The sequence below is a fragment of the Erithacus rubecula genome (assembly GCF_903797595.1).
Source record: "Erithacus rubecula genome assembly, chromosome: Z".
Lineage (NCBI taxonomy): Eukaryota > Metazoa > Chordata > Aves > Passeriformes > Muscicapidae > Erithacus > Erithacus rubecula.
In genome coordinates this window covers 6,494,846-6,639,024 of record NC_136661.1, presented here as the reverse complement: position 1 = coordinate 6,639,024, position 144,179 = coordinate 6,494,846, and the positions used below count along the sequence as shown (strand labels likewise).

At 39.9% G+C, this 144,179-nt stretch overlaps 3 protein-coding genes and 1 long non-coding RNA gene across 4 annotated transcripts in view; 3 read left to right on the top strand and 1 right to left on the bottom strand.

Moving 5' to 3' along the window:
- Positions 1 to 36,952, bottom strand: part of GLIS3 (GLIS family zinc finger 3) — a 150,254-nt gene extending 113,302 nt beyond the window's left edge. The window contains exons 1-2 of the mRNA XM_079330024.1: positions 36,828 to 36,952; positions 1,867 to 2,074 (exon numbers count right to left, since the gene is read on the bottom strand). Coding sequence (XP_079186150.1) covers positions 1,867 to 1,997 — 131 coding nt within the window. The 5' untranslated portion in view covers positions 1,998 to 2,074; positions 36,828 to 36,952. The remainder of the gene's footprint in view (positions 1 to 1,866; positions 2,075 to 36,827) is intronic.
- Positions 36,953 to 83,331: 46,379 nt separating this feature from the next.
- Positions 83,332 to 132,919, top strand: SLC1A1 (solute carrier family 1 member 1). The gene is given in 14 exon segments (XM_079330039.1): positions 83,332 to 83,548; positions 96,721 to 96,861; positions 112,409 to 112,501; positions 114,150 to 114,264; positions 116,031 to 116,073; positions 117,789 to 117,893; positions 119,194 to 119,221; positions 119,224 to 119,289; positions 119,292 to 119,376; positions 121,361 to 121,468; positions 126,167 to 126,289; positions 126,810 to 127,004; positions 127,505 to 127,639; positions 130,780 to 132,919. Coding segments are annotated over 14 exon segments (1,575 nt in total). The 5' UTR covers positions 83,332 to 83,457; the 3' UTR covers positions 131,027 to 132,919.
- A 2,994-nt stretch (positions 132,920 to 135,913) lies between these two features.
- LOC306814186 (uncharacterized protein) lies at positions 135,914 to 142,189 on the top strand. Its single transcript, XM_079330034.1, has 14 exons — positions 135,914 to 136,817; positions 137,118 to 137,210; positions 137,419 to 137,523; positions 137,916 to 138,143; positions 138,264 to 138,355; positions 138,517 to 138,625; positions 138,787 to 138,969; positions 139,227 to 139,349; positions 139,552 to 139,614; positions 139,955 to 140,119; positions 140,279 to 140,397; positions 141,036 to 141,101; positions 141,395 to 141,496; positions 141,942 to 142,189. The coding sequence occupies exons 1-14, from the start codon at positions 136,509 to 136,511 to the stop codon at positions 142,093 to 142,095; spliced, it is 1,911 nt and encodes a 636-aa protein (XP_079186160.1). The 5' UTR covers positions 135,914 to 136,508; the 3' UTR covers positions 142,096 to 142,189.
- Positions 142,190 to 142,220: 31 nt separating this feature from the next.
- LOC306814209 lies at positions 142,221 to 142,837 on the top strand. Its single transcript, XR_013777112.1, has 2 exons — positions 142,221 to 142,296; positions 142,621 to 142,837. It is a non-coding gene; the product is annotated as an uncharacterized lncRNA (long non-coding RNA).
- The last annotated feature ends 1,342 nt before the right edge of the window (positions 142,838 to 144,179 follow it).

The window sequence follows — 144,179 nt, the reverse complement described above, 5'->3', positions numbered from 1 at the left end:
AGGGTGGGGGTGTTGTGCCAGCTTTTCTTTAAATTTTTATTTTCTCTTTTATTAATAAAGAAAAAGAAATTGTGCATCAATGAAAAGTCTATTTTTGTACTGATAAGAATTTTAATCAGAGGCATAGTACGACCAGTGTCATACAAAAAGCTACTAATGCCTAACACAAAAGGGCATATCCACCAGTGAATCTGAAGGAAAACTGTTTTTTTAAAAGTCTCATAACAAGACAAAAGTAAAAAGCTGGCCGGAATTTCAAGTATACAATAAGTAAGAGCCAGTTACTCTGAAAAAGCTGCAGCCCTTCAGCATCTAAATTCCAAAATAATAAAAATTCCAGCTCCCAAAAAAATGAAGATGTATTTAAAATTCAGCCTACAGTATGACTAGTAGTTTTCTAATAGGGGGAAAATATGAAAATGAGAGACCAGATCTACCAATGTGCCAGGTTCTCAGATGGTATTAATTGGTGCATCTGCTTAATGTAAACTAAACCAGCTTGAGTTCGGACCAGACCTTACATTAACATTTACAAGAGTTTATTTCATATTACATTGTATTCTCCCTTCGTGTACAGAGGCCACAATGTCAGAGAATAATCCAGAATCTTAAATATAAACATGGAACAGTGAAAACTGTGTTCTTGTATTTACTAGTCAAGAAGTCTTTGCTCTTTCCTAGGTCTTTTTCTGACCTGTGTCAAAGTCAATGGCAATATTACATCTGGTTTCATGCAACACAACTGAACACTCCAAAAAAGTTTTGCAGGAACTCAAAAAAGATGGGGAAGGTTTTATCCCACATGGTCTATATACCAGAATCTGATGCTACCTGAAAGGTCAACATAGGAAGCAAAATTAATTTTGTACATTTTCCCAGGGGAGTCAGTCTTCACAAATAAAGTGACAGAAATGTAAAAAATTATCTTGCAAATAAAGCATGGTTTCATTACATTTGCACAGTACCAATTTTAATTATTTCAGGAATGTCCCTCAGCTTGTAATAAAGCAACATAGTAAATGTAAACTGTTTTGAGAGCGAAAATTCTTGTGCTCTTTTGTAAATAAGAAACTACATTTCAACTCAGTAGGCAATGGGGAATGCAGATTCCAAAATAATACACTAGAATATTTTCTCACTGTATGTTTAACATCCAGGGATGTACCTCATGTACTTATAGGGAGGTTCTCAAATATCTGTCTTCCTCTAATTCATGTTTGTTCACAAAAATCAAAGTCATAATCTCAAAACTTATTTAAGCATTTAAAATTAATCAGTAAATATTTATCTGTGGAGTAATGATATAAAAAGGCAACATTTACAGGAAATGATCTTAGTTTTCTTTACCTACTCAACAGAACTAGGAAAACTAACAAGTTTTCAAGGACAATTGATCTGATTAATTATGTAAACAAACCATTTGAAAGCAAAAAAATCTGATAAGGAGAGAGGAACATGTGCAGAGCATTTATGGATTTTTTTGTCTGTCCTTGGTGTTGTTTGAAAGGCACAAACATGCCACACTTAGTACTGTTGTAGATGTATCATGTGGACTATTTCTGCTTTCATCCTCCATAACACTTCGTATACCTAGTACAAAAATCTAGATTGTGACTACAGAACAGCCTTTATCTAATAAAAAAATCCTATCATCGACAGATTTTGTGTGGCAAAATTTCACCCAGTATTTGAATGAAGTATGATTATAACAGTACTATCTGAATTAAATTGCATGGAATGCAATTTCCCGTGGCGTAACAGAGAATGATTTTCTGATTTTAATAATCAGAAATATCTCATTTTAATTACAGAAGAATTAAAACCCCCTCCTCTTAAAGTACTGAATATGGAAAGGCAGTTGAGGACCTTGTATCTGATGGAGAAGCACTCAGGCTGGAAGCATCCATAGACCTTTGTGAGCTAGGGCTGGTCTGGCTGCATGCTGTTGAGAGCTGATTCTCTGAAGGAGAAGGAGGTCCCAGCTGCTGAACTGTCATGGGACTGCTGGTGACTACTGCATGGCTGCTCCTGCTTTTTCCAATGGACTTGCACTTGTGTCCATAACCAAGACCTCCTAAAATAAACAAAGCAGGTTAGTATTTATCTCTGATGAACCCATGATGAGGCACAGAACTTACATCACTGTGCAAACCCCCGAAAGTAACGGGAATCATCAGATGTGGATAAAACAGGGGACCAACACAAGAATTTTGCAAACTTCTCAAAACATAAACAGCAATATTTTACAGGGGAATTGATAGATTATGCATGTGTAAAACATGTGATAAACTAAAGACCAGGCATGATGGAAATACATCAGAGAAAGCACCAGGTGAAAGAGCCCTGAGCTGAGGGACAGCTCTCTATGAAGGCAGGAAGAGAGAACCCAAGTGCTGCCAGAACAGCACCATGCCCCCAGTCCTACCAAACCCTGCAGCTGCAATCCATTGCAAGCCCTTCCATCATTCCTACCACTGCCCATGCAAAAAGCAAGGAGACCACTGATATGCACACGGACTGTGTGCTGGCTGCATAGTTTCAATAGCAGGGGAGAGTCACAGCTAGAACCCATTATTCCTGAGATTGATCAGCCTAGGTAGAGGAATCTGAACTGAATCAAACTGACAAGTCTTCTGGACTTTCTTTAAAGGCCACAGTCTGCTCTTAATCACTGCTGCCATGACTCAAACTAATGCCTACTCAAACAGAAGCACAAAAGGTAGCTGGCCACCGGCACACACCTTCAAAATGCCCAGTGTACTTTGTGTTGTGTTTTAGATCATAGACGGTGGTTTACAAGTTTGCCTCCATTAAAATACACTGCAATTAGAAAGTTAAAATGCAGGTCATAATATGGAAGTTGTTGGACTAGCAAATTCTCATCACAGTTCAAAATTAATAATTAGACAATTCACATTTCTAGCTGCTTCCCTATGTAAGGAATACTCCACAAAGTAGGATAGCAAAATCAGGACAAAAAGTGAAAAGTATTTCAATGTAAACCATTTTCCTAAATTAAATCTACTTTTTATATGGGCATACAACTCATACAAGTTTTTCTCCAGATGGCTTGTGGACTGCAGAGAGAAGTACATTAAGGCATTTATGGCTCTCTCAGTCAAAGTCCAAATCTTTCAATCCCCTCCAGATTAAATAGTTCCAAGGACAAACAGGTAAAGAAAATTCCTAATGCTGCACTCAACTCCACTCTTGACAACAAAGCATTTAAGCTCTTCTAGGATTACTGTCTGTTCCTACTACAGATGCTCAATTAAAGCAAAAGAAAAAGAGAAGGTATTTTAATTTCTTTCCTGTGAAGCAGGTAAGTACATATTTTGAACTCACTAAAGCTGAATCAATGTGCTACTCAGCATTTGATTTTATAATGTTACAGAGAATTAAATTGTAACAAGTAGCAAATGTAAGTTGCCTCTGATAATAAAATGAATATCACTCCTCTAAGCAAAAACCTAGGTGGGGCAAAATAAAAACTATTCACACTATAAAAAATAAATAATACAACATCATATGCCTATATGTGTGCATGTATCATAAATGTTCAGTTAGTATTTTTTGGAAAAGTGCCTTTAGCAGAAAGAACCAAAGGCATTCTTCACCAAATGCATAAAGGAGAAGTGTAGTATTACCCAGCTGGGTTTGACACTGAAATATAGTTGTAATGCTTGGAGAGCATATACTGATGCTTTCCTGGGTGATGCCATTAAAACTCTTCACTTAAAGGCCTCTTTAAACAAATTTCAGTAGTAACAATAATATTTGCTTTATCATATCAGAGAATCAAGGACTGTGCATTTGTCAGATTTCCATTAGGGAAAAATCATTTGACATCTCAAATAACAATCTGCAACAATACAGTGAAATTGCTAGTTATTCATGAATAATCTGAGTTGCTTGAAACTTACATGTTGGAAAAAAACAAATCCCAGCAGAAAAAACAGCAAAGAGAGTAATGCCAAACCAGTGCTGTTAAAAACAGAAAGTTGCATACCTATTGCAATCCTGGTTTCCCTTTTAATTACAGGGTCTGGTATTATTATCTGTGTATAAACAGATAAATACCTCAGGGATGCCAACAGCAGGTAAGACAATTTGCTGTGCTATGGTAAGGATGATGACCAAAAATGGCCTGGTTGCTAGCCATTGAAAGGGAAACATGAGAAATTATGTCATTTGGAGGGACTGTATTACTGGAATGATAAACAAAAGTTATCCAAGAATCTAGTTCTTATGAACATTTGTCTGGACTTTTCTCTGATGTAGAAACAGATCCAAAATGTTTTGTTATTTTTATCATTGACAAACATCTGCTGTTAGAAGGAAAAATAACAATTCTTCCACTGGAAAGAAGGCAGGGGAGTTTATAATGGAATAATAAATCATCAGCTCCCTCCACTGAAGGAGACTGAAAGAGCAAAGTAAAAGGCTGCTGCTGTGAAAAGCATCAGCTGCTTCATATAGGCATAAATGTATCAAAAGACAATCATTAATACCTTGTCTGTGCCCTGCAGGTCACGGAACAGCATCAATCTGATCTGAACCAGGCAGCAGCATACAATCCCATCTATGCTGAACTAAGTCTGAACACAAGATGGGAAGCTGACTTCAAGCCCATTACCAAAGTACAGACCATATTTGAACTAGCATAAAGTTATACAGAGGCAACATGGACATTTGGCCTGTCATAAGCCTACTGCTAAAAAGGAAAGCTGTCAGAATGTGTGTTCAAAAGCTCTGGATAAATGTCAGCTGTCAGAATGATTATATCCAGCATCAGCATTTGGCATCACACAGCCAGAGTGCCAGAGGAGCCCTCAGTCCTGTATCATTGCCCCAAAGCTTGAAAATTTCAGAATGGTGAAAGGACAACCAGAAACTCCTCAAAGCCTTGAATCTACATCAGCTGAGATAAACAGGAAACTCTCAGGAGGACACCAGGGTTTAAATGACACTGTAGATTCTATGAACAAATATGTAAGCTAATACTTTAAATCAGCAAAAGAAGTAGGTTCTTTTTTTTTATACTGGATACAGATCAGGACACAATCCAACAAAGCCAACAACTAAGGATGTAGAATCAGTCCTGCAGTAGCACACTGTAAGAGTTACAGCTCTTACAGTTACAGACCAGAGCAGGCACTTCATTCCACATAAACACAATAACACATAAATCAAAGCTGCTCCTTATCAACAAATAACAGTAATAGTTAACAAGTAGAAACAGTAAAAATTTTTATGGAAATATTTTAATCCATTCACTTCCTCATTCACTAGGCTGCCTATTTTCTCTGTTTATTCTCTATATTTGGTTAATAGCTAAGCTTCACTCAACCTTGAAATGCAAAATTATTTCACTGCAATCTTCTGAAGAGCATTCAAAGAATGCAGAAAAATACAACTACTCTAGACACACGAAATTTCAGATGAGATTTTCTTAATTTATGTAATTCTCTTACTTTTTGGTGGAAGAATCCAACATGAAATCAGTTTAATCTAAAAACCATTTTCTTTTATCAGATATTAACTGAAAATCAACCTATTTCCTTGTCTACTTCTCTATGTTAAAAGCAGTAATTTTTTAAATTCTGTCAAGTATCACAGGATGAAAAATAAAACTGCTTCACCAAATCTTTGAAATTGTAAATTATGCTCTCCATATATAAATCATGGTTGACAAAAACATATAAAAACATAACCAGTTTTAATTGTTAGACTATATACATACCAAATACATAACATCAAATCAAATTCAAACATCTCTGTTTAAAAAATTCTATTGTTACTAATCACTACGAAACAAACTACCAACGTGAACTGAAAACCTGCTCCTTGTAACTGTTAGAGCAACAGCTAGAAATAAAGAATTGCTATAAGAGAGCAAGAGTTAATTTCCCTAGAGGATTTTCTGTGTCCCCATACACAGAAAATGTATACATTTAAGAGCTTTGGAAGAGGTTGGCTTTAATGTTTCCCTTGTATTGGGCTATCACTCTTGTTTGTGTGGACTCTCTGCTCATCAAAATAATGAGAAAAGGGCATAGGCAAAAGCCTGTTGTAAGACAATAAATACAGAAGAGGACCAAAGGAACAAGGCAGATGGTGTGCATGTATTCTTCATATAGACTAAACTCACCAAGGCTGTTTGAAAACACATTTGGCCTTTTTTCACAACACATTTAATCTTCTGGATGTTGCAGTCCCCAGCTACCACAAACATCTTTACTGTCTGTCACCATCTCTGCAGGGTTATTGACACCCTATTTGGAGGGGGGCAGGGGCCTCACAGTAGCTGGTAACTCAAAAAACTCTAATGTTTGCACAGAAGACTTGCTTCCCAATGGTAGTATCTCAGTCCCTCTTACCTTGAGCCTGCCAAAGTTTTCAGACTTCCCCTGCAGCAATTTTAGTTATATTAATGACTGCTAGAGAGCTAGCACTTGTCCCTTTGTCCTTAAACTAAACAGCCACTTTCTATTGTTTCTACAGCCACCTCAGAGACACTATTGCACAACTATGTAGCCAGAGATACTAGCTGCAGAGCAGCAAACCCTCTGAAACCCCCCTCTGAACCCTCTTTAAGTGTGTTAAACCAGAGCTTCAAAGGGCAACAATTTTTTTTTTTTAGAAGACAGGATATGGGTAATACTGTTATTTGCTTCTATGACCATATGATCAAATAAAATCTTTGCTGATTTGGAAATGTGGGCTTCTTCAATATAGCATCCTGAGTCTAATCTTTTTGGAAGATCATGAAGCTTCTAGGTAAGATGGACAAAAATTCAATCACAAGTACATTAGGTATGAGGTTTTTTTATGGCATGCAAGCTAGAGTTTTTCAGAGTACAAGTAAATTATTAAACTATGACTCAAAAAGTTGCTGAATTATCATTTGTGTTGCAAGACTTACAAAATAGTTTCTCAACTACAATACATCACACAGACACTACATGCTAGTGAAACAGAGATTCGTAGCATTTATTGTTTTTAAAAACAAAACAAAACAAATCAAGGATTTGTAGTTAGAGAGAAAATCCTGAAATTAAGATTCTAAAAGCTCACTGTTTTAACATCACAGTTATGATCATAGCTTATGGTTTTCTTAACACAATCAACAATGACTTTTTAGTAACAAATTTTCTCCAAATCCTCTGTCAGTGTTCACTCTGAACATTGAGTTAGACACACCATTAATCTGACTAGTATTGGATGTGTACCCATGTTCTTAACTGCTTACAGAGACCTAATATTTATAATCAATAAAAATAATCTCAAGAAAATACACTAAACAGAATTTTATGATGGCATGGTATTAAGAGAAAGTACTGTGTATGCACTTTAAAGATTCTTCATGCTTTGAATCTCGTAAAGGCAGCTTTTTTATTACCAGAGTGCACTCAATAAATCAACTTGCACAAATTTCAAATGCTATTTGCAATCTTTGTATGAAGTAAACAAGCATGTACTTTCAGCAACCCCACTGTGAGACAAAAGACACTGACAAAGCACAATAAAAAACAATGTCTCCCTTCAACTGGAACCAAGGTAAAAAATTATCCAGAACCGACCAGTGAAAACAATACCTCACAGGTGATTAACTTAGCTGGTTTAGAGCAGAAGCAATGAGATCACCTACTTCTATGGAACATTTTAACCACTAAATTTAAACAAATGAAAACAGTGGTCTTGTAATGGCTAAACTAAGAATATATTATGAAACAGTCAGGTTCAGGAAACTTCCAGGAAAGAACAAACACAGTAAAACAAAGACTTTCAATTAGGTCTACATACATCTCTAATATCACATACCAATTTTGAATCTGTTTTATCTACATCAGGAAGACCTATCACTTATTAAAAAGTTATTTTGAATGCTACTTTGTTTTTTTATTTTGCATAAAATGTAAGACGTTATCAGTTAACTAGTGCACACACGAGTTAATATTTAACTGAACTAAAATATAAATGTTTTAGCTGCAATGGGTAACTCCCTACTTATCAGTAACATTAGATGACTTCTGCTTTTGTCCTAATTAGGATAATATGGTATTTGCTTTTCTATTGCAGAAGACTCATAGCTTTACACCTATGGTTTGTGCTACAAGTTTTCCATAGTATTAGTTTCTGTTTATAGTTTCTATTTACCAAACTTACCCTGTTTAGTTTGTACTTCTGAAATATTAGCACATTGTACAACCATGATAATCAAATAACTGGTAGAGATCAAGAGAAACTCCACTAGAAGTTATAGATATATGTAATATATAGATATAGTCATAGATATATATGAATCGAATTGTGAATAACTTCACGTGAAAAAACACAAGTTTCATGCTTTAAGTTTCAGTATTGGTTATCTTCTTAGAATATTACTACAATACAAAGACAAAAGTACTATTATAATCAAAATGGAAATTTACAGGTTTTGAAAGAACAGAAGATAATTGTATTTGAATTAGAGATAATAAGAGACAATACCTTCCAGCTGCAGTCCCACTGGAGAATTAATGCCTGAATCTGACTTAAATAAACAGAGCATATATCAGTATGTGTGTGAGAGCACAGACTACTATTTCACTTACATGTGGCATTATTTGGGAAGCAGATAAAAAAATTATATTTTTAAAACTTCCACATATATTATGAATTATTGGATTCAAATGAAAAATCAATAGGGAAACACTTTGCCCAGTGTTTAAATGTGTTGCAGTCATCTGCAAAATAAGTGCATTCATTACAGCAATTTTTTTTGAATACTCCTTTTTTGATATTATCTGATTACAAGCCAGCCACCTACGGAGGGGCAATAAGGAAACATTCTAGAAAATACAATTCTCTGTACTATGTAGCATTTCATCTGCTGCAACAGCTTCTAGCACTGTTTAACCTTCACTGCACATTTGTGCTTTTATTCATGTTAGAAACACATTCTTAGAATATTTTCCATTAATTACTGATTTTCTTTTCCCTCCATTTTAGTTAAAACATGCTCAGGTAATTTCTTTTATCTGAATGTTCTTGGTGTTTTTGAAAATATCACATAGGAGTTTTGCTATCTGTAATTCTGGGCACATGCAGATCCATTGCTCGAATGATCATTCCAGGTATCAAAGCAAATCAGCACAGCACTGTACCCGCTGTTCAGACAGAAATTCATGATTTCTAGCTGTGTTCACTGGACTGCTGCCTATCTTCCTTGTGGCACCCCTTACATGTGCTTCTCCTGTCAGCCTGCCTGCACAGGCAGTGATGGCAAGAAGGAGACCACTTCCTTCCTCCAGGCCCCAGGAAAAGGGAAGACCTTCTGCCTCCCTCACTCACTCAGAAAAGGGGATGCAGCAGAGCACCACGAGTAAGGGGACAGATTCTCAGCAGATGAAGGCTGCCTTAAAACTCCAGTACTCTATGAAGACACCCTCCAAGCAAAACCTGCCTTCTGTGCAGGAGTCCGGGGCAGAGGAGAGAAGAGCAAGAAGATTGCCTTCTACCTGCAGCATGGGCCATGGTCTTTGCCTGTATTTGCTTTATTTGGCACATCATACATCAGTGCCAGACTGTGCTGCACGTCACGATCCAGTAATAGCATGAGTTCAGCAAAAAAAGCACGCAATGAAAGTGTTGTTTAATGTTACACTCTTATCCCACGCGAGGCTCCCTTTCCAAATCTTTACAGATAATCCAAGGTATTTGACTGCTCTTTCTCAAAGAAGCATCTTTCCTCTTCTAACAGATCAAAATGTCCAAGAAAAAGAAAAAGAAAAAAAAGCAGATAAATGCCAACCTGTTTAATAGTGATACCCATTTAAAACAGGGGATAAATGTTAACATGGAAAGAACTTCAGAAACTGCAGGAAGCAGGAATTAAGCAACTTGCAGTCACATTCAGTACGTTTTTGTTTCCCAGTTAAAGTCAATTGTTCAAGGACACAACTGTTTCTCAAACAGTATTGTCCCTGAGATTCTGAGCAGTACATTTTTTTTATTTTCTCCCACAACAAAAAACAAGATACTGTTTAAGGCTGCTTCTCCTAAAATGTAAAATGTTATCCTAGTTGTTAGTTTAACCAGGCAGAAATAACAAGCATACAGCCCATATAACATACATATTCTAAGAGGCTTTATACTCAGCTAATTAGTTTAACTGTTGCTTTCATGGTTCATTTAAGTCTTTCATGCTTCATTAAATATCAATATATTTTATCACCTCAGAAAAACTTCTCAGTAAAAACACAATTGTTTTAAGTGATAATCTTGTTAACTAATATATATATTTTACAAGCATGTCTATCAGACACTAGCAAAGTCTGAATTGCTACAGTAGCCGTATCTGAAACCATTATGGAAATATCTTTCCACCCGTGATGGAAACAAAAGTACTTTTGTTGAAACAAAAGTATTTCATCAAGAAAATTATTTTGACACACATTATTTTCGTTATTTAAAAAGCTCTCACACTCATCTTTTGCTGTTCCACCTTCACAGCAATCAGCTCAAACATACCCTGGATTCAGTAACTGTAACTATCTTGCCAAAAGTCCTCAATTCATAAAGTCAGAAGATCATGTCCTTAAGGAAGCATAAAGACTAATGAAACTAGTAAGTATGTAGAAGCCAAAAGCCATGTGCAACTCATAAAACAAATTCTGGAGGTTAAGAGAACAAACATCTGTCCTACCTAAGAAAGGTTCACTTACTTATGCATAGTATGAATTTTCTCAATTCAGGATATAGGAATATGTCAGAGCTATTTGGAAGAACATTTTCTAGACCATGAAATTATTCCTTATAAGTCCACCTGAAAGATTACCACAAATTCTTTGAAAATTTCTACTAGTATCTTCACATGCAATCCCATTCTGCGAAATATGTGGCCAGTAAGGTACATTGTAATAATAGAATTACAGAGGTTCTTATTATTCAAGCTGACTTTTAGAGGAGGCCACTATTAGCATCATCACAGTCCAAACAAAACCCTCTACTTGTCTTGCCACCTTAGCTCTTCATGTCAATGAGAGGCAAACCCTGGGAAAATAATACAAACAGACAGAAGTATTTAAAATTTGTACTGACACTACATGCTTCCACTCCTCTCAAAGCCTTAGACAGTTTTCTTTCAATTTCATTCTTCATTCCTTATTCTTTTCATCTGCCTAAGCCATACTAATTAATCAGGGTTTCCCAGATCTTTTGTTGTTGTGAACAAAAAGACCAAAATGAAAGCTTGTTTCATCTTTTTTAAGTGAGTCCATCTACCTTCCACAAAGCCAAGTTAATAAGAGGCAGGATTAAGGCCAATTGAACGACTTAGGCCCCTAAATACCAGTTCTGCTCATGCCCTTAGCTGTCATCCTTGCCAAAATTGATTTACAAAGAATGACGTCTTAACCACAGCTATTACTTTGTGAAGAGGAGGCTGCCGTGTTGGCAGGGTTTGGCAGCCAAAGTTGGCTCTTGACTAAGGTCTGAGGTAAAGACACAGGAAACCACAGTGGTATCCCAATGCAACAGTGTCTGCAAGGCCATCTGAAAGGTGGAAAGAAGTGCTCACAGACAAAGGCATAAAAAAGGCAGGTGTTTGCGTGCTCTGCTGAGCTGAGCACCTTCCTTAAGGGGTGGAAACCCACACAAGTGTCCTGATGAACACAGAAATTGTTTTAAGTAGCTGGTCAACCCAACTGTGTATCTCTCCTCCATACCTCTAAAAAAATCAAGTGGTACCCATCTTCACATTAGTTTGAGAGAGAGAATGTGCTAAATAGGTAGCAATAAAATATTCAAAATGGATCATGTGGTTTTTGAGGACATCATCCTAGTGAACATCAGTGACCATAAATTCACAAATACATTAGTAATTTTTTTACAAATGGAACCTGGCCTTACGAGCTGCATAGGTAATTTTTCAAACTTCTGCTATATACAAGCATTCATGTATTCTTAATACAATTTACTGTGTGTTCTTTTAGTATACCAGTGTCATTTTCATTATATGCAGGGATTTGATTCCCCGCAACTCACAGACTGCAATTCCCTGAAGTCAATGTGAACGGAATGCTGAAATTCACAATCTATTGTACAGTTCATGGAATTCTATGTTGAAAAACATGTTTACTTTTGAAGTACTTACAATGCATAATGCATGCCAAAAATGCAAAGCAAAGTCCATTCCACTTCCAAAAGACTACAGAAGATCAAATCAGAAATCCACTTCTCTCTAAAACAGAGAAGACTTAAAGTCCTTATAAGTGAAGAAAAGGCAATAACCAAAACAAATTGTTATAGTACTTTAACCTTTATATGATTAGCTTCTCTTCCTCAAGCAACATTCAAGAATCAGGTCTGCAGGGCAGGCTGAGAGAAGAAAGAGTATGTATTTGCAGTCTGGTTTTGCAAGAGTTTTCAGTGAGTGCCCAGATGTTGGCAGTCGCTGGCTGACAGATGCCCACCCAGCTGGTCTTTCCCTCTGCACCCACAACAGCACAGATGGCACAGGAGAAAAAAAGATGGAAAAGGCTCCTGGGTCAATATAAGGATAGTCAAAGGCAAAAACTTCATGCTGAGGCAAAGCAAAATATGAAATGTATTCACTACTTCCCATCAGCAAGCAGGTGTCCAGCCACTTCCTCAGTCTGTGTAGAAGTTGCTTGGTAAGATAAATGCCATCACCACAAATGCCCTTACATCCTCCTCCTTTCTCTCAGCTTTCATGACTGAGCACATCATACAGCATGGAACATCCCTTTGGTCAGCCAGGGTCAGGTGTCTTGGCTGTGCTCCCTCCCAGCCTCCGGCACACCCCCTTCCTAGAGGCCTTTTTTTGGTAGGATGATGGAGAGAAAACCTTGACACTGTGCAAGCACTGCTTACCAAGAACCAAAACACCCGTGTGTTATCACTCGTTTGTTATTGAGACTGGTCAAAAATGCAAACTCCAGCACCATATGGGCTGCTAAAAAGAAAGTTAACTGCATCCAGACAGACACAGTATACTTCCTGTAGAAAACTCAAAATAAATGTTAGGAGACACCTCTGGAAAAATAAAATACATGTGGAACCAGTTCAGTGGGATAAGGAGGAGAAACACTTCCCAGGGAATGTCCAGACTTCAGGCATCACTGCAGAATTCAAATTGTGTTGCATTTCTGCTCATGGAACAAGATTTTCGAAAGAAAAAACTATTCTTAAATTGACAATTCAAACAGATATCTGTGAAGTCTGAAGTTTTCATGATTACATTTTGATGTCCCACATGCTTTCTACTCTTCTAATCCTCTCTCTTATGAAGAAAGACTGCAGGAGCTGTGTCTGTTTACTCTGGAGAAGAGAGAACAGAGGAGTTCTCATCAATACACATAAATACCTCAAAGGCAGGTGCCATGAGGAGGGTGCCAGACTCTTTTCAGTGGTGGACATGCCAGTACGAGGAGCAGTGGCCATAAATTAAAACACAAGTTCCACCTTAACGTGAGCACTGGAACAGGCTGCCCAGGGACGCTGTGCAGTTTCCACTTCTGGAGATATTCAAAGCTCAGCTGGATATGCTTCTGTGAGATTTGCTCTGGGTGACCCTGCCCTGGCACAAGAGTTGGACTAAATGATTTCCCAAGAACCCTTCCAAGCTTGAAAATTCTGTGATTCGGTATTCTTCATGGTATTAGTTTGAAAAGGTACAATACAGTTGGCCAAAAGGATAAACAACCCAACAACCTCACCAGGTGGAGTAATGTAAATACTTGGGAATAGGCAATCTCACATCAGTAAAGGTGTGTAAGTTCTTAATTTATAGCACTGGATCACATCTATGATCAGAATAAACTGATACATTTCAATTAAATAATATAAATCTCAATACTCACACTCAAGTTTTCTATTTTAAAGAAATAAAAAAAAGTCACTTTACTTTTGTTAGGACCAAAGCTTAGCCTCTGGTTTCCAGTTTACAAGTCTTAAAAAATCATTTCTTTCTCAATGAATTTTTTGAAAGAAAAAAGTCTTAGTCAAGTTATAACATGCCAGGTAGTCATGAAGAAAAATGAGATTACTATCATTATGTTCAATGTTCAAACCCCTTGCAAAAGATTCCAATATCTAATTTAAGAGACTCATTTTAGAGATCTGTGGGTGAAGAACTATTCAAATAATTCAGTTTGACCATTAATGAACTTATAGGTTAGTATACAGTGAAGGAATTCACAGAAGCAATCATGTGGAAAGAAACTGCTCATGACTATTTGTTCTTGTTTTCCAGCACTTTTTTTTTTAGTCCAATCAATGTGGGTTCTTTCTTTCTGGTTTAATATACTACAAAGCTTTTTAGGTCTCCTCAGAGACTGAGGAATTCACAACCTTTCTTGAACCAGAATCCCTAAAACTGCATAGAAAATAAATGCAAAATAAAGATCACAAAATAAAATCATGGTTATTGTGTATACAGAATCGATGTCCTAATGTTTGCTATAATGACTGCACAAAAGCAGGCTAATTGCTGGAGCTCTTGAAGAGCATTTTTACTACTCAGGAATAGGAATATACATTTCTTGTATTCTTGAATATTCCCAATTCTACTTATAAATAAACACCTATAAAAGATAAATTTATTTTTATAAAAATCAACTCAGAGGAAAGGAAGTTAAAGATCACACTAAACATATTCTTCTCCACATCAAAACCTCCAGTTGCAAACATATCTTTTGCTAAAAATGCTTAGTTTTACATGTTTTTTGTTCCCCTTGAAGTTTTTGCTGAGTTACTTATTACACATAAAATGAGTGATAGAAGGCATTGCATGCCTCAAATGGTGTTAGTGACTTGACATTCAACAACATTTTTTAACCACAAAGCCGTCTGTAAATGTACTCATGTGCATTTTCTCTTCACAGCCAAGCCAAGGGGGACTGGCAAGAGTGCTGAAAGGACCCTGCTTGTTCTCCACCTTCAACACCAAGGGCACTGAGCTCATGTTTATCAGCTGACGATACGAGAATACCAAGATCCGGGTGTTTCAGCTACCCTCTGCAGTGCAGGAATCCAACTAGATATTACCATGATGTCTGCAACAGCAGGGAACTTCCTCAGTCCAGCTCCCAACCTGCAGCTCCTCGTTACACCTGCATCCAATCCCCACCTCTGCAAAGGTAAAGTGAGATTTTTAAAACGTGCCAGCAAACCTTCTAATTCACCTACACCACATTAAGACTTCAGGATCAGGCAAAGTGCAACCACTTCTGAAAGCTTAAAATAAGCAACACCAGACTAACACAGCTATTCTCTGCTCAGGGCACTCCAAGGCTGACCCTAAAGTGCTGGTCTAGAAAAAGCAGACAATAGTAAATTAAGAGTAAAGAAAAGAAAGTAAATCAGAACTGCAACTGCAAGTGAAACCTGTGAACTCTGATGCACAATACTTCCCAGATCTTTCCTTCAGGAAGAACAGCTTTGCAAAACTTCTCAAGTAACCTGAATGTCATTTCCACAGATTTGGTCCTTGGTGTTCCACTTGGCTTGTAGCAGGGCAATTAGCAGTACAGTCCCTTTGTCCAGCTGACAGAATTTTACTACGGTTAAGTAAACATGGGGCATGTACACTTTGTTCTCCCTCTTCCTCCCACAGGTATCCCTTCACACACTTCCAGCTCTGACACACAATTTCAATTAGTATCAGTTTTACCAAAAGTCAAAGGCAAAATGAAATCTGCATCAACAAAACACACTACCTTCTTGTGCAAGAAGACTTCAGTCATTCGCATGTCAGACCTTGCACACTGCAGCTTTACCTGCTCTGTATGTATGCTTTTCTGTATCTGTATATAAACTATGTCTTTTTAACACTAGAACACAGTTGTTTATCACGAGTGCTGTCACAGCTCTTCATCACTCTATAAAGAAGTTGGAGACTGAGAGTGGATTTGAATACTGCTTTAAAAAGCCTAAAAACAGAAGGTAGCAATGATAAGGAAATAACTAGAGCACAACCAGGAGGTGGAAGACAAACTAGAAACAAAACCACAGACAGCTGAAAAGCAAAAGTCACACTTTTTAAGGCTCTCACTTTATTTGAGTTCACTACCTTTGTTAAAGGACTGCTTGCCCAAAGGTGCTTCTGACACGCACTACCAGTCTGGGGAAATGAGAAGCACTAACTGGAGTCTTCACAGAGTTATCATGATTGTCACAAGCACTAATTTAGAATTAGTCACCATTGCCAGGAATTCACCTTCCACATTCAATTACAGGCTTAAAGCAAAGGATCAAGCTGCAAAATTTTCAGTTGGACTCAGCAGCATGTTGAAAATGTTTATCAAGATTCACAGATACGGTCCATTTCAGATGAAAAGACACATACAGAAGGCAAGTGGCAGATATGGGAGAGGTATGACCACAAGCACTATGCAGATATTGAAACACTTCTTTAATTTGCAGTTCTGCATGTTTTTGTTGTAACAGTCACAGATTTTGACAGAGTATTAGCAGCAACTAAGAGCACCCTGAGCAGGAATTGCTAGTGAGAAGGCAGCAGAACTGAAGTTAAGGGAAAGAAACAGTAGTTTTTCACAAAAGGTAATAGACATGATTACAATGCAGGTTTTTCCTTTCATGTGCAGTAGGCTGGGGTTTTTTTTTAATATAGGGAGGAAAATACAGCATCATGTCCTAATGCAATATAAATAAGGCAGCTGATGAGGCTTTTTGCTTCGGTGGTGAGAGTATTACCACACACAGAGCAGTAATCAGCGGCCACTATTTTTCTGGTTTCAAGTTAGACAGCTACACTATCCGAGTCATTTGCACATAGGAATAAAGGACATTTGCATTTCGTATTCTGAATTTGTGCTGCACAAATAATGGCATATAAAATAAGGATATGTGCATATAATACTATGTAAAGAGATACTAAGCAGAAATAACGTAAATAATTGGAATACCCACCCGGAAAATGGATGAGAAGAGACTAAGAAGAAAACCCTAAACTGAATACTGCATTAGCATCAGCAACTGACTAATTTGAAAGAAGTCATCTGAACTTCAGACTGTACCTTTCACAACCAAGTATGAATGACTGAAAATACTGACACTCAGTGTTTTCTTTCAATAATTTAAACCACTTTTTAAAATGTTTGCAGTCATTAATTAAATGCTTTGTTGCTACTTTAATGCCTTGTTTTTCCTTTTCTAGAGCAACTCAAGGCTTTTTGGGAACTTTATAGAAGACAGCTAGACCAAAAAAGTCCTATGTACCCTTTTTGCTTATCTTTCAAAGATACCATTAATCTGTAAGTGATTTGTCTGTCTTTGGCAGTTTTTAATCCAAACTCAACTGGCTTCCTTTTAACATTATTTTACTATATTAATTTCAACAAAATCGGTTCTATGTAATATGGAATTCCATATTACAGGATTTAATTTAAATTAAATAAATCAGTTTACACATTCAGAATCTGATACAAACTTTTCTTCTATACATTCAACACTTCCATGGAAACAACCAGTATCAGCATAGTTTTCTATTAGATTCTATGGAACTCCAGCATTTTCTAACAAAACTTCTATCACTCCTCCACAAATGATAAAAACCAACAGCTCCAGCAACTTTTCATTCAAAGTTTCAAGGTCACCTTGACAAGGAGAAGTTGTTACAATCTGAAAGAAACTGTTTTTCCAGCCACACAGACCTACCACCTCTCTCAACGGAAAAGGTTAATTTAAAAAAATCTTTAGATTAAAAAAGAAACTAATGATAGGGACAGGGAATATCCACCCAGTAATATCTGACAATTAAAATGCAAAAATTCCTGTTTCATGGCCAACAAAGGACGCAGCTGTGTAGGAAAACCTCCCAGATCATATTTTCAGAACTCTCTCAGAGAGCACTGGAGCTTATTTTCCTACTCTCCAGACCAAACAGATAACCATATTTTCTCCTCATTTCAGTCCTCTCCTTAGGTACCACAGTCATCGAAGCTGCAACATTGACAGAACATCAGTCTTCTACAGATCCTTTTCCTTTTACTAGATGGAAGATTTGTACACTGTGGCTTAGGTTGAAGGCTTCAACCATTTGGCTTTCAAAGTAAATACTAAAAAAATACATTTTCTCTTTTAAGAATGATAGTGCACAATGATAAGAAAATCCACAAGTCTAAGCAAATATTTTGAATATTAAGACCAAAGTTATTGTGTTGGGTTGATGTGGCCAGAAATGTGTATTTTATCACCATCTGTTAAAACCGGTGGGGCAGTGATTCCTTATCTCTGTGGCATGTACTGTCTACTAATGGGCCATCTTTAAGACAAGATGGGGCAATCACCTTTATCTTCTCCACAGTCCATCCTCCCTCCAGAAACATATCATCTGCTGATGGCCCACTAAGTCCCACTGTATGACTGATAAAATTACATCATCCCATTGGGAGATGCTCCAGCCAGGGGGAGGAACTGAGCCTTTCCTACCTAGATAAAAATGGAGCTGTGGGACAGCAGGTTACCCTTCTTTCCTCTGGATTCCAGAAAAGAAGCTGGATCTGTCTACATCATTCCTTTACTTTTGGAGGAAGGCTGCACCTTCTACAGGACCATTGCTTCAGCTGAACCACATCTGCCACTGCAGGGGGACTGTAGCCACCATTTAATGGGACTGCTACCAACACCCTGACTGACAGGGTATCAGGTTGTATTCTGACTCTGTCAGAGTTGGGATTGTTTTTTTGTAATACTGTATTTCTATTTGAAGTTTCCCAGTAAAGAACTGTTATTTCTAATTCCCATACCTTTGCCTGAGAGCCCCTTAATTTCAAATTTATAATAATTTGGAGGAAGGGGGTTTACATTCTCCATTCTCAAAGAGAAGCTTCTGCCTTTACTGGCAAATAACTGTCTTTCAAACCAGGACAGCTATAAAAACATATTTACAAACCCCACACAAGAACTGAAGCCAATCACAAGCTAAGCTTGATTCAAGAGTAGTGCAAAATTTAAAATCAGGATCTATTTAGACTGGTTTTTCATATTAGACTCTCCACTGGACTTGGAGAGTTTGGTGCACTGTATTTGTATCTTGTACAAGCTAGTTTTCCTTTCCATCACTGCTGTTGACACACCTGGAAGAAGCTGAGCTGCAGGAAGTCAAGAGGAGTGCCAAGAAGATACAAATGAGAAGGGGAAAACACAGTTACATGAGTACAGGATGAAGCTCCAAGGCACTCACTGAACAAGCATGCTGGTTTCTAGAAATGCTGGTTGAAAGAGCAGTCGTAGAGGGAAGGAAGACAGAATTGCCATGCTGGGGTGCCCAGGACTTGCCCACATTCCAGCAGGTAGGGAGCAGTGGCCTTTGGAATCACCACGGAGAAGGCTCTGTGGAAAAGGCACGGGTGAATAGTTTTCCAGCAGCTAACAGGACATGTGGTCTGACTCATTTGTTTCTCAAATATTTCCTCAGGCAGACTCAAAGCTGCTATACATTTCAAATACCCAGTAAGTTTAACATCATAGTGAGATATCAACCTACCTAATTTCTGCACAGGAGTGTCATGAGGCCAGTTAAAGTTATAAAGCATTCAGCAGTTTCCACATTCAGCAAGTAAGTGATTTTACTTTTGTGATAAAGGAATTCAAAGCAGGCATAGGAAAAAAAAATTAAATTAATGGGTTTGGTCTCATACAAGTTTCTAAGCAGAGGTAGTAAATTGACAATTATACAAAGCCATTTTATGAAACAAATGCTTTCAAACCCTATTCTAGTTAAGACTAACAGGCTGACCAAAAACTGACAGTTTTACTGGGATTTGAATAGTGTCCAGTGTTTGTGATTATAAATGAAAGAATGAATGTGAAAACATAAATCATCATGAAATAATTTGCTCATTTCTTTTCTCTCTCCATTAATTTTTTAATCCATTCAGTGAACCAAAAATACATTTCATATAGCTTCTCTACTCCTTCTTCCATCTTGATAGCAAAAAAAGTGCAGTTAAATAACAATTCACTGCAACCAACCAAGATGTCAGAAACAATATTCCCATCACATGAATCCAATAATTTCAAAGACAAATACGGCATAAATTTCCCTGCTCTTCTATGAACACACATGATGCATCAAAAATAAATGGCTTTCTACACAGAACTAAGATGTGTAACCATATTTCACACCAAAGAAGCAAAGTAGTTGAGAAAGTACATGCAAGACTGGAAAGATACAGACACAATAAGAAGTCAATATAGAAAATCACTTCTGGTGGTGCAGTAAATCTAGCAAGAGTCCCAGTATAGTTTAAGCAGGTGAAACACACCAGCCTTGCACTTATCTGGAGAAAGAAAAGTCAGGGAGCTGCATTAGCAATCCCACTGCTCACGGGTTGGCCAGGGAAGGTACACCATGGCAAACCCATCTTCCATCAGGCCATCTTGAGGTCCCAAGATGAACAGCATTTCTCTTATATTACTGAAAGATTTTTAAGTGTTTCCTCCAACTTGAAATTCAACTAATTTTATAGCTACTTGTTATGCAAATAATTATTGAAGCAGTCTTCTCTTAGTGCTAAAAGCGTCAAAACATTCACAAGAAACAGTGAATTGTGTTAGAAGATATATTTCACTAATTAATTGACATCAATGCTGGGTCAGTAGTTTTTTTACAAATAACATTTATTTGTGAATTCTGATTGACAGGCCAATTACAGTCTGGTTAGCTGAAACTTGACAGCCAACTGCAGATTTATTAACAAACGTTCAAACACTAGTATACAAGAAATGCAAGTTCAATCTAGGTCAAATATGCTACAACTGAACTCTGAAATAAGCCATTAAAAATGTCTCAGGAGGACAGAACTAGCATGTTAAATTGTATATTATACAATTAAGAACTGTATTTAGCTGCCAAAGTGGTATGTCAGCAATGATGATGACTGCCTGTCACATTATACTGGTATTTGAATAAAGCATGAATTATACATTTTTTCTGGGTTTTCTCAAGTGCCATTTCAGTAAGAGTACTTATTTTCTTTTTAACTTTCTAAGTAAAAATTACTTAACGGCATATAGAGATTTCTTTTCCTTCTCTAAGCATGTACTTATAGTATTTCCAAAAGGTTCACAGTAAAACTCTTGGTAATCCCAAGGCATTTACACTGGCCAAATCTAATACAACTCACAGAAACAGACAGAATCAGACAAACTGTATTGCTTAACTTACAGTAAAAGTAATTTTTCTTGTGAAAAAGGCAGAATATAACACTAGTTGAAAGTACTCAAATAACATTTATTAGAAGAGACATTCAAGTGAATTAAAGAGAAACATTTGTCAATAAAACCCCATGATTTGAGAATACTGAAAAGCAGACAAAGAACTTTTTCATTTCTGTATTTCCATCTTCAGTCCAGTCAGTACCACCTTAACAGAAAAACCTGTACAATTTCCTATGCTAATACAAAATCATCACTCTTGGTGTTCATAACCAAGAAAATCTGAATAAATTATAATGTTAATAAAACATAAATCAGCCTAAAAATTCCCTTTCTGAAGGGAAATTCAAAACCTTTTTGAAACCTTCTTTTGGAAATGACATGATAGCATTTTTTCTTTCTTGAAGGAAGAAACATTCCCAACATGCTTTCAAGGTCTTGTACTTAACATCTGCTGAAAATGCAAAAAAGCTGGGACAGCTTGACCCGAGCAATATGTTCCTGGTTACATGAGCTCCTTTTTGAAGGGACAGCACCAAGGCCATCCCTGGAAAAGAGAGAAGCTGCTGAGCAGCTTTTGGCAACTGCTGGGCTAGTGGAGGGAGAGAGGGCTGGAGAGACTACAGGGTACAACACAGGGCCAGGATGGAGCAGAAGCATGGCTCTGGGTGGACAGAAAGTGACATCTCAGGGCAAAGAGGCACAGAGACTTTGCAAAAGGGCTGGGAAGGACTGTACCTCACTGCACTCAAACACCTGCACTGGTTTCCACTAAGGACTCTACATATAGACCATAGGGCATTTATGAATAAATAGTTTGATTTCTCACTGCTTTTACCCTTCTCTTTTTTTATCTTAGCTCTAGCTAACATCTAGCTCTAGTTTCTTCTGTAGTTATGTTAGCTACCCTCTTTTCTATAACAGCTTAATTTAGAAAAATTATATAGGGCATATCTGTTTTATAAAGGCCAACAAGCATTCCCCATCAGCACTAACAACTGTTACCTCCACTAGCAACTGGAGAACTGGATCAGACATTGCATGGTGATTACATTTCCAAAACCTTCTTATTACTATTTAGTAGAGCCAAACCAGCTAGGGACCACAGACAAAGAAAGGAAATCTGCCAAATTTAATGATTTACGTTTTCAGTATTATCTTCAATCAATAGGAAAAGGAGAGAACATTTTGGGGCAAATGTGACTTTGAAGCTTGCCATTTCCAGTTGGCATTTGCCGTATTCAATTTGCCAGCTTCAAATACTTGTCAGTGGTTTTTCAACCACGTTGCAAATTTTAATCTAGTGGTGCTTTTTAATCTACTAGTTTTAATCGATTGATACATATTTTAGCAAATAATTCTTCAAATCTCAATTCTGTAAAGGACTTTCATTAAATACAAGGTAGGAATCACCCAAAAAAATATTTATAAAAGCAGGAAAAAAAGGATTCTCCAGTAAGTGATAGCAGTTCCTGCAGGGAAACTGCAGGGAAAGAGCATTATCCCACTGGTCTGCTGGAGACCCAAATATGGCTTCTTTAGTAGGAGAGAGATTTTAATCTGATGGAGTTTATTTCCATGCAGATGAGATACAGACCAGATAGCAGTGGCCAAGCACATTTTTCTCTATTATTTTCTTTTTGTTTGTTTGATCTTAGGGAAAAAATGAGTGGACACTAGAAGAAGTAAAAATGGAAAAGTATGTGATTACCATGTATACCATCCACTCACAATTGTTTAAATGTATTTTCTTCTTCCTATTCATCTCAATTAATTTACTAACTTTTAAGGCTTAATTTCATTAAAAAATCAACAGTACCAAGGTAGAGTTAGACAAAGCAACCTTTTCCGAACACAAAGGAATGCCTTCTGAAAGAAAATAGCATTTTACCCTACCAAGCTATCCTCAAAGCCACAGGAAGCTCTGTAGAACAATTCTGACAATGTGGATAAGTTACATCAATTTGCAAAGAGAGCCCAAATATTAATTTCTGGGTACACCATTAATTTCAACAGAAAATTGGTTGGAGTAAGACCCATTATCATGTCAGGAGACTGAATTCATTAGGCTTTTGGGCACATTTGCAAGGGTAAAGTGGAGAGGGAAAAGGCAGAACTCCCTCACAACTGCACACAGCTATCACGGGTCATCCAGCAACTTCTCACTGGCTGAAGTGCAGCCATGCCAAGCACCAACACAAAATTCATGCCCTGGAGATGCTCCTTGAACAGAATGGGCCTGCCACGTGAATGCTTGCAGGGAAACCTGTCAGGTCAAAATTCTCTACAGAGATTTTGCAAGGGAAATGCTAAGCAGCAACTGCTTTGTTGTAATAATTAAAGCTGGGAAAGGCACGTCTCTTCTACTGACCTGTCAGCTTGGTACTGTCCTCAGCCAAAAATGTCAGACATAGTGTTAACAAAAAACCTGAGGAGGTGGTGGTCTCTGCTCATTAAAGCATAATAATCCACTATAGACAGGCTCTCCTCTCACAGTCTGAAACCTCTAACAAAGTGTCATGGTATAACTCCAGCCAGCAACTAAACCCCCACACAGCCACCACACCAATAATGTGTCAAATGGTTAGACTACACAGAGATAGACTCCTCTAAAAAGCCCAGGAAAAACCACTTAAACCATTGATTTTATTAACCATATAGTACCTGTAGAACTGACCACATGAAACCTCAATGAAATGAGATTTTTATCTCAAGTTCCATTTCATGTATTTAGAGCTGCAATTGGAGAACACCGCCTGAACATGTAGTTTGTTTGCATGGGTTTGTTGTTTCCTTTTTTTTCCAGAAGAGCCTATGTATTCAGCTGTATCCTGTGTCACAAAACTGAGGCAAAGGGCTCACAGAGGAAAAAACTCATTCCCTACTCCTGCCCCAGGCCCTCCTACATTTCATGTGAAATGTGTACTTTATCATCGCCTTTGGGGGAAACTTCTGGTCCCCCACATTCTGGGGAAACTATTAAGCTGATTTCCAGATTCTGAAAAAATTCAACAGTTGATCAGCTTCAGCAGCACGTGTAGCCCTATGACACCTAAACCATTCTAAACCTCTCTAGAACCAATGTCTGTGAAACAACAGAAGGCCATGCTTATCACAAGCAAAATTTTACAAACATCAGTACAAAATGACAGTATTTGACTTACCCCCACCAATATGACAGTTAAATGCATACCTTCATCTCTGTGTTCCATGCCTAGTGCCCCTTCTACTCCACTCAATGCATATTGAGCTGATATCTCATGTCTGCTGGAAAAATGCTGTACACCCAGTGAAAGACATGCTCCACTAGTTGAATAAAAGGTAGTATGCCTGCAAACATCTCAGTGGTCTGAGATGAAATTTAGCCTGAAAGGTATAAGAGGAACAGAAACATAAACAAAGGGACACGTGCAAGCTGTTTAGGTCAGGTACGTGTTAAGCAGTTTATTGTCCAAGCAAAGCCAAAGTTCAAACATGGAAGCATGGTTCTTTAAAAAAGTCCAACTTCCTTGAACTCTGAGAGAGAATTAATTACAAAATTTAGCTTTGTAAAAGCTAGGCAGAAATAAAATAGAAAAGAAAAAAAACTCATAGGTGCAGACATTTTCTGATTTCTTCAGACCGTTCCCACTTTTATTCATGGATGAATTGTAGAATCATAAAATCACAACATGTTTCAAACTGGAATGGACCTATATGAATTATTAACTTCAACTCCCTGCTCCTTGCAGGAGCGTTCCGTGCATTTATAGTTGTGCAAGGACCCTGAAAGTAAACAAAAGATTGCTTTATATTTTAGGTACAGAATAGATATCAGAAGAGCAGCTCATTGTCTTCTATGGGTGAGTGGTAGGAGAGAGCAGCTAAACCAAAGGAAACAGTGGGTTTGCTTCCTGTTTAGCAGTCTGCAGCAGCAGGGACCAAATAAAGAAATACATTACCATGGTGAAGATTATGTTACAGTACTGCTAGGAAAGGCAGTATAGTTCTAGAAGAATACAATAGAAATATGCCAAAACACCAAATCCAACTGCAAAATTTAGTATTTTCACACTTCTATGCTGAAGTGTGCACAGGACAGCTTCTTGGTAGCCTGCTCCTCTATGAAAAGGCATAGACAACCTTTCCCTCTCTATAGATGCATACACACGTCTAAAATCAATTTTGTGTTTGACAATAAATTGCACTTTATAGGGAGATCTCAAATCATTTTATGAATGCAAAAATAACTTTTCATAAATTTGCCAACAAAAAGAATGGAGGCACAGGAAATTTATGTGACTTACCCATATTCACACCAAAACAGTCAAATCTGAATTAACGCAGAGGAGCAGGTGGCCTCAGCAGAGTTTTCAAGAATTTTCAGGTACAAAACTTCCACAACTTACATACTTCAACTGGATTTTTATCACTGATTTCTACTATAAAAGGTGGCTGAAATGTACATCTCTCTGTATGAAAACAGATTTTGTTAGTGCCATCTCCTGGTGATAAAACAAAACTGAAAAATCATTAACTAGAGCTGAAGAGTCCCAGTGAAAAGTGAAAATATAATAGTTTGATCTAGTTTGGTTTTCTTGTTTCTAATGGTTTGACCTGGGGCATCTAATTTTCCTCTCTGTAAACTTGGAGGATACAGAACTCATTAGCCAGTTTTAGGATGGCATAAATAAGCATCAGTGACAATGAAGGAAAACCATGAGCTGTCATCACAGTGAAAACAGGAGTCATAAAGCTCTTGATAAATACACCCCATACCCTTTGTTGGGTTTGCCCAGTCAGAAAGACTACCATTTGGTCTAGGTAAATCAAAGAAATGTGCACCTTACACCTTACACCTTTAAGTACCTTAAACCAACACCTTTGCTATACTGCATTTTGGATGGCTGCCATTAATTTTAAATCTCACTGTCCAAGTTCACAAAGTAGAGGGTAAAGGGTATAAGATGCAGTGTGATAGAAGTTAAAATACACTCAACACAGAATGGGTAACTGTTGGCAATATGCCTAATACTCTTGAGTGGTTTTACAGTTCTTGTGCAAAGTAGCTCCTTTTTGGCATTAAGCCTAAGACTCTTCAGGGCATTTTTCTAAGTTGCCTGGAGCCTTTATAACACATAGTCCAATATGCATTTTGGCATCACCAGCTTTTCAAATTTTCTTCAACATTTTGTTCTTAAATATTATTCTGAACGTTTAAGATGAAGATTTTTAAAGTACAGAATCAATGCAAATCATTCCCTACCACCCATCATTTTTGTTTAAGAGCTGCCTCAAAATCATTTGTGTTCAGAAGCTGAAACATGCCTGAAATATGAAAGATGGGGGAGAAAAGAAATAAGCCTGAAATAAGCATTCCAAAGGAGTGGTTTGCAACAGGAATCTACGTACTAGTTTTTACATAGAAGTTAAGTAAACTTCTTGCACATTCTAGGAGAGGCATACCAACAGCAAAACCTGCTCAAGCCCAGCCAGGACTGCTGGGCATCCACTAATTGTAAAACTAATTGCAGATTTAAACTAAGGAATTTCGTTCACAGCTGTATCCATTCTGGAAAGTCCTAGACAAGAAAAAAGAATCCACCAAGACCCATCCTTATTGTCTTCAGAATGGATTTCCCCAAACAACTGCCAGAGCTGCAATGCCAATGCATTCCTTGCATTGATGGATTATGTTATTTTTTCAAGCATATTGAGGCCACCAAAAGATATGCAAAGCGGAAAAAATGTGTCACGCCAGATTAAACTAAGACCATTATTGCTTACTTTCTTATACTTAAATATCATCAATAACCAGGCTTTAAAACTGCCTGGTTATTGATTACAGAAAACAACTGAATAAGAAAGTGAGTCTTGAGTAAAGCTTTCTGCATAAGCAACTGCACAGAATACTGATGAATGTCTTTTTTCAGACTGCGCCAACTGACACATAAAAAACAAAAGTACTAGAGAGCAAAATAAGTATGTTAAAGAGATTTCAAGTGTGGCTCAATCTGCTTACTGATTAACACTTCAGTATATAACACTCCTCACAGACCTGTGTGGTTATTGTTCAAAAGTGAAACAAGGCTCTTTTGGCAACTGGAGACAAATTATCCTCGCTGACCAAGTTCACAGTTCTCACACAGCTTACTAGCACTGGAGCTGTTTCTTTTTCCAGTCTCTGGAGGAAAAATCAAATCAAACCAATTCAAATACCAAAATGTCATGTCTGTCACCTACTTCCAGGATAAGAAAGAGCTCTAATGATCTCTAACAAAAAACAACTCATCTTACACATGAACAAATGAGCTAATTGACTCATTTTACCATTAAAAAAAAATTACAGATACATTTGCAAGACAGCAGAAAGTAAAATACAGAATTGTCTTTATGTCAAGAAATAAACAATGCTACAGAAACCTCAGAAATGGAAGATGACAGGTGTCTTTTCAATACCTGGAAAAGGACAACAAAGGGGGTCCATGATTATCTGCACAAGTTTCAGTATTTCTTATTGAAGTGCTCCATCTGGGGGGGCAGATAAGCTCCATTTCAAGTACATTTATGTCAAGCCTTCACAACTATAATACAGCCTTCATCACACACCCACATGCTGACTGCTGGTTTTAGTAGAGCAGTCAAGGCAGAGGAAAAGGCCAGACAGGTTTCAAGGCTTGAATTCCCCCCATATGTAGTGTCACCTTTTGCCAGGGAGAGCAGGGGACACAAGGAGATGGCTGAGGCACTCACCACTGTGAGCCAGTCATTACAGAAAACCCTGCCAGACACACCAGCTCAAACCACAACCACAGGAAAGCCAAAAACCAGGCTGACAGGCTGCCTTCTCCCCTTACCCTGTCCACGCTGGACTTCTCCATCATCTTGTGAGGACAGTGGCTGGAGGTGCTGCAGCTAACAGCATGCCAGCATGGCATTTTGGTCACAGTAAAAATTCTTCATCAACCACATCCAGGCTGCTTTAAGACTACAATATGTTGTATTACTACACCTAAACTTTGAATGAATTGTCATAGCATGTTAAGTATGACCTCTGTGATTCAGGTTAAGGATCCAACTTCCCCAGCAGGGAAGTGTTCACCAATAGTGCTGAGGGAAAAACAGAAATTGAGCTCCCTAATTATTCCCACAGCTACCTCCTGCAACTACTTACACCAGCAGGGATAGATTTATCTTTAATACTTCTCAATGAACTTCAAAACTATCTTTTCAATAACTGAATATGAGAAACAAGTAGAAGTGTTGAACATACTGGTGCTTTCAGAAAGTATGTGTTGCTTCCAGAAAGATCTGGTATTTTTATTGCAATGTGAGACATGAAAGATATGCCTGAACATGGTCTAGCTCACACTCACAAGTCCATTGACTGCACATAGGAATGAACAAGACAAACAATAAGGATACGTACCAGACTTCCTAGAAAATAATATTACTATTCAGATGCACATAAAGTGTAGATACTAAATCCTCAAATGTGTAACTTTTGAACATCACTACACTAGATGACAGTTCTAATTTGACCTGTTTGAAATGAACACACCTTAGAATACATTACTTTCTTAGAAGAACATTCAGTAAAAAGCTTTCTTTTTTAAATTGTATTATTTTTCAAGACAAAGCTTCTGCCAAAAGAGCTGTATTGATAAGAGATGCTGAAGACCAGTGCTGGTATCTGAAGTCCACAGTATTTTACCATGTCCACAGAGTTTATACACCATCTTCCCTAATGCCAGCCCTTCGGTTGGATTTTCTACTTTCTATCCTACCAAAAAAATGGACTATATTTTTATGTGTGCAAGATAATTGGACCAAGAAGGAAAGGCAGAATTTGCAGCATCTAGGAACAGAGCATCAGGCACAGCAGATAAAAATCCCAGTTCAAAATCCACAAACCAGGGACACTGAACTGGCTGATGTCCCCCCCACCTTCCTATGCTGCTCTGCAACACATACTGTAGGTAGATTAGCTATTACGTAGGGCTACTTTAAAGATCCCAGTGCTGATTCTCAGTCTTGAGATATATAATTTTGAAGGCAGCAAGAATCAGGCTCTGCTTGCAGTGAAAGAGAGATAGAAAAGTTCCTTCAAGTTCATGTGGAGAGTCCACCTGTTTTCTCTCTGTGTGCTGTGGATTACACCCACCCCCTCCACCACTTTGAGCACCAGACCAGTGATCTCAGAGGTCACACAATGAATATGTATATGTATTACCACTGCTCTGACTCAGCAGAGCCCTCCACATGCAGTTAACTTTCAACTAGCTCTGGAATGATACTGCTTCAACTTGCAGAAGAGGGATAGACTTGCTAAGTTTTCAAAGGGAAGTAGTGAAGAAAAACAGAAAATTGACAGAAGCAACACACTTGGAACAAAATGGGAAATCTCTCCTTTTCTCCCCTTTCACTTGGATATCAACCCAAGCCTTTTTTTTATTTATTTAATTTATTCAATTTTGAGCCATTTAATTCTTCTCCATACATTTAATTCTCATGTATACGTGCATTAAATTTTGAAAATATGATAAAAACTCCTCATCATGTCCAGGAGCCAAGAAGTATTGCAAACTTAAATGTCCCGTTTTGACTTCTAAGACTCAAGAGCAGGTGGTCAAGTACTTTTTCATCTGATGCACAAGCACTTACTCACAGAGAACCAGACTCCATATTTTGTGAGAGTTATGCATCATTAATTTCTACAGCATAAAGAGTGGTTTTCAGAAGCGGTTTCAATTACAAATCTATGGTCAAGAGAAAGCACTCTACAGCATGTCCAGCCTAGACACCTTAAAAAAGCATGACTATTGCTGCTTTCATCAGTAAGGAGCTGTTAGTCATCAGTGGAAAGGTGTGTTCATGCACCCAAGGAGTATTCCTGATAGCACTGACAAAATTCATAACATAAAAATACTCTCTGGATTTGTTGAGTCAAAAGGTTAGGTTATTCTGTTTTTATAAAGAATCTTAGGACAACTCAGTGATTCCAAGCAACTGCTGTGTAATGCAAAGTCCCTGAGCATAATCAAATTAGGAGTTTCTTTCATGGAAAACATCAAGACATCTTGTCTTCCTTTGCAGGAAAAGAGTGGTAAAGAAGTGACTGACTTCTGCCTACTTAAACCAATACCATCTGGATATGTGCTATTGGAAAAAAATTGCTATTACTGATGGCAGTAGAAAAATGAGTATTATCTTCACCTCTGCATGACAAGAAAGTATTTGAAAATTCTTGTTGTTTTTGCCTTAAAAACTGTGGGACTGGCAGTTCTGGGGGCTGTGGGACTTTTAAAAAAGGGTTCTCATTTGTGGCCACACATTTCTTGGAATTTAGGGCAAGGGAGTAAATAGGACTGTCAATGGCGTTGCTCTGAGGAATTATCCCTCTTTGAAGTGCAGGCTGGCAGAAAGTTTCCAGTAGTTGAGATTGGGGTGCTGCTATCTGAAGATGGGCAAGGTGTTCCTGCATGAATTCTGATAGATGAGATCTACTGTCCACAGATGATCCTAGGTACATGAGGAATACCTGCTGTCCAATGGCTCATACTGTATGACCTCCCATTCCTCTTTAAGAAGTTAATGTAATCAAAGTGTGTTTTTACAGACCCATAGCTATGACTGATATCAATCCAAAGTCAGTGAAAAATCTACTGTGTATTACACTTGTTTAAAAAAATACCTAAATTAAAATAAATTATACTGTAGTAAGCAACAGATGAAAGAAGACTGCACATGACTGTTAATTTTGTGACCTTACTAGTTACAAGAAAGAAAGTACAAGCTCAATATGGTCTCCCAGGAAGAAAGAATAAAGCCAAGCAGTGACTTAAGCTCTAACACAAAGAAAGGAAAAAATAGTTTTCTCCATTCTTCAAAAAACTTAAGTTTGCAATAAGGTCAGCTGCCTTCCCATTAACTAAATCAGTCATGACATCAAGTGAATGCTGACCAAGTACAATCAAGCAGCTAGGATTGAAAGGACCCTCTTACAGGTAACTGTCATTATGATGAACTCAGCTATTGCACTTTTTTTCTGCCATTTCCTTAGTCTATGCTGAATAGCATATGCTTTGTAGGGAAGCACTATATAGATACTGACGAAACAGGAGAAATAGCAGCTTACATTCTAGAGGATATGCATAAGACAACATGAAGAGAAAGCAGCAAAACCACATAAAAGACTCCGTGGTACCTCAAACTCTGTGGCACTTCACAACATAGAAGCACTGGAGGAAAGCACAGCACAGAAGCATACATAAACACAACTGCAATCACTTCAAAACTGGATGCTGATTATAAGACTATAGATATGCCATAACTGAAATGTAATCACATAGTAGCAAATCTTCATGGATACCTTTCCAATTACACCAATAATTTTTGAACTCTGACTTTTCCTCACTTATGTTTTCCTATTATTTAAATCTTACAGACTGGCAAGGGTTTGAGTGATCATCTCAGCCACAGCCTATCCCAAGGCAGAATCAACTAGATCTAAATATTTCCTGACATAAAAAGGATTTTTAGGCAAAAGCTGCACTTGTCAGTGTAAACAGTGTCACTGGGCTAAGACATCATACAGATGGGGTATAACTTCAGCAGAACAGCTCAGGCCAAATTTCTACCACTAGGTTCATCTGTTTAGCATTAAACACATGTTTAAGTAGTTTGGTCAATCAGACTCAGTGCCTAATTTACTTGTTCAGACAAACAAATTAAGTTGACAGAAACAAAACTGAAGTATGGCTTCAATCATGGCTTTAATTCACATATACATTAAGGTTTAAATTAAGTGTTATGGCCTTATTGCAACAAAACACTGAACTGGAACTTTATCTTCAGCACAAAATTTTCAACACTGAGGCTAATAAGATTCCAACCAGTATATTCATGACTGAATTTAATGTAAAACCTTCATATTTAAGCCTTTGCTTACTCTGATTCTGCAGTCTCCATTTTCTCCATCAGTGAACAGTCAAAAAACACAAAGCGTCCTGTTTATTTCACAAAACTGCATTCACAGCACACTTCTGGACTAAAAGTCATCTAAATGTCTACAGAGACATCTATGCATAGTTATTCACACACACTTTCCAGGTGAAACTCACTGAAAATGAAAGGCCTAAGCATGTTATCTTCAAAGGAAAGAGCAAAATTTCTGACTAGGAGAGATACGCCTTAACTACACTTTAATGGTCATGAAAGTCTTATTCTACATACTATTTTTTATTGTGATATTTTTGTGTTGTGGGAATAAAATTGTAAAGTACAAAAATAAAAACAGTATTATTTATGTTCATGTCTGGGTGAAGCATAAATCACTCTCTCCAATTCAGCCAAGGACAGGGAGAGCTGAATGTTCTTAAATTCTCAGAGTGTGTTTTAAAAGCAGAAAGTCCCTTGCCTTAACACAGGTGAGTAAGTCTTTAGAAAAGGACATAAAAAAAAAAGAGAAAAAAAAGGCTATGTTTTGCTGGCATGGGTTAAGGGTTTATATCATGTCACTATAAATTAGCTACAAACAAAAATCATTCTTTCTTCCCTGTAGTTCTTGTCTGCAATTTCAACTACATTCAAAAAGTACAAACATAATAAAGAAAAGACTTCAACATGATGAATGCATTACCTTTACTCAACAAAAGTACATTTAGTTTAATCAACAGAATTTTTCTATGCAGGTTGCACAGATCTACAAGGCCTATAAGACTGAGGTCAATATACAACTTGTGTTGTTACAATGCTGATGTCCCTTGCTATTCTTGTCCAGCAATATTATATCTTACAAGGAATGACAGTGTTGTATACTATTGTCTTTTCTCATTAGCTACTGTATTGGTTTTTACACTTGAAGAAAGGCCTCTGAACTCATAATTTCTTTTCTCAGGCTAACAAACCAAACTGTATGAGAGAAGAAACATGTTAAGTCGTTCTGCATTTTCTCCCTCTAGTCCCCTTCTGATCTATCATGAAAATGTGTAACATTACATTGACATGCAAATGAATATATTCTTTCTTTAAAATACTAAAGCACCTTGGAGAGCGCAAGTCTTTCCATTTTAAAAAATACTATTTTGTGGTATTTCAGTATCAATTTCCATCAGGAAATCAAGACCGTCTCATATTAGAGGCCAGACTGAATCAGACCAAAGCATTGGATTATGTAGAGGTGCATTAAATCATATATAACTAATTAAATGTCAACTGGACACGAATTATTTTCTAAGCATCTAAATAATTTTTGTACTAGATCCATAAACAGCTACCCATAATAGTAAAACCCCATCTACTTCTAATCAAAAGGATCTTGGAAATTTTGAGACTACAGCAAATACAATGGCTTATTTAGAAATAAGCTTTGCAATCCTGAATAGGGTTGAAACTTTATATACCAAATTAAAACACACAAAAATCCCCCTAACAAGCGAACAAAAAAACTCCAGAAATAATAATAACCTGAAATTTAATGGCTGTACTGACAAACTCTTTTGTTCTATCAAAAGAACAGAAGCATTTTTCATCTTTTAATGCAATATTTCTGTCCATCAGTAAGATACTGTAGTACCTTTTTGGTGCCTCCGCAAATGTCAAAAAACCACTTATGTCCATTGCTTTTAAAGTCTTCTTTTTCCTAAGATGACATTACTAAAAGTTCTATGAATCTGCATCAATAACAATATGACAACATAAGTGCTCAAAATCCATAGAAATTGTTCATGAATTCACTTTCATCAAAATAAAATTAAATTCAAGCTGAACTGAAGCCTTGGAAAATCCGATCACTAATCCTTCAAAAAGTGAAACAAAAGAATAATTCACAAATCTCTGTCTGTAGTACATATAGCACATATGCTACCTTTACAGTGCAGTTTTGAGAGTTTTAATCAGAGCTGGCTTACTGCTTCACCTACAGAAAGAAGAGTGAAATTGTTTCAATTTCATCAAAAGCTAAATTACTCCACGCAGAGATCAGTTCAAGGACTAGTAAATCCAACTCAGGAGACACTTTCATGAAAGTAATTATCAGACACTGGCATTTTGCACATTGCGTAGCAAGCACTATCCCAAAGGAGAAGACTGAAAGATAAGGTACTGAACCTCCTATTTTTCCTTTCTATTTTTCCACTGGACATATCTCACCTCTACAACAGCTACCAGATGCTACAGAAAGCAAACATGAACCATAACCCCTTTCTTTAGGGCTGAGAGTTCCAAGATTGTGAGTGCCTGCCTTCATCCCAAACATGAATATGGACAGCCACACCACTCAGCATGTTCCCCTCCACAATTTCCTTGGCACAATTCCAGGAAAAAAATTTACTTCCTCCCAGGGTTGAGCAACCACATGGCTACCCAAAGGGTCTACCTAACCTTTGTGCTCTATTCTCCCCTATCAGTCCCTCCATCTTTGCAATGCCGTGGTTTTTGGAGTATCATCTCTAAGTGGCATCACAGCAGAATACTCAGAAGTATCGATGTCACACCCCTGATGAACCAGTCTGGGTGGACAGCACTGTGATGGAGAGGGGGAAGGAACAGGCACCAAAACCTGCAGGGATGCTTCACATCAGCCTCACTGACTCCTGAGGTTTTTGTGCCCCACAGCTGCTTGTGAGAAAGACACTCCTTAATATAGGGGTATTTTCTAAATAGAGCACACATGCATAGGAAGTGTTACAGTTTTTGTACAGTTATCTGTCTCTAGTTCGAGACCAGAGCATGATAATAAATTCTCCTTGAAAAGGAAAACCACATGGAGATTTAACTAGACAAGAAATAATAATTTATTTCAGAATTACGCTTGGAACAATAGGTACATTAAGAATCCCAACTGCAATAAAGAAATACAATATGCTTTCAAAAGTGAGGATAAAAAATAAGCTTTTCTCTCAATTTATATAGAATATCTTCCCCACCCTCCATGTCCGCCAGCATCTCAGAACTCACACACTACTGAGAATAATAAATACATCATATTAGCATCCACTGTTTTGGTCATTTGTATCTATTTCTTGACAGTTGTATTCTTGAATACCACAGGGGGCTTCATTCCAAACTGCAGTAGTCTGAAAGTATCACATTTTTTAAGGCCCAGGTCATCAGCCAAGGACAACTAGGAAAGATCACACAATCTGAAAGCTTTTAGTTCTTGAGCATCATCAGAATGCCCTGTTGATACATCATGAATAAGCAAGGCAATGACAGCTAAAGATCTTCCATAGCTCTCTAGGCAACCAGCCCCCAAACATGATTGAGTTTCTCAGAGCTAGTATAATGAAATCTACTAATTACTTATTACTTGCATCACTATAATTCCTAGGAAGATTAGTCACAGAAAGGAATGCCTTTGTGCAAGGGACTGTACAAACACAGAGCAGAGCAGAGTCATTGATACTGCTGCAACTGCCACCAAAAGGGCAGCCATTATCAGTGGACAGGATGATGTATATCCTAGTGTAGTTACCATTTTTGCCAGCCTTCCCAAGAAACCTTCTCAAGTTTATGCTAATTAAGATCTTCTAAGCTTCTTCTTTACTAGCACCTTAAACAGCAGAGCTGTGCTACTGCAAGTGGTTGCTCCAAAAGAACAGCATAAGCTTTCCAGGAGCAAAGTTATTCTCAGCAAAGCTAGCTACAATCTTCAGATAAGATGCTTGAAAAACCCAACACAAATCAAGCAGCGCTGAGTATCTGATGCTGGGCAGGCTTTCTGACACGCCATCAATAGCCACAGCATCCTCACCAAGCAGACAAAGGTTCCTGCAAGCTCTAATTCGTGCACCTTTTATTCTCAATGCTGCCTTGTCCACTTTGTCTAAAATGGCTTTGGACTCCCCTGGAGTGCAGGCACACGCTGCGGTGTCAGCAATGGTGAGATCTTCAGTCCACGCAGGACACTGGAAGCCACAGGCACTGTCCCCGTGTGAGCCGGCAGTGCGGAGGCAGAGGCATGGGGCCACGGACACCTGCCCTGCCTCGGTGTCCCCGAGGGTCCACCACTCGTGGGGCAGGGCAGGAGGCCACCAGACGCCACCCGGGTGGTGGCCCGGGGGACAACTACCGCCACCCTTATCCCAGCCACGGCTCACCCCACACATCCCGCAGCCAACGCGAGAGCAGCTTCAACCGGGGCCAGAAGCAAAAGGGGAGAAGGGCACAGCTAAAAGCCATGAATTTCGAGTATTTTAAGTTTAAGAGGCTGGAGTTGCTAGCAACACACAGGCCGGCAGATGGACAGAGCTGTCACCTCACCAAGCACGACACTCTGGTCTCCTGCGCGCGGGGACAGCCCTCGGATGAGAGGAAGCCGCGGGCGGGATCCCGCCCGGCTCCAGAGCCACGAGCCGCGGCGCGGCAGCCCCGCGGGATGCACATCACTGCGGCCGGCACCCCCCGCTCGGCTTCCCGCCCGCGCCGCTCCCAGCCTCCCTCCGCGCTACCTATCCCGGTTATTCACCAGTGCGATGACAAATCTGGGCGTGCGTCTGTCCCCTCCTTTCAGACAGCGCTGTGTCCCCATCTCGGCGGCGGACCGGCCGGCGAGGTGAGTAACCGCGAACTGACGGCACCACAAGCGCGTTTGTTTTGCTTTCCCTTCCCCTCCGCCCTCCCCGCGCTGACACGGAGGCCGTGAGCCGCCGACTCACCCTCTCCCCGCCGGTGCCGGCGGCGCGGGGCTGGGAGCAGCTCAGGGGAGCGGGGCAGCGGAGGGGCCGTGCCGTGCCGTGCCGTGCCGCGCCGCACGCCCCCGGGCGCGGGCAGGCTCGGCGGGGCGCGGTGCCGCCGCGAGGCTCGGGGCACTCACCCACCTCCCGCCCGCCCCGCCGAGCGCGCCCGCCCGTGCCCCGCCGTCATGTGCCGGCCGGCCGCCGTTAACCCTTCCCGCGGCCCGGGCCGGCCGCGCCTGCTCCGCCGGGCGGGGGCAGCGCCGTCCCGCCGGCAGCGGCCCCGCCGCGCCCCCCGCCCTGAGGGGACGCGTGGGACGCGGCTGTGTAGGGGCGGGGGGAGCCGGGCGGCTCGCAGGTGCAGGAGAGGGGCTTGATGGGGTGGCCCTGCAGGGGCTGGAAGATGCCGGAGGCAAAGCTGAGGGGGTAGGGGGCTGCATAGGCGCTGGAGGGGATGGGGGAATGGGGGGGTGCCCCGGAGGTGTTGGCAGTAGGGGAGGCGGGGGTATTTTGGGACCGGGGCGAGCTGCGGGCTGCACCGGTTCTGAAGGAGGAGCGCTCAGAAGCTCTAGGGGCTGCAGGCTCCGTGGAGGATACGCGCCATGAGCTTTACGGGGAATGCGTGCGGGATTGCACGGAGGCTGCGAGCGCCTGGGTGGGACGTGTGTGAGGTGTACGAGAAAACCTAACGTGGGGCAGGGGAGCAGGTAAACCGGGGCAGGGGAACAAGACCTCGGTAGGGGGAAGGAGGATGAAGGGGCTTAATGTCTGGTGGCACTTTTCCACCAGCATTGAAAGCTGTGATGAGCACATGCAAGAGCCTTTCTCAATTAGAAGGAAATCCGACTTAGAAATACCACAGCACTAGCAGTGTGGTAAGTATCCACTCAGAGCAAAAGGGGCTGATGATCAGCTCCTGCAGGAACAGTTGCAGCCAAGAGGTAAATGCCACGAAGACTACCCATTGCTCTCAAAAAAACTCCTACACATGCAAGATATGCCCCAGCAACTAAAACATGTTGTTTTTTTCAGTTTGGGTCAGTCTTATTTCCCTCTGGTATAACTGGGGAATTGAGAATATAAATGAGCTGAAGCTAGAGGTGAATGAAGCAGCTGAAAAGCCAGGCTCAGGGAACAGCAAATTGCCCTATCACTCTGCCAGCACGACTTGCAGACCCATGGCAGGGCGCCCTGTCAGCCCGGGAGTCTCCCAGCCAAGCCCACTAGCATGGGTGGGCCATTGAAGAGTGCAGCAGGTGTGGGCCTTTCGTGCCAAACATGGCCAGTCCTGTGTTTAAAACAATTTTTAATCCCAATTCTCCAAGAATGAGAATGGCCCTGTGGCAGTCCGGATTGCTTCTTCCAAGGAGAAGGGTAGTCTTGTATACCTTCAAGCCTGTATCCCTGCAAGAGCTGTTAGGAGGAGAGTTGAGGGAGGAGGATGTGTTTTAGTGTGTTCACATCACTGGGCACCTCAAGGTCAGCCTTGATCCTTAGCTGAATAAACTCTTCCAAGATAAGGGTCCTTTGTCATTCATTCATATTGCATCCAATTAATGTGACTGTGAAGTTCATAAGAAGTCAGTATTGTGTTCTTTACATACCCAGAAAACCTAGCAGAGATATTGAGGCTTCATTCTGTCTTTAAAAGTTTCATTGCTTTCCAGTTTTTTGGCATTTTTTTCTAAGTGCATGGACACTTAGAGATTGAGACACTTGATAAATAAATCTACTATTCATAGCACATTTAAAGCAAACATTATTTTTTTTAAGCTGTGTCTCACTTTTAAAACCATATTAAAACAACTGACAACTGAAGGGGTCTTTTCCTCATGAAAGCACAGAATTTACTTGTGAGCAGCTCAGTAAGTGTTTTGTTTACTGTCTCTTTACTGGTCCTATATGTCAGAATTTTATATGCAATTATCATTTAATTGGAAGTCATCACTAAAAAGTTCAAAGATTATCCCCTAACTGAAATGAAAGCCATGGTAATGATAGGGGAACACACACTAAAAATGAGTAATACAGCCAACAAAAAAAACAACTTTGACAACTGTCCAAGTGCTCATTTTAATTGAAATCTATCAAATAGGTGAGTTTGCTTTAAATAAACCCTGACAATTATCAGAAACTAAATCTAACCACCATTTAAAAAAAATCTATTTGCTTTATCAAGTTATTTCTATGTATGGGATGTAAAATTTCTCCATTTTTTTAATGAAAAAAGGTGATTGATCCTATCAATGTACCACCCTGAGAAACACATGGTCTAAAACACAAAATAAAGGCAGCCTTTACATACAGGATAAGAGTTTTTGTTGTCGTGGATGAAGCCTGCTAAGAAGCCCTGAGTATGAAGTAAGAAGGACAGTCAAAACCTCGTATTAACAAAGTTAACATTAGAAACTGCTACTCGTATCTAAAGATAATTCTTAATTTTAAATGTGCTGAAATAACAGCAAATTTTATGTAAAATAGGCCAGGTAAGACTAATAAGTGCATTAAAACTAAGTGCATCCAAAATTTTCTCAGAGGGTAACACTACTGCATGTCCATGCCTGTCATGCACCATTGCATATTCATATCTATCAATATGAATCCATAATCATTCCTGACGTAAAATACACATCCCAATTATGCAAAGGCTGTCTTAGTCCTTCAGAAAAACTACTACTATTTTATTTTCTATATCCACATTTCACAAGTATTACTTATGTAGTGGGTTTTACAGGAGATAAAGCAATTTATTTCTCTTCCACACTGCAAGAAACCAACACTTATTAAGAACATTTTGCTAACATTGTCAGAGTTCCTAATAGCATCCAGAGACCCTTAAAACAAATCAGTTCCTTTCCTTGCACCTCCAGCAATTTACTCTGCACTGTGAATTGATTTATAAAAGCTCTTCCATCCCCACTCTTAAATGTAAACTGTTAGTTGGATAGCAAACTGTCTGTGGAATAAATATGAAAAAAATACATGCATTCTACTAATCTCCTCAAAGAAATTGAGTGCGATTCCCCAACATTCTTATACAGACAAAGCTGGCATTGGTAAACAGGATTCATTTAATTAAATTGTAATCTATTTTTATTGGTACAAAAACACATGCAGAACCTTTGCAGGAGAATGCAGTTACTATCTATAACAGTATTTGATGATACCATGTACCTTTAGGGTCAGAAAATAAAATTATTAGATGAAAATTAATTGCAAGAGAGTTCTGCATTGCACCTGAAGATGCTGGAACTGAGACTGATGAGTAGAATTAGTTTTCCAATTCTCCTGAAAAATTAATCAGCAGAAAGACATCAGTAGTGGTGTTTAGCTATTAATACTTAACTGACACTTTTTCTAGGTATTTCACACTCTGGGGTTCAGGGCACAAAGTGGGAATATCATGTACATCAACAAATAGGTGAAGGGAACAGAGGCACTGCATTTGCTTGGTAATCTGTTTTTATGCCTGAGTCGAGTTTGAAGTTGAATTGAGTTTGATGTGGACCAAGATATAGTAAACTAAACATGTCTAATTTCCATTGAGAAGGTGTAAGGGATTTCAGGCTAGCATGATATACTTTCCCTAATATTTACTGATGAATAACACGGCCAGAAATAGCATTATAGGTAGGATGCTAACTGAAGGCAAAGTAAGGAAAAAATAAGGAAATTTCCCACAGTCCACTTAGAAACCTTAGAAGAAAATGCTGTGATAAAGTGGAACTACTGTTTGTCCTACAGTAAGATCTTCTGATATTAATAATGATTTCTTTTGTAGGCCCCAGTAATTTTAGATTGAACAGCAGATAAGTACAATGTTGAAACTCACTTTTCTTGTTTGGGAGAGTAAGTATTTTAATAATCACTGCAGTGGTATGCACATACCACTTCAATTTTTCTCCTACTCTTGTTTCTGAGTTACTGACGTGTGTGTTAGCTTTCTTCATTATAGTACCTTTGGACTTCTACTAAAGAGACCAATTTAGTTTAGAAAATACTGGCAGAAAGCACACTAAAATGTAGGTCCTTGATCAATCAGATTTGAACAACTCAGCCCAACCATGGCTATCTCCAGCAGTCAGTGTGCCTCTTCCCAAACAACACATAGTGTTGCCACAGGAAGCCCATTACCTGTAACAGGGCAACAGGTGTCTCCATGAAGCCCAAGTAAAAGGTATCTTGACTTTGTACTCTCTACCATGTCCTTAAGAAAATCACCCACACTCCTTTCTTTTCATTGGTTCAGTATATTTTCATTATGAGAAGATGTACAATTTAGAAACAACGTGAATAATTTGATGTTACTTCTTTTTATTGTTCAATTTTACATGGAATTCACTGTAATGGAAATCTAACATTTTCCTAGGACAATATATTTCACTGTTAGAATGTGTTTCTTGTGTTTTCTGCTTCTGTAACATTGGACTTGCTGCCTAAAATAGTATTGCTCTACTTGGAGTTAGAAAGGACTCCTATAGCTTCTAGTGAAATTAAATCAAAGTGCAGATATATGGCTGGTCACACAGTATTCTCAAAAATTTGTGTTTAGACAGATGTAAGAAATAAGAAAGTTGTCTATATGCTAGCCAAGTGTAAAATACTGACTTATCTGATCTTGTTCTTGCAACAGTACTCACTCATATTCCCAGCCTTCTTCATATAACTATATCAACATATCTTCACATTTAATTTGCTCTGTAAGAATTACAGGGGTATAGTGGATTGGAAACTCATCTCCTGAGTCTTGCCTTGAATCTCAGTAAAGCAGTTCTAACAACTTCTCTCTTTTCATCCATTTGTAAAATAGATATGAAAATAGCCATGATGATCTATATAATATTACCATTTTCACTTAATTCCATTTGTTATTCTAAGCTGTAAGAGTCTATATTGCACAAAAAATGCCTTATAAATGTTGCCAATTATACTATTATGCTTCTTTGCTCTAGTTTAAAGAACCCAAAACAGAAAAGAATAACACCAAGTCACACATTCCATTCTTTCTGGAAATATGATGTGTCTCAGAAATTACCAAAAATCCACAAGTGCATCTACATTTTTTAATAAGCTGCATTTTTACTTATTATTTCATATATGACACAAAATTTTACTCTATGGTATACCTATGCAATTCACTAAATTCTGGGAGCCTGATAATACATTTCCATAAGCCTAAGTGATTTAGGTATATTTCTATCTTATTTCCTTCACATTGCTAAAAACATATTCTGATCCTTCCAAAATGTTACTTTTTTATTTTTTTAATTTATTCTGTAAGGAGTTCTCAGTTCGAAGCAATTTACTAATTTTCTGTGCCCTGTAACTGAAGGGGTTTTCCATCACACAAAAATCCCTGGCATTCATGGATTTGAATGGAGTTGACTTGAACAAATCCCACTGTCAGTAAAATTCTAAAATATAAGGATTAGACAAAAAAATCCAATGAGCTTTAGCTGTAGAAGAAAAATTTTCCAAGCTTTCCAGTGAAGTGCTGTGACACTTAATGAGATCTCCTTCCTTTCCTTTTCTAACTTCCTGATGACACCCATAATGAAGACAGAGTCCTGGCTTTCAGAAACTTCTAAGTTATTTCTTGTGCAGTTGAATTCAGACTGTTTGTTGTTGCTGGGTTAGATTCAAAGTGTCATATGTGCTAATATGGTTCTTTATTTTTCTGACAGCTCTGATGACATAAAATGTTGCATAGCATGGGGATACATGAATTGTGGAAAAACTTGACCACAGTGAAACAGGAAAATTTAATATAAACAATCTTTATCAAAAATTTTGTCACTGTTTTCTTTCTTGTTGAATTTTCACAGCACCTGCCTGTTACTATTACAGGGAAACCTTTTAAATGCTTGAATTGATTTGATTCAAATAGAAAAATATGAAAATACTTAAAATTAAACAAGTTTTAAATGTTCGGCTGGACTGCAGACATGGCTTTCCATATTTTGCAAGGTAGGAATACTAGGAAAGAAGGAAAATATGAAAAGAAATGCTGTCTGGCTAGAAAGCATGGGTAAACAGAAGGGCATTCCTCAAACTAATGATTTTTCAGAGCATATACCTTTGTGTACAGGCACAAACGAAAACCTAATCTCTAAAGTAGATGCTAATTAACTTTCACTGCTGTACCATTAATATGTTCCCAGGTGCTTCTCAGCTTTGATGTTATAGTGTCTGGGAGAGGGGAAACTGCTGACTGCCTCTTCAGTCAGCTTCTCTTTTGAGTGCCTCATTCCATGAAAGATATTTACCCAACCAGGATTGTCCTACAGGCCCTGATGTATTGTGAGAGAGACACTAAGAAATGGGCACCCGAACATGAGAATGAGGCACTGAGTCTTATTTATTGAGAGCTTGGCATCATATTTTTCTGCTCAGATCTTGCAGGAGCTCCTCAAAACCTGTACTTTGAAAGACCACAAGCACTTCAGGTCTTATTAGAACAGAATTTTACTCTCCATTCTGATCTGGATGATGTTTTTGGATGTTGTCTAACTATTAACATTCCATGGTTAGTCTTTTTTATATTTCAGGCTAAGCTAGCAAATTACAAATATAAATAGCAGGGCAAAAACCACAGGCACCTCAGTCTTTAATTGCCTGTTATGATCACAAGTCCTATGATCATTTCTGTTATCTGGCATAATAAGATCATTAGGTGATTTTTTAGGTTCTTATGATTATTCTGCTCAAGACAGAGCAGCTATTGTAACATAGTTTTACTCCCAGAATAATCTGTTTCTTACTATACTCCTTGACTGTTTTGGCAACAAAGGATGGTGATAGCTCAAGTTGCAATCATAAAGTCAGTGGATATATTCAAGCATGGCTGGGTCCCGAGTCATCTTTTGTTTTTATAAAGTGTCTATACTCAACATCCTTTTTCAATATTCTGCATTTCACTGTGCATAGAGAATTTTTTACATACTCTAATGTAAATTTTAAAAGCCTCTACAAAATATAGAGTCATGCCACAGTTATGGTTAGAAGGGACCTTTAAAAGATCATGATAACCCATGGCAGGGACATCCTTCACTAGATCAGAGTGTGAAACCTGGCCTTGGGAACTTCAGTGATGGCACATCCACAGCTTATTAAAGCAGCCTGTTCCAGTATCTCAATACCCTATTGTAAAAGATTTCATCCTTATATCCAAGCAAATCTACCCTTTTCCAATTTAAAATCATTGCCTCCTCTCCTCATCAGGGGCAAATTGACTGAAATAAGGTCTCTCCTCAGTCTCCTCTAGGCTAAAAAGAATAAATGACCTCAGCTGCTCTTTGTATGGCTTCTCTTCTAGGCTCTTCACCATCCTCATGGCCCTCCTTTGAACACTCCCCAATAGTTTTATATCTCTTACCCTGTTGCACCCAGAGCTGCTCCCAGCACTGGAGGTGAGGCTGCCCCAGTGCAGAGCAGAGCAGGACAATCCCCTCCCTTGCCTGGCTGGTGATGCTGAGCCTGATGTCCCCAGGACACAGGTGGCCCTCCTGGCTGCCAGGGCACTGCTGACCCATGTTCAACTTTCCACAGACCAGGAAGCCCAGGCCCCTTTCTGTGGCACTGCTTGCCAACATCTCATTTGTCTGTACATCCACAGTTGCCCCATCCCAGGTGCAGAAAGCTCTAATGCCATGGGAAAACTCAGGACACAGTGATTCCAAACACTGGCTGCAGAACCCCACCACAGCCAAAGCTGGAACTTCTATAAGTTCAGTAATCAAGGTCCAAATCAAACTCTTTGAGGTCCTAATCCAGCTGTCAGCCTGCATGTTCTCCTCGAGTATAGACTTTAAAAATAGTAATGTAGGATGTAGAGAGAAGCATGATCTGAGCTTTTTTCCTGATGCTTATTTTAGTGGTTTGGAAACCATGTTCCTAAAACAGTGTCAGGGGAAAAGAACATCTATGTCTTCTTTCACCACTTGCACTTCAACACTGCATATAAACACTTGAACAGTAATCCAAAAAAATAAACTTGTAATTTAATGTAATCATATTACTGTTAAATAAGAGTTAACATCTGAGAAAACTTTTCCCTAAATGCAATCTGAGGTTCAATCCAAGTGTTGAAACTGGTTTTTCAAAGGTATTATTAGGTTTTTTTCTAATTTGCAAACTCTTTTTCACCACTTTTCAACACTAACAAACAATTAAAAGGTTCCACCAAAAATCATAGACACAATGTCACAGATATCCATGAAATTGCAAATCTGCTCAAGGTAGGAGAAAATCAGAAGTTCAAGAACAATGTTTTATTCTAATTTAGAGCTGAGTGTTTATCATTAAAAAACACGGTGAGCTAGTCCTAATTTTTTCTATTTCCTGATTCAGAGAAGTCAAAACACAATGCTTACTAATGTCTTGCTCTCAAAGTTACATTGAATTTGTCTGAAAGGATATATAACATTTTTATTGGTCACTGTGCAAACATGTGAGATGTAAATAAATACTGGTAATAGACAAAGACACTCCAGACTGCATTTAGTGTGATGGTATGGCAAACCAGCATTGCAGTTTTCTCAGAAGTGGGTTTGCAGTGACCTCTGTAGGACGGACCTGAGATAGAGTCTTTCCATCCTCCAGACTCACTTTTTGGCAAGCCATAATAATACTGGACACTTCTCCAGCTTCAACATAATCCCAGTGCAGATTTTCTGCCTACTCCTACTAAGATAAGAAACTAGACATTCAGTTCCTGATACCCTGAATGCCTGACAGTTCTGCTGTGCCAATGTTTTAGTGACCTCCTCGCTGGTGCCTTTAGCCTTTGACATCTTTGTACCATTTGTGAATATGATTTATTTCTGAAAAGTAATCACTGTGAATCATGTGTTTTGCTAGATTTCGAATTCTACATTACACAGAGATCCCCTGGCAACAGGTGCTGGCTCACCTATTGCATGGAGATACAGCCCCAACTACAGAATGTTCAACTCAGTGTGACTGTCGGGATTATTTCTTGAGTGACTGTGCTGAAAGACAGGTACAGTTGGTGCGGCATTTTGATTTCTGGCCTCTTACACATTTTTAGGAGAGAAATATTGTCCACCTGGTCTGACAGGAAAAAAAACAATGGGGAAAAAGCAGAAGTTGAAAACATGGAGTTACAGCTTCACATACTTCTTATCCCAGACCAAGTTTTGGAATCAAAGAGACAAAATTTATTCCAATGTGTGTTGTTAAACAAAATTTCTTTGAGTAGCTTGAGATTCATACTCTTCACTCATCTGAGAAAACTACAGTAAATTATTACTTTTTGTGACTACCCTCTACAGGCTTAGGACTAACCAATGTCCAGGAAATCCAGAAGATCAGGGCCAGCCAGCAGCAGTATCATTAAATGTACATCTTGTTTGACCAACCTGATCCCTTCTATGACCAGGTGAAACCTTAGAGGATGAGGAAAAGGCTATGGATATTTCTCCTTGAATTTTAGTAAAGCATTTGTCACTGTTTCCCACAACATTCTGCTGGAGAAAATCCCTGCTCTTGGCTCAGACAGGCACACTGCTCACAGGGTAAAAGACCGTCTGTATGGTGGTGCATGGAGTTACATCCAGCTGGTGGCCAGGGACCAGTGGTGCTCCCCAGGGCTCAGTACTGGGGCCAGTTCTGTTTAATATCTTCATCAATGACCTGGATGGGGCATTGAGTGCAGCCTCAGTCAGTTTGCAGATGACTCCAGGCTGGGTGGGAGTGTTGCTGTGCTGGAGGGCAGGAAGGCTCTGCAGAGGGATCTGGGCAGGCTGGATCATGGCCCAGGGCCAGTGGTTTGAGGCTCAACAAGGCCAGTGCTGGGTCCTGCCCTTGGGTCACAACAACCCCAGGCAGTGCCACAGGCTGGGGCAGAGTGGCTGCAAAGCTGCCACAGGAAAAGGACCTGGGGGTGCTGCTGAGAGCAGCTGAACATGAGCCAGCAGTGCCCAGGTGGCCAAGAAGGCCAATGGCATCCTGGCCTGTTCCTGCAATAGTGTGGGCAGCAGGAGCAGGGTAGGGATTGCCCCCTTGTATTTGTAACTGGTGAGGCCACATCTCAAATCTGTGTTCGGTTTTGGGTCCCTCACTCCAAGGACATTGAGATGCTGGAGCATGGGCAGAGGAGGTAAATGGAGCAGTGAAGGTTCCAGACCAAGACTTATGAGGAACAGCTAAGGGAGAGGGGATTGTTTAGGCTGGAGAAAAAAGGCTCAGGGGAAACCTGCTTTGAATAACTACCTGAAAGGTTGTGCTGAAATGGTGAGGCCACTTGGCTAGCCAGGCAAGATCTGCCCTTAGTGAAGCTCTGCTGGCTGTCTTGAACCACCTCCACATGCCATAGCACCTCTAGGTGGATCTGTCCCATGCTCTTCTTGGGCACAGAGCAGAGGACTTCTCAGGGTTCTCATTTCTATAATTTTAAAAGATGAATAAAATGTTTCCTTTTCCACTAACCTGGGACTTAACCTGATTGCTATCACTTTTCAAATATTACAGAGAATGGCCTGGCAACTCCAATTCCCTGTATCAGCCAATTCCCTCAGGATGCTGTAATGTATCTCATCAGGTCCTGTAGACTTATGTCTGTTCAGATTTCTCAAGTATTCTTGAACCTGATCTTCTCTTACAGTGGAAGGACTTTGCTCTCCATCCACTCCAGAGTTGTGGGAAGAGATTACCAGTGAAGACTGAGGGGAAAAAGCTGTTGAGTACCTGAGCCTTCTCCTCATCTGTTGCTACCAGTTTGCCAGGTCTGATCATCAGGAAGTTACACTTTCTCTTACCTTCGACTTCCTTGTGGGAGGATATAGGGAAAGAGGAGACAAATTCTCTTCAGAAGTTCATATTCATAGATGAAAAGCAAGAGACACAAGCCAGAGCATGAAAAGCTCAGACTAGAGGAATTAAAATGTTATTTGCCATGAGTGTGGTTAAACACTCTGGACCAGGGAGGTTTTAGAATCTGTTCAAGGCTGTGATTAACTTGCTGCTTTTGACCATGATGATGGACAGTGTGATCTCCAGAGGTGCTGTTGGGGTCAGCCACTTGTGATTCTTTCAATTGCCTCCTACACAAGATCACTCCAAGAAAGTGAAAATTTGCTTCTGTTTAACTCAAACTAACAAAAATCTGTAACTATTTATCTGCTAAGTCTGGACTCTCAGAACAAAAACATTCCACTGGCAAATACCATGTGCCTCATGATTTTAAATTGCAGAAGTTTCAGAGACCAGTACAAATTCTCACCGGTAGAGGACTAAGAGAAAAATGTTTTATACTTTTATACCAACTGAAATTACCATGAACAGCACTCAATTTCCATGAAGATACCATCAAGGTACGATGAACTGAGAAACTGGTAATGAACTGAGACATCTGTATCAAGCCCGTCTTTACTTCAAACAATATTTATCTTGAAAATAAGTCATGTCAGGGCTGAAAAGAACACATTTCATAGGTGTATTTAAGTGGTTTTATGTGGAGATCTCATCAAATAATGGCAATGCAGGTGATGAATGGATGTTCTCAATTTACAGATGAAGAACCTGATTGGGCCTGGATGTATTTACAACCTCTCTCAGCTACCCTAAAGTTAATAATGCAGTCTTTGCCTTGGTGCTAGCAATGCGTAGCACTTCAGCAGTCACCTGGAAGATCAGTGGGAACAGAAAAAGCTATTTTCTTGCAATTGTCTCACAAGTTCACATCATCATGCCTCACAAAATATATTGCTCTTTCCATGGAATATTCAGTCACCCTCTTGCCAAATCATGAACAGGTGCAGAAATAGGGAATGTACTGGAAAGAAGCGCTTCCTACACACAGAAAAGGAGTGCCTGAATCTTGTTAGAGCAGGCCATGTATCTGTTTTTCACTCAAACCCTGTCTCAATGCCTCCACAATCAGCAGCACAGTACATCCAACAATCTGGATTTCGCAGCTGATGGTGTTTTTCTTTGTGCCCAGCATCCCAGTTAGGCATTACTGATACGACTCAAAGACTTATATCATCCATACAGCTCCAACCTCCCAACCAGTCATCAAAGCAGCAGCCCACAATGTCATTCACTGAACACAGTCTGTTTGCATGGCTTGTGCTGCATGAACATAGTTGCTTCATGCCATTTTGTTACGCTCCAGCTCCCATATAGGACAAGAGAGGTCCAGATCCCAGCTGAAGCACATTCCTGTCTTCGTTTCCATTGGAAGCAGAAGGTGCTGCACCCAACTGCACCACTGCTGAACAGGCAATAAAATCTTCACACAACAGTGACTCACCTCCATGGAGACCTCTAAGACAGCTGAATAATAAGGCTTTATGTCTAAATAAAACACATACCCATGCCTTCACACTTTCTCACAAGCTAGTCAGCACTTCACAGCTGACCAGTGAAGTAGGGTGTGTCAGGTTGTGTAAGAAAAAGTGGCTAAGGAACAGCCAAGCTCTGGAGAGCAAGGATGCCACAAGAGTGAGATAGAGGTAGAAAAATATGCCATGACATACAACATGCCCTGTATGGCACATAATATGCTCTGTATGGCATGACTAGATCAGCACAAAAGACTTTAGGGTTTTCAAATGTGAGCAGAATTTTAGCATGAAGTGTTCTCACTGGGCTGGAAGTATGTTTGGGGAAAAATGTGTGCAGAGAGAAATTCTTATTTGTCCAAGACTATAACTACAGCATCTGTAAACTTCATTAATGTAATAATGCAAGAATTTAGAAATCCAGTCATTTCCACAAATATTCCTTTAGTTTGTTTCACCACTGGTTTTTACAAGTCATTCCTCTCAGAGCTGCCCCTTTTACTTTTTTGAAAGCAAAATGTGCTCCTATCAATGAAGTTACATAACAGATCAGGAGTTTCTTGAGAAAATAATTTGGATGTCTGAGCATAATGTTTCCCATTAGTGCAACAATTGATCCACTAATATATTATCCTGCCAGAGCTGATACACAAAAAATATGAAGGCACTAAATTTTCTTCCTTTGGCATTCAAACAGCCTGCAGGCAGGTGTGCTTCACAGAGAGCTTAGAGTGATCATGGTATCTGAGACTGGGCAGTAATTTACTTACAGTTCCCTGTGTGGAATAACCATTCATCTAATCCTGCAGCAGCTTTTCACATTTCTTCACATCCTGCTTCCAGAGTGATTGCTTACCTGGAGAAAACCCAAAGCCCTAGTCGGCAAGTATCTGAAGCCTGTTTCCCTAGCCATGCCCTGATCATATTTATATTGTATATCTGTAGTTGTTTTAAAACACTTGTTTCAAAAAATGTTTTCAAACACAGAAAGTGTTTCTCTGCTGCTTCAAGCTACCTGTGAAACTACAGTAAAACCTTCTCTAAATGCTGAGAATTTTTCTTGAGCATCACTGTTCCCAGGGACAGACTTAGACTTAATGGTCATTTTCACAGCAGATGTGTGTGAAAATCTTTGTAACTTGTAGAACATTTAATATAAAAACTTCTGTAACTTGCATTAGATTGTTTTGTTATAGAGGTTTTTCTGCTTGTTTGTTAGTTTTAATTGTGTATGTAAGCCAGGCACTGACCTAATGGCTGTAAGACTAGACTGTGTTTGTGTAAAGGGGTTAGAGGTGATGATAGGTTACCTTTACACAGAAAGTGAGCTACACCTTAGATGTGGTGTGAAGGAGGATCCCAGTAGGACAAATAGTGATAACAAGCAGTGGCAGAAGTTGGAGATATCTAATTTGGGAACGATACTTCTGGCAAGTGAAGCAGTTCTTTGACAGCAGTAGGATTTTCAGCCTGAAAAGACATTTGTACATCAGCAGCTGCTTTGACATTTAGCATGCTTTCATTAAAAATCTGTTGTTTCATTTTAATTTGTTGTAGGAGCTGTAATGTCTTGGAGGATCCTTGCTGCCAAGATGAGGAGTTACCAGAGTTAGTGATCAGGCTGCATAGTATAAGGAAAGAGGAAAGAGAGATAGGACATTCTCTGAGACTCAGCAGCTTGAAAAGCCACCAACCCCACATGAAGCTGAGAAGTTGACAATTTTCACCCCTAATATAAAGGTAAGTGCAACCTCTGGAGTATGGAAGAGATGGAGGCAGGTGACTTATGGCACAATGAGGAAGGTTCTTTTCTCACCTAAAGGCTTGCAGCTACACAAGAGGTTCACTATCCTCAAAGCTGAGTAGGAGTTTCATGCAACTTCAAGCAATTTGTCTGGTCCACCTGACCCAAAAACATGCAATCCCATCAGGAGAAAGTAGTGATTAATTGCAGTGGGTGACTCCTTGCTGCAAGGGACAGAAGAAGCCATATGTTGACCTGACATACCAGCTGGAGAGATTTGCTGCCTGCCAGGGTGCTCTGTCCAGGATAATGTGTAGGGACTGCAGAAGCTTGTCTGACTCTCTGACTAATACCTCTGTTGATCTTCCATGGGAAAGAAAATTATATTGCTAGGGAAAACTTGGCTCTTGGGCCCAGCTGGTGTTCTCAGTCCTGCTAGTGAAAGAAAAAAACCTTCATGTACATACGGAAGACTAAGGGACCAGATGAGGGGCATCCCAGAGTCCTGAGGGTTGGCTGATGCCAAGCCACTCTCCACGATGCTTGAAAAGTGATGGCAATCAAGTGAAGTCACTGGTGATTGCAAAAGGAAAACATTGTACTCATCTTTTAAAAGAGTCTAGAGGAGGTCTTCGGGAGCTGCCAGGCTGTCAGCCTTCCCTCCCTGCCTGGGAAGACCACTGAAACAGATCTTCCCAGAAGCTGTGCTAAGGCACAGGCAAGACAGGAAGGTGATTTGGGGCAGCCAGCACAGCTGCACCAAGGACAGGTCCTTGATCAGCCCAGTGGTGTTCTATGATGGGGTGACTGCATCATCAGTGGACAGGGGAAGGATGACAGATGTCATTGATCTGGACTTCTGTAAGGCCTTTGACACAGGCCCCCACAACATCTTTCCCCCTTAAAATGAAGAGAGAGGGACTTCATGGGTGGACTGTTAAATGGATGATAAATTAGTGGGGTAGTGGTGTCCAGATGGTAGCAGTCAATGGCTCAGGGTCCCGATGGACATCAGGAACAAGTGGTGTCTCTCAGCAGTCTGTATTGGGACTAGTATTATTTAATATTTTCATTCATGACATAGGCAAAGGGATTGAGTACAAATTTTCAGATGATGCCAAGCTGAGTGATACCCTTGACACACCTGAATGATGGGATGCCATCCAGAGGGACCTGAGGAAGCTCAGGAAAGGGATCCATGGGAATCTCATGAGGTTTAACAAGAGCAAGTGCAACTCTGGTATCAACAAAGGATGAACAGATCAGAGCAGCCCTGTCCAGAAGGGGCTGCTGGTGGGTGAGAGGCTGAACATGCCCCAGCCATGGCATTGCCAGCCCAGAGAGCCAAACGTGTGCTGGGTGCATCCAGAGCAGAGTGGGCAGCAGGGCCAGGGGGATTCTGCCCCTCTGCTCTGCTGAGACCCCACCTGCAGTGCTGCACCAGCTCTGGGGTCCCAGCACAGGAAGGACATGGACTTGTTGGAGTGAGGCCAGAAGAGGGGCACCCAGAATATGGGAGGGATTGGAGCACCTCTCCTATGAGGAAAGGCTGAGAGAATTGGATTTGTTCAGCCTGGAGAAAAGAAGGCTTTGGAGTGACCTAATTACAGCCTTCCAATACCTGAAGGGACCCTAAAAGAAACCTGGAGAAAGAGTTTTTACAGTGGCATGTAGTGACAGGCAAGGGGTGTTGGGGATGAGGGTGGTCCACAACAATACTTTTCAGGGTTCCTCTGATATTAGGGCTATTGTGACAAAATGAAAGAAGAGCGCTGCGACAACCACAACATGTAACATAAAATACTTTAATAATACTGAAAACAAGTGTGGGACAAGGCCCAAAAACCCAAACACACTGAACGGTCTTATTAGGAGTCGGTGGTCAAAGACAAAGATGGAGGGAAGTCCAGGGTACAAATGTGGGGCAGGAAAAGGGCGGAGTCAATGTGTATAGGGGAAAGTGGTGTGGGGTAAGGGAAGGTAGAGTCCAATGGGGTAGGCTGGGTGGGACACTGCATCAAACTAGGGCCAATGGGGATACAAGGAAGGGAGAACATTCTAGGGACTGGGAGTGGTGATGATGACTGGAAAATGAGGGTTGGGAATATTTATGGGTCATTAACGTGGGCAATCCCATAACTCCTTGGTGCAACTTCTTCTGGGATTGCCACAGATGCCTGCCAAGACCTAGGGTTGGAGTACAGGTCTTTTTCAGTAATGGTTGCCTGACCTGGAATACAGGTCAGGATGACTCCTACAAAGGGGGAATGGCTTCAAACTGAAATAGAGTAGATTTGGATTAGATATCAGGAAATATTCTTACTGTGGAGGTTATAAGACACTAGAATAGGTTGCCCAGACAAGTTATGGATGTTCTAGAAGTGTTCAAGGCCAGACTGGATGGGGATCTTAGCAAGCTGATCTAGTGGAAGGTGTCCCTGCCCACAGCAGGGAGCATTTGAACTCAATACTCTTTAAGGCCCCTTCCTACTGGAATCATTCTATGTTCCATGATTCTATGACATGGAAAGCACCATGGTACATAATGCCTTCTTTGCCTCAGTCTTTGCTAGCAGTCCCAGCTTTCAGAAAACCCAGAGACACATGAAAAATGTGGAGAAAGGAAAATGCATAGGGAATTCTTCCTTGGTGGAAGAGGATCAGGTCAGGAAACACTTAGGCAATTTGAACATACCAGAGCCCTGTTGGGATGCACCCATGAGACCTGAGTTCCTGTACCTCTCAGTGACTCGCACCACTGTGAGGCAATTCTCAATAATCTTCAGTAGATGTTGAAGAGACTGGAGAGTGTCTCCTGTGAGAAAAAGCTGAGTTCAGTTTTTTCAGCCCAGAAAAGAGAACTCATAGATACCTAAAAATACTCAAAGAGAGAGTGCAACAAAGGGACCATACTCTCCTCAGTGGTGTTCAGTGACAGGACCAGAGACAATGGGCATAGACTGAAACACAGGAGGTACTTTCTAAACAACAGGAAACTTTATTTTCCGTGAGGATGACTGGACAGTGGTACAAGTTGCCTGGAGAGTTTATTGAGTCTGCCCCACTGGAAATGTGCAAACGCCATCTGACACAGTCAAGGGCAACCAGCTCCAAGTGGCTCTGCTGCAGGAGGGGTTAGACTGCAGGACCCCCAGAGGTGCCTTCCAAACTCAGACATTCTGTAATTCTGTGTTTCCTATAACCTATCATTTGTATATCACACTAAAATAAATGACAAATAACCTCCAATTCCTTTTCAGATTTAGACCTTACATGGTGATAAGTTACCTAATGCTACTGCTGAAAATGTCACTAAAGAGATGAAATACTAACAGTAACCCAGATAAAGCTTTTTAGCCAATTTAAAGTGTAACATTGGATAGCAGAATTAAACACAATATGTAGAGGGACATGGAAAATTACATCATAAAACCCACAACCATATTTCCTGCAAGGGTAGGTAAAACTATTTGTGTCACTATGAGTATGTTAGGCAGCCATAAAATTATTTCATTTGACAGTTTGGGCTAGTACTTGCCACATTGTGACACTTTCTTTCTTGTTAGTGACCAGGAAAATTTTGATTTAAAAGGGCAAATAAAACTATTGCATTTTTACAGGATTTGTAAGTTGTTTTCTTTGTACTGTACTAATACTGGTAGTTCTTATTTAATAGTGGATTTTCACTGTAGCTTTGGGAATGACAAAATATCCATGTCATTTGCCACTGTAGTCAGAACATATACAAGAGGGGAGGCTTCGGACTGTGACATTTGCAGACCCCAGTCCAGAGTTACATACACACTTCCCCATCTGTCCCACAGTTTTATTAACTATCCCTTTTCAGCAAAAGTTCAGTCTTTTCCAGAAGGAGTCATTAACTTTTATTTTCTGGTGTAAACTAATTGCAGTTATAACTGGTTTGCTTTTGTTTTCTCCTTTCTGTGGCTGGAGTGAGATTTCTTTTGACACTTAACTTAGGCTAGTTTTATTTTATTAAAATATGTAGTATCTCCTCAGCATGAAGCCATACATTTCAGTTTTATCAATTGCAGGACTCCATCACTCAGCAGTAAGTAAATCTGCAGAGTAAGGATGACAAAAGCAGCAGGTGCTATTTACCATGACTAAAGTTACCACAAGATGTCATTAGTGTCAAATGCAAGAAAGTACAAAAAATATTTCACAAGCTTTTTCAGGAAGTGTTTGAAAAGCTGATTTACAAAATACATATCCTGTAAAAATCACCAGTGTTGAAAAATTTGTCCAGTTCAAGTGAGAATTTTTATAATACGTACTAGTAACTGGTGTTACACCAATCTTTTGGTTTGGTTTAAACAAGGATTTAGTTTGTGATTATTGCTTGCATCTAAACCAGTTTCTTGGGTTTGATTTTAAACTTCTAGCACTTACGAAAATATGGATTCAAAATCAAATATTGAAATATTGAGATAGATGTTCTCTGAGTAACCAAAAATTTTCCTGAACTTTGAGTGTTGTGTTCTTTTTCAGTTAACTCATTTCTTTAACATTGGCTATGTTCAGGATTCTAAGTTAGGAGGATTTTGAAAGTAATTTCATAGTTGGAAAGACTCTCTCTTTTCTTGTAGTTTTCTTCAGAGTGTTATAGTTATTTGGTTTGGGTTTTTTTTTTTTAGATGATGTGTGCTATGTTTGAAGACACTGCTTGACATCTTGCCTTTCAAATAATTTGCATCAGCAAAGTTTAATACTTTATCCCTCTAATCTTCTATTGTTTTGTATCTACACTGTGTTTGTAAAAAGAAGAAGACATAATGAAGATGTAAGGTTGTGATAACTCCAGATGTTAGCTCAAAATTGTGCCCATTTGTTTCATCTACAGGGCTATCAGTTAAGAAGTGTCATCACCATTTTAGTGATGTCAATTTAGTGGCAGATATCTCCATTTATCATTGTTCACATACAAAAATAGAGAAAGCAGGTAACTTGATCCCAGATAGGTAAGAAACTGGACCCTGTCCAGAGCACTGATTCATCAATGGATTTTAAGGGAAGGCGTTCCTATTCTACCAGTGTCTTCAGTAGCCAAAACAAACAAAGTTGCCAGGAATGCAAATATTGCTGTTCTAAATTGACTCCCAACTCCTTTTCTTTCATACTTTATCATAAGCAGTCACATTTATCTCAATAAACCTCAGTCTTTTCAAAGTTGTCTCTCTGGAGGGTTTTGATTCTGATTGTTCTTATTCAAAAGCATGTTAGAAAGCAACTTCTGATGGACCTGTGCACTTCTTTCCATGGAAACAGTTCTCAGGAGACACTTGGACACTGCAGCTCAAACACAGCTTCAGCCACACACATTTCTGACACCAAGAGAGGATGTCCCTGCTCTGCCATTTGTATGACATGATTTTAAAATAAGTTGTCATATGACTGTGATGATCCTCAAACATAATGGTTAAGCCTTGATGTAGTTGCCCCTATTTTATGGCTATGTGAACTGATCCCCTAAGATTTTAGCTTTCATATTTTTCATATATTTTAATTATGCAATTCTTTAGTGTAACTCTCAATTCCATATGGAGACTTAGCTACTGCTTTCCCATTTTGGTCAGACAAAACTATTCCTCTCTAACCCTGCGGATGAATGACACCTTACTGTCTCAGGCCCTGCAAACAAAGGTGAGTTGAGGGGGGAGCAAACTTGGGGAAAGTTCCTTCATTATCTGATGCTGTAATTGGAAAATTAACCCACAATATGCAAATGGAACAAACTTTAAAAAATACAAAAACCCATGACTCGTCATCTATTTTTTGTGTGTAGCCCCTGAAGGGGGGAAGGGGAAGGGGGAGGTGGCCTTCATCTGCCCAAAATGCACCTGAAGGCTCTTCAATAAATATAACTTGTTATTCCATTAGTTTTCTCTGGCCTCTGTTTTGGATGGTCCTGTAAAGCATCAGAACCACATAGAGAAGATGATCAAAGGCCAAAAGCTAGAGAAGCTTCACTGAAACAGGAATAAGAAAAATAGAATCTGAGAAAAATAGGAGCCTACAGAAGCAGCAATATTAATATCTGTCTGAAGATCCCACAGTATATGACTGGCAAGAAAAAGTAATACAGACTATGGATTATGGATGTGTGGGATGTGAGCTTCAGCAAGAAGGAGAGGCACTGGAGCCATGGGGCTTTTGTGTCTCGCACTGCTGGGGCTCAGGGAGCACCTAAGGAGCTCACTACACATCCCAGAGCTGACACACTGTGGTGCAGAGAAAGCTTGGGCACTTCTGCTCTCCTTCCACCTTGCTTGAGCCCAGTTTCTCATCACAAAGCTATTCCACCAGTCAGGTGGGAAAGGTTGGTGGGCTACTGCCCTATGAATGCACTGTCCTCTACTGGCAAAGAAGTGGGACCACGTTGGAGCATCATTTCCTGTGTTAGTCTCTGTCAGAAATGCTTGGAAGAATGCATCTGCTGACTGGGCTGCCAGAGGATGGCTGTAAGCTATCAGCATCCTCACAGTTCAAAAGTGTTTCCTCATGTCCAGAGGAAACGTCCTGTGTTTCAATACATGCAAGAAGCACAAACACAGAGGCAGACTAGTGGTGCCAATTGTTTTTTGTAGCAGTACCAAAAGACACCCTGTTGCTGTGTCTCCTTCCTTTGTTTTCTGGAGAAAATATGTGTGACAGAGGGAGGAACAAAGTACCCACAGCTGTCCCAGCAGCTGTAAAACCAGGAAGCAGCCCCAGACATTGGACTGCCTGTCTGTTGCAGGCTTCAGAGACAAAATGGGAACAGTCATGACAGCAGGCCCACCATAAAGCACAAATGCAGTGAGTGAAAAGTGTGATATATTTTTTTCCTTCAACTTCTATTTCAACATCATGGCAGCACAAATATAAAGGCTCTTTCCACTCCCCCTGTCCCAGTCAATTTCCCAAGTTGGGAGAAATCAGGGAGTTTGAATCTGGGTGTCTTCTAAGTCAGCTGCAGCAGTTATCTCCATTTCGTATCAAAATCCAATTCTGCTTCTAAGATGTGCTCTATAATAAATACTTAGCCAGGGAGAACAAATTATCTAATTCAGAGTACAGTTTCTTTCAAAGCTGCCTCTGTCGAAATCCTTGAAAAGAGCCACAGTGTTTCTTCATCAATCCTGTGCTAAGGAGTTAAGACACTTCTCTAATCACACTGCTTGTGGATGTCTGGCAACAGCATTTTAAAACTGCTCTTTTGCACATCTGTCCCTATCCCTGGCTAAACCAGATCCTATCACACCCAGGGACTTGGAGCAAACTGCAAAGATTCAGTCTAGGGTATTTCCTGTATTTCCAAACAGATTTCTTAGCAATAAATAATGTGGGGGAAAATGTGAAACAAAAGGGCCGAAAATCCCTTTTATATATTTATATTACAAGCGTTGTTTGTTTCAGGTGCAGCTGTTGTGATCTAATTTCAGAGTATGTCAAGTTATTAAGTACAGGAGAAACAGGAAGAAAGACATAGAATCAAAAACAAAAATGAACCAAGTCCCCCGACTTTCCCTGTTCATCAATGCAGTACTGTGTACACCTGTCTGAGCAGAAATGTAGGGTGGACTACACAGTCCCTTCTGGGAAAATTACCTGAGACCACTGGCCTGGTGGTCCAAGTACCAAGACTGGATCAATCTTTTCATGTGCTTATTCTGGGTTGAGTGTACTAGCAAGCACTTGGAAAATACCTCATTTTTCCCTGCAGCAAATGCCTCATTTTTCTCAGTCCATGACAGTTCTTCATAACGAGGCTCTTTATAGTTTCCGTCTTTAGCTGTGTATTGTGGCAGTAAACTGTTGCTCTACCTTCTGGGCAGCACCCAGCTAGCCAGTCCACTTTATGATAAACCTGCTGCTGTCTGTGGAGAGCTTAAAATACTAATTCCTGTATGAAGATTGTTGTTCACTTCTTTTTACTGTGTGCACCGTGGAAGGTGTTCATGCTCCTAAAGGTCACCATGGACTTCATTGCAGTAAGTAAGAAGGGCTGTGTAGCCTTCAGAGGAATCACAACATGGGTTTGGTACAGGTTGTAGCTTTGCAGCTTTGTAACAAACTCTGGGATTAGGAAAGTGGCCTTGCAGGACAAAATGGTAAGAGTGAGCTCAAGGCAAAGTGGAGATAATTTCCACAGAATCTGAGGGCCCCTAAGTGATAGCAGTATGTGTCAGTGTCTTATACCAAACTGTTCTTTCTCCATTTCATCAGCTAGGCAGGAAATGCAGAGAAGTTTGCTGCTGGGAGACAATAAGCTCTAAAATGCAGGCAAACCAGAAACAGGCATTTCACACACCCCCTATTGTTAGCAAGGGAATTCTCTAGGTCATATCTGACCTTTCATCTCACTACTTCAATTTCAAACATTACACCCCCTTTATTTCAGGTAGAATAAAGACTCTGTAAAAGACCCTGAAGAAATGAAACGCAGATAGTTTACTGTCATTGAGGCCATACACCATTAATGACAGCCTTTTATTATAATAATTTAGAAATGTACATCAAGCTTTTATGAACATCTACTTAAAAGACCGGTTGTACAACAAACCTTTTCAAAAATCAATTGTCTAAAGAAGAGCTGGCTTCTTTTTTTTTTTTTTTTTTTTGTCTCCCAGCCTTAAGGCACTGTTTTTTAATGATGTGACATTACACATAGACCTACAAAAAACAAAGTATGTCAGGTCATAGAGTCAAGACTTCAAAAGCTAAAATCAGGCTGGTGTCATTGCCAGCTGTTTCTGGAAAACAGTGATGAAAAGTTTGAGACCAGGTTTGTTGATGTCAGGCTGCCTGAACGCAGCCTCCCACAGTGATGAGTAACTGCATTGAGCCAGACAGACTCATAACCCACTCTAAACTCCTTCCTATCATACACTGCTCACATACAGAGCTGAATCTCAATATTTCATAATTCATGAGAAAATATGGCAGTACCATAATTTGGAAAATTATATTTTGCAACTTGAAGTATGAATATTATGAATAAAAAGTTCTGGGTTAGAAAATAAATGACTAAGGATTTTGCTATTGCTCTGCTTTTGTGCTAAACCGCAAAAGGAGAAAGAATTTAGTAAACTCTCATGTTCCAGACAGTTTTGTACTACAATCAGTGATAAGCATATCTTCAAAGATATTGACATGAATATTTGAAAGCAGTGTTAATGACACACTGCAGTGTGTTGCTCTTCTATTTTCTCACTAGAGACAGGTCCCACATTTTTTGGGGTTTTGTAGTAATGTGCAGGACCAGTTCAGCAACACAATGCTGTAATATAGAAAGGCAACAGAACCCTCCATCAAAAGGAGGGCTGACAGTAAATCTTAGGCAATCCAAAGTCAGAAAATACCCTGAACATAGTTATCTGTGTGTCCTGCTCCACCTTGCTGTGGATGTCCATACCAACAAAAAGCACCCCATCCACACTGTAACTGAAGGCACAAAATTACCTAGGCTTTTTTTCCCTGGCTGCAGCCTCCTTTGAAATCCCATGCACTCCTCCAAGAATGTGGGTGTGGAAGTGTCCCAGTTTGTCAAATATGCTGTATATTTTTCTGTGCATCATGTACAATGATCCAAAATGAGCCACTTCAACAAATAAATGACCCTCGAGAGTGTTGTCTTTAATCTTATTTTTCTGTTATAGATATTTGCATTTGTAGATATCCTGAGAGTTGTCACCACAGTGTAGTAACAGTTACTCACTGTTGGTATATGCCATCATCTCTGTGGCTCCCCATAAAGATTAATTTTAGTTTTAGCTAAACTTTGTGAATTATTAACTGCATTTTTCACACTGAACAGCACATAAAACATCCTAGAACTAAACTGTTGCTAAGTCTATGATCTATGCATAGCTTTAGTACCAAGGTTTGAAAGAATAATCAGTGCCCCATGTGTTTTCTGTTCTCAGAATTGACAGTCACGCCTGGGAAAGCCCTTCAGACCTATTTTGCAATTATGTCTCCTCCCATTTTTGTATTTGTTTTGGAAACCAGTGCAGAAGAGGCAGATTAGCCAAAACTAACACTATATTGCAAATGCCAGTTTCATACAAACTCTCTTCATCTGCAGCTAGGTCAAGAGAACTGTAACATGATCTAATTTGCCCTTTGCACTGCCAAACTATAATGGAAGGCTACTTTCCAATGAATTGTCACAACAGAAAGTATATACAAAATCGGAGGGTTTTTTTAAAGTGATAATGCTTCATTGTAGTCTGCTGCAGAAGAAACAAGGAAGAACTAGGCAGGATTCCTCACATGCTTCTTGTCTACATAACTGGGAGAGGCAAATATATCCAGGCATTTCAGACAGGTTCTTCACAAGTTTTTTGCTAGTTTGGTTTTAAAAACTGTGTTTTTTCTCTCTACAGTCCCACTTCATTAGAGGTGATGGGCCAGAGGACACTTTATGTCTGTCTGTAGGGCTGTACAATTTTTCTGCACTGATTACCCAGTAAAATGGGTCCCCTTGTTGTTATCTAGAAGTAGGGGAATGCTAAACACAGGGATGAGTTCTCTCCCCAGTTCAGTTTTCCAACAGTTTTTTTCAGGACAGACTTCTATCTTGGGAACATATCCCAAATGACATGGACATGCTCAGAATCTCAGCATCTAGGCTTCTGGATACAACAAATCTGCAAATTTATAAATGCTCCACACATTCCAGATGTGCAGCTATACTTGTCTGCTGCTTCTCTGTCTGCTGCTTCCCTTCTTTTCTCATTTTGTTGAAGAGTTTTCCTTGCTTTGTTCGGAGCCTTAAGAATTTGAAGGGCACTGTGCTAGCAGACTGAGAAGTCTTAACTTCTGAAACTTCAGCATGCTTTTGTGCCAACAGGTCCTTCAGAGAAGATGATGCAATCTGTTTCCCGACAACTCTTCCTTGAGGAATTCCCCATCAAGACTGTCAGATGTGTATCAACAGGACATCCTGGTAGAGAAGAAGGGATGGATACATTAAACCAAAGGATCTTTGCCAGACCTGTATTGTGAAAGCAAACTCTCACATGTTAAGTTGGGAGCTCTGTTCTTTCCACAAAGGCACGCATAACTTCCTCCACTCTTGGTGCAAATCAAACACCTAAGAGCCTGTTTGATTATGGGGCTGAGCATAAAATTATTTGACAAATTATGTCAGTGCAAACTAGTTACAAATTATATTAGTGCAAACCAGTTACTGTGACAGCAGGCACCTATTAAAAAGCATAACTACTCTAATCAATGAATATTTTTTTCTGTTCCTACACTAAATCTTCAGAAAAATCTAATCATTGCATTTAAAATTGTGGTGTGCGATTCTCTCACATCTAAACATTGCTCTATTATGAATTGTCTTTTATGAAAAAAATACTAATTCATCATGCACAGTCAGTGTTCACATGCTCTTAATAACCTGGCTTTAATTCACAGGATGTATGTAGTCACTGCTAGATAAAAGAAAAAAATAAGAAAATAAGTCAAGTAACATTTAGACTACTGATAACAAATCTGAAATCCAGTATTTACTCAATTTACTGGATTTCAAATCTAGAAAATGGCTGGTGACTTGATTTTCATTACCTGATATTACTTTCTTTCTGTTGTATTCTCACAGTATTTCACATCATTTGTTTCGTTCCCATATAGTCTTATCACCTTTCATTATTACTAGATCATCCACCACCCTATAGATCAGCACCTACTCAGTGCAAACTTTCACTTCACAGCAAACCATTCCTCTGCTGTCATTGCATTCACAAGTTGATGTCATTGCATTCAGAAGTTATATGGTCATGATCTCTCCAAAAAAAATCAGGTTTTCTTCCCTTCTCAATTATTCTGATCAAGAATTATACTCTGCACGTTAGCCCCAGTTTTTTAATCTGCACTCTAAGAAAATCCCCAGGTAAACAGCTTTCCATGAAACTCCAGTATTTTCTCCTGCCTCTCTGCCCTGCATTTCACCTTTTTGCAGAAGGGTGGGGTGTAGCCAAATTCCGGAAATGGGACTGTGAAGGTAAGTGACCAGCCTGCTTTGGCAAGTCTGCCTGGGCAAGCAGAACAAAAGACAAAAAGACTGGTTGTGGTCCTCAGCTACGGGTGAGAACATGATATAATCTGCACTCAGAGAAATTACACCAGAAGACTCACTCCCAAGGTGTAGCTTCATTTCACAGCACAAATTCAGTCACCAATTTTGTTGTACTACTCTATAGTAGAAACTGTTTGTTATCTGTCTTTTATAGCAGTGGAAGCTATGTGAGCAAGTGATGGGTGGTAGCATGCCCTCTGACCAGCAGACAGTCCTTCCAATCACAGAGAATAAACTTTTAGGAAAAGAAATATTGGTTAGGGCATTTGATTAACAACACCATTAAAAAGCCAGTGACATTCCCCCTCATGCACACACAACAGGAAAAATACTGTCCATTAAATAATTAGAAAGAGATTTCTAATTGACCTTACTTGCAGGTGCATTTCTTTCCATGTCAGCAATATGGTTTAGAAATGTTGATTATTTAATCTTATTTAAATTAGAATAAAATGAATTATAGTGAACAGTCTGTACACGAAAGAAAAATTTTGAGACAAAATTGTTTTGCAAGGTAGGACAGAGTCAACATATGATAAAGCAAAACTGCAACTATTACTTTTGCAAACTACCTCAAGAATTCTATTTACTTCACTGAAAAAATTTAAAGATGTAAATTTCTACAAATTGAGATTCTACATGTTTATACTAAAGAAATATTTTTGAATGTCTAAGTGATCATTTCAGCAAAAATAATTGTTACATATTAAAAAAGAGGGAAAGCCACGAGGATTATCTGAGATCACTTGTTCTGTTCAGTCTGGAGGAGACTGAGGAAACACCTCATTGCAGTCCTCCCCTGTTAGGAGGAGTGGCAGGTACTGATCTCTTCTCTGTGGTGACAGGGACAGAGCCCAAAGAAATACCCTGAATTTGTGTCAGGGGAGGTTTAGGTCAGATATCAGGAAAAGATTCTTCACCCAGAGGATGGTTGGACACTAGACCACAGTCTCCAGGGAAGTGGTCACAGCACCAAGTCTGACAGAGTTCAAGAAGTTTGAACAATGCTTTTGGGCACATGGTATGATTCTTGGGGTGGTCTGTGCAGAGACAGCAGTTGGACTCGGTGATCCTTGTGGATCTCTTGCAGCTCAGGACATTCTATGGTTCTGTGGGGAAAAAAAATAATCTCAAATTCAAGGAAAATGCTTAAAGTGCTTAGAGAAAAAAGAATGAACCCAATTCTAGGATCATATTAATTACCCCCTCCAAAGGTAAACCACTGCGGGGATGTCACATATCAAGAAGTCTCCTCTTCATAGTACACATCCAAGAAGAGGGTTCAATGAGCACATTCAAAACCAAATATTCAATTATTTCAATAACTAATGAAGTCCCTTTCTTATTGGTATGTGTTGTACATTATTTATTCAGCATGGTTTTTATGATTTCTGTCTCATGTGACTCATAGAAATTTTGTATCTTGAGACTGTCTTTGCATATAATTAAGGATTCTCGAGGTACAAATGTCATTCCAAGAAAAGAGGGAAGCAAACACATGCACAGACACACACAAACAGATTCACAGGCAAGAATGCAGTATCAGATATGCCTCCTCCTCTAGGAAACTAGAGTAACCAAAAATGTTACTGATGATAAACTCCACAGGAGCTCTTTTAAATAAATTAGACACATGAACTTTTATAAAGTGATTTGATCAGAAACTAGTCCACTTGCCATCTGATAACTGTTTAGCCTCCAGCTCCATTCCTAATGGATGATGACCGATACTAGGTGTCCTATAAACAATGATGTCACAAAAACCAGAAAATCAATGCTGTGAAAACTCAGCTCCCCTTTGCCCCAACACATCAGGCAGCACAGGATTGCTTACACTGGTTGATGTATGCTTTTTTTGTTGTAGGTGCAGGGCTTCAGTTTCCACATCCATCTGCCTGGTATCTTTCATGAGAACTGATGCAGAATAAAAAAATTTGAGAGAATGAACTGCTCAGCATCAAAATGGTATCTGATCAGAAGGAGATAGAAAGAATGAACAGCAGCATACAAGGAGCAAAGGGAGAAAAGATGTTCCTGCTTCCATGATTCCCTTCTTCCATCCTTTGCATTAGTACTGCCTAGTATGCCAGAAAAAAGCTTTGTCCTTGCACTGCTCTGGTACTCATAGAAAGTCCCTGTTACCACAAACATTACATATCTATGCTTTTAAAGCTTCACTTTAACAATGAGCTCTGCTAGATAAAACATTATTTTCTTATTTACACTGCCTCAATATCTTTCCTTCCACTTGTCTTCTCACATTGTTGTCAAGACCAACAGATCATCACTGGCACATGTGCAGTTAACTTATTTTCAAAGACCAACATACATCATAGCAAAATTCCCCTAGTTTCAGGTTTTTCTACTGAGAGCTAAAAACAAGATAATAGAAAAAAGAGACTGGAAGGTAATGTGACTGCATGCTTAAGAGCAGGAGAGAGTTCACAGGAATGGGAGGCAAATTCATTTCCATGATGATTCTGGTACTGACTATTACTAGAAAGAGGATATGAGCCTAAACAGACCTCAGATGTGACCCAGAATGGTAATAACTGTTTTTTAACACAACCACTGACAGATGGATGTAGGCAAGGATTTATTTCTACCTAAGGAATAAAAGGACATACAGAAAGACTAATCACTAAACCATGACCAGGGAGCTGATCACTGTTACAGTGAATTTAGGATAACAAGAAGGAAAACATCATCAGACCTAATGAATATGGATGGTAGCCACACCAACTGGGAACAGAAAATTTATTTTCCCACATATGAGATCCCTTACAAAATCTCAATGAGATAGCAGCTGCTGAGTAGGGAGGAAACCAACTTGTGTAAGCATCAAGTTTTTGTACAGGGTAAGAGATAAAAATAATCTGTACCTTTTGAGACAAAAGAGCCATAGCAGATCAGTACATTCAATGTTCAGCAGGGAACAGGATCATTATTATACATATTAGATACGTGCTCTTGCTTCAAGGCAATCAAGAGGTGAAAATTTTAAATGTTCCTTGTTTGAAAGCTGGAGGAAAATTTTTATTTAATTTACTCATTCTCCATGTGAAAAAAAATCAGAAGCTTAGCAACCCAGATTTTCAGCTTCATCAGAAAAAAAGAAAACACCACTGTAGGTCCTAGAAGTACAAATAATTTCTGTGTTGAGAGTAGATGACTCTGAACCAAGCAGAAGTGCATACAAATTTGGACAGAGATATGAGGCATAACGTTGTAGCAGAAAGCAGTAACTGGTCCTCCCATGCCCTCCAAAACAGAGCAAGGAGATTGGCATATGATCTGCTAAATCCCTCTCATGACAGATTATCTGTGTATAGTATTAGGTCCTCCCTTGGTAGAGCTCAAGATCAGAATGTGCATTGAAGGCAAGATAATTGGCCACAATAGATTTCTCTTTTGGTGGTGTTATAACTTTCAATAAATAAATTATAACCATGGTGTTTACACATAACAGTGCACTTGGCATTGCTGGAGATTTTTTACCAACAGATTTGACAGATATGCCTATAGCAAAGACAACAGTAACTAGAAAAGGGAAATCTCTTAAATTTCTCACAGTCTCTTCTATTCCTGTTTTATCTTGTTCTGTGAACTTCTTGAAACCATTTAACTCTGTGGTTGTTACACTATTGTTGTAGGTGCATTTTTCATGCTCTACTGCTCTGGCAATAACAAATACATTCTAATATTAACTAAATTAGACAAATTAGTTCCAAGTTGTCTTCTGTTTTCACTGGAGTAAATTAAGAAAATTCTAGGCTTTGAGAGTGCAGGGAATTTGGAATGTGCCCCATAAACAACTTGACCAATCCAGTTTACTGCATCAGTATTTACTATTATTCAGTGAGCATGAGCCAGAATTTATAGCTCACAATCCTCAGGACAACTGGATTGTAGTGAAGAGCAGAATTTGACTGCAGGGAAATATACTTTTGAACTTTTACTGTGTTTCTGTATGCAGTAAAAGGGATGATGCTGTAAAACAAACCTCTGCTCTGAACATTATGAAGATCATTATAAATGAGATTATGTCAGGAATTGAAATGAAAATTTGAAGTAGCTAGTTCTTTGGATAGTGAAATGCTAAAAGTGTGATTCAGAAATTACAGTTAACTCATGTTCTTCAGTAGATTTATAGAGACATGTACTTGGGATCAGCCCTGCATCCCAGACACTTATGGTTCTCCAGGCTGTCTCCATAGAGAGCCATGTCTGCTTCGACTCAGTCGGGTTCTGTCCTGCAGGGCACAGCTGCCACTGAGCCAGGGAGGCATTGCTTCAGCCTGGGAACAAGCAGCAGACCAAGCAGGGCATGCAGACCAAGCAGGGCATGCGGGTCCTCCAGAGATGGCCTCGGCACATACAGGTGATGATCAGTGTCAGGACGCTGCACTCTGATTCCCTTCAGACAATGTACCAAAATACTGACATTCAGGCTAATGTCATACTGACTTCTGCACTGAGGAATTTTATTGTTAGCTAGAACTTTTTATTATTATTTTGATCTGGAGTTTAAATTTTCTCAAATAATTTACATTTAACAGGAGATGTAAATAATTGCAACTTAGTTTCTTCCCACATAGATAACCAATTCAACAAAATTAATTAGGAATTAAAGAGTTCTTGCTGGTTCTGTATTCACCATGATGGAATTTTATTTAAATATCAAAATAATCTGCACAGGATTTCTGAACTGGTTTTCCTGGAACATCATTGAAAAATACCTGATACACGGTACATTAAAGAAGCAGTAAAGATGAAGATAATTATATCTGTGGGAAAAAGGAGGAATTGGTGGAAAACTCCAAAACTTGTGGTTTCCATACTGGAAATACTGTCTCTCAGTTTATGCATTCAATTTCTTCCTGGAACACTTGGCCCAGCAACAGGCAAGAGAATATGTTTGTCACTCCTCAGCTGAGCACAGCTACCCCTTGTTTCTTTTTTTGTTCTCCTGAAGCAGAGGGACACTTAAAATGCAGAGAATCATCCAGTAGTCCTCATTCATCTGATGTGGTTACAGAAAGCCCAAGATGTAGTACAGAAAGTGGCAGGCAAAGAATATGTACTCTTGTCTGGTATTCCACAGCAAAAGTAAGATGACTTGGCTGTGCAATATTTGCCCTTAATGCTGTTTTCTCTTCAACATCTTGTTGAAGACATCACATTTGCAAGAAAATATTGAAACCCTTTCCAACTCCAAAGTTATCTTTCTTAGGTTAAGGGGGTCAGAAAATCCAACTAGGGAACTTCCCTCAACACTTAAATTACAAACTTCAGACAAAGCAGTACGTCTTAAAGTGATGTTTTTCTAAATGTTGCAGTACAGAATAGGCCTGCCCAGCACTCTGAGACATTACACGTGTCAGATAACAGCCAAACATCCATGAGACAGAGCTAACATTTTTTTTCTACAGTAAAAGAGCCGCAGTTCTGCCTTGACTTCATGGAATCCGCTCAGGCAGCTGAGGCATGCAGAGAGGAAACTGTACACTGTTTCCACAGTTTCTATTGTTTCCACACAACACACCTACCTGTGGCTTAGAAACAAAGAGATTGAAGTTTCCTGTGTACTAACCTTTTCTTCTGCTTTCCAGTCCATGAAATTTTGATGTGTCAATAAATATAAGAAAGATGTATCTCAAAGAAATGCCTCTATAGTTGCAAAAGCAATAATAATTTATGTCAGCCTGAGCCAAAATCAGCTGTGCACACCACCCTCTGGTACAGAGTTTTCTTACAAGATTAAGAGTACTGGGCATGCAGAACTGAGCAGAGACCACTGCAGTGCCAGGGAAAAGATGAATCCTCTAACCTTCAGAAAATACCTTAGTAAAGTCCACTATATCTGGCTTTGAGCTTTTTTAAGCAAACTTGTCCCCATACTATTTTCTGTCAAATCATCAGCTACTCTACATGGCTCTCCTCAGCTACTCCTTGTACTCAGAGCATGTTACAGCTAAACTAATGAGCTCATTCTTGCTACAAGCTTGTTCCTAAATCTATATTTTTAAATGCTGTGAAGATATTAAGATAAATAACAGTGGCTAAAACTATATTCTGAATGCTTATACACTTGCTAAATTATCATGTCTTTTTACATTTTGATGGCCTGTCAAGCTTCTCTGGTTTTACTTAATCATCAAAGCTGAAACTGTATATACCAGCTGCCTATCAATGACTGATAATTTCTCTTAATTTTATTGACAAAATTTTATTGGAAATGTTCCACTGTTTATAAGAACAGGCCTAGAGAATACATTCCTTTACTGATGTTAAAAATCTGAGCAATGCATCTATGAGAAATTTTGGAATCCTCCTTAAACTGGGTAGAAAATTAACACGTGGGTCTAGAGGCATCAGAAGAGAGGACAGATCACAAAAGCAAAAAGTCTGTTTCCCAGTTGGGGTGACACACAGTGGTGATGCAAGAGTTTCTCACATCCTCACATCTACTGCTGAAGAGCTTAACCAAGCTGTAGGCTAGTGCATCAGTAGGAAAAGTAACCTTCCCTGCTCCAGTCTGTCTTAATAGGTTCCATAATATGTCAAAGATGGCCAACAAAAGAATAGGAAATAAAAACATCCAATAAATTAAAGCCTTTATTAACACACATCAGTGCTTTCATGATATCTTCCTGATTTTTATGAATCATAACTGCAAATTCAGAAAAAGCAAAAGGAGGCTGTTGGTTTGAAAGAGGCCAGTGCATATCTGAATGTTAAGCTAGAAGTGCAAATTGCATCACATAATTCCCTGTGCCTCTTTGGATTTGCTTTTTTCTGTGAAGTCAGTGCTCCATTACTGTGCAAAAAAAATACCATGTGTCATTGTAATTAAAAGGTTCTTGCCAATATATGTGTGGAAAAGCAAGGAATCAAAGTCGAGTGGAAACTAATCCTAAAAGCTACTGGCCTTTTAAATTTGATCAAACCACTCTAATAAAACTTGTTTCAGGTTACATGACATAACTATAATTGACAATTTTGGAAGTACACTATTTACTATCATTTGAAGATACAGATATGTAAACTAAGATACATAAACTTAACTGAATCTGTAGAAACTGTGAGTTTCCTTATTAGCAATAAGAGCACAAATGTCTTTCATTATTCCACTCACACACATAACTAACAAAAAAAAAAAGAGCCTTTATCCTAGATCCACCCTTCCATACACTTTGAAACACAGCGATCTTTCAATTGTTGCTGCCTTATGTACTCAGAGCCTGAATTCATCCCTGGAGAGGCCTGCTGCATTACATCTTGTTTGTGAAATATTCACTCCACGATACTAGCACTTTAATAGCGTCCTGCAAGAGAATTTGGATCCATGGATTTCTGTCTGCATCCCAATTACTTGTTAAACACTGCTTACAAATAAAACATTGTTTCCATAGCACACGAATTCCTTACTAGATCAGAGCATTCGGGGAAAAAAAAAAAAAAAAAAAGGTTCATTGTAATTTACTCACAGTTATACAGTTACACTTTGCTGTCACTCTTCACTGAGTCAAAAACTATCTGGATTGCCAGATCCAGAGAATGGTGGTGAATGAAGTGAAATCCTGTTGATGCTTGATGGGATTCTCCAGGGCTCAGTACTGGAGCCAGTTCTGCTTAGTTCCATTGTTGAAAACCTGGACAAGGAGATCAAGTGCTCAGGAAATTTGTAGGCAAGTTGGGACAGAGTACTGATTTCCTGGAGGGCAGGAAGGCTCTGCAGAGGGATCTGGGCAGGCTGGATCATGGCCCAGGGCCAGTGGTGTGAGGCTCAACAAGGCCAGTGCTGGGTCCTGCCCTTGGGTCACAACAACCCCAGGCAGTGCCACAGGCTGGGGCAGAGTGGCTGCAAAGCTGCCACAGGAAAAGGACCTGGGGGTGCTGCTGAGAGCAGCTGAACATGAGCCAGCAGTGCCCAGGTGGCCAAGAAGGCCAATGGCATCCTGGCCTGTTCCAGCAATAGTGTGGGCAGTAGGAGCAGGACAGGGATTGTCCCCCTTGTATTTGCTATTTCTGAAATCTGGGAACATTCCCATACATGGAAAATACGGAAGAATGTTTCTTACAGACAGTATATAGATTGTGCAACGAGTTCATTTGAAATACATACAGATTACAAACACAGAAATTACTTCACACTTAATGTCAGCCTGATTGCTGAGGTCTTGTAAGAAGGTTGACAGTTCATATATCTGACAAGAGTAAGACAACTGACTCAGTAGTTACAGTATAATTTCCTCTCACTTGTCCTCCTTTTTCAAGTCTGGAGTGTGCACAAAAAACATCAGATGTTGTAACTGAAGCCACAGATAATTCATGGTCAGGTTCTCTCTCTTTCCAAAACAACATGGATCAAAAATGAATAAAAAAGGGCAAGAAAGCACATTCTGTGAAAATATAAATTCCTCCAATAATTCAGTTTCTCTGCAATGTTCCTACCTTGCCAAGTGTAAGGTACCAAATATTTTAGACACAGCTTATAATATAGATGAATATTCGATATCTTTCTCATGTCTCCCTGAAGAAACAATTTTACACTGTCATTGAAAGCTTTCTAGACCTTTGAAAAGTAAAGTGTCTCACTCAGACAAAAAGGAGAGCAGAATAATAGTAATAGTAGAGCATAATCCAGCTGGCTGAAGTCAGAGACTTCAAAGGGTCCTTGACATAATCAAGAGTATGACTACCTTATCTCTAAGACATCTGGATGAAAATATCTCCTTTTAAAGATGAATGCCTCAGCAATTATTTCTTAGAACAGCATTAGTACTACAATTGCTTGTGCAAGCTCTGTTCCAGTGAAGCGAGGTGAAACGGTTGCTTGATGATGAAAGGGCACTTCCACTGGGCACAAAGAGAGAGTATGACAGACAAATTCATCATGTTTAGCTTGCAGATCCAAGTGCACAAACCAAAGCCGGCTGGAAAGCATCTATACACTAAAATAAAAGCAAAGATGGATAGGCATGGGTGGATGAAATTATAAAAGTACAGCATTAAAGGTGTTCCTCACTGCTTTCAGAAATGGATCAAGACACAAAAATCAGTTACTATCAAACATTTCCAAAGTGTGATGTGGAGCATCTATATAGAGATACTGAAGCTGAGTTTTCAAAGTGCTGAAGATGAGCAAGTCAAAGGCAAACATAGCATGACAAAAACCAAATCTGCTTACTGCTGAGAGCAATTTTAAACTATTTCCAGTTGGGTGCCTATTTTCCAACTACTTACAATTCCAAGAAACTGAATTATTAGAGTCCCATTCAGGAATAAGGAGCCTGTTATATGATATGGAGTAATGTAAGCAATCAGAAGAAGTCATCTTATTTTAACATGACAGCTCCTAAAAGAACATGATACAAATCTCATGCTTGCACAATAACATTGAAATAATTTTACTAGTTATTGTAATTATTTTATATTCAGCAAAATAAATTATACAAGCAAAGTGATTTTAGAGAAATAACAAGAAATAAATTAGCATAGAAAAACTTAACTATTTAAGGACTACTCTTGCTGTTATTATAGTGATTTTTTGTCCAGACTTAAATTTGAACCAAAAGAGTGGCTTAATATACATGCATATAATTCCGTTAATTATATTCATATATCATATCATGTCATATTATATTATACTTTGTAGGATTCAGAAAAACTTCAAACAACAGACATTCAACATCAAACTCACAGCCAAAATGACATATAATGGAAATCAGAAAAACACTTCAAACTGTGAACCACATTGCCATAAAATGGCTTCTACAGGGTAAGTTATGTGTTGCTTTGGTTGGTTGGTTTTTTTTTCAAAATCCACATTCTCTTTCACCTCAAAGCAATAAATTTTTAGATAGTTATTTTAATCATACAGATTCTACAAAAACAAAAAACCCCCAAAACTTACATTATTCACTGGCTTGAGATGGTTCACAGTAAAGTTAACTACTGTTGACTTTTACATTCATAAAATTTGAGACTAGGAAAACCAGTGCTATAACAGACTCTATTCCTGCCATTAAATTTTCATTTTCAATGTAGAATGTACTTTAATTTTCTAGAAAGCATGTAGTCACAATGAGAAAGTAACAAAATTTAAATGTAATCAGGATTTCTTTAGACTACAGGTGACACAAATAGAATATCCCACAGACACATTAGATGAAAATACCTCACTCTCAGTTGACATTGTGAAGATTATATAACATGATTTCTGTGATGTCACTCCTGCTTTGACAAAGAACATGTTTGACTCTTTCCTGGTGGAAAAGAGAATCATCAGATTCATATCTTTGTATGTCGTCCAGATAGAGAGAACCTGAGACATCTCTGGAAATTCTAAAGTGAACCTATAACTGAATCTACTAACTTGAAATATTCTGCTGCATGTCTGGACCCAAGTCCTCTCTGTTTTTTCAGCAGGTGAACAGAGGACACAAGTAAGGGGATGAGCATACACACATGCACTGATCTATCTGAATTTATGTACAGATTGTTTCTTGAACATTTTCTGCTGTTGCCATGGGAAAGACCAGCTTTCTGCAGAATTCTGACCAGCAGTGTAGGGTCATTTTCATGCAGTCCTTTTCCTAGCACAGGACAAAATAACCTGCTCACTTGTCAAAACGCTTTTATATTTCACCAGCAAAAACTCTACCATGCCAATTTGCTGTACTGCAGTTATGTCCTCATGCTTGGAGGAACTTCATGTCCTTTTGGGTCACAAAGAGTTTCCACTGCTATTTCTCATAAGATTTTGCCTCTCCAAAGGCTATTTTCAGAAAGATTTATTTGTTCTCGCAGGATATTTCTAACAGATAATGAAGTTATGCTTAAACTGCCCTGGAGAAACTTAATTATAAAACTTGCTAGAAGCATAGGTTGAAGTCCTGCCTTCCACTGGTGACCACAAGTTTCTGTTAGGTGGAAAAGCCAGCTGCTTCAAGCCCAGCAGCCTTTCCATTACAACATTGTGTTAAAAAACCCTCATTTTAAAACCTAAAAAGAGCTGGAGCTGCTGGCTGCCACTCTGCTGGAGAGAGAGCTCCTGCACTCACGCCTTGCTGCTGCTGGGGCTGTGGAGAGAGAGGGAGAACCTGCACCGGGACTGCGACCACTTCCAGAGTGAGCATCCCTACATCATGGCTCCTTATTTGGAAAAATTCGTTTTCCAAGTTTTGGGTTGTCTCTGTTCTCCACTGTTTCTGGGCTGGGGAGGAGGAGGTTGAGGCTCAGGAGCCTCCCTAAGCATGCTGCCAATGTTTTGCTGGTGCCATGTGGTGATGGTCTCTGTTTCGCCTGTGTTTAAAGATTGAGCTGATTGCTGCCCAGGAGGATATTCCGTGGTGAATACTCTTTTGTGGGTAAAACTCTCTCCTTCTCTCTCTCCCTCTTGTACACTCTTTGTTATCAATATTTTTGTGATTATTGTGATGTTTTCAGTAAGCTGTGATTCCAATTTATAATCTCTCCTAGTTTCCTCCATTATCAGAAGGGGCCGGGGAAAGGGGGACAGTTGCAGTGGGTTTAATTTTTCACCTGAATTTTAAACCAGCACAAACTGAAGCACTGAAAGACATAAATAGGATAAATTAGTCAAAAGGTAGAAGACACTAAGAATGACAGTAAGTGCTGTATCTCCTTAGAACTACAATCAACAGCATCTCCCAATGTTATATTGAAATAATGACCATATAACTGCACAAACTGCTTGCATAATTTGCACTAAAATATTGTCTCTTGTATACTAACAGCTGTGTATGAGATTTACTTACCACACTGACTGAGCATTCACGCGGCTCCTCTGCACTACACTGCTTTCATTTCCCCTCCTTGCTCCTAGCAGACTTTTTCTGCAGTTAATGCACTGAGACAGACACTTGGCTGCCTAAGACCTTCCTACAGCCATGAAAATTTAGCCTATGACTTCCAGTGCAGCTTGAACCAAAGCTCAAAGGCCAAGATTCAAGTCTCAAAATAATATTGCCTCCAAATCGTGGGCATTTTTCTAACAATCTAACCTAACAATTTTGGCATACATTTCATTGCAATTCAGGGAGGGCTATGATTTGTCAGCCAGCACTTCATCTATATTTGTGGAGACATGGTGACCCATGGTGTACACCCTGTTCTCCCTGGGTTAATGCACCCTTTAATAGCTTTCCTTCCCCAGCTCTTGAAGAAATTCTCTCTCTCTCAGCATGGAGAAAGGATACACAGAAAGAAAGCTCCAAGGGTCAAGTGTATTTTGAGATAAACTTGACGAGATACAGATGCAGATCCTGAGGAAAGTGATGGAGAAAATGGCTAAGCTATCTATCATATTTGAGAAGTTGTGGCAATCCACTGGCTGGTAAAGCAGAAATATAATCCCCATTTTTAAAAGGGGAAATAAGGAAGACCCAGGAAAATACAGGCCCATCAGTCTCATCTCAGTGCCTGGCAAGGTCAGGTAGCATGTCCTTCTGGAGTGGAGGTACAGGGAGGTGATTGGTGACAGCCAGCATGGCTTCACTAAGGGCAAATTTTGCCTGACAAATTTGGAGGCTTTCTATGACAGGATTGTAGCATTGGTGATTAAGGGAGGAACAACTGACATAATTTACCTGGACTTGTCAATACATTTGACACTGTCCCACATGACATCTTTATCTCTAAACTTGAGAGACACAAATTTGGTGGATGGAACACTATGTGGATAAGGAATTGGCTAGGTGGTAGCACTCAGAATGTTGTGGGAACAGCTTGATGTCCAAGTGGAAACCAGTGATGTGTTGCGTTCCTCAGGGGACCAGTGCTATACAGTATCCATGCCAGTGACAGGATAGTGGAAGCACCCTCAGCAAGTCTGCTGACAACACCAGTCTGTGGGTGGCCAATGCACCCACAATGCAGGGATGCCATCCAGAGGGACCTGGACAGGCTGGAGAGGTGGGCTTGTGCAAAACTCTGGAAGTTCAACGAGATCAGATACAAGGGCTTACCTCTGTGTTGGGTCGTCTCAAACATGGATGCAGGCTGAGTAACAAATGGATGGAGAGCTGTCCTGAGGACAAGACCTGTTGATTGATAGGAAGCTTGACGTGACCTAGCAAAGTGAGCTTGCAGCCCAGAAAGCCAACCATGTCCCAGGCTGCATCACAAGAAGTGTGGCCAGCAGGTTGAGAGGGGTAATTCTGTCCCCCTATTCCACTCTTGTGAGAACCAGCCTACAGTACTGGATGCAGCTCTGGAATCCCCAGCATTAGAAGGACATGGACCTGTTGGAGTGTGTGGGGACCAGAGAGCTGGACCACCACTTTTATGAAGACAGTTTGAGTTTTCCAGCCTGGAAAAGGCTCAAGGAAGACCTTCTAGCAGCCTTACAGCACCTAAAAGGTTTACAAGTTTTACAAGGGCATGTGGTGAAAGGACAAGAGTAAATGGTTGAGGAGACTAGATTTAGAATCATAGAATGGTTTTGCTTGGCAGGGAGCTTAAAGATCATCTAATTCTGATTCCCTGCCATGGACAGGGAAACCTTCCAGTGGACCAGGCCACTCAGAACTCCATCCAGCCTGGTCGTGAACACCTCAAGGAATGGGGCATCAACCGTTTCTCTAGACAACCTGCCACCCTCGCAGTAAAGAATCCTAATGTCTAATATTAACCCACTCTTTTGAAGTTTGAAGCCATTCCCCCTTGCCCTGTCACTGCATGCTCTTGTAAAATGTGTGTCTCCATCTTCCTGTAGGCTCCCTTCAAGTACTGGAAATAAGGCTAAGGATCAGATATAATGAGAGTTTAAAATATTTTAAAAAATAGTTCTTTCCTCAAACCATTTATAGTGCACTACCATTTTATTTTTCCACATTTTTTTTCACATTCTTGTGGAGTAGAATCCTAGTTCACAACTGAATGTTTTTATTTTAACATGTGCAGGCAACAAAAAAGCTGAGGCTTAGACACAGACCAGGCTAAAGCTCCGAATCTTGTGATAAAATTCCTCAGAACAAATTTGGAATACAATGATTTTTTAGTTCTGCCTAGAAAGGATGCCAAGGACATTGAGCATTTTAGAGATCTTGAAATGTCCCTGAAGGTCAGATCATATGCCTATAATTCATTTTTGGATTGCATAGCCAATAATTCTGAATGCCTTTTCCAACTTCACTCTTCAGATCTTTGGCTAGCTAAGTTAACATATTACCTCAAACTTGCTGAACATCTTTTAAATTAGTGTTCACCCACTCATCCATTTAAATGTGCTACCAATAGATTTGAGTTCCAAAATAATTTTGTCATTTACTATTATTATCTTCTATCAAGAAAACGTTCTGCTTCATTACGTCTTCATCAAAATAAATCTCCAAATGGAGTGTGGGTGAAGAGTGCCCTTCAATTTCATTTATGCCATTTGTGAATACTGGTAAAGAGCAACTGTCTGCTAGAATCAATAATTTTATAATTATATACGTATTAGTGTGGCTACTTGTATGATATATCACATAATGAGGCATCCTGCAGAGTTGCTGGAGAAGCAGTTGAATATTATCCTATAATTTTTGCTTTTTTCAGCATCACCTTGTATTAATACATAACCACTTTGTGTAGTATGGAAGTTAAACAGTACTACTCCAATATGTCAAGACAATATCATCATCTTCATTTGGGGAACGAATATTATTATGCTAATAAAATTGTATTTGTTCAACATAGTTTTACCTCTTAATTTTTCAATATTATAAGACATGATTGCTGCTACAGTAAGGATCCAACCTTTTCACATAGTCCTAGAGGTCAGATGCTGGTGCTGCTGTGAAGTAACTCTAGTTCTGAGGTGCAATTGTCTTGTAGATATTGGCGTGCCAAAGAGCAATATTAAATACTTTCCTTCCTGTGCAACACCCAATATCAAGTCACGTCCGAAAACAAGGGTACCTGATCCATAGTTCAAAAATCTCAGAAATGTATATCAGATCTAGTTCAAATTCCTTTGGGTCATTTGCCTTAAGCAGTGCTCATTTCTGAGTCAGCAGGTGGGAAGATATTACAGAAATCAGAAGTAAAAAGGTAAAAGCCTCCACTCCAGACAGTAGATGTATTTATCTTCCCTACAAAGATCTAGAAGTTGGTTACTGAATACAATTTTGCCCATGAAAGCATCATCTTTCAACAGAAACCTCACCCCTGCCATGCTGATATTCTCTGACAGACATTTTTAAATGCTTTTCAGAAACTCAGACATTTTTTGTCTCCATGCAAATTTAATTCATTTTTATTACTACCAGAACTCCTTCACACACGAGGCCAAAGAAGAGTCCTGTGAGAAATACGTATTCTTCATACTTATCCGTGTTGTTCATACTTAACCATTTTGTGTAATTAGGAAGAAAAACTGTTTGCAGTCATGTTGGTCTAGCTTTTTTTTCATCGACTCCAAAGTGGCTGAATCTTTAAGAAAATGAAGAAACATTTTAAATATCATTACCACCTGGTATCATTATGCACCTGGATTGCACAGCTGATAATTCATGATCACAGATATGCCATCATACTTTTCTAGGCAAATGAAAAATTTTAGACTTTATATCTGCTTGTGGTGATTTTCAGAGCTTGGCTTTCCTGCAGCCTTCAGTGAATAATACATAACTACCAGTTAAGTCTTGATCTGTGAAACACACTTGATGCCACCTTCCCACTCTGCTTGCCTACTTTGTTACAACATAAAATGTCTGCAGCCAGGAAAATATACAAGCATAGTATGAAATATTTGCACTACTTGAAACAAGAAAAAATAATCAAACAATTTCTCACTGATAGAAATTTCTCCAACTAAGACATGGACATGACATCTTCCAAATTTCACCAAAATAAGTGACAATATACACAGTATCTTTACTGGGGCCAGGAACACAATTTAGGAAAAAAACCAGATGTGATTTACAAAGTAGGGTTTCTCATCCAAGGTTTTAGACGCATAACAGGTAAACCAAGGAATTCTAATATGTTTTCATCTTTATTTTTTAATGCTAGTTTGACACAGATGAGTTTTGATACCAGCAGTGAAACATGGCTGATGAAATAATATTTAATTGAGATGGAACAAAATTGGACTTTGGTAGGAAAAAGAGATTGAGTATTAGAGGGCTATAAGCTAGCAAATAAAAATCCCATCTGCAGCTCTTGTCTTTTTCCCAGCTGTGGTCCCATTACTCCAACAAAGATAAAAATTCCATTGATCTGGCACAGGATTTCATTTAATTTAGAAAAAACAAAACATAACAAGACTAAACCCCAATACCCACTGACACCCTCCTAAACCAATATCCTAACAAACAAAACCGCCACTATGTCCTCTCTTTGTTAATTTTAGACCAAATCCAGACCTTTTTATTTTCTATTCATGTATTTTAACCCATAATTCAACAATTCTAAAAAAGCTCAGTTGAAGAAAACATAGAGAATGACTAATTTGATAAGGTTTAGGATGTCTTAGGGTGAGTAGAAAAACCTGTGAAAATAGACAATTAAGCACATACTGGTAATATTGTGGTTGTTCTAGTTAGTCAAGATGGATCTCTCTGTGCATTCAGAATCAACAACTGAAATAGAAATACATATGAATTTAAAATTATAAGAGAGGGTTGGATTAATTAAATATACCAATAAAGTTCTGGTAGTTTGATTAAGCAGCAGCTCTGAAAGAAAAGGTATTACTGCTATTAAACCAGTATCATATGGACCCGGACATAAAATCAGCACCCCATCAGCTCTGCACTTGAGGACAACCAGTGCATCTGTCAAGTAAAGCTCAGTGGGATTTTTTTTTTCTTGCCATATATTTTTTCTCATCACATATGCTATATGATATAGCATGTATAGAAGTTAAACCTTGAGGACTGATATCATGAAGCACATGCTCCAGGCTATAAGGAAAAACTCTGCTCTTTTGGATGCTGGTAACACTAAAGTATTTACAGATTTAAGACACAACTTTGTGCATTTTCTTCCACATGCTATTCCACTTCACTGAAAATAGAAATGATACAATTTTTATTGGATTATTTTCTCATTAAGACAATAGATATTAGACAGGAACTTATTAGTTTGTGTTTTGTGTTTGCGTTGTATGTATTCATGGCTTTATGCTATTAAAAAACTATTGCAAAGTTCCTATCTGGTGGACTGGCCTCAAATTTAAAAAAAATTTAAAACTCTCAATTATCCTTCCTGTATTTTATGTAGATTATTAGCACACATTTTTTGAAATATTTTAAAAATACTGTTGTTTTATCAAAGCATTTTGAAAAATACAATACTCAAAATTTCATTAATTCCCTGTTGATGTGGTTTATTTTCTATGCACACCACAAACTATGAGGAAAAGACATTTCATTAGTTTTCTATGGAATAAATCAACTGTCACCAAAACTTACACAAATGATATTAAAAAGCTAACCTACGCAGAAAAAGTTGAAGGGCTAAATAAGTAAAACTGAAGTGATTTTTTCTATCTTAACTAGAATCACCGAAGATTCTTTTTTAAGATGGAATAAAGGGCAAGCTTCCACTTGCTACACTCTGCACTGCAGTATACTGCACATGCCATAGCAGGACTGCTCTGCATCTCCCAGCACTGAAATATTCATATGCCCTAAAATGTTGAAAATATCCCTAGCCTGGTCTTAAATAATTAACTGAAATGTAGTTAATACAGTTCTACAGATTGGGAGTTATTGTTGAGACAGAGCTGTTTGTCTAAGTATCAGGTTACCATGTGGTAATAACTTGTCAATGGAATGGCTATTTATGTACGCTTTTAATTCTACAACAAAGTAATCTGAATGATTTTAGCCTTCAGGAAATAAAAGAAAAATCAAACATGGTCAATGTAAGTCATTGTTTCCCAGTACAGTGTTCATATTTTCAAGACTGATTCCTCTGTATGTTTCATTAACATTAAAAAAAAAAAAATTAACACAAAAAATTAAAGAATTTTTTAATGCATACAATCTTAACCATTATCTACTCTGACAACTTTGTAACAGTGATCAATATAGTTACAGAATATATTCTTATCATCTTTACAGATAAAGTGTGTTGACATCTTCTCAAAAATGCATTCTATCAATTTCATAACGATTCTAGGATGTCTCCAAATCAGACAAAGACAAAAATGCTTTAAATAGAATTTAGATTTGTGTTTGCTGGGTAGCTGCACTCACTAGGTATACAAGCAGTTAGTCTTACGAAGTATTATGCCTTTAACTCTTTTTTTACAGATGAATTAATTTTTGGAATAATTTCAACATTTCAAGAGTTATCCATGGGCTTGGGCCACATTTCTTTCCCATTTTATTAGGATACTTTTTTGGTGATGTTGGGTTTTTCAATTTACAGCTCTCTTCATAGAAACTGCCAGCTTGACTCAGCATCCAGGATCAAAGCCAATGTCCGTCATTCTATAATAGGAAAAAGAAATTTAAAACAGCTTGCTCATCAGAATGTTTAATACGTCCCATTTCACCAGCCTAAATATTTTTAGGGACAAAACACTGGCAGAAAAGAATAGAACATTGTACTGTAACAGGAAACAAAAGGTATATAGAGGTCTTCAATACTATTCCATATATATCATCTTGCTGTTGCAGAACACAAAAATAAGATCTGTCTCTAGCCTTCACAAGTTGTAAAGCATAATTGTATTATGTTTTTTCTAAGGTTGTGCAACTCCATCAAGGTATTGCAAGCTCCAGGAAGAAATGTATCAGGTACAATCAAATTGTTTATACCTGCAGAAGGGCATTTTTCTGTCCCAAGAATGCTGCATGTAATTCTAGATCTACCAAGAAGGTGCTATGAAATCCTTAATGTGAAAAAAGGATACTTAAAACTTTAGTATCAAGAGAAATACACAAGCTGCAAAGAGAAAAAGGTAAATTCTAACCTTATTTTAGCTAGTCTTCAGGAACTGAATTGGAATTATTTCTCTTAGCTCACCAAAACAGCTCAAAAGAGAAGCAGAGTAAATTGTAAGAAGGGGTATGTGAAAAGGGGAATAGAGAAAACATTAAAGGAAGGCCTAAATTCTTGCAAACCATTTTGTTCTTACTGTCTAGAGAGGCTCCAATTCACCACCTCCTAGGGCAGATCAGACATTTGACTTACTGAAAGCAATATCGGAGACTGCAGGTATATATGAGAGGAAATTAAAGAAAAAAAAATGCACCCTGTGGCAATGAGATGCAGAGAGCTCTTCTGCACAAGGTATGCCTGACCTTGCCCACCCCAAAACCCAGAGTGCCATTTTCTTCTTGTATCTCTTTAGTACCACTCATATGCTGTGACATTTCTATTCCAAAGTCTAGGCATAGTCATGGTGTTTCTTACCATTTCTTTGCATTCATTGTTTTTGTTTTGCTTTGCTGTATCTTGTAATGTGATACTATGCCAGCCTTCCTTTTAAGCGGTCTGAAACCTTTTATGACTTAATTAAACTAATACAATACTTTCTTTCCACCACCAGGCTTCCTCTTATTATTTAAATTAAATTCTCCTGATGACCATTGCAAACAAATCACTGCAGTTGTTCAACACATCTGAAAAATATGGAAAAATTTTAGGCATCTCTATATTAATTTATGCGGCTAGGTCCAAGTTTTAACATTTGAGATTGATGACAGCTCTTGCTTCTCATCCAGGTGGATTTCAGAGATCTTACCTGACTCAACTAGGCACATGACTCTTTCTCCAAGACGTCACACAAAAAAAGCCAGATTCATGTGAAGAGCAAAAGTGGCAAGGTTTCGATTGCAGTTTTTGCTGATCTCTTTCAGGCCTTAGCTACCCAGTTATTATAAGACAGAAATTAGGTAAACCACACTAGTGTATGTTCTGAAATGGATGATATCAAGTGAAATTAAATGAGATAAATAAAACTTTCTGCTGTCTCCATCATGCCATTCAGCAAGACAATGGCAAATTTTAGTTGGGCTTTGCTGTTTGTTTTTTGCACTTACCATTAAGCTATGGGTTTGACAATCAAAATCAACACGTTTACAGAGATATTGAAAACCATAGCTGCACAGGGAACCGGGTCCAAATATTATATACAATTTAATCATGCTTACGGGGAGGAAGAAGGAGGCCATTGCCAGTGAATTGCACAAGGAATGAACGGTTCTTCGCTCTTTCGGTGCCTAAGCCCAGCGGGCTCCAATCGCCGGGGGCAGCCCGACAGGCGGCTGGCAGCGGGAGGGGCGCTGCCCGCAGGTGGGCCGGCCGAGCGAGGGGCCGGCCTCTCCGGTTGCCAGGTGAAGCGCAACGTCTCCGCCTCCCCGCGGTGAGCGCGCAGCCCCGCGGAGCGCACGCAGGCGGCCCGGCCCGGCTCGGCTCGGTTCGGCTCGCCTCGGCTCGGCTCTCCTCGGCCCGGCCCGGCTCCGCGCGGCGCGTACCGCCCCAGCCCCGCCGACCCCCGCCATGGCGAAGGTGATCCAGAAGGGACTGCTGTGCCCGAGCGTCCTGAGGAAGAACTGGCTGCTGCTGAGCACGGTGGCGGCCGTGCTGGCGGGTGAGCGCGGGGGCAGGCAGGGAGCGCGGCGCCACCGCCCCCCGCCCGGCCTTGGCGGCACGGTACGGCCTTGCCGGGCTCCAGGGTGCCGCGGCGCCCGACCGGAGTCCGCGGCGGGGCGAGGGGTGCGGCGCGGCCGCAGGGCTGGGCGGGGGGCGCGGGGCCGTGGTACCGACCCAGCCGAAAGGCGGGCATCGCCGCCGCCGCGGAGAGCGGTCCCGCAGGGTCGCGGTGCCGCGGCGGCCGGGCCAGAGCGGGGCCGGGCGCGGGGGGACGCGGCGCTCGCAGCCCCGGGGGGCCGGGGACCCTCTGGGCGGGCCGGCCCCTGCGCGCGTCCCGCCGGCCCGTGTGGCAAAGGTCGGTGATCGGCGGGGTGAGACCGCCCGGCGTAGTGCGGGTCCGCACGGCGGGCTCTGCAGCCCCGCTGGCCTCTGCAGCGCTTGGAGGGGACGCGGCCCCTGCCTGCTGCTGCTCTGCCGGTGGCAGCCCCGCCGGGGAGGCTGCAGGGCCGGAGAGCACTGGAGGTGGCTTTGTGCAGCTTCTGATGGCCCAAGCGAACGGTGCGGCGGGAAGAGTTTGGCAGTGCCGCCCCGCTTTCGGAGGGGTTTCTAGGGTGAAACGTCTGGCAGTGCCCACCCGGCTATTAGACAGGTTTTCAGGGCCATCCTTGTAAGGATAGCAGGGTTTCTTCCCTGTACGTCAACAAGTTTCTGAAGGGGAAACGAGTTGAACGCCATTTTACTAAGGATAAGTGCGCAAAGAGGGTGAAGAAAATGCATTAAGTTACTAGATGAAGAGGCTTTTCCATCGACGTAATTTGGGCCCTATTTGCACACCTTATTTCATTTTATCCTGGTTATTATTTGGAGACCCTCGTTCACATTGTTTTTCCTGTGGAGAAGTGATGCTAAAAATACTTTCTTAACTTGCGGTCTGGGTCTCTTTGAGATGACTTTGCTGCTAATTTGAACTTTGGCTGGATCATGCCTGTTTCGGTGCAGATTTGTTCAGAAGAGAGTTATTATTTTGGAATTCAACCCAGTTATTTATAATCTGTGATCAGAACTGTGCTTACATATACATGTGTGTTTTCCTCAATGCATTCAGTATTTGAAAGATTTTTGGATTTTTCTCACCTCGTTCAAAAATGAAAGATTTTTTGTGAGTTTTGCATACCAACTGCTAAGGGCCTTGCTTTGAAAATATGGCTGTACAACTGGAGGCATGTGTTTATTTGTCTGTGTTTGTGTGTGTACAATTGCTTTTTTGCATACTCCTGTCAGGGACTCTACCAGGAGTTGACATGCTTACTTCCAATTTACAGAAGTGTTTAACAAATATTCCCCTCTCGGTATCTTCAGCGACTGTAGTTAGAATTGAAGAATGTGATGTGATTCTATAGGTGCACAATTCTGAAATCAAATTTCTCTGAGTGCCACAAAGTATTATGACAATGCAGGAGCTGTGGGGACAATTGACCCCAATTCCCCTAATACTCAATAGGAATTCCCAGTGAGAGAATAGGCTCCTAACACTTGCTGTGTCCTTCCACTTCTCTGCCTGCTACGCTGTAATTAACAGTCCATAACTCTGGGGAGCTCTGTAGTGCTGTCAAAGAGAGTCTTCATAGTAATTCTGTGAGTTTTGGACTAAATTAACTTTGGGAAGGAACCGTATGTCTGCAGCGTTTCCAGTATTTCTCAAAGGTGAAGTAAGGTACGTAAGAAGAGCAGTTAAACCCTTGTAAAGATGAAGTTAAATGTTGTATTATTGTTTTACTACAGCTTGGGAAAAGTTTGTAGTATACCTAGAGTCCCCAAACCCTTCATAATTAAATTTACATATTCATTCTTTTTTTAATATATCCTAGGAAATTGGTCTGAGGTTTGTTAATCTAGGTAGTTTGGAGGAACAATTTAGCATTTGCAAGCAGAAGAGTGGCACATCATTTTGAAAGAAGAAAATGGGCTTTTCAGAAATGTGTGGAAGTAATAAATGCATCAAGCTGTGAAAATGTGCTGTGAAAGCTGTCCACTGTTATGCAAAGTACCTGATATTGCTACACTATCATAAGGAATCAGGATTTTTGTTCATTGTCAGAGCCATGTTCAGCGTCCAGTTGAAATATGCTTATCTTTGCTAGTACCCTTACTAAGCTGAAAATTTTTCCTGGTTATTTGTGTGTGTCTCTGAAAAGAAACAGACAGAAACCCCTCAGAACTTCTAACACTTCTTCCATCAACAGTAATTGTTTTATTTATATCTTAAGCATTCAACCCGTTGTCTGTTCTTTCCATTTTCCGAAATACCATAATTTCTTTCATAGCAGTGTGTGGGTGGGGGTATAATTTAAAATCTGAACACAAAACATCTTGAGTATCATGTCTTTTGGGTGGAAACACCTGAATGTATATTCAAAGAAAACAAAATTTGGGGCTCAAGTGGTTATTTTCCTTGCTTTAGAAGAGAGTTAACTTTTGGCCACCAAGCTGATGTGGAGAGATGTGTAACCAGGAGAGCAGCAGCCTCAAATACCTGCAAAAGGAGGTGTATCTTACACCTTTTTTGTTATGCTGGCCTTACTGAGCCCAAAGCAACTGAGCTAACAAAAGCAGTATAAAAGTCAGCTTGTTTCAAGTGCTCCTTCAACCCTTTATATAGAAAGTTACATTGTTTCCAGATTGTACAATCAGACTAAATAAACCAGAAATATCCCTGAAAATTACTCACCGTGAAACAGATGTCCAAAGGGCAATTGCAATAGGAGGCTTTTAAGTCACACTTCGCAGGTTTCTCCTAGAGTAGTTCTTTTTTGTCATCACTTTGTCGCCAAAAGGTCACTGCTGCAATGCAGGCAAACCAGTCGTGAAAATAAAAGACTGATTATGTGTAAATACTTTCTCATTAGTTCCTGTGTCATAGCCTGATAGCCTGCAATAAAGCACTGAGTTGCAGTAGCATGTTATTCTAGAGCCAAGATCGTTTTACATTCTCAGAAATTATACACAAAGAAGTTGAAATTTTTGTATATGTATATATTTAAGCTTTGTGTCTGGGAAGGATATTGTGAGGAATTCAGTTCACCTAAATTTGCAGGTTACAAGCACTTTTTTTTAATTGCTGAATGGGGTGTCTGTCACTTCTTAAACAGATTCAGAACTTCAGATACCTCTGACCTTCTGTGACTTGGCGCTGGGATTTTCTCAGTAGCACATGTGCGGGACACTCAAATTATTCAGGTATTCATGCGGAAATGTGAGAAATGCAATATTGAGATTGATAAAGAATGAGGACGCCAATGGCACAGGAGACCGTGAATGGCAGATGTGCTTTCTTCAGCCCTTTGTTCATCAGGGGTGTGCCACTGCAGTCTCAGTGTGAGGCAGCGATAAACACTTTTGTGCTCTGCTTTAGCTTCCTCCATCCTTCTCCGCTTCGGGTCTGTTCGTGCTCCTTGCTCTGTACCCCTCGGACACCGCAAGGAAGGAGCCTGGTGCCGCCGCGGGAGCCGGGCTGGGCGCGCCGGGGCGGAGGGAGCTGTCCGAGGTGGCTTAGGGAGAGCCGGGATGAGGTAAAGCAGGGATGGAGTGATAGGGAGCGCAGGATTTAGGTGCTGAGACTGGAGCATGCCTAAATACCTGACTCTTCCACCTCTGAAGTGAATTGATTTAGTCTCAGCAGGATCGGATGCTTTGCTTATGCAGTTCTTTTGTTGAGAGATTTGGGCTCCCATGAAACCTCCTTTTCCCCCTGCATTTGAAAGTGACATTAAAAAAATGCATAGTTTGTGTTGTAACACCAGCACTGCAGAAACTTTTAGTGTTGTGACTATAGTGATTTGCCAGGGTTTGGTAAGTGCAGTCGCAACTGAATCTTCTGCTTAGTCTTTTATGATATCCCCTAGCAGTTTATATGCCTTTATTCTCAATAATATTAATGGAAGTTATTCTTTCATATTATAATATTAAGTAGTGATGTCTCACTATAAGAATATTTGTTTCTAGACATGTCAGGTACATTCACACCTAAATGAAAGGCTCAGCTCTCTGTAATCAGACACAAGATAGCTGGTTTTAATAGCAGTGGTTCTGCATTACTCTAACTGGAACAGTACGTTGTTACAAGAATGAATGTCTCAAAGGGTGAAGAAAGCAACAGAACAATTAGTAACCTATCACTCTGTTGATGGCCTTTTCATAAGCAGAAGGCCACCTAAATCCAGCGAGCTCACCACATCCCTGAGTTTCTTTTGCAGATGTAGACTGCAGCCTCTAAACCCCAAAGACCTATAAAGCCTTTCTAAAAGTAAGTTTCTTCTGTCTTTGGCAAATGCACTTTAAATAGCAAAAGTCCATTCTTGATATGAAGTAAGGTTTCACCATTTTCCATTTCTCCCTCCTTGTACCCTTACCAAAAAGTGACCCATTAGCTTAGTTTAGGCTGTCTTCAGTACCATTTCTTGCTTGTACAATACAGTGGTAAGGTTCCAAACAATGAAGCAGATTTATAGTCTCTTGAAATACATCAGCAAAACCAACAGGAAAGAACTAAAGAGGAATATAATAAAACAAAAGAATTATTGCCTTGTTTCTGACAAGTATAGTAGTAAGCCAAGCATTCAATTCCTTTCTTGCATTCTGAAACATAAAATTTTATTAATTTGGAATTTATAAAAAAATGAAGACCAGATATCTTAAATCAACTGCAGTAGCATAGAAATTTAAAGTAATACTGATTTCTTCTTGCTGTGCCTCAGAACAGCATAGATGATACTTGTGACTTTTTAAGCCTCTCTTGACAGTGATTATTCTTATATCTGTGTTTCTCTGTAACCTTTGCCAGTTGTGTTCCATAGGATGGGGTCTCTTCAGAATTGTATGAAACAGCAGTTCTGAGAAAATGTCTGATTTTAATTTTAACAATGGAAAGTAAAGTGCAGAATTACAAATAATTTCATCTTGGAGTTTCACATATCACTGAGGATCAAAAATCGTCTAGGCCAGGAAGTCAGCCAATGAAAAAATTCAAAGGTAATTGAAGTTAAGCATGATGTTTGTTTTGGTCTTGAAGTGTTTTGAAGTGAAAAGAAAACCCATCTTTTATTTCTTCTTTCTGGCATATAAAGTTTTTCTGTTCTATTATTTGTTTTAATACGGTGTCTGGATTTCACTTTATGTGACTGAAGTGAAGCTATCACTAGAGCTGAATTTTTATATCTTTGGAAAGAGTGAGCCTAATGTCAATTTACACTCTGCAAAGTCCCCAAACTACCAAAGTCTACCAGTATTATTTTTACATTTGAAGCAAGAACACCAATACTAGTATCTGCAAAATATTTACTGTGTCCAGTTTCCGAATATTATTTAAGGGAAGATACAACATTGCAATTGCTGTATTAGCAATTATTTTTTATTTTATATTTACATCTTAGAAACAAAGTATAAGGACACTTTCATTTTATATACCCCATCAAGAAAAGATAATGTTCAGGTTGAAACTACTCACAAACAACAATTGCGCTGTTTGGAATTATTTTTTTTCCACAAATGGCCCATGGGATTTGTGCAAGACATTTGTACTTACAGTTCCACAACATTATCTTGTGTGGTGAGAACACATCTGTACCGCATCGGTATCACATCTGAAGATCAGGGCTGTATTGGAGTTAGCATTTCAAATGTCATGGTCGTTTCATACTTTTGGAATGGCAAACAACCTGGCCGTGCTTAATCTGAGCTTATTTTCTGGCTCATATATGTGATTTCTCAATGTTCTGATGTGTTCCTTAGTTTCAGAATAACAATGTTTCTGCATTGTACTATCTGACTATCTTTAGTGTCCACTAAATTGCCTTTCCAGCTGCTTATCTTAGTCACAATCATTCCACTGCTCTTTCAGCAAGGGGAGAGCTAGAACAGAATGTCCTGTTTACTGTCCTTCTCTCTCATCAAAGAAACAATAACAAGGGTCAGAATCTGGCAGATATTTCCAGTTACTAGGCTTTTGCCTTTCTTATACCACTGCCAACCATTTAGTTTTTTGTGAGTTTTAGGGGCCTTAAATGAAGATTTTTCCTGATGTGCTCTGCTGAGCTAGTATCTATCAGGCTATCCATGTACAAACGTGCTTATACAGCTTTGGGATAGCACGCAAAGAGAACAGAAGATCTGTGGGCTTTTACAAAAAAGGGTGAGAATTTAGGGGGTTTTTTTGTGTGTATGTGGCATTGTAATGGTGCTATAGTGTGTTAGCCATATAAGCAAAACATGAGATGCTCAAACTGGGGGACATGAATTTCTGAAATGACTGAGGAAAGGGGTCTAAATAAATGCACTGCTTTATAAAATGTAGTGCATTTGGAGATGTTATGGAAACAGTAAGACCTATACATGTCTCGATGACTGCATAATTAAAACAGGCTTGCACGACATAGATGGATGAGATGAAGGAGAAGGGTAATGATTTCAGAACTGATGTCTGAATGGTGTCATAAGGAAGGTCTGCAAAAGAAGAAAAACAAGTTACTGTTGTCAGGTTACCTTTCAATTTTACTGTAAAACACAGGAATATGAGATAGAAGGATACCCTCAGGGTTATCATATCTAGCCTCTGCTGCTTCAGGTTACACCATTGTAGATAAAATTCTGTTACATATCATGCTTCATCTTAAAGCTGGATAGGCTATTTGATGCTGTATATCCTCCTAGGAAGCTCTATTCTTCAATATGATGGTTGAAAGCCTTAGAATTTCCACTGTAATATATTCAGTTTCACTGTGCATCCAATAATTAAAATATTGCTCCATCGCTAGTATTCAACCATTTTCTATATTTCTGCCTCACTCATCCCTTGGGGAAAAACTAATCTCTTTCATCTCCTTTCAAAAGGTATGCTCTTCATTCTTTTAATTACCCTATAGTCCTCCTTTGTGTTCAACACTAAATTCACTTTTCCTGAAACCTTAATGAATTTCACACAGTATTTCCCAACAGAACAGGCACTTTTACCATGACACACCCAAATTCATGAAGAAATGTAGGTTGTGTAGCTGTTGAGGTTATAAGCACAGAACTTCGCAAACATAATAAATCAACAAGTTTGTTGAAAAACTGTGAAAAAATGTATCTCTTGTGCAACCTAGTTTATTTTTATAGTGGTACATTCTGTACAAGAGTTCTAGCTAGATGAAGCACAGTTGCAAGGTTTTTCTTGTTCCTTCAGCAGTATATTTTTTTCTTGGCTTTCTCTGAAGGAAGTTATATCTGTACATGGAAAATATTTAGAAGATACGTACAGGTGGAATTCATCTACAGTCTGTTTGGATAAAGGAGAGGAAATCAGAGTCCAATAGGAGACATTGATAAGTAATCAAACTGGTTAGCTCTTTGCGTGTTTGGAGGGAGTACTGATTCAGATTCAGCAGAACTGTGGTCACATAGTCACAGGAAAATAGCCATTATATAGCCATAGAATATTTCAGTTTTCCTGGCTGAGTGAACTAACTTGCCCTTGGTTTGACTAAGTGTGAGGTGTGCTTTGTGCAGAGCTGCACAGCAGAGTGGCTGGTCTGTGTTAATGGTGACTGCTACAGGCAGTTATTATTATGTTAATAATAACCTGTTAATAAAAACCTGTTCCAAGCTTCAGCAGCACAGAAAGTAGCAGGAGTTACCTGGGTTTGCTGTTTGTGGTAGCCTTCAAACCTACTGTAAGTAAAGGGAGTACACCTGCACTGGAGAGGCTGATATTTCCCCTTCTGGCCAGCACTCCACTTTGCCTTCATTCCTGAAGGTTCATCACAGGGAGTCACTGTCTACCTGAATTTTTCTCACACTGCAGTCAGATGATAATGTGTTACTTGTGTGAAGGAATTTATAACCACTGAACCCTCAACAGGATAATCACAGAGCATCAGGCAGAACAAGCACAAATTCTCTTGTACTTTGCTACTAAATATTCTTCAGTAAATCAAGACTTGATATGGGAACTTTCTTCTTGAAGACTTCTGAGAGAACTTTTCTTCACATGTCTTTGTAAGCAAGCTGGTAGTCTGGCTATTAGTTGCCATGTAATTACACCCCTGAAACTGTATACCTTAGTTGTTTTCTAAGACTCTTCTTTTTTCAATCAACATCAGTATGTTTATTGGAAGATATATTGCTAAGTAGAGTGTAAAAGAGTAAAACTGAACACTAGAAAGTATCAAAAATAATTCAAAAAGAGCTAAAATACTACGTTTATAAACATAAGTAATATATTCTTCCCCACCCTCTAAGTGTTCTATATTTGGCACTGTATTTTTTTGTACTGAGACAGCCAGTGATAAGAGGAACTCTATGGAGAGAGTATACGAAATTGATTTATAAAATATTACTAAAGGAGTGAGAATGTATCACATTGAAAAATGTTTCCTGCCTGTGCTGCAAGTTGGCATGTTATATTGAATATTTTGTATTGTTTTTGAAACCGAGTCAGTGAACTTTGTTTGGTAACCTTTTCAGTTCCATGAATTATCTGCTGTGAAGTTCGTCCAGTTAAAACTCACCAAAATTATAGAAGCAATTGTGTTTTAGCCTGTCACATGTGTGCAGCATATAATGTGAAATTATGAAGAGTTTAATCACTTAGTTAATAGCACAATAGATATTAAATAATACCAGGTTTGAACAATGTGACTTTTTTTTCTTCTTTCAGTGCTGTGTCAAAGCAAAATTTCTATAATTCCCACACTGTCTATCAGCATCAGACAGGGTTGCTAACTCTGCTTTGGTGAAAAGGAATTTCCATATTATGAAATTTTAAGAAAACAGGAAAAATAAATACCACAGTTTTTGTTTGTTTTTTTTTTCAAATCACTCCATGTACTACAGAACAGATCATTTTACAAAACAGATTATTAGTTCTACAAAAATATATGCTGGATTACTTTTCTCATTGTCTTTATGGTTCATTCCTAAGTTTCATTCACATAATAAAGTTAGTGGGAGGTGAGGGTCATGTGCTGCTTCTTCAGTGTCATGCACTGATGAAGAATTCCCTGTCAGTTAAAACTGTGCATCCCAAACCAGTGTTCTCATCCATGAGTGTATATAACATAAGGGAGTCCTACCTGTTAGACAGCATTTTTTTCTGTTTTATATTCTCTTTCAGTGAGAAATAGGAGCAGGCATGTCTATGTGTGGACTTTGGTTATCTGTTTATAAATTGTGAGTTGTTCTGCCTGTGAAGGTAAAGAAAGTAAAGGGGCATGGTATCATGCCATCTTCAGGGTTGTAATCAGGTTCTGAAGAGAACTAACCCACAATGGTTATGATGTAAAAGCAAATAAGAAATATCATACTGCATGTCCTGAACAGATTCAAATACTCGGGGTTCAAATTCAAAATCTGCGTTTTGTTGACCTCATGTAATTATACAAAAAAGGCTTCAGGCTTTAGCTATCACTTCCTGTAAAATTGTAAATGGTCTCCACAATGAGTTGCTTAGGGGGCTGCTGAATGGCCAGCACATTTTTAAAAGTTTACAATAACTGTAGGACAATCTATGACACACCTCATGTATGTAAGTGTAGCTAAACCTGGAGGTTATGCGAATTTTTTAACAGAGTGGGTTTACTCATTTCCAAATCTGTGTCATGAAGGTATTGAAGAAGAATGTAGTAGCCCTATAATTGTTCCCATACAAAGAATTTAGACAACATTTCAGAAGGAATAGCAATATGCAGAGATACTTCAGATGAAGATCAGATGTAATTACTGTTTACCAGATACCAAGATGTCGCAGAAGTAATTTTGCAGATAGACAGAAACCTCAACAACATGGTCTCTCAAGACACATTTTACCTAATTTCTGTGGTGGTGTAACATATATACACAGGCCAGACTGATTCTGCCACCTTATTACACACAGACATCATCTCCTAGGTCCTGTAAAGCCTCAGGCTTGGTATATGTGGTGGATCTAGTGCTCCATACAGTGGAGCCAGTTGCACATGCTAGCTAACTCCTTGCAGCAATTTCTGCTCCCCTTTTTCTGGGTAACACTATGAAGAATGGCTCATCCTATAGAGAGGAAACATATTCCCTCCAGCTTTTCGAGGTGGGACTCCCTGAAAGATGTGTGCCAGCGGGTTTCACTTGGTGTGCTTATATTCAGTGATTTTCTTCTGCTCTGTTTTTCTTCTCTTGTTCCTCTCATCCTCATTCTTTGCTTTGCTTCATCTGTATTTATACCATTTCTTTGAAGGATTTTCTGTCTGTTGCCAAGCTTATAAAAAGCTACTTGGAAGAATAGTAACAAGGAGTTAGGGTATGTGTTGTTTCATATTGGTTCTGACAGGAGAATTGTCCTGTGGCCTTTATTGTGCATTGCAATCCCAGACACAGAGTGCACCTTTCACTTGCTGTCTTCATGGCTGCTGGGAGAGGAAATGCAGACACCATGCTGTACAGCATGTGCTGTACTCTGCACAGTTACAAGGATATATTTTCCTTAAATTAAATTAAAGATATGGGATTGTACAGTTGATTCCACCGTCATTCTTCACGTCTGCCCAATATTGCAGAAATCTGGAGCTTAAGGAGTGTGGGTCATTGAGCTGTAAGTAAAGGATTGCTCTTGTGGTAAAAATCATAACCTAACTCAGCCATGTGGGCAAAAAGGAAAAGAAAGAGAAGAGATAAAAGAAAATAAATAAAACAAATATATCATGGACAAGAAGAAAGGTGGAGTGGTTGAAACAGGAAGATGAAGTAAGAAAAGTGGTGTTTTGCTCTTCAAAAAGTAGAAGCAAATTGTTCCATAAATAAAATAATAATAATTTTAAAAATATAAATAAGGAGGAATGCTAATATATAGAAGCAACTTTGCAGACTATAGTGGATTTTAAGGTTGTTAAAAGTAATTGCCCATTGTAATTTCAGAAATAATGGAGTTATGAGTAGCATTCATCTAGAGAAATTGAGATTTTTATAAGACTTTGTCTCTACTTAGGACTACTATAATGAATGTGATGTTAAAAGCAGTGGTTACCATGTGAAATATGTTTATGCTGGACCACACTTCTTTTAGTATGTTATAATTCCCAGAAGAAATTTTCAAGTTTAACTTGGTTATTGAGATGAGGATTAAAAAGTTCTATATAGGTCAGCTTTCAGTACAAAAGTAAGTTTATTCTCCTAAATTTCTAATCTTCTTTTGTTAGTGTTACAAAATAAAATTTCTTATATTGTTATGGTATATTCAAGCAGCATATGCTAGATGCTAACTGCAGTTGAAAGGTAGCTGCATTTTATTGCAGTTTCGCATACTGCACAAGTTAATATGGATATAAGTGGTGTGTCTGGTAAAGAAATTCCATGAATAAGGAATTGAGAGCAATAATGTAATTTCAAGAGATTGTTGGAACTCTGTTCTCAGCTATTGTCATTAGATAAATAATATCTTCAACAAAAAAATCAAACAGAACAGGTATAAATCTATAGATGGAAAATCAACCCTGCTATAATTTTGAGAGCATGTGGGAAGTTTTTGTAGTGAAATCTAAAGAAGTGGAAAACAGAACTCTCAAGAATGAAAACAAGGGTTAATCTTTCTACCTGCTGACAATCCTGCTGAAAATACAATGATCAGAATTCCATCTGGTAAAATAGGACAGTCACTATATAGAATGAAAGGCAGAGGGTTAGAACATGTCCTAGTGATACCTGATGAAAGTAAAGCGGCATTACACAACTTTCCGTAAGTACTCAGTTCAGTCTTGCTGCAATTTAAGCAAATGTCTACGCTAAATTGCATGAATGGTCTGAGGACGTGGAGATTACCTATATGGTTAGATCCAGCTGTTTACTCTAGTGCTGTCAGGATCAAAGTCTTAGCAACTAGCTTCAATTCGTGTAACCATTTTACAAATGGAGTTTTATCTTGCTTGGACTTATCTAAAAGTGCAGAGTAAATATTTTCAACCCATCTAATTCAGTCCCTAGATTAGAGATCATTGTGTCTTATCATTCATTAATCTAGGTCATTTGCATAATATTGCAAATATCTTCAAGGCTGTTAAGATTCAAGATTGCTCCAAGGAATTTAAACTGTCTGTATTCATTGGCAGAGATTACACCTTGATCAAAAATCTTAATAGGTGACTAGAGCAGCTCATTCTCATGGAAGGTTACCTGGTTCATTTTCCACCTCTATTTATAGGAAAGTTTGGCTTTTAATCTGCCTTAATTTTCATTTAGCTTGATTTTGATTATGAAGAGTTTTGACTTGGTCTTTCGTTGGGTCTGGTTAGAAACTGGGTCTTTTGATCTCAGTACATTTAGGACTGAAGGATTTAGGACAATGCTCATATGTGAAGCAACAGTTCTAGTGCTCTTTAGGCACTGAAGAACACATTTCTTGTAACGGTCATTTAAATTTGAAAACCATAAAGATATTGCCTGTCAAACTGAAGAATTTTGTGGTTTGGCCTATGATTTTTTTTCTTTTGATAGAGCTCTTATCCATGACTTGTCTCAGAAGTGAGAACTATCTGATAATTCAAGCAGTCCAAAGATAATAGGATGTATTAAAGTGTCTTGTGCCATGGCTAAATTACTGATTGAATTTATAGTCTGGTATTTGTGTTGTGAAATGAGTGTGAAATGAGCAGAGTGTATTTTTGTTGATCTGTTTCCTGGAAGTTATTAAATTAATTTAGTGATTACAGTCACACTCTTTCATAATTATGTATAACAGCAATTACTGGAAGTGGTGCTGCTGGGTAGGCTTATTTTCACCAATGGAAATCAACTGAATATTTATGTCACCATCTCTCTTTAATGTTTGATAGTGTTTATATAGTCCAGTGACTTTTTTTTTTAATACCAGTTATGAGTCTTCTAACACTAGCAAAGGTGAGTAAAGAGTCAATATTGGACTGAACTGATAATCAGGCACCTAATCAAATTTTTCCAAAGACATACCTAAAGACTGCTACTTCAGAATTATGTGTTATTACTTTGCTTATCATTAGAAAAGAAACTATCTCTTGTCTGATTTAGAAGTTCTACCACAGCTGTGAGAATATGTTTATTACTTGCTCTTTTTGTTCTGCTATATTTTCTCCTTGTCTCATATGTCCCTACTGTAAATTACATCCAATTTGCGTAACATTTTTATGTCCCTTTTAGGTATTGGAATCGGCATGCTGGTACGGGAATATGGCAAACTGTCTAACTTGGATAAGGTCTACTTTGCATTTCCTGGGGAAGTGCTGATGAGAATGCTCAAACTCATCATTCTGCCATTAATAATATCAAGTATGATCACAGGTATGACTGAAAATGTACTGTTAGCTTACAGAGTTATCATTGTGGCCTAGCTTTCTTTCAAAAGGAAATAACCCCTAAACACAGCTTGATGGAACTCTATACTGAGAATATCGATTTCATACCTTTAAATTACATTATTTCTGTATATAATGAGAATGAGAAACTATTTGGAAGGATTAGCACTGTTACCTGTGACATTATATAGAGCTGTGAGCTAATGACTTTGCAAATTATAGATTCTTGTATCTCTCCCTATTTTCAAAACTGGTTAAGCAGTTGCAAGTTCAAAGCTGCAACTGCATATTCTGAGGTGCAGAGTTAACTGTTATAAGTAGTCTTGTGATGCCATTTCACAAGCAAGGGAAAGCTGATCTCATAACCTACTGTCACAAAAAGAGGACATTCATGACTTAGACTTCCTTGGTGTCAGCAAACTTCTGTGAGGTACCTTGTATGAGTTCTACCATTCACTGAATATTTCTATGAGTCCACTTGTTCTTCCCCAAAACTGAAAACTCCTTTGAACCAGGCAAGTTCTGTGTGGCCAGGAAGGGGTAATGGAAGGAAAAATAAAGCTTCCATCTTCTGGGAAAAGCAAGCAAACTGTTTGCTGGAATGCTGGATTTTGCTAACAGTTCACCCACAGGGAAAACTTTGGAAAGATTTGGTGGAGAAAACCCAAAGTAAAAAGACAGAACTGACCATCAAATAGCCTTTCCCTAGAAATAACTTTTTTCAAAAAAGGGAAAGCCAAGCAAAGTTCTCTTCATTCTTTAAGTCTTTGCTGAAGGTGCAAGGATTGTAACTATTTCAGTTTCTTACTATGAATCAAGACACATTGGTCCCTATACTCTCCCTTTTCATCTCCACAAAACCTGTTTTGACAACATATTCATGTCCAGGTGTTTGTTGGTTGATTAGGTATTAGTGAAAATGCATCAGGCATTTGACTAAAGAAAAAGAGAGTATATTGTGATAAGAAAATGAAGGGGGAATTTTGATCATGTTACAAAAATGAATTCAAGAATAGGATATTAAATGCAAACTTTCAAGCTGCCCAAAATTCATCACTAATTTCACAGCAGCACACCCCAAAATGAGTCTACAACAATAAGTTCTTAAAGGAAACTGTCAAGGCCTTTTGAGCATATCTGTAATGCAGGATGAGAGGAATCCAGTGTTAGAATTAAAATGGAGAATGTCAAGAGCTGCAAAATCCAGAATTGAAAGCTGCCAAAGGCAGAATGAGAAATGATGACACAAAATAATCAAGAGCTGGTCCCAAAGGAATGAAGGGAAGTTAAACATTGCTGGTGTGTATTGGAGAGGAGAACCTTAGTCTGTGATAGGGCACCCAGGAAAAGCTGCCAAGATAAGACTAACACTTTTCTTTTTTTGTGAGAGAAAGTTTGTGAGAGAAAGTTGGGCCCATGACTTCAGAAATAAATTATGTCATTAGGTCATGAAATTATTAAATCTATCACTGTTTGGCACTTGCAGGGGAAACGAGAATCATCCTGTTTTTTATTATATAATGTTCTGGTATGAGTAAACTGCATTTGTAACTACTATCACAAGCTGGATTTTTCAGATTGCAGATTACAGTCAAATACAGAAATGACTGTATGCCAGGGTCAGAATCAGAGCATGTCATGGCGAGAATAAGATGCTCTGATTCTGATTTTGGCATATGTAATTTCTGTAGAAAGTTAGGAATATTTTTTCTACACTTCTATATTAGGATTTTAGGCAAGGGAAAGGAAACAAGATAGATAAAAACAGAAGCTGCTTCAATAGAGTATGTAGGGCTTTGCAAGTGAACCACAAACGTTTGTGCATTATGGTTTTCACTATTCACCTGGATCTGTCCTCAGGATGTTGATGAGATATTGCCTCTTGTAAAATAGGTATGTTAACCTTCCAAGCATCAGAAATGCACATTTGAATTGAATAAGTAAACCTGTGAATGATTATGAAACATACTAGTAATTTTCTTCTTTTGTACAGGGTCATACAGAATGATTGGGGTTGGAAGGGATCTCTTGAAAATTATCTAATCCAGTGTCCATGCAGAGTGTCATGGTTTGATACTGGCTAAAAACTGGACAGCCACAAAAGTGGTTCACTCACGCTCTTCTAGTACAGTTGAGCGAGGAGAGGGAAAAAGAAAACTAACAAGGGTTCATGAGTTAAGATAAGGACTGGGAGAAAATACTCTAAAGGGCTAACCAAGTTCAAATTTAAAGGTGTAATATAAATTTATTATTAACAGAGTCCGAGGAGGATAATGAGAAGTAAAATAAACCTTTAAAACACCTTTAACCCCTGTCAGCCCCTCCTTCTTTCCCAACAGCACAGGAAGAGAGGACATGGGAGTTTTGGTCGGTTCACCACTCGAGATCTTCTGTTCACTCAGGGAGAGGAGTCTTTTCTCTGCTATGGAAGGGGTCCCTCCCACAGGCAAACAATCTTCCCAAAACTGTTGTGAGTCACTCATTCATGGGGTGCAGTCCTCTAAGGACAGGCTGCTCTAGTTTGGAAACAAGGCCTTCTCTCTCTATCTCTGAAAGCAAGGGCCCTCTCTATCTCTATCTCTGAAAGCAAGGGCACTCTCTTCTGTCTCTGAAGCAAGGGCACTCTCTATCTCTGGAAGCAGGGCCCCTCCCTCTCTCTGGAAGTAGGGGTCTGCATAATAGATATCTTCCAAGGTGGTGGACATCATCAGAACACATCTGGTCCCACTAAAGAGAACTAGCCAGCATGCAGATTGTGGTGCTTTTCTTGTACATGTGACATTTAATCAAGAATGATGAGATTTCTTTGGGGGAAAGTACTTTTGGGTGTCATTCTAGAAAAGGTACCACCAAATGCAGAAATACGTGACCTTGCCACTAAGGCAAACGGTGAGCTGTCTTGTTTTCAGTTATAGCTGCAGACAAATCCCAGATCTTCCATAAATTTTTCATTCCCCTTCTTGTTCACTTCTTTACAGTAATTTTTGAAAGAATGAGTTTTGCGTTTGATCTGAAAATTCAGACTTTTAAAGAGGTCTAATTTGACTTCTGTAAGGTTTTTGACACTCTCCCATAACATTCCTACAAAACAACTGATACAATACAGGTTAGATAATTGCAAAGTGACACAAATTGAAAACTTGGAATGGGCAGACCCAGAAGATTGCAATCACCAGCACAAGTCTGGCTGGAGACAATCAGTAGTACCCCAGGATTCAGGCCAAGTCTGTTAACATTTTATCAATGATAAAATACACTGATGATGGAGCTGAGTGCTTCTTCAGCAAGTTTACAGGCTTGTTCAGTAGCAGGGAAACCTTGTTCCAGCTTTCCAACACTTGTGACCTCCAAGAGAGGTGGAGCGGTCTTTTTTTACATGGGCATCTAGTTCTAAGAAAGGGTGATGGATTTAGACTGAAAACAAGTAGGCTTAGATTTGATAATGAAAGAAATTCTTTTCTGTGAGGTTTGTGAGGCACTCACTAACAGGATAACCCATTAAGTTGTTTGTCCCATCCCTGGAAATGTCCAAAGTCATGTTGGATGGAGATCTGAGCAACCCATCTAGTGAAAGATGTCCCTGCCCTTAGCAGATGTGTTGGAACTAGATGATCTTTAAGATTCTATGATTCTATGATGCAAAATATGTCACCAGACATTTTGAAAATGCAGTCTGTGGTTTTCTTTTTTACAATCACAATGTCTTAAAAGGTAACATCACATCCTGAAAAGAAACAGCTATGCTTTAGAGATGGGGAGCTGTGCAGAAATTCATGTCCTATGACCAGATCCCAATCCATTTGCTCATAATGATGTAAATCAGGCCACAACAAGAGAGTGGAGGTTGGAATCACTCCTTGAGATTTCAGAATTTTGCAAAACTTAAAAGTAATAGTAATTTTAATTTGTTGGTATAAATTTTGTCTTAATGGGAAAACCCTCACTGATTTCCTCAGTTAAATCAGGAACATGCTTCTTCTTTCTCCTTGGAGCTCTAGTTAGAGCAGAAAAACCCTTATCTCTATTTTCAGATTCAAAACACAAAATTCTCCCTTTGGTCAAATGGAGGGCTTTGTAGAATGTGGTTTTCATTCACAAACCCAGTTCTTCTGAGTGTAAGAGAGAAAGAGCATTGTTTACATGCTTATTTAGTGGCAAGTTGAAATTTGTGGAATTTTTCCACTAACCTGCCTGGAAGAAAACTGACATAAGCACTAAGTATGTATTTGTTTTAAAAATTTTGGTTAGGAGGACCTTGCTTTGGGGATGGAATAGTTTAAGCAGTACTCTGCCTCAGAGCCAAATTTCAATTGTTCTCTTCTTCTCATAATCATTTTAATGGATCCAGATTTAAACTTACTGACTCTGACCCAAAAGTCTCCCCCTGATAATTCATTTGAAAATACAGAACTCTTTTATCTACCCATGAGATTTCTATACCTCAGATTAGTTAATAGCACACTAATGCATCATTCATGTCAAGAAATGATTTTTATTTTCTATCTCCTGCTGTAGAAACATGGGAAAATTGAAAATCAAAATCAAAAGACTGGAATGTTACTCATGATCATGCTATGCCATCAGAACTACAGCTGTATTGATTGTGGGGACTCCACACCCCATTACTTTTTTTGAAGTAATGCTCTAAAAGAAGAAATATTAGACAAATACAAACAATATGTTATTTTTAGGTGCCCTGTAGCGGAGAAAAGGATTGAGAGGAGTCTCTTATATGCTTCATTGGGAGTTTTTGAGACTTAAATCTAATATTTTGCGAGTACATACAACATATAAATCATCTTTGAAAGTCTTGGAAATTCACAACTCTAATTCATTCTGAGAACAAAAAATTCCCCAGAGATGTGCAGTATATTTCATCAAGGGTGCATACTGAGCAGATTAGTCCCCTTTAATCACGTTTAGCATTCTTTTTAGTGAAGTGAGATTCACACAGTATGCAATGGCAGGCAATGTTTGCAAATCTGTTTTCTGCCAGGATCACAGCAGAACTTAGGTTGGAGACAACTGTCAAGTTTCCTGAACAAGTTTTTCCCTTGTACTTGGAAAAGCTGAGGAAAACTTACATGCCCAGTCTGAATCTTAGCAATCTACATAAACTATCTGGCCTTATTTTCTGTACCTAAGTTCCTTGTTAGTAGCAAGTATCAGGAGATCTGGATCTTAGCACAACACCCCCAGACATCCAGATAACTATGAGACACACCCGGGGTCTGCTTGCCATCACTCTTCAATCAGTCCTTCTTAGATGGGGTTATACCATGCTGGCCTGCCCACATTGATTTTCAGACTATAAGCCGTGGATCTTGATGTGAAGGTCTTCTTCTTCAGGGCTAGAATGTGTTCTGTCAAAAAATTCCACATCACATATGTGATAAATGACCTTTCTTTGATGATGTTTCCGGAGTTACCCATAAATGACAAAATTTTAGCTTTGTGTTAAAAGATGTGACACATAGCACAGCAGATCCATGTCTCAGATCTCAGCATTAATGACATGATTTTATCAGCTATTCAATATCTGTTTCAAGTTTTGCAATAATCTATCCCTCATTTCTTATCTTTCCTCCCTGACAAAATGTAATATAAAGCTTTTTCTTATGTTTCTGACCTTCCCTACGCTTTTGGCCTTCACAGACAGCTGCAAAGGGACTAGAACAGATGCATGGGAGTTTTCTGCATTGTGAATTTGTGAGCAGGCTCAGCTAATGCTGGGGAACACCAAAAATTTTTAAAGCAATTGGTGAGGCATTTGCAGTACACCTGGCATACCTCAAGAACAGGGAAAAAAAAGGCAATATCAATGACCTCTCTCAAGACAGCTTTATGTGAGCTATAAATTATGTCTTCTGAGCTGCGGGTCTGGCAAAAACTATCAAGCTTCCATTACTATAGAAATAAACTCTTGCTTTACTCCAGGGCCTACTTAGACTACTGTTCCACTGCAGTCTGAAGCATCATGCCCATTTCCAGTTTCTCAATGCCAAATAATACTCTTACCTTGTCATTTACTACTAAAGGTAATGTTGCCACCCAAAATGTGACTTATTTGGGACAGCTGCTTGGGAGATAAAAATATCCTAGTGAATTACCAAGGCCATGTGACTTTCCTTTGCAGTGGTCTACTATTTTCTCTCCACATAAAGTGTTTGTTAGATTGTGACTGATGAGGGATGTGTTTGACTAGGTTATATTACCTTTTCAATTGTCAAATTAAAGTGTTGCCTGCCTTGGGATCTGTGTTGTATATGTGTCTGGGAAGATAATAGTTTGTTTTATGACAGTGCCAAAGGATTTAGAGAATGACAAGCAGAATATAGAAAATGGGAAGCCACATGTTTCCCATGTGGGAAACAGAGGTAGAATGCAATGAGGAAAAAAAAAACTTGAATTATCAGATTGTTTCTATTGTTGTGTTTATTTTGAAAATCAGAACAGCTCAGAATTTTCAAAATACTTATTTAGTTATTTATTTTGCCTACTTTATTTGTAATTTAAGTTAGAATACACTAAGACTGTGGTGATGCCCTGGAATAGACCTACTAGTGCTATATTATATATAAACATTGTATGTACATTACAGTATTGTAAAGGAGTACAGATAAGGAAATGCCAGGAGGACAAATCTGTTTTTTTTTCCTATAATGCAGGGCATCCAAATATTTTTTTTCCTCTGGTATCGTAATTTCTGTGATGGCAGACTGCCTCATCAGTTTCCATTTCTACAAGGCCAAGGAAGTGTAGCTATTGAGAGATTGCTCCATTACTGAGACATCCTTAACAGACCCTGTGCATCACCAGCACAGTCCTTGGGAAATTACTGATCTAGCTTACATACCTAGGACCTGTCTTCTGAACTGCCTGCATGTTCTTTGTATGCTTTGCTGTTTCTTAAGCCAAGAGATCTTCCAAGAAAGTCAAATCCATTTGATAGTATTATAGTAAATTAGTTATCTGGGCTCCAGAAGGAGACTTACCTCTTCCCTCTGTATGATTAATTTGTGAAGGTCAAGGAATGTTACAGTACTGTTAATGAGTTTCTGCCTTCAGTGTACTGAAGGATACTAGAAGTTCTGTCCATGTGCCGTCATTGAGCGCAGGCAGGATAGCAGAGTCATGGGTTATTAATGGACAAGATTTGTGCCATCTCTTCAGATTACTAATATCGTAGTCATCTTCTCCTTTCCCTCAATATCAGTTGACCTTATACAACTGAGACAGCCCCTACATTATTTCAGGTTTTTTAAATTACAGTATAAACTTTGAAGTACACTTCTGGTTCATGGAGCATGATTACCACCAGTTCTCAAGGGCAAAGAGCTCCAACACAGCAGCCATTTTGTGGCACCAGCCGTCACTGCCTCCTATCTGAGCCATATCACTGTGGGCACTGCTGTGGCATCACTGTGGATGTGTCTAAAGCCAGTTGGTGTCTTCTGCTGTTTCTCTTGTGGACAACACAGCAAACTGTTCCCTAGTAAACCAGATTTCAGTCACCCTTTTCACTCAAATTCCCTATGAGTAGATACCACAACTGACTAACCATGCAGTGTCATGTTAAAGGGCTTTTTAAAAATCTTGTATACCTATACATTTTGCCACCAATAATTTTGAGGAAATTCAAGTACTTTCAAATACTACAGTTTTTCTGAATACACTTAATACATGTATCACCAGCACCAGCACAGGGACTAATATTTTCTGCTTAATCCTTGAACTGTAATCTGATTTCTGTAATGAATCTTAGTAGCATGTCCATCTTGGCAGATAGATTGTGTCATCTTCCTTCCTTTGAAGTTTTTCTGATATTCCAACCAAAAACTCATCTCTCCTGAGAAGGCATTACCTTCAGATTATATAACCTCTAAGAGCTTTCTAGAGAAAAATTAAATGTTCCTAGAAGTGATGAATAGAAGATATTACTAATACCCTCTTTGTCTGCAGTCTCCAATAAGCTCTGTAGAGCAAGATCATAATACAATGATTGTGCCAACTGCCCCAAAGGACAGCACAGTAGCCCCTTAGCAAACTGATATCCAGGTCAGAAATTTTTCTTTAAATCTTAACTGAAATGCCCTCTGTTGTAGGATTATTTTAACCCTTCATTGCTATACATGGTTCATCTCCCATTCCACTCTATTTGGCATTTAGAAAGAATTTACTTTTCAACCTCGTTTAAATGATCCAAGACATCTCTCAGAGATATCAACAGTATCTCTATAATGTTGTAACCATTGTTGCATTGCACACTTCAGTCTGTTTGTTTGCTTTCAAATATCTTTTTTCAATGCCTCTCCAGAGTTAAGAGATCAATATTTGACATTCTAATCCAAGTCTAATTAGATCATGTAATTATAAACAGAGAATTTTCTGACTTGAATTTTTTGGTGATTTTTAAATGCCACAAACAGATGCTTAGGCATTACCTACATGCATCTAATCTCTCCCACTCTCTCCCTCACACTGTCCCCCTGTCATGTGCTAGTTTTTTTTCATTTCATTTGTAAGACGTTTCTTCTGTTGCATTTACACAACATACTAATGGAACAACTCACTTGTTCCGAAGAAAGAGCAATTAATGACATTTTCTATCAAGTCTGCTGAAAAGGTAATGCTACAAGCTGCCATAGAAATCCTTCTCCTTTACAGTAAATAAGAATAACATTTGAATAGACTGGGGTCACTGCTCTTACAGGAGAATTGACAGAACAAGGAATGGAAGACTTCTAGTAAAAACACTAAAGACAGTAGATCATTTGAAAAAATCTCATTTGAAGATTGCATATCACTGTTTGTTTGGGGGATTTCATTTGCCTTAGCTTTTTCATACCTGGTCTTCTCAGCCAACATCTGACTTGGAACTGACCTCCTAATGAGATTTATCTAAAGAGGTCATTGAGTTAGCTGAGGAAAGACTAGCTGAAAAAGATCCTTCCAAGCCCCATGACACAGTAAACATGAGAAAGCAATAAAATTACGAGATGCATATCAGGTGAAAGATATTTGAAAATTATCTACAGGCAATCTAGTCCTGAGGACTCACACATTACATCCTGTCTGAAGCCCTGCATGTGGGTGGTATTTCAGTAGACAGTTGTGAATTACCTAATCGGTACTGATAGTCCTTGTTCATACACAAGGAATGTGGTATTGCATTTCCCAGAGAGTTCCACAGAGCAATCAGGAAAAAAAAAGAAGATTCACCATTCAGGCTTTTGGAAGAAGCAGTAGAAATTGCTTTTAACCTAGTTTGGAAACTGAAATTTCAGGGAGAATATGAAGAAAATTACCTTTCAGGAGGTTATGACAATGACAAGGGCAAACTTGTACTACAAAATCGTGCAAATAAAAGAGCAAAATGAGAGGGAAATGGCTCAGAGTCAGGAATGGGAAGAGGGAAAAAATCTTAGATGACTCAAAAATGTCTTCAGTAAAGCATAGGCTCTGAATTCACTCACCTGTGAATTCCCTCACTGCACTTATTTTCCAAATTGTATATAGAAGGATTTTGCCTTCATAAAGTGAGCACTGACCAAGGACAAAATGAAATACTGGGCTAAAACCAAAAGGACAGAGGGCAACTGGCTTGGAATCCATTCTTTTCAGAAGCCCTGAGAAAAAGAATCTTCTGAATTAATGTTTGAACTGTCCCAAGTTTATAGGACAGCAGAAAGGACCTTTCCCTGGAGTGAAAAGGCAATTTTCTTGCTTATATCTATAACCCAGCTATTAAATAATGACAAAATTGACACAGGAATATGATGGAATCTAGTCTTATTTGTGTGAGATGCCTTTTTTTCCTAGCAGCAACTGATTAGAGTTTATATAGTTCATGGAACAAGAATGCAAATTTGGATTCTCTAGATACATTGAGGAATAAAAAAATAAGCATAAGCTTGCTACACACTGCTTGTGCAAGCAATTAACTTGCTCAATGCTGGAGCTAGAATTTTGTGTTCTCTCCTCAGATAAAAAGTATGTCTGTCTTCTAAAGGTACATGCCAAATATTGTTTAGTATTGCTAGTGTTTCCCCTTGCAAGTAGAAGAAAAGTATGGCAACTAATTCAAAATTTTCACTTGCATCTAAGAAGACTGTTTTTATGGCCTGGCCATCTCTGTGGTGACCAGTGGATTAAAAGAGAACTCTCAGTACTAGATAAATATATTTCAAAACCAATCGGAACAGAGAGGTCATATCACAGTCAGATGCAGCTGAAATTTTGATACTGCTCATGTTTAAATTAGAATCTTTAAATCCAAGAAACTTCATGAATTCCAGGCAGCTGTTATCAAAGGCAGAGTGTCAGCACTGTTTTGGGGTTTTTTTCCCTGTATATTTTAATGAATAAATATTGCCTTTTAGCAACAACGCATAACATAGTTCATCCCAGCAATAAAATAATATTTCTTTTATACAAGATATTGTGTCCCCTTATAAGGATTCTCTATTGAAATTCTTGATATCCATTTTAAGAGTCAACTATGGTTTTCTATTTTTATATGTCTTATGCAACATTGTAAAAAAGTTTTGCTCTCCTGGATGTCCACCAATCATTAATTTCTTTGATGTAGTGACTGCATATTACAGCCAGAAGAGCCAAAATAGAAATGAAGAAATAAAGTGTGAACACCTGGGAGAAGTTGAGAATTATTTTGTGATTATCTAGTGACCACAGAAATTCCTCGAATCAATAAGGCTGCTGGCAGTTTGGAGCAGTTTCAGAACTGCGTTTTGCTTTTATTTTGCCTTTTGCCACGATCAGCATCATGATCATAGCTGAGAAGGTCTAACAGCCATACAGTTCTATTCTTCAGGAACTTTTTGTTGTTATATTTTTTACAATTGGGAATTAGATAGGAAATTAGGTATCAGAACCCTTGGAGAATATGGTGTGCAGTTGATGCGCACCATACTTGAGTTGTTTTTTGTCAGAATTTAATTAGCTTCTGAAACTAATAGAAAATAAACCAGTGTGAATTTGGAAGGACCTTGAGCCAGACTCTTCCTTTGGGCCTTGCACCACTTAAGGAGAACAGCTGTCAGTGCTAGGAGCTGGCTAAGTGGCATTGGGACAACTCAAATCTGATCCTCAAGTGTAGCTGTGTTGCAAAAGGAGTTAAGCAGTCTAGCCATTTAAGGATTATACAAAATGATCAATGTGTCATGCAGATAAAGTGATGATCCTGTCAGCTTCCACCAATCTTCAAAACCTTGAGAACAGCTAAGAAGTACTGCAAGAGGTTCACTTGGTGATGACAATGAAATTTGTAGAGCAGCAATAAAAAATACCAGTGAGTCTAGGCATGATTTTTGCTGTTGAACAGAGTCAACGATTTAAGAGTCAAATTATTAAATTAAATCTCTGATAATGTTCTGAAAAAGAGTGCCTGGAAGCATGAATCTGTGTGCACAGTTGCACGTATTTCTATCTTTAGAATGGTATGACAATTCTACGGATGTAGGTGTTAACCCCTAGGGAGCTAAGAAGATGCTAAGTACTGTAAGTCAGAAGATCTCTGTGGTTGTTTCCAGTCCTTCACAGAACCCTTTTCACTTCTGAATCTCACAGGACCACAGCACTGGTCTCACAAGAGCATAGTGAACAACTCTGGAATTACAGTGTTATAACTCGAGCCAAAGTCATTTCACCATTTGTACATATGCATTTTTAGTGAACAGTTCTAAAGTGAACAAATTTTATGTTCAGTGGCTACTGATAAAAAATTCTGGAGCACCATGTTTCATATTTAAGCATAGTTTTGTTTAAATCAGACTATTCCCTTACATAGCTTTATCCAGTAGTATTTCAGGGCAGTAGTTTTAAACATGTACTTTTTTTTTAATTGCTGCAGTGCAGCATTTCACTTTTGTAGGGTTTTGAGGTTCTTGTACAAGAAAGATTAGGAGAGATACTTGATTTCACTGGCTGTTTTGGATTTTATTCTTTTGCAAGTGTATGTGATGCAAAATACAGAAAACTGGGCAAAACCAGAGAAGATTACTAAGACTTCAAGCTGAAACTGTAACATAGAAAACATTGGAGGTGAATTGGACTAGACAATTGATTCCAAAATTTGACTTCAGTTAGTAAGACCTTAACTCTGTTCTGCAAAAATTATATGGGGAGAGATGTAGATAGATTAACAGATTTTTTAACATCAGTTGGTGTCTTTCATGATGATATCACTTAAGCCTTTTTGCATCATAGCCACAGAATTTTATTTGTGCTTCAGTGGCTACAGCTGAATTAGGAATATTTTATAGGAAAATGTAAAGGACTAATCAGAAGTACTGCAGTTTTGAAATGCTCAGGGATGGAAGATAATCCATCATGCCTGTTCAAACTCTATACAGTAAATTATATTACCATCTTATCTGTTCAAACATGTTTAAACTTGTGGATAGATAGATGGGAGAAAGAACAAATAAATTAGTTGTAAAAGTTTATTGGTAATCCCAAGTAGATAACCAAACCTAATTACACTGCTTTTGTGATCTAATTTTGAATGACACTGCAGGCATTCCTTTTGGAGCAGCATATGTGCCATCTTAGTTTGAGAAATTAGTTTTTTCTTCTGAACTGAAGTCAGTGTTATGTAGTAGTTTAGTACTACTAATGTAATTAGTAGTTGTGTTAGCGCTTTGTTCAATACATCTTCCATTAACTCTTTCAGTTATGTCAAAAAACCTATAAACATGATGTTACTGCAAAGGGAATCTTAATTTCCAATTATCTTGATAAAAAGGCTAGTAGCTATCAATTATATTACCAATTGCTCAGTCATGACAGTAGAGTGTATCTGGATAGAAGTCTATTATTATATCTATTTTCTGGTGAGTAACAAGCTAACATGAAAACAAATCAGCTTAGCAGTCTACATCACCCAGTGCAAAACTGTGTCTGTGGTACTTGTGCTGGATGCTATTTCAGTCTCCAAGTAGAAGCATGCTTCTGAATGCAGGTTTCAGAGTACAGCAACTTTCAAAAAAATGCAAACCCCACACTTACCATCCTCAGACCATACTTGTACTTATTCAGCTATGTCTGTCTGAATGATTTGTGTGGTTTTTTGATTACCAGCAAGCAGCACCAACAGAACAATGGAAGGACAGGCTGGATCCTATCACAGCTTACTCACTGACAGGAACGTGATCCAGTTTGAAAAGGCAGGGACAAAGTTTACCCTTTATTATACCTCTGTAACTCCAGTGAGCATAATAGTTTGCAAAGGGATTTCATTTGAAGCCAGAAGAATGCCTGTCACAGGATTCTCCTTTCCTATTAACTGTAGGATCTTATAATAGGTGCTCCAGGGAAATTACCTTGCATGATTATTAGGCTCTTGACTAAGTCAACAAGACTGTCAGGCAAAAAACTCCAAAAATATGAAGGCACAAGTTTTAGAATGAAATTCCATTGTTTCCAGGTTTTATGAACTTTTCACTAAAAGATACAAAACTATGGCAATACCTGTTTGCTCTCTTTTAAAAAAAATTATGTGAATTCATCCAAGTTAATTATCAGCACAGAAGTTTCAATATTGACAGCCTTTGAAAACAGACCTGTACACAGAAAGCATTATTTACTACTGTTGGTGTGAACTGACACAGTCAGGTAACCAAGGGAAGTGCCAGATGACAGCTGAAACGCAAAGAGTAGATTTATATCTTACTTCATCAGCAGTGCCAGGCGGCAGAGACACGTGGGGACCGATGCTCCGTTAGGCGTAGCTCGTCCTGGCGGCCAGCGCTGGGGAAGTGTTTGCAGCCTGCCCCGCTGTAACAAAGGCTTCCTGCATGTCTGTGAGAGTGATCTCCATAGGAATTCCACTTCTCAAAACAGGCACAGCATGGACCACACTGGGCGTGATAAATGGAGGTTTCCCCACTGACATTTTTAACATTCCCAGCTGCAAGGTCACTTTGGACCAAATAATTCCCTCCTCTTCCCCAAATCTTCCAGTTTTAACTGTTTTCCTCCCAAAACTATCCATTCTCAGGAGTTCTTGCTGCCATGATTTCCACAGCTGAGCCCACAGCAATTGGAAAGTCTTTTTTTCTACCTTCTTTTTCCCCCCAGTTCCTAAGGTGAGAAACAGAATTCATGGCCCAGATTCTGTGTCCATTCTGTTACTTCTGCCTTCAACAACATCCTTCCTGCTGAAAGGTTCCTGTAATACCTGTGGCATTTTTTCTCTGCATTAATCTATATTCCTTAGCCATAGGAATAGTTCATTAATTCCTTATTTGCTCTACAGATGAGAGAATCTTTGCATTCTGATTTCTGTATATATGTATTGTTCTTCTATACTCAATCAAATGATGCACTATCCCATGAAAGACTCTAAAATAATCAGATTATGAAATAAAATAACCTTCATTCTCCCCTCTGAGTATTTTTTGCATTTTAAATAACAATTAACAGAACTGTAAGACATTATATGAATACTCTAGGCACAAGTTGTCAGCTGTTAATATACTTTCTGAATTAAATACCAACACATGGTTAAACTGTGCTTGCTAAGATCCTTTTTGAGCTCAAAGATCAGTAAGTTACATGTATGTCAGATCTCTTTATTTTTCTTCCTTCACTTCTGAAACTATTTTTTCCCAACAAAATCACATTTCTCTAAGGCTAAATATCCTCCTTTTGCTTTTGTATACAAAGGATCCAGCCAGTCTTTGATAAACTGACTCAATAAACATACAAATATAAATGGATCACACATGTATAATAAAGAGATAGCAGTTTTATTAACTAATGTTCTTAAAAACAGAAAAGTTTTGGAGTCACAATGCTCATTTTACCCTAGTTAATGATTTTACACATACAACTTTTATAAATCTTTTAAACAATTAAGAAATACTTAACTAGAAACTTCATCTAATATTATGTCCAGAATCTAAATTGACCTCAATATAATACCTATCTCAGCACTTTCCCTACCTTCATTAGTAAATCTGCCCTGTTCTTGACAATGATTTATACACCTGGAAAAGTGCAAACTTTAGAAAAAGCTTTAGTGAAAAATTTAAAAACAGTAAGTCTGTTAATGAAGATAGACTGACCAGAAATTATCCTTATTTGTCTGATGTGCCTTTGAGCAACCTGAGGTAACAGACCGGAGCAACTCCTTCACGTGGCTTTTAGCTTTAAAGCCAAAATGTTACAGATCTGGAAAAGTTAAGTGAATAAGGAAATATATTGTGACATACTCTTATATGCCAAAGAAACAAACATCAGGGAATCAAGAAAACTCAATTGTCTTTCTCCTAGAAAAAGGGGTAAAAAAAAAGGAAAAACAATTTTTTGCAAAGAAGCAGACCAAATATGTTCGTAAGCTACAGATACTTTTCAGAAGTGCAAGTGTCAATTAAGTACTTAGAAACATCTTGAATAAAGAAAAATTTTCTGCATAGAAATAAGAGACAATAATTAATTCTCTCTACAAAAATGACAACATTGTTATAAAACAAGTTTTTACATTTTTTTTCTGTGGTTGTTTTTTGCAGGTGTTGCTGCTTTGGATTCCAGCGTTTCTGGGAAGATTGGTTTGAGAGCAGTTGTATATTATTTCTGCACTACAGTCTTTGCTGTAATACTAGGTACTCTGTGTTTCTGTGACTTTTTAAACCATCAGCATTGCCTAATTACAAATGTACTGCACTGTGACTTTCCCAGGACAGGATGTGGAGACAAGATGGGGCATCATACCAGACAACCTGACATTACGTGTAGTCAGATACAGAGAGAAGCTGGTCGTGCTGTCCACAGTTGGGCTGTGTTCGTATCCAATGTGATGCCACAGGCAATTTCACCATATATTTCAGCTCAGAGAAAATTAGGAGTTGTCTGCTGAGGTGAAAAGTGACCAGCAGAAAGACGAGTGAATGTCAAAGGCCAAGAAGTGAATTTCCTCAATAGCAAAACTGAAAACCTGTTCTGATTCTCAGATTGGAAAATATGTAGTGCATCACACCTGAAAGAATGACGGAAAATACTGGTTCCCTTGTCAACTCGTTTCTTTCCTTAAAGAATCCTTAAAGATTTTTTCCCACTCTGTTACTGCCAGGCTTCAATCCTATATCTCTGAAATTCACATCTCCTCTTACAGAAGTTCATTTTGCAACTTTGACACGCTCTGTATTTGCTTAAAGAAGCATCCTCAGCCAGCCTTCTTAAATAAGAAAAAAATAAATAAAACAATCTATCTATGTCTAGATATCTATGTCTATATCTAAAACAATCTTCCTATGTCTAGGAAATTTCTGTGAATACATAAGAAACGAGTATTATTAAAGACTAATATTAGTGTGTATCTAACTTTGAAATGGTCGCAGCTCTGGGTGAGATGTTAAACCAGACAATCTCCCAAGGTCCTTGCCATCTTAAGTTTGTTCATGGCATTATGACATTACTTGTTTCATAACTTGTATAGCCAGAGCTATACAAATGCAGTAGTAGCTTTTGTTCATTAGAAAGACTTGTTCCTGCCTGGTTGAAGGATCATCCAAATGCTTCTTTCTCCCTTCTTTCTCCTTCACTGAAATGTTGTAGTTCATTTGCTTTGGGTTTCTTTGGACTTGTATAAGCAAAAGAAAAACAAAAGATAAAAAATAATATGCATTATAATATAACAATATAACAGAATAACAATAGTAAAAATGCGTAAAATAAGCCACTAAAGAAAATGAAAAATTTATCATTAATTTCAGCATTTACGAGGTCTAATCTAGTATTTCTTAATCAACAATCTTCTATTTCTTTCTTTTTCTGAAGCCCTTCTCTTACGTAACTTTATTGCTACCTAACTTTAATAAAACACCATGTGACTTTGGGGTCACAGGACAGCATACACTTGTATTCAGATATGAAAGCTAGCAATAAGATGGCTACATAAAGGAAGAGGTAAATAGCAGTTAAATATATTCACTCTGCAAAAGTTGCAGCCACTCATCTGAATCCCAGCTAAAGCAGTAGTGAGCACTTGGTGAGCAGTAGTGGTATAGTATGATACATATGAAAATAAAGCTAAACTGATGAAGTCTAGGGACAAGCCTGCAAGTAGCTCCTGGTCTAGCGGAACCATGCACATTCAAGGACATCACCTGCAGAGCAGAAGCACCAGGGAAAGTGTTCATTGAGTTAAGCTCAATAAACATCCAACAAAGAGTTTGGCTACACAGGATATACTGAAGAAGAATGCACTAATGCCTTGCTTGCACTGTGAGCTGTCTGCTTCTCCTTCTGCAGGGATTATCCTTGTTGTGACCATTAAACCTGGAGTGACTCAAAACGCAAATGAGATTGACAGAGTGGGCAGTTCCCCCGAAGTCAATACTGTTGATGCCATGCTGGATCTGATCAGGTGAGATTTTAATTTTTAGCTTCCATGGCCCCTTTGCAGAAGTCAAAAAGCCACAAACGTAGTTGTGATATGTAATATAATAAAATGCCTTCTGATACTGTTGGGATGAATAAGGAGGAGAACAACTTGCATTTCAAAAAATTAGACATTTTAAAATATACTCAGAGCAATTTGTTTAAAAATTCTCTTTATAGACTTAGCTAATAAAACAGTGACAAAAAATACCTCCTTCACAGAAACTGGCATGCAAGGTTTATTTATTATGAAGAAAAGATCTGTAAAGAATTGGTGGATTACTGGTGGAATTACTGATTGTTAGCTTCTGTGTCATCCAGCATACACAATGAGCTGAAATTGCAGAGTTTTGCTCCCTCCATCAAGGCAGCATGCAAAGTAACAGATGCAGGATGTAAAGACTTCCAAGGGTTCCACAAGAACCAAGATATTTGCTGCATCACCAGTATCTAAGGCAACCTTATAATATGTCTTTCCCATTAGCACCATGAACAAAGACAGACACTTAAAAGTGGTTAGAAGACAGAAACCCTAGAAAAGTCTGAAGAAGACATGTGCAGGTTTTCAGTCTTACTATGTTTAAAGAATTGAAGAAAAAATACACCAAAAAAGGCTGCATAAAGGCTAGGTAGTACATTCAAAATATTTCTGTTGATTTTTTTTTATTCTGGTGTCTTTAGTCTCTATTCTGGGTCACTGTTCCTGCCCACCATCTTGCTTTTGTATAATTTTTACTTAATCTGTGTGTAAGAACCAATTTGCTAAATATCTAGTAGTTTGGGGGTTTGCTTAATTTCTTGCAAACAAGTTTAAGACTGTAAATTAGCAGATAAAAGATCTGAAATTCTCTTTTAAATTTATTAATTAATTTCCTACATATTTATATTCAAAATATGGATAAAAATAATGGATTTAGGATCTAAATCTAGACAGTCTTGTAAAGATGAAGGAAAAATCCACACCTATACAAACTGATTTTGCTTTTCAATAGATTTGCTTTAAAAACTTGATAACTAAAGGCAGGGGTTGGTGAAAGATCTTTAGGGGAGATCAAAAGACTTCTGCTTCAGTATATAAAATGCATTTTTATGCACTGGATTGGATATTTACCAAATACCTAATTAATGCTTTTTTTTTCACAGTTTTTTTGAATCTGAAATTGCATTTGGAAAGGAGGCACACACGCTTACATTGCACTAAATCTCCTAATTTTTCAGTGTGCGAAGTCCTTGACACTAGAATAACACAGGATAATTTACTATTAACCAAGATTAATTTTTGAATTCATAACTGCAATAGAGCACACCAATAGATTACAATAGATTGCACCCTTTGTAAAAGGTTTTTTATTTTTCTCTTCTGCCTATATTGGACATATCCTATAAAGATGGTATTTCCCCTATTCCTTATGCAAGTCAAGGAGGATAATGTAACAGGGAAAAGTACACTGGTTTTAGTTGCTTACAAATATAAATATGAAACACTAAAAATATAAGCTCTCTAAAGTTCAAGAAGTGCAAGTAGGAAAACAGTCATTTGGATTCTTAAATGCTTAATTTCTTTGGAGAAAAGACAATCTATCTATCTATCTATATATCCATCTATTTAATCTACTGATGCTAATATATTGTTTTCTGCTGAAAGAAACACACATGATCTGATTTTAAGCATCAAATTTTATAATTTTGTTATAGCAAACAGCTTTTCATTAGTATGCTGTAGTATTGAAATGATTCTGTGCTTGTTAATAGGAATATGTTCCCAGAGAATCTTGTTCAGGCCTGTTTTCAACAGGTAATTTGAATATACCTCTTTATTTCTGTAGTTTTCACTGTTAACCACAAATTATTTTTCCTACATTAAAAAAAAAAAAAGGTTGTCAGGCAAGACTTATTTCTGAGAAGTCCAGGAATATCTTCATTTCCTATAAACTGGTGGGGGTTATGGCATCCTTGGTTCCATTTCCATTACAATAAATAATGTACTATCAGCTATTAAGTCCCATAAAGACACTGTTTAAGAGTTGGATGCAGAAAACCAAGCACTGTGTTAAGACAAGATTTTTCTTTTTGGCACAACAGGAGTTAAAAGAATCATCTTATGTGGATCAGTTTCCTTGTTCTTAAGACCCCCTCTATGTCTGATGAAGTCTGTGTAAGTTAGCCCTCACCCTGAACTGTCTCACATCTAATGTCCATTACCAGACCAATCCTTTGAAGGAAAAGGCTGATAACTAGTAGTCTGTTCAAGACATCTTTCAGGAAAAGTGAGTGTTGCCAAGATGAAAGAGGAAACTTCTGCCTATATATTAGACTTATCAGTTAATGTTCCCCAGAAATTTATATCAGATATGCTGCTGTGCACAGCCCACTTTATAAAACTTCTCCATGTAAAAACTTCTTTCATCAATACTGGCCACCCAAAACTAAGGGGACAGACCAGCTCTTTTAGGGATCCTTGACAGAATGATGGTGGCACTCAACTGTATTTTCTTAATGGATTATGTTTAGTATAGCGCCAAACTTACAATCTGAGTAGCCCTGAATTTCTATGAGCAGAATCAGGTGTAGTATAGTTTATAATAGCACCATTTAACTTATGTTTCTAATCACCTGGAGTACTGCGTATTAGGTGAAATCTTAATATTTATCAATATAATCATAATCTAGATAACATACAGAGGAATACAGATTGGTCACTTAGTCCTCAGAGGAAGCAGACAGAGACCCAGGCCACCGGGTCTCACTGTCCTGCAGCAGTTTTAGTCTAAGTTACTCATGGGACTTCTACCTGATTGGTTTTATGGATGGCGTACTTGCTGCTGTTAAACTTCCCTGTTCTGTGACTGTGTCATGAACACCACTTGTCTGGCTAGGTGCCTGGAACATTTAAGACAAATAAGGAGAGGAATAGTCAGCCTAGTGCCAGGAAACTGGAGGCTAGTAGGGAGAGGAAGAGTAAGTCTGTTTGGTTTGTTCTGCTGGGTGCACAGGACCTTGAAGACCTGGCAATGAGAGGGAGAGGGAAATATATAACCCATTTGACCACAAAGAATGGCTGTTAGCCTAGTTTAATGGCACTAGTTATGCTAACCACGTCACCAAGGGCCTGGTTGCATCAGGTGCATCTGGCTCTACGAGCCTCTCCTGGCATGACTATCACCAATTCTCTCCAGACTGTTTGTTCCAGCAAAAAGTCTTGCCATTGTCAGGAGCTCTAGCTCATGCCTCCCCAGCACATCCATGGGATATCCAACATGCTGGGGAGCAGAATTCATAGCATATTATTTGTGAGTCTCTGTTTGAACTACAGCTTCTGAGGTACAGATGGCACACATGCATTGGGAAATAAAGTATTTGTCTATGTTTGCTACCTTCAAGTCAGATTGGTTAATTTTTCTCTTATTTTTACTGCCAAAAGCTATGCCTTCATTTGTTCTTCAGTTTTCTCATGTTTCTAAATAAGTTCTTCTGGATTATTTTAAAAAACTTTTCCAAAAACTTTTGCAGTATAAAACCAAACGTGAAAAAGTTAAAGCTACAACTGCTGTGGATAAAAACAGCACCATGTTTCGAGTGGGACCCACTTCAGCGGCTACAACAAAGGCTTCAGAGGTGCGACCTGTATCCTTTTATTCCTTCATAATATATGAAATAGGGAGAAGAAACACACACTAAATATGGTTTAATTCATGTGGCTAGTGATGAAGAAATGAATGGAAATAACACATAGATGGATTTTAGCAAGAGCGTAAAAGTTAATTGGTAAATGCTTAGTGGTCATTGTGAGTGTTTTCCAGTAGGTTTAAGAACATCAGAGGAGCCCACAGGGAGTTGACCAGTCCAAAGATAATAGATACCTGGTTATAAATTGTCAATTTTCTGAGAAAATCAACACTCACTGTGGAATGACTATATCACCATGAGATGTTTTGGGTAGCAATCACTGTAACTGTAAGCACTAAAGAAGAAAATAAGTTGAAAATAATATATTTTTTAATTGAAAACAAAACAATATAAAGCATTTGCTAAATAAATTTGTTACTGTGGAAAAAATGTACAGAGAAAAAAGTGAAAAATGTATATAACAAGCCTTTCATTAGAGGTATGGAAAGCTTATGGGTGTTAATGGCATATGAAGTCTAGACTTACTCTGGAGGAGATGGAGAAAGGAATTCAGTAGAATATGAACATAGAACTATAAACAATACCAAATCAGTGCACATTTTATTATACTCCTTCCAAATTTCATCTTAAAGTGATAATAGCATGGGGAAGATACATGGGAGCTATATGAAGAGATATTAATTAAATCCTGAACCAGAATGTAGTGAAGAATTGCACCCTTTCCTTCATATTGTGTGCTGCACAGAGGAATGTATTAATACCTCTGTAGTAGGATTTTTGTGTTATGTGCATACAATTTTCCTATAAATTATGAAATTACACTAATGTCCAAGTTGTTAGGCAGTGGGTGAATTTATCTTAAATCCAGATACAAACTCTTGAGTTGCTCAGAAATAAACACAAGGATTCTGCATCTGTGTTTTGCTTTCCAATGGGGTATAAATCTTGAGTGAAGGGGAGTAAATCTTGAAAGCATGACTGGGATACTTAGACCCTGCATACCTCATGTCAGAAGTCTATAGAAAAGACAATACAATTAAGGGGTGCTTTACTCTCTCCTGAGGTTTGGTCAGATCCTTGCATGGCTTTAAAATGCCAAAGTGTTCAAGTTTTGGTTTAGTGCATTCCTGAAATTGCCCACTTGGCACTTTCAGAAAGCCAGTAGAGTGGCTGGGAAAGATTTTCATGTCTTTCAAAAGAAGTCTAACTGTGTTTTCATATTAGAACTCTTTAAAGTAAATTCATTATTTTCAGATAGTATTTTTTTTCTCTTGATTCCAACTTACAGAACAAAACCCAAGAATATAAAATCGTGGGGAGTATTCCAACGGCATCAATGCGGTGGGGTTGATTGTCTTTTGTCTTGTTTTTGGAATGGTTATTGGAAAATGGGAGAGAAAGGACAAGTGCTGATGGATTTCTTCAATGCGCTGAACGAAGCTACAATGAGAATAGTTCAGATAATTATGTGGTAAGTCCAAGGATATACTGGCATTTTCCAACAACTTCTTTAAGTGGAATTTGTCATTGAAGAGGTAGGAGAAGACTCAGACTTCATGTTTGGCTTTGCATAGTATTTTACAGAAAGCAACTTTCAAAGGAAGATTGGTAAAATTTTCTTCTTACAGAATTTGATTCTTTGAGGAAACTGGAGACAGGGCTTCTACTTAATATATTACTAAAGAAACAGTCCTATTGATTCCCAAGAAACTTAATGTTTTTAGACATTCTTGCTAGATGTTTATAAAAGATCTAGTGCACTAGTCAGGATTCATTCAAGGATAAGCTTTACCACCCATATGCCCTTATGAGCCTTGAACATTATTACCTGGCAGATATATATTCACAGGATGGCTGTCCTTGATCTAAGTTCCTCTAGAAATCTGAATTAATATGCAAGCCACAGCACAGAGAAAAATTCAAAATGGTATGCAAAGTACAACTTAGCATATATTACCTTCTGCTAATAGATTTTATGACACTACATTCTCATAATATTCTCAGACAAGAAAAAACAAATTTAAAATATAGAACCTTGTCTGATAGTGTTTGGTTGTACTTCACCAACCAGCTATTCATAGAATTCTGTCTATGCAAATCACATTACAGGATCAGGACTACAAATGCAGACAATTCCTTCCAGAGTTAGATCCTACATGTGGAGTGCTTTCTGCCACTTATTACAATACTCTGCTCATGTGCACGGTTTGATACCAGTACCTTGTCAAATCTGACCCTTCCATGGTTTTCCTTACATCCCAGCACACTGAGATGTCTGTAAAACAAACCTGTCCAGGGTTTAGTTGCACACTTCTTGCTTCCTCAAAGAAAGGTAAAATTAATTTCTGCAGCTGGTCCTGTGCTAGAGCAGATAGTTTAGTCCCAGGCTAGGTTAAAGCCTTGTGAGATAGGCTGCCTTGCTCTGCAGAAAGTTACCACCAGTGAGACTCCAGACTTAGCATATGCCATGCAGGAATTTACTTATAAATTGATTATCCATTTTCTCGCATGTTCCAGAAGCTGTGGTTACAGGCTCCCTGAGTTTCTACAAATATAGGAGCTGCTGTTTGAAACAAAGTATTATGCTGGAAGTATGTGGAATAAGTTCTGTTTTCATCAAGTTCAGTGCTCAGAGGAACTAGACATCCCTGCTTTCTACAGGGACAAGATACAATTTTGTGTGTGAGATTGCACACATAAATTTTATTAATTTCTAATTTATATTTTTAATTTATATATTTTATATATTCACAAATTTCCAGGTTAATTTATACTGCTCAAACCTCTGAAGTAATAACTTGTCTCTGTGACAACCTGCTCTCTGGAACTTAAAAAAACACAGTGTAGCTGGTGCTAACACAATTCCTGATATTTCCCCTGAATTTTCTGTAGGCATTAGTCTACGCAACTGTTCAGATCCATAAGGCATGGCCGTGTGCAGATTTACTTTATTCTGTGCAGGTGACACAGGTACATCCCCCAGTGCTGCAGGGCAGCTCCTGTGACTAAAGGACTAAAGCTTTCCCATCTGTGTGTGATTACAGACTAGATGGACACTGGTCTCAACCCTGCAGACTTCCACCCCCAGGTCAGCCTGTGGCTGTACATAAACATTTGCTGTAACAGGATATATTTCCATACCCCTTCCCAACTTCTGTGTATTCTGTGTATTCTGTGGCACCAAGTTGTAAATACTAACTAGCTAGGCAATATGTAGAGTTACATGTACTTTTATATTCCAACATTTTTAATCACCTATGTTGTAACCTTGCTGCAAATGAATAAAGTCCAATGTATAACTTAATACAAGAAAAAGAATCTGTTGTTATGAAAAAGGATATCAAAACATATTTTCTGTCTGTTTTTTAAAATTACTTAGGGAGAGAAATTATTTCATGGTGAGCATGCAGTACTCCTGAGAATGCATTTTTGATGGCTTTATTTTTGCTTTCTAGGTATATGCCAATTGGTATCGTGTTTTTAATTGCTGGGAAGATAATAGAAGTTGAGGACTGGGAAATCTTTCGTAAATTGGGTCTTTATATGGCTACGGTATTAACTGGGTATGTAATTTCTTAAAGATGGAATTGTATATATGCAGTTTTGGAGCTCAGTTGATTACCACTCAGTTATCTACTACGTCCAGTCTTCTAGGTCAGAGACAAGAATTCTCATTATTGAAAATTATGTGAGGATGTGTGAGAATAATTTGAATTCATGTTTTGCTGGATGCATGTTTTTTAAAACGTCACTGCCTTGCATTCTAAAAAAACCCAAATGCAATTTCTTTTCTTGTATTCATTGTTTTATTTCACAGCTTGTGATGAAGCAGAACATATTGTTCTATTAAAGGTGAGATTATGAATTATGTCTTATTGGGGCTTGCCAGACTTTCAAACATGGATAAATATGTGGATTATGTTGGGAACCTCCATAGAATTTTCGGGCTTAAGGTGTAGCAGCTGCACAGACCAAAATTTCCCTGCTGAATACAAATGCATAGTAAGAGCAGTGCATAAAGGATGCCAAAGAAATTGATCCCTTCACTCCCCAGTACTGAGCAGACATCTGACATCAAGAGAAGCCCTGGGGATTGCACTGTTTGCTAATTCCTCCTTCAAGGTTAGGGTAGATGGTGAGGCTGCAAAAAGAGGAGTTGCAGTCTGAATAACGTAGACAAGCATCAGAACTTCTTTCCTATTCTTTTTTGTTAGCTGTTGTCTATGTAGAACAGTCTGGGTGGAAGAGGTGTACTTGCACAATGTGGGGCCTTCAGCAGTGGAACTTGAGAATAACTTAACTGCTCCAAATGATAGGTTATAATACCAGATTATTATATATCTCTGAAGACTATCCTACAAAGGACTTTTTGTCAGATAAATGGATATTACAGTCCCAGTAAGATAAATGCACCTAAATTTCTGTTTCCAATTCAGTGAAGCACAGCCTTCTAGGCAGTCTTGGTCCATTACCTTAGCATCCACTCCTACAATTCCTTCAGTATACTACGGATTTATATATGTTTTGTCTGGAGGACTAGGTCCAAGGTTGAAAAAGAATTTCTTTCCCAACCTTTATGCATTTGCATGCTATTCTTCAAATATCATTTACACACATTCTGACAACAAAGCAAAGAGAATGGTAATATATTAGTCTTAAATGCAAACTACTTTATAAATAGGCAAGAAGGATCTCTGGGGTTTTTGCATTAATCCATGCTAGATAAGCACATTTATTTCAAGGTTGTTGTTTTGTTTTATTCATAAGTCGGTATGTTTGGACTAGCTGTCTGAAAATCACAGATAAAATTTCTTTCTAAATAAGAATTACTGCTCCCGAAATAGCACTGATTCATTACTTCTTCAGAATGTTAAAAATGAGTACAAGTTATGTTCATCTAATACATTATGTAGTTTTTTGTGAGTATTTGTTTGCACTTGGAAAACAAGTCAGATTTTTACAAGTTTCAAAAGCTGATATTTACCAAGAGATGGTAAATCAAGATTCTAATATTTCCTGTACAAATTATAAATTACACCCCAACCACAAGCTAGATAGAAATCACTAACAGAATGACAGTGTATCACTTCCACACTCTTCTATGTTATTAACTCCAGTCAATTCAGAGGAGGAATATGTGGAATGGATTACTACTGCCTTTTGACTTCAGTTTTACATCAGATAGCAAGTTTTAGTTTTAGATGGGATAACAAGTTTTATGGCTATTTACCTATTGGTTACTGGTTACAGGTTACTATTTGTACTGTGGCAAGGCAAGTTTTTCTTAAGATGTGTGTGAAAACACAGTGCCTTCTCCAGAGTACTTTGATTGCAAAGTGAACTGCCATTGCATAGTCTCCTGTTTAGCTGGTAACCATTGGTTTGACAGGCACAACAATTTTAAGTAGATCCCCAGGTGCCATAAAAAACATTATATGCAGTAAGCACCTCTGCATCCTTAGAGATAAAGAAAAAGTCTCTGCTCCTCCAAACGTGACACCATTTCCCCTGACAGGTGCTCAGGAAGATCTCTGCAACAATTGTATCTCTTGCAGAGTAGTGTCCCATGAGGGCTGCTGAAGATGTTGTGGATAAGGGATAATAGCTGCATATTCTCTGCAAAACTGATCATCTGGGGGCCATGCTGTAATCAGATCACACAAGCAAATATGGATACATACACACAAGGCTATAGGCTGCAGGTGCTTGTTCTACACTTTTCAGCCTGCAAGAATACGCTTTTCTCATACTTCTCAGGAAAAAGGAGAAATGCTGCTCTTTGGGTTTCTTAAAAACTTCTGTTGCTACTGTCATTTTGGTTTTCATTCTTCTTTTTTGTTGGACCCTGCCTGTTTGCAGTGTATTCTGTTCACTGCTTATCATCCTCTCTGTAAGCTTGAACTTGAAAATAACAGGTTATCTTAAATATTTCTTATATTCCTTATCAAGAGAATTGTCTTCTCTGTTTTCTTTCCTTAAACCTTCTAATCAGCTCACCTTTCTCCCAACTTAATTATTCATGATCTTTCATAGCCTCAGCCCTACCAGCACTCATCCACCTATGTCTGCAGCTCATCTCAGCCTCTGTGTCTCATTCAGGGACCATGACAGAACAGACTTCTCCCAGTGTCTTTGGCACAATTTGCCACTAAGTATCTCTAGTCTCCTACCATTAATGGTTGCAGGGTCAGGATGAGGACATATTAGAAGTTACAACAGAGGAAAGTCAAAGTAGAGACATAATTTCAGTGCCAGAGGGAACTCAGGCTGAAGTGGGAGGGAAAATAAAAAGAAGGAGCAGACTCTCCTTTTCTGTGCCTTTGTCTCTTCTGAAAGATGCAAGGCAGCTACAAGCTGCATCCCTGTAAGAGATATTCCCATATGGAATGGCACCGTGGGATTCTGAGGGACAAGATTCTTCCTAACTTAGAAATGCATACTATTAGAATTCCTATTTTCAATTACTGATTATGATTTTTGGTATAAAATTTTCTGCTGCTTGCTGAGAATTGCATTTTATAAACAAAAATAACTATTGCTTCAAATTTGTTTCAGGAAAACCAATAGCAGCATAACAGATAAACAAAAATACGTTATTTTGAATAACATTACATTCATGCTGCTACTAAAATGGTGCAGATGTAAATTTTTCAAATAACTAAGTCAGTATGCTTTTACACTTAAACATACTTAAAATGCTTACTCTCATTAACATTTTATTAAGACAGCAAATGGCACCCATACCGTTTTCTTTTCTTTTTTTTCCTGTATATTCTGTGGAATTCAATTTGTTATCTGACATATCAAAAACCTAGCAATTTATACAATGGTGCCTTGTGGTGGTGAATGTATAAATCGCTAAATTTCTTTCTAGAGTTGTTTACAAAATTTTATCAAGACATGTTGCATGCTGTTATTTGCATTCCACTAAATATCCTATTTGTTCCCATACAAAATTAAAACTTTAATGCCCGTTCCATTAAAAAAGATATTTTTTCCTAGGAAACAAATATGCAGGGTTTTTTTTATGATTTCTGATGCTATTGTGGATTTCTGTACTGTGGCTTCTGGTCTCTTAATTGTCTGTTTTTGGCAGAACAAATGGTACCATGACTTATTGCTATCTTTATCAACTACTCTGAAACCATAGAGCACTATTACAACATAGGAATTTACTCATGAACATTTTGTGCAGACAGAATTAAAATTCTAAGTCATAGGTGACAAGAGTTTTTGAGTTTATGTTTCCAGGCTATGTAATAATTTCTTTTCATAAAATTCTGATGTTGCTATCATTGCAACCTTTGAACATAGGGAATAATCACAGGTCCTTCAAATACATTTAATTTCAAAACTACTTACAGCAGTCAGTTTACCTCTGAATGCCCACAAGCTCTGCACTCATGTGTGTTCAGGATCACTGCACAGTATTCAAAATTAATGCATATTGAAGGATGATTTTGTCTCTGAGACTTATACAAATACCTAGACAAATACAACTGAACTGCTGAAGTCAAGAGAGCAAGTTGATCTTCTATGAGTCAACCCATTTAATTTTAAAAGTAATAGTTTCAAAATATAATATTTCAGTATCTTATAACATTAAACATGGTTAGACTACATATATCTCATTTAAACAGTCAGAAATACCCCACCACATTTTATCTGTAGACCTGAGCTTACACAGTTTTCCCCAGAGCAGATGTGGACTTTTCTAAAGGTTCATATTTGAAGTTTCTGCAGAAAGATGTGTATTTCAGGTATTCCTGACTGGAAAGCCTGTTTACCGTTATTTCCAAAACATGTTCTGTAATAAGGGCAGACAAATTAAGAATAATAATTTGATTTGGTTTTCTGATGTCTCTGGTTTGCATTGTAAGGATTTGGCAGAAGAATGAAGTGTTTTAGTGTTATTTCAAATCACCCTCTGCACATCAATTTAAATGTTATACATTAGTATAAGCTTCTCATTTTGATTAGTTTAAAATTATTTCCAGGGTCAATTCTTCTTCAGCTTAAGGAAGAGAGACAATTCATATATGGTCTCTCTCTCCTTTCCAAAAGGAAGTGTTGAACAGCATTAGTCTGCTTTTTATTAAGATGGCATTCTCTCTAAATGTTACACCTAGGTATCATTAAAGTCACCTTCAGTGTTTCATAAGTATGCTTGAGGACAGAGCTGGATACTTATTATCTCCAACTTAGTAAAGAAAGACAATGAGATGGATCTATTTGTTTAACTAGTTGGTTTTATTTTGCAGACTTGCAATACATTCCAGTATAATTCTGCCGTTTATCTACTTCATAATAGTAAGGAAAAATCCTTTTCGGTTTGCTATGGGGATGGCACAGGCACTTCTGACAGCCCTCATGATCTCTTCCAGGTAAACAAAAGAAACATCTTTTCTGTAATGTACCTAGTAGTAATTGCATGGTCTGTGCTCTGATTTTACTGCTACTTTTTTCAAAGCTCTGGTATCAACTGGATAGTTCTTCGTCCCCTGGAGGCTGAAATTCTGTTTTCATCATTATTTGTTATACCCAAAGGGCACTACAGAGTGCCTTACACCAAATGAGAGTCTGCCTCTCCCAGGCAGAGACACTTCTTTGCCATTCAATTCATAAGCCACAGACTTGACAGCATTTAAGCTGTTGCATATTTTTTGTGACTACATATACTATGGCAATTTACCATGTAATTTTGAGAACAACTAACATTTAGCTATTTCTTCCAAAAATTAGAAGGCATAACAAAATTGCTTTGCTTCTTCATGGTGCAGCCTTCATTCCTGCCTTAGATCTCCATTTGAGTCATTAAGCAGATCATGCTCTGAGCAAAAGGAAACATAATTGAAATGGTGTGTCATTGTCTGCACTTACTTTGTGTGTTTCATTATGTGCCAGTTCAGCAACTTTGCCTGTCACCTTCCGCTGTGCAGAAGAAAAAAATTTGATTGACAAAAGAATTACGAGGTTCGTTCTTCCAGTTGGAGCTACCATCAACATGGATGGCACGGCTCTGTATGAAGCAGTAGCAGCCATATTTATTGCACAGCTGAATGACTTACAACTGGATATTGGCCAAATAATTACCATTAGGTAAGACTAAAGCCATCACATGCTTTCTGTGGGAAGTGATTCTTTTTTGTGAATGGTACCCCATGGGAAAGTCCGAACTATCATTCACAGCACAAGAAATAACAAACATTCTCACTTCTTAAACCAAGGCCTAACCAGTGTAACCTGATGAGGAGATAGGATGGGCCAGGATATGCAGCTGGTATACAGCACTGTTACAAAAATCGCCATTATTCTTCCCTGCAAATACTTGCAAACCTAACTCAACCTCTACCTTTGATCTGTCCAGTTTGCTTGCTAGACGTGTTGCCTGTTATTCTGGAGTGTAACCATAACACTACATCAGAACATGACTTGTCCTATAAGCTTGAGATCCAACTTTGAGTAAATATTATTCAAGAGGAAAACAAATATTTAGTTTCTTTTCTGGCAGTAAAATAAAACTATTTGTATCAGAAAACAGAGTTTCTGTTAGTAACATGTATTCTAAATGGCTTTTCTTGGTTTTATTTGGCATTTAGTGTCACAGCTACGGCAGCCAGCATCGGGGCTGCAGGCGTGCCCCAAGCCGGACTTGTCACCATGGTGATTGTGCTGAGTGCCATTGGCCTGCCTGCCGAAGATGTTACTCTGATCATTGCAGTTGACTGGCTTCTGTAAGTTTAGGGATCTCATATTTAATGATTTTTCCTTTGTCTTTTTTTGATGTTTGCATAAGTTGCCTGGAAATGTGTGAGTCTGAGAAAGAAAGCAATAAAAGCATTTAGGACTGTTGCAGAAAATGGAAAAAGATTATTCTTATGGCCAGGCTTGTTCAGAATTGAATGCAGTAATGGCTTTGATTGTGAGAGAAGTTTCACTGCATGGGATGGCAGTGAATAACCTCACATTCAGAGATGCTTTCTGCCTTACAGTAGTGGTCACAGCACTAATAAATCATGAGCGTTATCCTCAAGAGACAAATTTGACAGTACCAAGAAATGTCTAGAGTGTCTGAGATGCCACCACATTATGCTAAATACAGACATCATTCATGAAAACAAATGTATCCACAAGCTGCAAAGCACATAATATCCATACACTGGCAGTAGAGCACAACAGAGCAATGAACAGAGCAAAACTGACCCTGAATTCCACATGCACACGTATAAGAGGCTGTATATGTCTGTGCTGCTAGCTGTACTTTGCTGGGGCTGTTCTTCTCTGAGAGCATTAGCCAGCCCTCGATCAATAAGCACATGTAAATTTGGAGAGTGATCCTTATGCCTAATCCCAGCCACATAAGAGCACTTCAAAACCTCTCTGACCCATTCATCTGCTCTTTCTGGAGCGAAGCCTTTTCACCAGAAATCTTTTCTGTTCAAGTTACACCACTGTAACTACAGTTCAAGTACAGCAGTGTAACTGCTACTGTTGCAAAAGCCCAAAGAATCACAGAATGTATTCTGCAGCCTAGAAGGGCATCAATATTCAGTTTTGTTCCATGATACACAGGGAAACATTCGCAAGTTAAGACACACAAGTTAAGGAGTATAATTTTCCTTCTTTTTCCTCCTAAACTGTGTGAGCTTTAGTGATCAGCCCAAGGTCTTTTTCACCTGCAAGCTTGCATGGATGACATTTCACTGGTTTCAATCCACTGATTTTAATAATTTCATAATATTTGCATGTCTTCTTCTGGTTTATTTACACTCAAGATAAATCCCTTGCTGTTCCTCCTCTACCCCTTCCAATCATTTTCTTGAAGGATTTCTGGCAGCAACCTGTATCTTCCACAGATATATTTAATTTATTTGATTATATAACTCTGTTTTGCAAATAGAGAGAAATGTCAGTCTCCAGAAAATCAGAGCTGTTGTATGGATCCAATAATCAATTTAATTTATGTATAAGCATAATTTCTCCAAAGGAACCAGTTCCATCCACAAGTACATTCTCCCAGTTAGCTGTCTGCAACAGGGTCTAATAGGTCTAATGTTTGCTAATGTTTGCTATGCTCCACAGTCATTTTGTTTTTTACAGCTCTCTTCTATTCCTAGTGGGCATTTAATGTTTTTAAGTATAGTGCAGATGAGTACAAACCACTAGCTCAGAGCAGGTATCTAAAGTGTCTAAGAACAGAACAAATTTATATTGGTTCTTTTTCCCAAGTATTTTCCCAGCCTCCTGCTAATTGCAGTGCAGTCAGTTCCTGAGTTAGAGGTGATTTTTGTCTTCTTCTGTGGATGCCTCATTGCTTTGGGACCCGTATTTCCACAAGTCCCGTGGAGATGAATTCCACATCCTAATGATGTGTTGTGCAAAGACATAATTGAATTTTGTTTCATTTTCATCCCTAGTAATTTCATTTCATGCCCTCACTTATGGAAGTGAGAAAGAAAGAGAACAATACCCTATTTCTCAGAGCATTCCGGACTTTATGGATATGATCTTTACTTACTTTTTAATGTCCGTAACTTTTGTGAGTTTTAGGCACATGGAAGGTACTTGTTCCACCATGAAACATACAAATAATTCAAGAGGTTCCTTGTTCTAATTGAGGCATTTTTCAGACTAAGATGTGTTTTACTGTGTAAATTAAATTAAAGATTAATTTCGTATACCAAGGATCATAGCTAGTGCATTTTGCACCTCAGGAGATGGAATGAATATTTCCATGCCATGTAGATTATTAACACTTTTACCTTTTGTACGTATTGCCTAAAATGTATAATTTTGCAAACTATTTGCTAGTAGTGGCTCATTAACAGCCCACTAGTTAATTCTTGAGTAGTATTTCCACATGTTCAATAACAAATAGAAAAATTAATAGAATAGTACTATTATAACAGATGAGTTTCCAGTGCTGTTGATTTCCTCACTTGTCACACTGATCCTACTAGAATCTTTGCTGGTTTTTCTTCCTTTCCCTACCATATATTTTTGTTGCGCACAGAAAACTTTTTTTAGCACTGGAATTCAGCAGTTGTGGAAGTATTGAGAAATATGGTGAATATATCCACCTCAATGTCTCTGTACAGAAAGAGAATTTTTTTCTGCCACAGAGCCTTTTTAGTGATCTGTAACTGAAAAGAAAAACAGAGAAGCATGGCCTTCCACTGTCTACACTGTACTTCCATGTTAATTTTCCAAATTCATTGTGTTTCAAGGGTTTGTTGTTCCTCTTTCAAGTAGTAGCAGGTTTTTAAGGCCTTCATGTCACATTTCTGTCTGGAGACAAATCAGTAATGCAGGAGTATCATATTCCTTTAAGTGACTCATTTAGTACAAGTTTTTACTTCAACCTTTTAACAAGGAGAAGCTAGCAGAAGACAGGCCTTTCTCTTTTCCAGGTTTGGGTCAGGATACTGAAGATACTGGGCTAGGTGCTCTTCTGGCTGAGGACATGACTGTTAGAATTACAAAAGGCACAATGCAAACTCTGCTGCTGCACTGCACAGTCTATCATTACAAAGGCAACCAGCTGTGTAGCATACTTCAGGGGCCTGAGAGGTGATCCTTCCAACATTTTCTAAGGCATTGCCACAGCAGTGGAATTACTGCTCTAACAGACAAGTGACATGACTTGCAGTCGTGTCCTGTACAAAGTAGTTTCTCATGCAAATTACTCCAGGCTTCTTCAAATACGTGTGCGTAAAATTCTGTTTCTTGTTTTACAAGACTGTTTTCTTTTAATTTAATAATTACCCAAATCTGCACTGGGAAAAAAACAGCACTGAGCTAGAGTACCTTACTTTCACTAAAAGGATTTTCTCAACAACTGAATGATATGTCTCACAACATTTTTGTTCCATAGGGATCGGTTCAGAACAATGGTGAATGTCTTGGGAGATGCCTTTGGTACCGGAATAGTGGAGAAGCTCTCAAAAAAGGAGCTGGAGCAGATGGATGTCACCTCTGAAGTCGACATAGTCAATCCTTTTGCCTTGGAAACAGCAATACTTGATAATGATGAAAAACAGGCCAAGAGATCTTACATCAATGGAGGCTTTGCTATAGATAAATCTGACACCATATCCTTCACACAGACATCCCAGTTCTAAAGCCAGTGGCTTTCAGATAAAACAGGAGCACTAGGGGACATGGCCATATGCAATATCTCAAAAAGCTTAAAGGAAATTGAAAATTAATTACATCTCACTTACATTTGATTTGCCACACAGGCTCTGATTCTCCTTACGAGTTCTGCCCCTTCTCATCATCTCCTTCAACAGTTTGAACTCACCATTGTTTGTCCTTACTGATAGGTTGAAAAAAAAAATAGTTGTAAAATACTTCTTTTTTTTTTTATATATATATATACTATTCCTGAGGCTGAAATGCCTCTCTAGAATCAGCATGTTCATAAATGGGTCATTAGCTGGGACAGACAAATGTGTTTTACTCAGGAGTAGCACAGCATTTCACACATTGCCACATGACAAAGCACCTGTATGAAATCCCTTTTTACATCCTTGCCTTGTAAACAGGTTGCACAGTACTTGACAACTCCTATAACTTGATAATTTGCCAAAATGCTAATTTCTGCAGCTGAGGGGATACTACTTGCGTGATTCAGGAAAAAACAGACCAGACGGGCCTTGTAATAAGTACACTTTACTGTGAATAGGGTTTAGTGTTTCTTCAATTGTGAAATAATTAGTCACTGAAAGATGACCAGTATTTATGTAGCTAAGTTTCTTCATACCTTTCATGTCAGTGCCAGCTTCTGATATTGGACTTCAGTTGTGAAATAAATTGCTCTGAGCTAGCTCTTCTGGCATTTGAAGAGCTTTTGTAAAATGATACTTTACCTATTTAGGTCAACTTTGATGGCCTTCTTGTACATTTCCGCCAGAAACAGAAACAAGTCCATTTTATGTTGTCCACTTCTGATTTTAACAAAATATTAGTCAGCCCAAAAGTAATTAGAGGTCATGAAGACAAAAGTGCAGAGTGCAAATTCTAAATGTTTCTTCCAGATAGATATATATACTTATATCAAGAATATAGGAATTAGACCTTTCTCATAGAAAGAAGCCACTCTCACTAAACTCCTTACACAGACAGGTTGTTTTTTTGGCTCCTTGGTTTAGTTTGTCAATTGAACATGCAAGTTTATAGCTGCAACACCACTACAGTGCCAACCTGTCAGCTAAACTGTATCTTTATGAACCATTTCTGGACCTAGAAAATCATGTCCTCAGGTTGTCCTCATGTCCTACAGGCTTGCTGTAATATAAGAAGCACCAAGAACTTCCTCATTAAAAATCTCCATTTTCTATAACATTTTATACAAGATTTCCATGGTGCAAAAATCACTCTCTCAAGAGAGGAGTTGCTGTAACAATTTTTTTTCTGCCTTGCACATTGAGGTAGTTAGCCATTTTATATATAAATTAAACTGAAATTCATCTACAGTTATTTCTTTGTGAATAAGCTTATGGTAAGCATAAAGTCACATTCATATGCTAACAAAAAACCCTGTAAGTACCTGCAGTGTTATATACTCGATTCAATCCTACACTTTTGTATTTAAACAGAACAGAAAGTGTGCCAAAGAGAACTGATTAAGAAGAAAATATTTGCTGTAGATTTTGATAAATTGCACCTTAAATTAATGAGACATAATACTGTATTTAAATATAACATCATAAACTATATGAAAACATTAAGCTAAGTATTGGTAAATTTATACAATATAAGGAAATGTATAGATTGAGTACATCAATCTTTTACCTCTGCAGAAATGTTATGAGAGAGTCTTTATTTGTGCAGCTTTGCTTATGGGAGGAAAAAGCCTACCAGTTTCCATGACTAGCCTATAATCTATGCCTTGTCTTTAAATAGCTTTTTATGTCACCCTTTTATGATCACCTTATTATGTAGTCACCCTGTTAATGATGTACTGTGAACAGTGTTCCTAACATGTTATAAATAAATAATTTCCCTCTTTACTCTTATTTTAGCCTATCTTCTCCTTAAGAGCCTCTTTATTTATAACAAGAAAACCAAACCATAACAAATTCAGGATTTATGTTACTGTCTCTAGTGGATTAGCTGTAGTTTTGGCAAGAATTCCTCAAATAAAACAGATGCTTAAGAGCAGATGCTGAGATTGCAAGAAACCCCTCTAACTACAGATGATCTGGATTCGGAGTATGCTATTAGTAAATGCAGGATTAAGTGGGGGATTGTTTACCTATAGCTTATTTATCTGGATCAGATTTAACTGAGCAGGTGTTGATGGTATTGTTTTGGCATCCACTCACAACCAAGAGACCAAACTTCTTGCAGAAGATCCTCCTAACTCCAAGGATGCTTTTCTTGACATAGCATTGCAAGTATATGCCTCCTCCGTTCCTCCTTTCCTTAGACTCCTGGTCTGGAAGACTTGGAGAGTGATGAAGAATCCCTGTTAGAAAGACATCTGTAGATTTTGGCCCTTTACACCATGTTATGTTCTTGCAGGGGTTTGCAGGCTACAGAAGCTATCACAGGATTGGACTCTGCATTTTGAATAGTGTTTGTGACTTCAAGTATATTTGACCTGAAGGACTAGCTTACCCATACATCCATCCCTGCTGAAATACTTGGGGAGTTTTAGTTCACTCTAACTGAACAAAGAAAGCACTTGTACATTAACATACATAGGTCTGTGAACACGCACAGGTCAGCTATATCAGCTCCACAAAATCTAAAATTGCACGAAAACCATCATGACACATGCAATTCGCTTGTTCTTTAACATTCCTTGATACAAACAGAAACTGACCAGTGGTGCATGGGCAGGGAGGAGGCAGCCAGTGGATTCCCATGCTGGGTGTCCTGGTTTGAAGGACAAGTGTCTGCCAGTAAAGGCAGAAGTTTTCCCTTGAAATAGAGACTTTAGTTCCACTCCCCTCAAGTATTATAATTGTTTGAATTAAGAACTCTGAGGCAGAGATAAGGGGGTGGGAATAACAGATCTTTTACTAATATATCTAACTGTACAAGCAGAAAACAACAGCAGTTGTTAAAATTGCTAACAGAACAAAATAGATAACTTGGTTCCAGTCCCTTCTTTATCTGCAGACATGCTCTCTCTGTGCTCGGTCCCAGTCCTGCAGCTGGAACAAAAGCCGGAGCTGCCAAAAGGCAGGCGGGAGCGCAGGCAGGAGGGGGCGGCAGTGGCCACGCCGGTCTCGGTGGGAACGGGCAGCAGCGGCGGCTCCTCGCTCACCGTGTGTGTCCGGGTGATCAGCTGTGTCCGCAGAGGCAGGAGCTGGAACGGGGCAGATGCAGGACAGGTGATCACAGAGGGTCTGGCTCTCCTGTGTTCCACAGCGGGGGCTGCAGATGGGGTGTCCTGCTCCGAGCTCACCGGAAACACGAGTCCCCTCCAGAAGCACGACAGGTCCCTCTGGGAGCCGCTGCCACCGACCCCTTTGTCTGGATTTATCAGAGACCCTGGGTGTAGCCCGGCCAGCTCCATTGGCATGATAATGGGAAAAATTCTTTAAATTGACACAGTAATAGAAAAACACTCAACCCCCCAATGCTGGGATACCACAGGACCTGTGCCCTCATCCTGCCATGACCACACAAATCCCTTCTGCACCACATGCCCCTCACAGGGTCAAGGTCCTCAAGGTGGCTGGTGACCCATGTGACCTGCCCCAGACCCATACGGACCCTTAGCCCCATCTCAGGGTGCTGCTCCTAGCTGGAGACCTTCAGTGGAGATGAGGACTTCCTGGGGACAAAGACCTCTGGGTGCTGTGTAGAATCCTATGGGGTCAGGGACCTTCAGACTCTCAGCGGACCTGCTGCTGAGGGTCATGGTAGGTGACATCCCCACACTGAGGTGGCCCTGTTCCCCAGCTCCAGGACCCTCTATTCCTCCCCTGCTGTATCAGGGTCAGGACCAGGGTGTTAGAGTCTCTCACAGATTTCTCATCAGAGAAGAGGTGATTTATTTAAAATTTGAGCTGTAAATCCTGGTTACATCAAAGCAGATCCCTTCCCACTGTGTGTCACCACTGGCACAGGAACCAGTGGGAGCTCTGGGACTGAATGTACAGGAAGCACTAGGATGGGGGAGCTGGGCTGGCTGTGCTTCATGAGGCATGCTTGCTGGCAGCCTGGGAGGGCATTCTCATTGCATGTTGTCAGTGGGCACTGGTAGCACTAAGATGGGCTATACTGGGAGTCCTACTGTAGGAGTACTAGCAATGCTGGGCTGAGGGGACCATTGGGCCATACTGGAATGGGAGGCACTGGGAGCAACAGGAGCAGTGGGGGAGTTTGGGGGCTGGATTTGCTAGGGCAGGCATTTTTGTGGGGAGTATTTGGGGTCTGTGGTGGATGTATGTGGGCCATGGACTGTTTTTGGGGACTATTTTGGGGGTTTAAGGGTCACAGGGCAAAGGCTGCCCCACAGAGTGACTGCCCCTTCCATGTCTGAGCTGTGGAGGTGAAGGAGTGCCCTCAGGATGACAGCAGCTCTAGGGGCACCCACTACACCAAGCAGAAGGTGATGGGGAAAGCCCCACCACTGCCCCCCAGCTGCCTCCCTTCACAACTCCCAAATGATGCCTGGGTCCTCTCCTGGTTGTGAGGGGACCGCCTGGATGCCAGTGCTCCACTTCTGGCCTTAGAGGGAATCCCAGACACGTGGATCTCCTCCTGGCTGTGGGGGGATCATCCAGACATCTGCATCCCATCCTGGTCCTGGGGGGGCATCTGGAGGCCTTCTGGATGTCTGGGTCCCCTCAGGGAGCGCACACCAATATCTGGATCTCTTTGGGGAGCTGCCAGATACATGTTCTCTCCTGGTTGTGGTGGGCACCCCGAACACCTGGAGGTTTTGTGTTTTGGGGTGCCACCTTGTCCTCTGTCTCTGAGAGCCCACAGGGGAGCAGGTGTGGACAACGCCAGTTCTCTTTGCTGTTAGCACATCCTGGGTATTTCCAGGATTTTGGAGCTGTCCAGAGCGTCCCTAACTCAGGCCCATGTGTCCATGTGTGTGTGTGTCCAGGCCTGCCACTGCAGCCACTTGAGTGCCAGCATGACCCCTGCTCAGCCCCACGGCTGGAAGCACCATGGCAGCGGTATCGCTGCCCTCAACTGTGCTGAACCCGGGCAGAGGGGGTTGGGGTACCCCCAATGCCGTCCCCCCCAGCCCAAGGAGAGGATGAAGATCAAGGACAGCAAGGGAATTCTGGGGTTCCTGTTCCCCCAATCCCAGGTGGGGTAGGTGAAGAACAAGGGGGCCATCAGGGCGGACCCCTTCAGCCAGGGGTCGCTGGCCCACCACAGCCACAGACACGCACTGGGTGATCTGTAAGAAATCCCTTCTGACCCGGCCTCTTCCACAGCTCCACAACAACCGGCTGCCTGGGCCAGGCGTCACCTGGCAACAAGAGACACCACAAACACAGGCATGTGTGACTGGGGCTCAGGAAGGCAGAGAAACAGGAGGAAGGAGGCTGCTGGCTGCCCGCATTCCTAGCCGCGGCTTCCTTCTGAGCACCAAGTGCTTTGTCTACGGGCAGGGCGGCAGCCATGGCCTCGGTCAGCCTGTTGGAGCTGCTGGATGACGCCATCGGGACACCCGAGGTCAATGTCAATTTAGAGGCGCTCCGCAGACTGCTGAGGATCATGCTGGACCACCTGAGCCTGCTGGGCCTGCAGGACATGGTGCCGCAGGAGGAGGAAGGCAGGACCGGCACCGAGGCTGGGCCACGGGACTCAGGGCAGCTGCCTGGGAAGGTCGAGCTGCAGGAGACCAGCGGCAGCCCTCCTGTGGCTGCCGACATGGCACAGATGGAGAAGATTGAAAAGAGTGAAGACAAAGAGAGTGGCATCTCCCAGGTACAGGCTTTTCCCACCCCCTGGGTGCTTCCCCGAAGATGCCCCTACCCGCTCCCCGGGGTCTGTGCCACGGTTTGGTTGAAGCACAAGCTCCAAGCAGTATGTTGACTTTTATTGTAGGAAAGGGAGGAGATTTGTAGAGAAAATCTGGGACAGAAACACTGCTCTTGGTGCTTTGGGTCCTTCCCACGTTGGACTTTTCCTGCAGACCCAGGGTGTGCCACAGGCTCCCCAGGACAGGTGTGGGAGTCTCTGGGGATCTGCTTGCCCAGGCTCACCCTGGCCACTCGTCTCTCCTAGGTCACAGCTCTCTCCCAGGAGATGGCTGAGACTAAGGCCATGCAGTCCAGCATGGGGGAGGAAATTAAGAGGATCAAGAAGGCACTCGGCCAGGTGAGCTGCCACCTTCAGCATGTTGCGAGTCTGAAGCCTCTCTGTGCACTGAGGTTCAGCTGCATCCGGCCATGCCAGATGAATGGAGAGTGCTACCCCCAGGGCCCAGCTATCTGGCTGTGCCCCACAGACCATGCGCAGGCAAAGGTCCTGCAGGTCCCCAGGGACCCTCCCATGAGGTTCATCCCTCCCCACTCCCCTCTCCTAGACCACGGATCTCTGCAAGGATCTCCATAAGGAGATCAGTGAGATGAAGGCCACACAGTCCCGCATGGGAGAAGATATCCGGATGATCCAGGAAACACTTAGCCAGGTGAGCTGCTGCCTTTGGGATGGAATTGGGCCCTCCCTGCCTCTCAAGACTGCCACCCCTGCCCTGTGACCGTGGGCCAGTGTGAAGGGCACTGAAAGGGAAGAGTAGGAAGGGTGTCCTGTGAGGGAAGCATGGGAACTCAGCCTTGCCCACTAGGAGGCTCCCACCTCTGCCTGCAGATCAACCTGGTAGTAGAGGTCAATGTCTGCCTCAGCCAAAGGGATACTGAGGCACTTTGAACTAAACAGCCCTGAAAAAAGGTAACATGGGTGCCGGAAAGGAAAGAAGGTAAAGATCTACCAGTGCATAGCAGCCACAAAACACCAAGGGCCCAAGCTCAGTATGGATGCTTCTCGGTCCTGACTACAGTCCCTCTTCTCACCCCACTGCAGGGGAACCTCCAGGATGCTGCGAGCCAGCCACTGGTCCTCCACGACCAGCCCACCCCTGAGATGCAGACAGGGACCCCCAGTGCACAAAGTGGCACCACTGGTTCCAAAGAAGGCCATGAAGCTATGGAGACAGCTATGGAGAGCATCATCAGAGACCTATCTGAGCTCCAGGGCCAGATGTCTTCCCTGCAGAGCCTGACCACAGACCTGCAGGGTGAGAAGGAAAAGGTAAGACCGTAGCAGTTCCTAAGGGGGCTGCAAGGATGCCAGCGGGAGTTGGCAGGGAGGAGGCAGGCAAAGGAGAGTATGGGATCCATGCCCTGATTCTGCCACTACCACCCCTCCCAGATCAGACAACTGGAGGATGCCCTTGGAAAGCTGGATATGACTGTAGCCAAGAGCCAAGTGGATGGCACCAACCAGATCCCCCTACAGCTGGAGTAAGAGGATGGGGAGAGTATTTTGTAACCTATGGGGCAGCAAGGGAGCTGGGAGAGATGGGGGGTGGCAGTCCAGGAGCATCATATTTGGGGAGGACGGCTCACCTCCTGAGTGGCCTTATGCAGGCTCAGCCTGCCTGTGCCCTCGTCTTGTTGGCTAGGTCTGCACTGCAGGAGATTAGGGAGGAGCAGAAGGAGCTGAAAGAGGAGCAGAACATTACCAAGACCACACTGAAGCAGCTGGTCACAGCTGACCAGTTTCAGGAGAAGGTGAGGTTGGGGGCAGCACTCCAACTATTGTCCTGAATGGCAGGGTGCTTCTTGTGGGGTTTCTGGCCACATTCCCTGTCTGATCAGAGCCATCTGGGCACTGGGTTCTGCTGGCTGCATCCACTGTATCTCAAAATCAATTCCATCTCCCCTTTCTGCAGCTGAATGAGCTGAGGGCAGTGACGGAGAGTACGGGGCAGCAGCAGAAAGAGCCAGAGCTATCTGACCACAGCTCGAATATTAAGCTTTTGAGAAAGCTCCTACACCGCTGTGAAAGGCTCCAGGAGCAGGTGGACTCCCTGGTGCCCCAGCAGGTGCTGAAGTCACTGCCAGAGAAGACCCAGGTGGGTACCTGACAACATGGCAGGGACTTGGAAGGCTGTGTCAGGACCCTCTGTCTGGTTGCACTAACCGTAATGTAGAGCAGCACCCCCCAGTTTGATTTGGATGAGTTGGCAGTATGGCAGGAAATTAAAGCCTTGATACAAATGTCCAGCTGGCACTGAAGGCTCGCGGCTGATGGCCGAGTAACCCAGACCTCTCCATGAGGGCAGCCAGACACCCCTTGCATGACACTATCTTGTCTTTCTCTCTGGAGCAGGATGAGGAGTTGCTAAAGAGCATCCAGGCCACCATTATGCGAGTGGAAGGGGACTGTGAGCAGCTCAGCTATGTCACGGGGAGCCTCCGAGATGACCATCACCAGCATCAGAAAGATATTGAGGTTGGTGGCTGGACTCCCAGAGAGTCAGAGTATCCCCCAGGCACACTGAGGCTGGAGACTGCCAGAGGTCAGATCCCCTGCCCACATACTCACAGTCCTCTGTTAGTTCAAATGGCCTTTCCCAAAGAACAGGGAGTATTGGCTGGCCAGAACACAGCTCTGACCCTGCTGTGGTGTCATGCAATGGTTTCTGTATTGGAAGGCTCTGTTCCGGTCCCTGGAGGGTCTTGAGAAGAAAGCAGACAAGGAGGACCTGCTGCTGCTGGTATGGTCTTGAGAGTCCATCTTCAGCCTAAGGGATCTTGGGGATGTTGGGCAGGGTGACAAATGTCCTTTGGGTGCTCCGTGGCAAAACTGGCCCGAATGTGGAAGAGGGAGGATGTATGTACTTCCAGACTGGCTGCAGATCCCTTGCCAGGTCCCTCTGTCTCCCTGTTTAAGTCCCTTTGCCCCCATGAGGGTGATGGGGTAAGCAGGCCACACAGCCCTGAAAAGGGCATGATGGCCCCACAGGAATGCTTCTGCATCTGTCCCCAAGGTGTGCTGGCCCTACCTCTTGTACTCTGCCCTGTCCCCACTGCTCTCCTGCCTTTCGTCCCTGCTAGAAATTGGACAAAGCTGCCCTGGGCAGCAAAGTTAGTTGCACCCATTTTGATGAGAGCATGGAGCGTCTGGAGGAGAAGATACATGACTTGCTGAGACGGGTGTTGGGCCAGGAGCAGCGGTGGAAAGAGGCCCAGCAGTGGTTCAGTGATGCCCTGGACTCCAAGGTGAGGGGTGTCTTATCCTTATGGTACAAAACTGGCTCCTCGGGGGCTTCACAGCCTGAGGCAGAATCCCTCTGAGGTTTCCCGCTCTGCTGGCTTTTCCCTGGGGACTACTATGTTCCATCTTGAAGCAGCTGGTTAAGGGTGTGCATCTGTTCACAGCTGGATCGCCTAGAGCTTGGGCCTTTCCAGAAGCAACTGGAGGATACCTGGGCAAGAATCATCAAGAATCTCAAGGATGAGTTGTCAGTAAAGATTGATCACGCAGCTGGAATTAAGCAGTGAGTGCAATGGGATGGTATTGGCTTTGGCAACAGCACTGGCCTTTTTCCTTCCTGTATGGTACCCTGGCATGGGAACAATATAGCAAACAAACAGCAGGGACACTGATAAAGCACCTTCTTCACCCATCAGTGTCAGATTCCCATCAAAGGAGGCACAAGAATGGGCATCTACAGAAAGGAACTGTCCAAACCAGAACTGGGGTGTGGGCGCAAAGGTTCAAGGATGGAGGACAGGGGGTTGTTCCCCTGGGCAGGAGTGCAACACATGGTGCCACAGGCCTCACTTATGACCTGCCCTCCTTGTCAAGGTGCAGGGGAGTTGTGAGCACTGACAAGGTTATGACACCAGGGAAGGGTTGGTTTGGATGGCAGTGTAGGTGCTGCACCGTCCCACCTTCCCCTTCCCCCCTGCCTGCTCTGGGCACAGCCACAGTTCATCAGTGCCAGTGCTGCCAAGGCAAGCTTTCTCCTTGTCCCCTTGGGTGGGAGAAAAACCAGCCTCAAAGTGCCACAGTTTCCCCTGGAAACATTGAGCCTCCCTGCAGCGGCATGCCTGGCTCCTGTTGCTGCCTTTGAGCTTCTGGCTGAGTGCACTGCAGCCCTGTCAGGAGCTCACCCAGCCCTTTCTCCCTTAGGCAGATGCTGGTCCCTTACAAGTGCCTGTCCTGTGACCGGTGCCTCAACATACAGGTGCCTGGCCCGTGAGTAGCACCTGGCGCTGGGATATTGGGGGGCTGTGTGGGTGGGACAGGGAATGTGTGCTGGTGATGCCCTGCTATCTTAGAGCATTTGCCCAGAGTGTCTGAATCTGCTGAGCCCCCTCTGAAGCCATGTCTTTCAGATGTGGAGTGGGAACTTCTCCAGGAACACTTCACTGAGGGTAGCAGGCAGAGGGATGCTGTGGGGTACATGCCTATGTGTTTTGGTGCTCTGCCCCAAGCTGGGGTGGCTTGTTTGTCCCTAGTCACCCACCCATGGCTTCTGCCCTCCCCAGGCACATTGACACACTGCCACTCTTGCCATCGCTGGCTAGCGGCTACCCTGCACACCCCTCTACCATCATCATGGAGGAGCAAGCACAACAGTACAGTCAAAGGTAGGGGACATGGGGACACATCACTGGCCTCTGGGATGCTGGATAGTCTTGCCTTGGCAAGGGAGATCTCTTCCCTGAATGGGGACAGAGGGGGCCAGGAAGGCTGGGTAGGTCAGGGGAGCAGAGGGGGCCACAGAGGGCCAGCTGTACTTGCCCCAGATCTCTGGGCTTTTAAAGCCCCTGCTGCACTGCTCCATCATGCCCTAGGGTCAGTGGCACTGAAGTCACATGTTGTCAGTTTTATCTGATCTTAGATAAGCCCCCCCAGGCTTGGTGGGGATTTAGCAGAGTGGAATAGGCATGGGTTTCCTGCAGCAGTTGTAGAGGAGTTATCAGGGACATGTGTCAGTAGGGAGCACCCTCTGCCCCCCTCCCTGGCACAGTGGGATGAATCCCAAGGTACCACAGTGATGGACAGTGAGCGTCCTCATGCCCCATCCCTCAGGAAGCTGGTCAACAGCAAGTTCCCCAAGTCACAGAGCTACAGGGGACAGGACACGCTCAGTGCACAGCTCAAGGATGTCCTACACCTCTCCAAAAAGGTAAGAATGGTGAAGGGAAGAACGTCAGAGAGGAACAGACTGGGAGAGAGATGCTGAGCATCTGGAGGCCACCCTGCCTCAGTTTCCTCAGGGAGAGATGGGCAGGGTTGCCTGGGGATGCTGAATTGGGCCCCACATTGCAGCCAGCCATTTTCTCTCCTTCCCAGCCTGGCATGACTGAACTGGGCATAGATGACCACATGGATCAGGGCAAGGACCACAGGCCTGAGGTGGCAAAGAGAGCACAGGATAAGCTGGGTATGGCCTGTCAGGACACCAGTGGTGGGGGGAGAGAGCATCAGCTATTTGCTGGTGATGGGTGAGCAGGGCTCTCTCTGCAGACCTGGGCAGGTGCAGGGAGGATCTGATGTCTGGGGAGTCTGAGGGGGGGTGGAAGCAGGATGGAGAGGGGTGGCTGGCAGATGGGACAACTGGTCCTTGGGTGTGATCAAGATGGAGTGTAGTGTGGAGATGGCCATGGCCAGTGTGGGAAAATAGCCCATATATTGGGCCAGTACTCTGTCTCTGAGGATCTCTGGCCATGCTTTAGGCTTCAGGCTTACCTCTGTCCTTCGCCCCCAGGCCCCACCACCATACTAAAGCACCAGCCAGCCTCAGGCCTCAATCGCTGATCCTGGGCACTGCAGCATTTTCTGCAAATCTAGTCCCCTGCAGCCAAGCAGCTGGCTGGGACTGGATGCTCAGAGCTCTGCATGAAGAAAAGACTGGGACAGCTGCCCAAAAGGATTTCTTTTCAGCTTAATAAAAAAATTGTAACCTACTGTGTTTGAGATATTCTTAGCAAGACTGATTTCAAAACTAACCCCCAATTTCAGAGCTGCCACCCTAAAGCTGAACAGGTGCCACAGGGTATGGTGAAGTTTTAGTAGGGACAGTAGCAAGAGAGCTTGGGGTGAGGTCCCAGACTGGGACATGTGGATATACAGGGGTTGTCCCTGAGCGAGGTGGAGGGGCTGGGGTTGCCCCTAACCCATGGGCTGTGGAGGTGCAAGAGGGGTTGTCCCCCACCCATACTGCTGATGCCCCTGAACTGGACTTTGGTGAGACTGCAGCAGCACCACACATCTTGGGGGTAACTCAAGGTGAGCCCAAGTCACACTGCTCCCACTCCCACATCAGGCTCAGGGCAGGGTTTAGTATCATCATCATCACCATCAGACCCTGGGAGCATAGCAGGGACCCTTGGAGGGGATGCTCAGCTCCCTATGGAATGTGCAGCAGTGATGCCAGTGTCACTGCTGTCCTCACCATCTACTGTCTCTGGTGTCCATTAGGTGACATGGTGTCCAATAGGTCCCTGTGACCCATAAGTGACAGTGACCATGTAGCAGGTGCAGTTCCTACACCACCTGTCTTTCCCATGGCTGAGGCCCTCAGAGTGTCCAGCGACATCACCCTCACCTGCATCACATTCCCCAGCCCTGTGAGGAGGCCCCAATCTCACCCTGAGGTACTGCTCCAAGGTGGGACTCTGAGGGAATAGGGACTGCCAGGGGTGGGGACATGAAGGGTGATTGATCTGTGGGGACAGGGATATCAGTGGTATTGGGGATTCAAGAAGGCTGGGGACAACCATAGGGGTTTGGAGACAACTTATGGGGACAGGGATCTCTGGGGCTGATTTAAGAGTCTGGGTAACACCAGGGTGTCATGTTACATACAAGGAGGCAGGTCAGGGGTGGGTCAGGATCCTGACCAAACCATGGTACTCAGCAGCCAGGAAGCTCTGCTGTGGGCACCACAGGGGACATGTCTCTCTCCTCACAGCCCTACATGCTGGTGAGCACTGGGTGATGGTAGTTAGGTGAGGGGTCTTCAGGAACCAAAAGGTGCCCTGCAGGGCATCGTTTTCCATGTGGTGCTTATCAGTCATCCCTGGGCTTTGATCCAGGCAGTCACCACTGCACCCCAACATCATCAGGACAGCATGTTGGGGGCCACGGTGAAGAGCAGCAGAACAGGAGGTGCTGTGGAGCTGAAGGTGCTGGAGAAGGTTGAGGACATCTCACCGTGGCTGCAGGGGGTCAGGACATTGAGAGATGGGGATAGCTTGGGATTTGAGGTGCCTGAGAGCCCACGGCTGGTGCTAGGACCTGGTTTTGGAAGACAGTGGATATTTA

What these genes read in the sequence shown, in the direction of transcription:
- LOC306814186 (XM_079330034.1), top strand. Translation starts at nt 136,509, where the DNA reads ATGGCCTCGGTCAGCCTGTTGGAGCTGCTGGATGACGCCATCGGGACA. An exon ending in CAGATCCCCCTACAGCTGGA is followed by an intron (nt 138,356 to 138,516) that starts GTAAGAGGATGG and finishes CTTGTTGGCTAG; the next exon opens with GTCTGCACTGCAGGAGATTA. An exon ending in GTGATGCCCTGGACTCCAAG is followed by an intron (nt 140,120 to 140,278) that starts GTGAGGGGTGTC and finishes ATCTGTTCACAG; the next exon opens with CTGGATCGCCTAGAGCTTGG.